This window comes from Haliotis asinina, chromosome 9 (assembly GCF_037392515.1).
Source record: "Haliotis asinina isolate JCU_RB_2024 chromosome 9, JCU_Hal_asi_v2, whole genome shotgun sequence".
In the NCBI taxonomy this organism is placed as follows: Eukaryota; Metazoa; Mollusca; class Gastropoda; order Lepetellida; family Haliotidae; genus Haliotis; species Haliotis asinina.
The window spans coordinates 46,615,661-46,759,839 of NC_090288.1; the positions used below are offsets into that span (position 1 = coordinate 46,615,661).

The 144,179-nt window shown below is 37.9% G+C and overlaps 2 protein-coding genes across 5 annotated transcripts; both read right to left on the reverse strand.

Annotated features, from left to right (window-relative positions):
- Nucleotides 1-5,367: 5,367 nt before the first annotated feature.
- LOC137296864 (calcium-activated chloride channel regulator 1-like) lies at nt 5,368-38,808 on the reverse strand. The gene is made up of 13 exons (XM_067828742.1): nt 38,350-38,808; nt 25,629-25,920; nt 23,368-23,482; nt 20,717-20,879; nt 13,609-13,747; nt 12,635-12,741; nt 11,862-12,086; nt 10,985-11,272; nt 10,326-10,541; nt 9,709-9,982; nt 8,646-8,819; nt 7,962-8,183; nt 5,368-7,005 (listed from the first exon to the last, which is right to left on the reverse strand). Exons 1-13 carry the CDS (start codon nt 38,500-38,502, stop codon nt 6,464-6,466), a joined length of 2,910 nt encoding a protein of 969 aa, XP_067684843.1. The 5' UTR covers nt 38,503-38,808; the 3' UTR covers nt 5,368-6,463.
- A 5,672-nt stretch (nt 38,809-44,480) lies between these two features.
- Nucleotides 44,481-119,000, reverse strand: LOC137296861 (voltage-dependent calcium channel subunit alpha-2/delta-2-like). Of its 4 annotated transcripts, XM_067828736.1 has the most exons (41): nt 118,714-118,812; nt 118,462-118,609; nt 116,842-116,923; nt 110,903-111,040; nt 109,233-109,292; nt 107,583-107,712; nt 96,311-96,442; nt 94,342-94,399; nt 93,810-93,860; nt 93,064-93,163; nt 91,819-91,896; nt 89,013-89,102; nt 88,207-88,344; nt 87,524-87,602; nt 85,929-85,978; nt 84,900-85,001; nt 79,336-79,419; nt 75,219-75,275; nt 73,620-73,697; nt 73,421-73,495; nt 72,594-72,662; nt 72,292-72,363; nt 70,415-70,476; nt 69,876-69,943; nt 68,822-68,870; nt 68,046-68,131; nt 67,250-67,340; nt 65,103-65,126; nt 61,677-61,745; nt 60,735-60,841; nt 59,142-59,243; nt 58,069-58,232; nt 56,766-56,836; nt 55,898-55,982; nt 55,548-55,609; nt 55,171-55,197; nt 54,759-54,787; nt 54,434-54,548; nt 53,644-53,771; nt 53,080-53,162; nt 44,481-52,002 (listed from the first exon to the last, which is right to left on the reverse strand). In XM_067828736.1, exons 2-41 carry the CDS (start codon nt 118,563-118,565, stop codon nt 51,886-51,888), a joined length of 3,366 nt encoding a protein of 1,121 aa, XP_067684837.1. In that variant the 5' UTR covers nt 118,566-118,609; nt 118,714-118,812; the 3' UTR covers nt 44,481-51,885. The 4 variants fall into 4 exon arrangements, with proteins under 4 accessions (XP_067684837.1, XP_067684840.1, XP_067684838.1 ...); XM_067828739.1 differs by lacking the exon at nt 79,336-79,419 and having other exon boundaries at nt 118,714-119,000; XM_067828737.1 differs by lacking the exon at nt 84,900-85,001.
- Between the last annotated feature and the right edge of the window lie 25,179 nt (nt 119,001-144,179).

Here is a 144,179-nt window from a genome sequence, read left to right on the forward strand (position 1 = left end):
GGGAGACTAAGTTGCATTAGATGGCTTCTGAACGTGTGACATTTTGGTGTAGATATTTTCAAGGTGTTTTCCTCAAATTCAAAACTTAGACATGACACTGGCGTAGTCATGTGCTCTCTGTTGCAGCTGGCACATTTCGTCATTCATTCATTCGAAGCTGTAATAAGCTCCCCTGCAACGCCCAAAACACAACACTGGCCCATGACTGAACGTTTGACATTTGAAGATTCGATGTTGATGTGGTACATGGATATCCACGCGAAAACTGAAGTATTTTGATTCGGGTACTCTTGGTACCGAAAGGGTAAATAGGCACGTTTGGGTGTTAACACTTGCCACCTTGAGTTTTCCTTCTAAAACATCCATCATTCGTTACTCCTTGATTTTCAGTTCTGCGTCAATTTCATCCTCGCTTATGGCAAAAAGGCAACGAGGTAGATGTCTTGCGATGCCTCTGTTCCACTTCAGTGTCATGTGCACTTGGACAACAACCTGGGCATTAACGAACTGCTGTAAACCCAGCAGATTGACAGATTCCTGCCTTCATGCACTTTCCACTAGTAAGGTACCATTAACGAAGACTCGTTACATGTTTCTATTCTCAGCAGGCATTTGAATGCATTTTGAGACAGCAAATGGATAAAATATGAGTGCAAGAAGAAGACGACGTCATTATGAAGCATTCGCAGCTTTAGACGTAACAATCTCATCCGATGAATTCCATTCGATTGAAATTATTTGTAGTGCAACAAACCAGACGAATCTGGCACATATTGTGGTAATATGATTCAACATCCCTTCTCCTGCTTACCCGTCAACAAGTGGAAGTCAATAAGAGTCAGGATGGCTCATAACGCAGTTCCAAAGAAATCCAGAATTCAAACGTCTTTGTAGCCAGATTGGCGTTCATCAATCCATGAGCCTCCACCTTCTGGCATAAAACTGTTGGCAATATATACACATAGCGTTGATGACATCCTATCAGCAAACCTTTTATCGCTCTCCGTTTCTTGGGATTGTGTATGGTTTTACGACGGTGGGCATACTTTTAACTCTGCACTACAAGGGAGTGTGACTTTACATTTTTATACATTGCTTCTGACAAGCACACGACTGAACTTACTGAATTTTCGCTTGCTATGTTTTCAAACACTGATTTTGCATCTGAAATGGTATTAGCGATCTCCGGTTAGTGTTGATGCATTTTTACATAACATATCTTCCGGATTTTGATTGTGAATAATTTGGCACCACGGCTGGGCATCCGCTCTACCGATGAAACTCCGCGTTCACTCCGATCGCGCCCATACGTAGCTGGAATATTCCTGAGTGCGCCGTAAAACTAACTCACTCACTCCTACCTGACGTAATGCTAGAATTGTATAAGTTGAATGAAGCACTAATAAAATATAAAGAAATGTGACTGAATTGTTCAGCTGCCATGTTGACAAAGCGAGTTTGCGACACTTCGTGACCGAAAATGAGGGAGAAGCATGGCGTTTATCGGGCACACCAGTAAAAATGTTTGATTTTACTAACAATCCACAGGGTGAATGTGCGATTCAAATGGCGCACCTTTAACCCCTGGCTCAAGGAAGCGGCGTTCGGCTGAACAGTGACGTAAGGTTCCTGAGTGCAAGGAATGGTATACTGCCATTACAGACAGACACCCTGGCTCAGCTTGGACATGTTTCAAGCCAAACTTGTACCGGGTACATACTGGACATCGAACACTTGATGGCGAACGTTTGGCAGATTAAGTCAGTGAATATGGTTTTAGACTGTTCTTGGCAATATCACGGCGAGGGACAACTGAAATAGGATTCACACATTATACCCATACAGGGAATTAAACCCAGGTCTTCGGCGTGACGGACGAACGCTTTAACCACTTGGCTAGCCCACCGTCCCTCCGGGCAGCGGTTGTTTCACAAGACGGGTTAGATTTGGGCATGACGCGGCGGAGGATCAAACACACCTGCGAGGGACCAGGTGGACGCTCTATCCACTTCCCCATAAGGTCGAGATGACGAAAACTGGCATCTGGGTTTGCGTTAAATTACCAATTATGCCACATGATTCTGTTCCATGATAGTTACATTTGAATGACCTGAGCCCACTTGCAGAAAGCGATCTTAATCATATGGTGAAGAATGGTAGTTCCAATCATTGTAGCGCTAAGATCGCTTTGTGCAAGTATCATTGTATCATGAATGAATGATTGTATCGGTTTAGTTGAAACAAAGTGTAACTATGAGGACGTCACGACGCCCTTCCAGCACCACAGAGTACTTTTAACAGAAATTTCGAATAATTTATAATGCATTTGAATTTGAAATGTCATTTACGCAGAGGTAAGTTGTCCAACCGGAAGTTGGTAGTCACCAAATACCACTTCCTAGACAGGCAGTCGATCTCGGTAGAGAGTAAGTCCCAAATTTACATTTCCGGGCTTTTCTTATTCACGCTGACGACGTCCCGAGAAATGCTTCAAATGTAAACAAAATATGATGTGTCACGACCAAATGATATACGGAGTTATGACCAATGGGCATTCAGCTTACTTATAACACACGTCAATTTCATAAACATTTACTTCTTAGCAAAATCTTAGGATGTTTGGGACTTACTGTCTACCAGGATCGACTGTTTTTCGGGGAAATAGTAGTTGATGATGAGCAACTTCCGGTTGAGCAGCACTAGGAATCAGTGAGACACCCATCGAAGCAGAGAAGAAATAACTTTTCTGGGTTGTTTAAAATCAAACTGGAGTAACGTCAAAACATTTTAAGTTGCGAGAAAATTATAAATGTAGGAAGACGGAAATGGAAAGTAAAAAATATGTGTACACATACTAGATATAAAGAAAAATGTGGCTGAAAAAATAGTTACACTGACTCATTAGGCTAGAATACTCTCGGATTATTGAATATTAGCGCCTAGATCTAGTGTTGACAATCACAAGCTCACAAACATTATGACTTTTTTTTCTTATATCTGACAGCGAATCCTGGAGTAACGAAGGGCCGTGATTCATCACAACGGGTTTGCAGCCATTTATGTCATTGGAGACCACGACCCGTTTCAGAATTCACAATGGTGTTTTCGGTAGAAACAAGCCGAACTATGAGGATCATTTTGTGTTGAGAAACATATCTTGAACGGCAAAATAAATCTGTGAATAAATAAGTCAGTATTAACAACACCAGGTGACATGCTTGATGTAACGGGGTACCCAGTACAACACACGTTTGAACACTATTAATCTATCTTCGTTGTCATGTTGAAGTTTTGTAAGATAGATGGTGATCGCGAAAACTGTTTTATGACCACGTTCACGTTCTGGAAAACACCCTGGTGGGCAACTGCCACCTGATGCGAAGTGTCAATGTGGGCGTTACGGCATATTCATCTTGACATGTTCGTGGCTTTCTGCCAAATCCCTGGAGACCACATTGTCAGACACATTGGGTTTGTCTGACTGCTTGTTCAGAATTCGTGTATTGTTGAAACGGGGTGCAAAAAGCCTCATTTTTTCTATGTATTGTATAAATGCCTGTGTCTTAATTAGAGTCAGTGAGTGCTGTTTTACGTCGCTTTTAGCTTTATTCCAGCAATATCATGGCAGGGAAGACCAGAAATGGGCCTCACACACTGTATCCGTGTAGGTAATCGGACCTGGGTCTTCCTCAAGGCTACCTCACCGCCCTAGTGTAGTTTGAGCTGACAATACCCAACTATTGTGTTCTGAAGAGCGCATGGTCCGTAGTCTGGTGATCTGCCTTCTGTTGTTGGCGATCCTTAGCTTGTTTTTATACTGCGCTGCCTACGTAGTGATATTAATTTTAACTTTCCACGCTCGCTTTAATTCTAATTGTGATATTCGAGCTGTTTTACTGTCCTTCGTCGACAGGTTTTTATAATATATATTCCATTTCAGTGTTAAATAGTCTCGTCATCACGATATGGCCGATATTTATTCATTCACTCACTCACTCACCCGCTCACTCACCCGCTCACTCACTCAGAACAACGTATGGAGATGTGTACATAGCATAATACATGGGCTTGCGTACACTGGTTCCGAGTGAGTGAGTATGATGTTTAGCCGCCTTGAAATGGGTTTCACACATTGAACCCATGTGGGGACTCGAACCTGGGTTTCCGGCGTGACGCTTTAACCACTAGGCCTGATCTGATTGTTCTGATGTGCATATTGCAACATGTGACGGATCTTTTTATTGATTCTTGGTTACAAAAGACAACATCAACTCGATCGTGCATATATTCATATGGCCTTGTCCATAGGTACTCCATGTACATAAACAACGCCATTGTCAGGTTTGTTGTTGGTGCACATGGGCACCTAACCCTATCCTAGCATTCCTTGTTATCGGTATCTTCTGACTGAATCAGACTGAATCAGACAACGTCTTATATAAAAACGATTAGGTCATGCGTGTACCAGCAGAACAGTAGTACGTAATGTGTCGTAATGTCGCGTTCGAATTCAAGATCAATGGAGTTTACCAACACACACACGCGTAATTATGGGTGTGTGTTTCTGCGAGCGTTTACGGTCGTGAGTCCATGAGGGCGCACGAGTGTCAGTGCTTCAGCTAGTCCGGACAAATGCATTTTATCACGCGTTTTTATCATGTGTTTTAGCATGTGCTTATATCATGCGAGACACCACATCGCAGTGTGGCCCGAGTATTCCTGCGGTATCAAACACCGACCGTCTATCATGCTGTGCAATATTGCAACAGTCGACGACATTTGTTCGGTAGCAAACGTACCTACGTTTTTAAATTTTATCCGCCACACAAACTGCAAGGTTAGACATTATGTTTCACGGCAATAGGATGTACTGTTTCATACCGACATTGTGTTACGTTTCATAGCTGTTAGATATGGAATAGAGACCTTGGGAACCCGGGCTAGAACTGGTCTCCTGCTCGCCATGCAAATGATTAATTGTTATGGACATCGCACTATATCCTAGTCTGCAGGATGAACTCCAACATTCAATACCAGGAAACAGGTTATGGTAACATGGCGAAAAACATAAGGTATTCCGTTTCCATTAACAGCAAGTAAACCCGTTTTGAATAACATAATAAAGCGCAACAAAACAACCCCTAGCTATAACGCTGACAAATATTTCAAAGCTCATGGTCATTAAACTGTCCAGTAGCGTATGAGGAGGATAATGGAATCGGGTGGTCAGTCCTGCTGACGTGGCTCACATAGGTCATCGTGTCCTAATAGCGTTCTGACACTGTTTCCCCTATGTCCTCATTTTTAGTGTAATTATCTTTGACACAAATTAGTATCATTGAATAATCATAGTCTTGAACAAACATGTTAATCGAGCAATACATTTATTATATATTAGACATAATAATATATCAAAATATATCTACATATGTGAGAATGTGGCGGACATTCACCCTGCGTTATCTATATACACCAAGTATGTTATCTACAGAAAGGCATGATTCTTACTCTTTGACTCAATGTATAACTTGTTTTCGTTCGTAACATTAGTAAATGAGGCTATAGTCGGTTATGGCACATTTCCACTACGAGTTACCACGAATGGACTTAACTCGTTTTGGCCACATGGAAAATCAACATATGACTTCTACAGCAAGAACTCTAACAGAAAGGGTACCCCACCGCCCAAGTCATGTTGCTGTCTGCGTACCTCATCTTGCTCAGATACACAGCCTGTCAGTCTCCTTCAGAAGGAAAGCACAAGATGGCATTGACTTTTGTGAAACTCACGAACATGGGTCTGAGTTCCTTGTCCAGTGGATCCTTCGACTGTGAAGGGGCCAGTGTCTGCACGGCAACGTTGCTTACTTTATATAAATCACCCAACCTTGCCCTTCTAAACGAGTGCGGGTTTAGTGCTGGCAAATGAACGTTCATAAGCAGGGACCAATCTCTAGGAGGGGACAATTCCAGGTTCTAGCTTCCAACGTCGTCATGTGCCTAGCTTGTGTAAAATTCCTTGGGACCTTGAAGTTCAGCCTTTGATTCAATTCTTTTTCCTGCGGAACTTCATCTCTCTCGAACTTCGGAAATCTGTCTTGGGACAACTTAACTCGAAACACACATATACCTGTTCCGGTTTCTTTCGATAGGAAACTTTTTTCACTCCAATATATTATGCAATGACACCAATAAATAATTTCAGTATCATCCTTATATTCACAGTATGTCTATCATTTGTCACATCTGACATCACATCGCAATATCTCGAAACCACCGGTTTGTATTTTCGCTGAAACAGAACAACAGCCCATTGTCCAATGACCAGCTTACCCTCGTGAGACCTGATTATATTATATGAGCATAATACTAATAGGATGGCATAGGTGTTACACCTTTCTCTCAGTAAATGCACAACTATATATGGAGTCTTTGGCATACGTGATAATGACGGTAAATGACTTCACGGCATTGTCCATGAGCTGGGTTCCTCTTTCCATCGCTTAACATACTCGCCATCGACTCGGTAGTTCATATGAGGAAACTCCGATGTCACTGACTTCAACGACGAAGAACTGTCCGTTCGAAACATCTTCCTCCGACTGTGCTCCTTCTGTCTATTGCTGGACCACACCAAACACACAATCGTCAAGAGCACAAGAAACAAAAGGAATCCAACCATTGGCGCAATGATGACGGCAAGAAACGACGTCATGGGAACGTCAATACGCTCACGTGGTACAGCAACTTCATCGACGTACGAGACGGAGACGATGTTGGAAACCTCACCGTAGTTGCTGGCTTCGTCGTATGCACGAAGAGCCAGGAAAATCGTGTCGTTTTTGTGAAGCTGCTTTATCCGGAGTTCGACTTGTTCCAGAAGACCCACTTCCTTTGGTTCTTGTAAAGTTCTGTTGCGTGCCAAGCTGCTGATATCTTCTGAGGTATCGATGTTGTGTAGCAGTTCTCCTATATCCCTGGACATGTGGATCTTGTATCCAGTCGCTGCGGGAAAATATATTACAGTCAGAAATGCAGAAAGTACAGATTGCTTATGAGACGTAACTAAAGCATACTTTGCTAAGGAATGGGTAAATGATTCTGGATGGTTTTACGCCGGACAATTTCACAACGGATGACACCAGAAATTGGCTCCATGTATTGCAGCAATGAAGCGAATGAGACAGGGTCATCGGCGTAGCGATTCTATTTCTATTTGTATTCTACCTTAACCAAGTGCGCTACTAATATCTAGCTATTCTAAATTTAATATGTATGCACGTCTTTGGAAGGGATTATTAATGTTAAATTTAATAATTAACAGTAAATTAGATTTTTTTCGAAGGAAATCTGTACAGTTGATATACCACTGGATGAAATCAGGATTCGTTCATCCTTGGTTGTTAAGAGTAATACCAAACTAACAAATACTATTTCACGTTGCCACAAAGTTGTGCTTTCGGAGTTACAAAGTTACTCTGTGGACTCCCATTTACGTTGTCTTAACGGTCTGTTTAACGCAGTGATCTGTATATAAGAAACAAGGATATTTGCATGCTGGTCGATTTCTGAAGCTATAGTTGAATAGTGGAGCAAGAATCCCAAAGTGAAAAGATTGACGGAAAACACGTTATAAGAAACGTTATAATATCGTTGTCGTGACCTCAACGCACAACGTTTCCGCAATGTAAATGTGCAACGTCGTTATTGTGTTGTGACGTAACGATATAAAATGACGTAATACTAACGCTGTGTACCAATCTAAAGTCATCCAGCAACTCTGCGCAAACGTTGTGTGCTGGCTGGGGCACTGTCTGTCCCAGTTGAAAAGGCAAGCTCGTTGTAGCTGGAGATTTATAAAAAAAATTCCGGTATTGTCAATGTTGGATAATGATGCTAGCTGCCCGTTCCTTGCTTATATTATCGTTAGTATCATATCCATTACAATACTGGCGTATTACCTCTTCCACGACCCATGTCATCACCAACAGCTGTCCACTCCAGCGCGACAACACCAACATCTTGATCAAACGAAGTCACGGTAAAGTCCCCAACTTTTGCAGGTGGTATGACGTCTCGAATGTCGGGTTCAATTGACGGGTACCCCTGTACACGAAACTCCCCCGCTGTTGTCACTCTTTGGAAGTCACCTAGACTTTCTGTCTCCTTTCCGGACTTCAGGACTGAAACGAATATGTGAGTGTTAGTGAAAAACGTTGTCATTAATTACACAATCTGATGCATCTTATACTTTGGCAGTTTACTGAAACCTATTGGTGTGGTTTTCCACCTTTGAAGGCATGATTGGAACTGGTCTTCAGTATCCCATGCTTGTCAATGGCAGCTCGTCAATGCACCGGTAACTATAGCATATTGTGTAATAAGATCATACATGCATCGACAAAATGTGGTGTGTTTTTTCCAATGTGGTGTCCAACATATTTCGTGTGACTTGTCAACGCTTAGCCCACTGGGCTATCCAACCGCTCCTGACATGTGAGGAAGTCTGTTTCACAGCCTATGCAATACAACTTTCTTTGCTCGAACTTCATTACGCGCTTCTCTTGTCAGGAAGCACAGATACCGCTATGTAACAGGGGTTACAAAAGTTGACAGAGTTTTCATTTCGTGTTGGTGATATTTACCATTCCCTGAACTTCCTGTTTCTAGAGCACCTGTCTGTTGACCTTTCGTAATGACCTTGGTTGACACGTTTTCTCCAATAACCTTCACCTTCATGTTATACCTTCCATTCCCTTTGAGATCACGAGGAAGAATGTACGATGAATATATTCCATCGTCCTTGATTAGATCGGAACCTGAAACAAGAGGTACAGGCAGACTGGCACAATGTATGTCACTGAGATTGAGAAATATATATAGGGAGGCAGGCAGACAGACAGATATACAAATAGACACTGACAGACACACGGCTGGTAGACATGTATATACAGACATAAGAAGAAGAGAAGAAGTAATGACATACACATAAACATATAGACACGCAGATGGACCGGAACCATAATGAGCATTCTTGATCGTTTAAATATTAAAGGTAATTTTCCTGCAGGTAGCAAAGGTACTGTAAGTCCTCATGGTCCCTAGTATGATGATCTACCTTCAGTTGTTGGCGATCTATAGCCCGTGTTTTATATTGAATTGTCTGCTTTAATTACTAGAATGTTTTACTTTTCCATGCTAGTTTTATACCCATATTTGTGATGCCCTAGTATTTTTGCTGTCCATCGTGACAGGTTTCATTCTTCAAAACGTGTTCATTTTACTCATATAAATTGTTTTCGTCACGCCATGGCTGAAATATTGCCGATGTGACGTTAAATTTTAAATCACTCACTAACTGTCATAACATATAATCAAAGCTGTTGTTTTAACAGGTAAGTTACTTTAGTTTTACGCCCAACTCAGCGGTATTCCAGCTACGTAGCATTTGTAAGTAATCGAGGTATCAACAGAACGGACATCAGTCAACGCAGTTGAGATACGATGACATGTTTTAACCAAGTCAGCAAGGCTGACCACCCGATCCCTTTAGCCGCCTTCTACGACAAGCAAATTGAATGTTTACAGACGATCAGCTCTGACCTGGATCTGCACGGGTTGTTTAAACATCGAACAGTTTGTCAATGGTATTGGCGTGGAACAGTGTCATGTCATAGCACTCGAAAGAAAGTCACTTCATGTACCTACCAACGCCATCGTCGAGCAACTCAACCTCGGAGGTACCTGCTCCTGGTCTTTCCATTGTGGCCTTGGCCTTTGCTCCCAAAACAGGGGCAGTACCTCGCGTCACGTCAGCAAAAATAGTGAACCTGGCTTTGGTTTCAAATGTTAATAGTTCTGTGGAAACCCAAGATCGTGCTTGAATGACGTCGTGACCTCTTGACCTTGCTTTGGACTGTACGTGCACGAGGGCGTTAGCGTAGGGTCCTAAGGACGTCACTGTGTATTTCCATACTCCTGTCTGAAATACAGACCTATTATGTTACATTTATTTGGAAACATAGCGATGAATTTTGCTTGCGATATCTATCAACTGAAGAAAAAACACATTAAGCACTGTCTTGATTTCAATACTGATAATAGTTTATTATGTTTTGTAGATATCACCATGAAGACCCTGATTTGATTCCCCCCTGGGTAAGATGTGTGAAGCCCATTCCTGGTGTCCTTCGCCGAGATATTGTTGGAAAATTGCTGGAATATTGCTGAAACTAAACTCACTCACCTATATATATTCTAATCTCTGCAGACAGAGACGCGTGCTCTATGAACTGTACTCCTAGAAAGACCAATGACATTCTTACCATTGCAAGACCTGGTATGCCCGCCGTCACGATACCATTGGTGATGTTTTTGAAGACGTCTGTTTTCGTCGTGGCATGCGTCGGATCATGTAAGACGACATCGACTGGTTTGTCTGAGGTGATTGTCACCGTTGTCTCGCGGCCGATGGTCTTGTCGATGATGAAGCTGCCGACGTGAGGAATCTTACGGAGTACCTTTACAGCTTCAGAACTCACCTGTATCAGGTATCAGAGAAAGCAAAGGACTTTTCTTATTTGTCAACCTAGAGCCCACCATGAATCTATATCTAATGCAGAGTATTTATATCTCAGATAACACAGAAAAACTGGCTTCCTTTAGATATATTTTGCAAAACTATTTAACCGCAAATGTCAAAGCCATGAGATGATCGGCAACTTCTACAGTCAATGAGTAAAGATGGCGGAATTAATTCCTGTCAGCAACTTTAAGGCGATATTTGCAGACAATACGGATAGGAATTGATTTCCGGCAACACATGCTCACAGAAACTCAACGGCTTCGGGTGTCAGGTTTGCTGGTTCTTTTGATGTATCTAAGTGTGCACAACTGTGTAGATCAACGCCAGTCACTGCCGTTACGGTGTTAGCAATATACTTTCAGTACTAGGAAATCAAGAAAAGGAAGAACAACGTCTTACAGAGACAGCAAAATTGTCAAAGCTCTGGGCACCAACAGTCGCTGCTAGTCCGTCAATCAATGAAGTCGAGTTGTTTTCGCCAGTAAAGAAAAATGTCCGCCCTTCCGTCTCCCCTGCGAGCTGTGCAATGCTTGCTTCCGCTTGTTGAGTATAGGCGATGGCGTGAATCATCACCTTGCTCTTGAACAGCCTCGGTTTCATATCCTTTATCCACGGTGATTTGTTCTCCTTGCCGTCGGTAATCAATATCAGAGTTCCACCTGAACCCGTCTTCGAACTCTCTAGGGCCTGTTAATATTGATATAAACAAGAATGATGTCTCATTTTGCTTTGACTGAGCGAGTGAGGAAATATTTAACTTTAAATATTTTGCAGTACCGTTTTGTTTAATATCAAACATAGGGTCTATAAGAAGATCAGTTATCTGTTTGCAATAAACACAAATAACTTAAGCAAGAATAATGTGCATGATAATCTTATTATCGCCGAGTTTCTTATTATTTACTTTCCAATTAATCAGGTTCTAATTCACATTTTCTTGCATCCTTTAATTTCTATCGCCAACGCCTGAAGGGATGATATAAATCCAGCTTTGGTCCATGTAGGTAGCATGGTCCGTGGTATGGTGATACATACCTTTAGCTGTTAGCGATCTATAGCTAGCGTTTAATACTGTATTGTCTTCTTTAATTAAACTGTTTAGTTTTTCATGCTAGTTTTATATTCATATCTGTGATACTCTAGTATATTTACCTTCCATCTTCACAGTGGTTTCATCTTTATTATATAAATTGTTTTCGTCAAGATGTTGCCGAGATATTGCCTATGTGACGCTTAATATTAACTCCTTCACATCCTGATCAGAAGATTCACCCACCGTCAGAGCCTTTCCGAGACCCGCCCCAATACTGGTCTTGCCCTCGGCGTATGTAGGCAAGCGGTTGGTAAGAAGTTCTCTGTCTGCCTGGGACGTTATGTGGACCATCTCAGACAGGGTTGTTGCATCTGTGTTGAACTGTACAATGCCAAGCCAGCTGCCACTCTCAACGCTGGTCATTATGTAATTACTGGCCGCCTGGCGCAATATGGCCATTGATGACCCCTGTTGTGAAAGAGAGAGTGTCGGGTAATTTGTTTGCATTAACTGTCACATTTTACGAGTTCTGTACCCATATTACAAGTGAGGTTATAAGTTTAGTTTTACGCTGCACTCAGCAATATCCCAGCTGTATGACGGCGATCAGCAAATATTCGAGTCTTGATCAGACAGTCCAGTGATCAACAGCATAAGCATCGATCTGCGCAATGGGGAACCGATGACATGTGTCAATTAAGTCAGTGAGCCTATATTGATCCCATCAGTCGCCTCTTACGACAAGCTTGGATCAGTGAATGCCAATATCTAACCCTGACCTTCACGGGTACCATATTAAAAAGAACACACCGAACGTTTCAGAGAAATAACGGTCTGACCAGTGGGGCTACCATACCCTGGTATGAAGAATATTTGTCGAGTGAGTGAGTGTGTGAGTTGTGTACTGGTGTCCCAAATCGTCGAGATGAACTTGTAAAGTAAGAACCATACTTTTAAAAAGTGAACGACAAGAACACATTTTGGGAACAAAATGCTAAGCCCGGTTGAGAGTGTACCGTCATACTCCCAGAGGCGTCTAGGACGAGAACTCTCCTCGTTGGTTTCACCTGCACGAAGTGAAACCGGGGCGTGGTATCAGTGAATGCAGGGAGGGGCGCCCCGACTGAAAAATAAAAAAAATAAGATGAGATAAGCGTTATATGGCAAAGGTCAACTACATTACACAACTTCACAGTGGGCGCAGGAAATAAGAGGGTGAGTGAGTGAGGTTTAACGCTGAAAGCACCGAAGTATGATCGTATTATCACGTCGAGTGCCACAAGAGGTAGTCAGAGGAGGAGGGTAAAGGGGGCGGGAGGGAGGGGAGATAGTGTTCGGCTTGGCCGGAGAGTTTATATATTGTAGGTTTCATAGCGCCTTCTTCTTTGTAAAGTGAGTTTAGTTTCACGCCGCACTCAGCAATATTCCAGCTATATGGCGGCGGTCTGTAAATAATCGAGTCTGGACCAGACAGTCTAGGAATCCACAGCTTGGGCATCGATATGCGCACTTGGGAACCGATGACATGGATCAACCAAATCAGCGAGCCCAACCACCCGATCCCGTCATTCGCCAGTCACGGTAAACATAGTCGCCCTTTGTGGCAAGTAGCCCCCAAAACATTCGACCGTGAAGGTCCTGGGGTAGAATAGGCCTTCAGCAACCCATGCTTGCCGTAAAAGGCGACTATGCTACTCGTAAGAGGCGACTAACGGGATCGGTTGGTCAGGCTCGCTAACTTCGTTGACACATGTCATCGGTTCCCAATTGCACAGATCGATGCTCATGCTGTTGGTCAATGGATTGTCAAGCCCAGGTACGATTATTTACAGACCGCCGCCATATAGCTGGAATATTGTTGAGTGCGGCGTAAAACTAAACTCACTCACTCACCCACTGACTCATAAAACCCTCAACCACCTCCCGAGTACTACATGTTCTAGTACGCCCAGTGGTCTAGTATGTACCCGATGATGAAGCTATGGCTTACTCTTTCTGAAATCTTCATGTTTCCTCATCACTTCCCACGCACTGCGGTAGTTACAGAGCCTGTTCTGTCTGTTAGGAGCGTAGACATTGTGGCGGTACTCCCCCGGGGCGCTGTAGGGGTCGTCGCAGAAATCCGTTATCTGGAAGTAAAAACGTCAAGAACTCACTATTTTAGCTTTATCAACGCGTCAGTTCTGGGCTACAGAAAGTAAGGCAGTAACTCAGCAATATGTCATCTATACAACGGCTGTCTGTAAATATCTGACTCTGGACTACACAATCCAGTGATCAATATCATGAGCAGCGATCTACACATTTGGAATGCGATGACGTGTCAACCAAGTCAGCGAGCCTGATCCGATGCCGTTAGTCGCCTGTTACGACAAGCATGCGTTACTGAAGATCAGTTCTAACCCGCGTCTCCACGTGTTTACCAGACGAAGAAAATCTATCATCCAAAGCTGTGTTCCACAGGAGATATAGCTTGTATGAGATCAGACGATATCTCCGGGGCAGTAGATTTTGCACAATCATGAACGTAATGAACTTGATGACATCACAGTGTTATGACATCGTTGCACCGCAAGTCTACAACTAGTGCTGTGTTCAGAGAAGTACATTTTTGATTGAAAACTAATGAAGAATGATTTGGGATGATAAATAGAATCTCACCCTCGTGTCTAGTTATATCAATTATATCAACACTCGTTGACAAAAGTGAAAATTTGTTACTTTATCATCTCGTGTTGATATATTTGATATCAGTAGACACTTGGGTGAGATTCTCTATATGTTTCCGGGACGAATCTTGGTTTCAGAGATTTGATTTAAGGGAGGCAACTGTGCAGAGCATGGATTTTCCAATTCAGGGGAGAGCTCCCAAATAGTCTCGCAATGAATATGTTGTGATGTGCATCGCTTTTTCCCAGCGGTATCAACTGAAAAAAAACATTACCTTATATTTTTTTGCAAACATCAAAAATGTTTTCATGAATACGGCACGCGACATCTGCGTCAAACAACATAAACACGTTCAGAGTCATTGCCCTTGCATTACAATTAGAATACTGATACTGTAATGTAGTGTAAATACTGTAATGACATCATTCTATTGAATCTGGCATGCAGTTTGGCATTCAACAATGTATGTATAAAACAATATTATCGAGGTACAAACTGGCCCATTCCGTAAACATCTGACACCAATTATAAACAAATATTTTAACGTTGCTGAAATTCATGTTTAACGCGGCACTCAGCATTATTTCAGATATATGACGGTTGTCTGTGTATAACCAAGTCAAGACAAGAAAAATGCGTTTCACACATCCATCCAGGACAGCCCATGCTGCTAAAATCATCGGTCGCCACGCCGAGATCCATGCTCGATTCATCAAACGGGTGCAATGCACCCATTTCTCCTGTCCCTCCCAGTGTTATTGCTGAAATGTTGCTAAAACGGCGTGAAACTAGACCCACTCACTGGTCGTGACGAGCGAGCACGACAAAGCTACACCACCCCTCCCCCACCTATCCACCCTCAGGGTAAGAGGACGAGCCTGCATGCGGGAGTATGTACTGTCAGAGTACGGACATGCCAGCGACCTAATTAACTGAAGTCCGCTGACAGTTGAGCTGACACATGAGTCACGTGACACGTGTATAAACTGCGGTGGTGGCATGTGCCATGGGAATGAAGTCAGTCATGCAGAAATCGAAAAGTTCCTGTTTAAACTACAAAACACAAGCGCTCTTTAACTAAAGGATGCGCCGACGGCAACACAGCCACCTACACCTAACATCAGTCACACATTTTCGACAATACTTTTTCCTGTTATATGCATTGGAGTTTATGCACGCCCTTAACGTTCCTACTGATGCAATGAAAATATTTATTATCCATTAGAATTGTCTGAATTCGGTAGTTAAAACTTTGAGGCAACCGGCGAACATTTGCCATAGTATGGAATGTGCACAATTGCTCCGTACATCTAAAACTGTCGCACGCGGTGCTGTCGGTGTATTCCGAGCTGTATCCAATCAGAAGTTGTGCGTAGGATATTCGTAACGAGCGCTCCAAGGTGGACACAACTCTATTGGGTTCTCTTGAAATAATATTCGGCACACAGTCTATTTACTGCAACGTTGCATTCGAACATTTCATATTGTATTGTAAATGCGTTATTGTTTTCTTTTCTTTTCATTGATTTTTGAGGTAGTTTCCCTGAGGCTGATTGTTAGTATAAATATTTTTTTAAAGAAGTGTGGTGTGACATTGTGCCTTTAAACAAAATTAACCAAGCGCATCATGCGACAAGGTGACATTTTTTACCATTTGTCCCACTGTCGTGAAGTAGCGTCATAGTGAGTTATGATACTTTTGACTTGTGTAAACACGGCAATTACTCTTCAGAGATTTCTTCATAATAGATTCATCCCACCTTACGCTGGCAGGCTTTGGGAGGCTTTAAACCCTCGGTTAACTGACTTACTCATATTTACAAACTGGTTGTAGTGACCCTGAAGATCTGGTCAAGGTGAACGCGTGTTTTGATGTACAACGCGTCCTTGTGCTAGCCCGTTATCTACACACAATCCACCTTCGTTGTGCGCCATCTTTTTCTGACTTAATTATATTACTTAAAACAAGCATATCTGGTTATAGTGACCCTGTAGGTCAGGTCAAGGTCAACGCTTTGTGTAACGTAACGTCCTTTTGAAAGTCCGTTTTCTAAACGCAACCAACCTTCCGTGTGAGTCATTTTCCTCTGGTTAAATTGTATTACTTTAAACAAGCACTAGGTCATCCCTCGCTACGACATCCTCACTGGACGTGCCATCGGGTTTAGGATGTCAACATGCCTGGTGTATGGGACGACGGTACTATAACTTAAGTACGGTACTCCAACTTAAAATACCCGTTCCCTAATATTTACATACGTACATTTTTAAGTGTATACATCTTTTAAAACAACAGACACAAGAGATAGGAAAAAGAAAAAGAGAAAGGAACGCAATTTATGTAATCACACGAAACATTTTGATTGTTGAATTTAAGTTTGCACACATTTAAAAACGTATTCCTTCTGTTCAGTGGTCATATCAGGACTTCCATATAACATCAATGACAGTTTGACTGGAGAGTCTTGTTTTGCAATACTTTTTAGATTTAACATTAATATCTCTCTTTGAATGTTGTACAATTTACACTCCAATAGGAAGTGATGAACATTTTCACAAGCTTTGCCACAGTAACAAGAGGCAGAATCTTTCATTTTGAAACGATACAGATCATAACTTAGCTGACTAGACATATATCTCAACTTTGTGTGTATAATATTAAGTTTTCTAATTCCACACGAGTAATATGACGGAGCTACAGGTTGTTCCCACTTCAAGTACGACTTGAAACTTTGCAATGAAGGTTGATTTCTTTCGGTTTCAGGAATATTATTCCACATTCTTACAGTTGATGGAAAAAAGAATCATACGAAAGTCTTAATCGTGCAGAAGGGACGATAATATTATTGGCATCCCTAAGGTTATGATTAGATCTTGATCCCACACTATCGGGAGTAATATCTTTTAAGTATACAGGAGCCAACTTATTTTGAATTCTATAGAATAGACAAAGTTTTCTTCTTTTTCTTCGTTCATCCAGCCTTTCCCATCCTGTCTCATAATACAGAACTTGCCGTGAGGTATATCTAGGTAGACCCGTTACTATTCTGGCAGCTTCTAACTGAATTTTCTCTAAGTTTTCTTTCTGTTGTACAGTACAACCATCCCACAATTCACAGGCATATTCAAAGTGTGGTCTGATAAATATCTTAGAGATAGTGTCGATTGATTTCTGTTTAGTAAGTATTTCAGTGTCCGCATTGATCTTGGAGTAACATTTGAGGCAAACGGCAATTGGTTTTGTCACACTTACCAAATTGTCAGGTCGTGCTCCAAAATGATATTTTGGTAATGATATTTTGGAGCACGACTTGATAATTTGGTAAGTGTGACAAGACCATTTGCCGTTTGCCTCAAATGTTACTCCGAGATGTTTACGATTGTTTACAAAATTGAGTTGCTTCCCGTCAAAAAAATATAATCAATTGTTCAGTTTCATCAATCGTGGAAAACAACACTGCTTTGGATTTTTCAGGATAGTGTGAGACCAGTCAGTTTTTGCTCTAGCTATATAATATGATTAAATTAGCATTCAGAGAAGTTTCAATTTCTTTGAAACTTTACGATGATTTTCCAAGCGAGGTGTCGTCAGCAAAATGTCTTGTTACACAATCTAATTTATCAGCAATATCATTAAAACAGACCATGAATAAGAGGGGTCCCAATACTGATCCCTGTGGGACGCCAGCTGTTAAATACCTGGGCTTGTATATAGCTCCGTTTACGAAGACGTGTTGATTGCGATCACTTATATTACTCGATATCTATTGTAAAAGCTGGCCTCTAGTACCATACATCTCTAATTTACGAATGAGTCCCTTGTGCCACACACGATCAAAAGCTCTGAATATATCGCAAAGTACCACACAATATTTTCTTTGCTGTTGTAGGATGTACAAATATGATAGTAAAGTTCAATTAATTGATGGACAGTTGAGTGACCTGCTTGAAAGCCTGATTGATACTTATACAAAAGTTTGTTAACAAGAAAATAGTTATACAAGTGTTTATATAGCACTCTTTCGAACAGTTTTCCTATACAACTTATAAGTGACATAGGTCTATAATTGGAAAAAATAGAGTGATCACCTTTCTTATACAGCGGCATGACATATGCACGTTTCCCTTTGTTTGGATACACACTATATTGCAATGATAGGTTAAACAGTAACCACGGGAGTTTAGATAGGGAATCAACGGTGTTCTTTAATAATTTATGACTTATTCTAACAGGCCCTGAGGCTTTACTTAGGTGTAAACTCTTTATAACATCATATATTTGTTCTCAGAAATTACTATTTTATCTAACTGCATATTGGTCCTTGATGGAAAATGTGGTAGTGGTACATCTTTATCATCCAAACGACATATTGATTCGAAACATGGAAAAAAGATCAGAAACTATTGAACTATTTAAAACTCACACCTTCAGTGAAACATATGCATGGCTCCACGGACTTTAGTGGGGTGTTATTCTGTTGCTCAGTCTTGCAAAGAAAACGTAAAAAGTTGTTTGCGGTAAATCAATGGTATGCTTGAAAAAATGAATATCTACTTTCAAACAACTTTGACAGCACCTACTTTCATCTTTCCATGATACGGCCCATATTACAACGAAGGTTTATTCACAACCTTGTTTAGTTTCTGCATTCAAACTTCGGGCTAGTGAATTATTTTGTGGGCTAGTTCAGGCATAGCTAGCCACACTGGCTACCAAAATCAGGAAACGCTGCAGTCATTAGATTATCTGGCCTGTTACAAACCCTCGCTGACATTGTCCAAAACCAGGAGAGTTTGCCAAGTGGATGAATAAAGGTCATGAAGTTCCGAGCTATATTCATTATTGCACATACAATTTTACTAGCCAGTACGTGATTTTACAGAGTAAAGTATAGACTTCCCTCGATACTAGGTGGGGTAAAAGCAAATACCATCACAGCACGACCGGAGATAAATCTTCACACCTATTCTCTTGGCAATTCGGGAGGTGTACTAGCGCCAACACGCTCCTCGTCATGCTCAAGACCGCGTTCGATTTCCCACATGGGTACAAAGAGTGAAGTCCATTTCTGGTGATACTGCTGGAATATTGCTAAAAGCAGAGAAAATTCTTACACACCAACTCCATAGAATCAGCCACAGATATCCAAACATGCATATGCACATGCAGCAGGCCGTCGTGTAAGTAAGTCAATGCGACTTTTAACCGTGACAACGTATGGTATGGATTTACAACTTCTTCAATATTTACACGGCGTACATCATTAAATATTAAAGAGGTTGTAAATACACAATGTAAGTTGTAATGTTACCTTCCAATTTCTCAGTACCTGACGTAAAACCACCTTCTGTTCCCCACCTTACATGACATATCATTCAAATAATATAAATGCTGAAAAGAAATGTCACTGATAGCGATTTCCTGAAGCACGCACTTTAATTCACTCTCAGTAACAATCAAGCAGGAGATTTGACTTCAAACTTGACAATCATGGTTGACACATTTTCAGGAATCACATTTAGAGTTCACACAAACAAAATCACCAGAAATGGTATCATTAGGATACCCTAAAGCCGGTACTGTGTGTGGTCTCCATGTAAGCCCTGCATCATCTGTACATGAAATGAATTAGCCAGGTGAAGAAGGATATGGCTCTTGGGTCCATACTTGTGCCTGAAGTGCCTGATGGAGTCCAGTCACAATTGTCGTGCTTGGTAGGAGGTCATCCGGTCTTCTCTGAACCTCGTCCCAAATGTGTTCTATTGGACTTAAATGGCCAAACTGACTGTATGCTATCGTTGGGTTTGGGTGCCATGTTGTGTTTGGAAATCAAATGTTGCTCTGGCAATGTGGGCACGAGGTTTGTTTTGCTGGAAGATGTGATTTCTGTAACGTCGTTTTGTGACGTTTCTCTTGCGGTTCAGTATATATCATCATCTTAGTGTTAACAGGTCCCACGAAGAATGCACGTAAATCCCATTTCATTCACATTATATTGCATTGTCCGTCATTTTAATCTTATTATATATGTCCTTTTAACGAATGTCTACATTGTACCCAAAATGATTTACATGTTAACCCAACTAGAGTCCATGCAGTTAGCAACGGTACTGTAAGTTCTCAAGGTCCCGAGTATGGTGATCTACCTTCAGGTATTGGTAACCTATAGCCTTGCAGTTATATTGTATTGTACTGTATTGTAATAAATGTTTTAATGCTTACATGCTACTTTTAATTTTCTTTCTGAGATAACCTACTTATTTCACTGTCCTTTGTTGATGTTGATGTTGATGTTGATGTTACGAAATAGCTTTATTTATCATTAAGCATATATTGTTAGTCATGATGTCAGTGCAGTATTGCTGATGTGACCCTAAATTTTAACTCACTCGCTTATTTTTGCTATAGGATATATGGTTATACTCACACTGTCTAGATACTGCATAAACATTATTGAAGACACTCCATGGTTGTTCTTCATTCTAGGGTAGAACTTGCATCCCTCTCCTGGATGACCGGTATACATGTCAAATGGACAGTCGCCTTTAGTGCGCTCGCTTCGCAAAACCCCTTGCACATCCGTGGAGCATCTGTTAATGTAACATTGATATATGTACCCACAGTAAGTGCTGGTAAAGTAATATGATCACAAACTAATTTAACTGTGAAACCATCGACTTTGATGCCCTCCACAAACTCACATAACTTTGATGCCTTTGATGAATTAATAAACGTTTGATGTCGTGAACTATCAAATTATACTTTGGTGCCATCGACATAGTAATATACCTTTGATTCCAGCGACAAACTAATAGAGTTAACATCATCGACAAAGTAATGAAACTGTGATGACATCGACATGTTCGTTTTTGTGCTATGTGGTTTCCAGCGAAGATACGAAATCCAGAATCGAACTAATTATCGAGCTGAATAAGTGCAGTCTGCTGTCAGCGTATTCTACATTGACCATTTCGGTCCGTCTGTCATATGCTTTGAAGAAAACTGGTCTTCATATTAACATACAATGTCAGATATATAAATAATCGACATATAAGTTGTTTTAAATAATTATACACTGTTTCCCTAAGTTTTTGAATATTCTATATTTATGTGCATAATGCATTTTGGGGGACATGTGTATTATTTTATTTATACAGTATTAGTATTTATATAGTATTCAGTATTTATGTCAAATGTATATACTATTCAGTCACTTAGTCTCCACATATATATATACCTAATGTACTTACCGAGGACTTTTTAAAAAGTACTTAGACAAATATTTTACACCCTATATGTACACAATGGGGAAAGATAAAGATCACAAAATAATCGGGCTCCCTCTTCACGATATTTAGAGTGGTGAAGTCCAGCGAACAAACTCATCCACACCAAGACATGTCAGCCCACCTCAAGTGAACTCGAACCATTCCTAAATATCACAAAGAATGGCTAATTAATGGTGTCTTGTGTCGACCATGAGTGGCACCTAATGGCATGATCCGTCATCTGAACACAAAGTTTATGTCTCTTGTCCATCATCATCCTGTCCAGAACCTTGACCAAGTAACCTTAATTAAGGTGTGTCCCTTATGGGATATATTTTTCCCATGATTCACGTCCAGTTGTGTCTGCCGGACATATACAACCAGGAAGCTTAACATTTTATGCGTTTTCTAGACAGGAGAAAAGTCGGGTTCAAATTCGGCACAGTCATAGGATATGATGCTATGTAATATGCTAATAAGATTCTTACACACGGCGTCTATATTGCTTCCCTCCTCACCAATATACATAACGACTAGCTATGGAACAAGGGGTACATTTGTGCCAAATAATTCTATTATTGCAACCCAAAGTATGATTAATTTGTTGGATAGAACAAATATGAAGGTTACTAAATCTGTTGCAGTATATATAAAAATGTATTTAATCCAAATTCCTTGAATAAAGAGGAGGAAAAATAAAACACATCTAAAATTACAGGAACGGCAAAGATCTTCTTCTAACCTCGAAAAAATACGAATTAACATTTCAAATATTACTTAAATAAGAAAGTCTACAGTATTTAATTTTAGAGGAGAACCATTTTGAATTATGAGTATATTAAGTTGGTGGTAGAAACAATATATTTCCACTTGAAGAACTCCATCAGTCTTGTTAAACGTGACGATAGACGTGTTGCAGTTTGTCCCCTCTGCCACAAGAGGTGTGCGTTGTTTATCTCCTCCTCGTTACATGAGACACACCTCACATTAATGTCATAAGCTATGTTGAAAGTGTTTTGTATGTATATCATTTTTCTATATTCTTCCTTGAAATAAGGGGCATTAAAGTGTAAAAATAGACATAAATCGTTAATTTTATGAAGAAAAGATCCCCGCCTACATAAAACTGACAGGGATATGTCACCTACGCATAACTGTGATTGAGTACTTAAAATATTAGGTTCAGATTTGATTTTGTTTTTAAATTCGTTTCCTGCATAAGGCATATTTTGATATAAATATCACAGTGTTTCCCGTGTTTCTGAAACATGGTTATAATCGACCCTCCTTAGTGTAGACTATATGGATCGGGTGGTCAGGCCTTGTCTTTGTATCCCCATTAAGTAAATCGTTGTTCACGACATAAGTCACTTTGATGCTTTCAATAATATAATCATACAATGATGCCATCGGCAAACTAATAAAATCTTGATGCCATCGACAAACAATAATAACTTAGACATCGACATTGACAAACTATCATAACGTTGATGCCAGTGACAAACTAATAAAAGTAAAAATACCCAAAGACCCAGGTTCAAATCCCAGACGTAGCATAGGATACTGTGTCCTAATAAGAGTTTTTAGCTAGTATAGTTTTACTACTACTAGTTTTTACGCCGCACTCAGCAATATTCCAGCTATATGGCGGTCATGATAAGATTCTGAAAAGGAACGCCTTTTACATTTCAGTCCTCACCATTAAGTAAATCGATGTTCATGGTATCTTTCAGTCAACTGTCTCGACTAGATATGGCCATCATTCTCTGCACCACTGGAGCTTAACAACATACGCTAAAACAAGTCTCACCTGACAGGCTCCCACTTGCCAGCGTGTCGGTAGAAAGGAGTGTCTTGAGGGTCAATAGGATACTCGTCAAACAATCCCCACCGTAGATGTGCCCATTCATGGACCAAAGTCTTCTCTGAAAACGGAGTGATTGAGTTTAGTATTAGGCCGCACACAGTAATATTCCAGTTATATGGCAGCGGTCTGTACATAATCGAGTCTGGACCAGACAATCCAGTGATCAACAGCAGGAGCAATGCTTTAGGCATATGGGATACGATGAATTGTGTCAAGCAGGTTAGCAAGCCTGAACACCCAATCCCGTTAGTCGCCTCTTACGACAAGCATAGGTTACTGAAGACCAATTCTAACCCATATCTCCACGGGACCACTGAAAATAGCATCATATGGCATGTGGTTGTATACTCGCAATATTGTCAGAGGTGCAGAAAGTGTATTTATTGAATGCGCTCATGAAATGTAGGTTGATATACTTGATATAAGTTAGACCACTTTGTTCGAACCATATAATCGTTGAAACAATTCGTAAGGTGAACCTGATCTCGACACAAAGTGCCTGAAAAGGCAGGTGCGATTTTACATTTTAACGGGCTCACTCACTCTAAACTAGGTGCAAGGCAAGTTTCAAGCTACAAATTAATTATTTTGCCCTGGGAGCAAAATTGTCATTGATGTAAAAATAAAAGTCACATATAAGATGATTATGTCAATTGTTGTCCGATGTTGTCATGAACTGTTTTCACGTGAGGTCCATGTGTCACATATTGTTTGCTTTACGACTTACTAGATGCCAATACCGTTGTAAAACCTGAAAACGTAATCCAGTTAATCCACGCCTACAGACGTCTGTGATGCTATTGGCTGTTTTTGTCAGGTGTAATTGAGAAACTACCGACACATTTGACATTTAGTGATGTTTATTCGTAAACGAATAATGCAGTGAGGCGAAATAGACTTTACGGTCGTTTTAAAGATTGCTGATCTTGCATGCAGGTGTGCTTAAGCGTGTGAGTGCGTCTGTGTGTGCGCATGTGTGCGTTTGGGAGAGGGAAAGAGCGAAAGCAATAGAGAGGGAGAAAGAGAGAGCAGCACCTTGCTGCAGTTTGATATGGTGCCTTACTCGGACACTATTCTGCATACAGACAAGGCAGTGCTAACATAACAGTGTCACAGACATTCGTGCAAAGCATCAAAAGCGAAACACCATGAATCAGTTACTATAACAGTTGATTTTGGTGTCGACTGGGATCGACACAGTGACTTTACGCTCTCCGGGAGACGTCCCTCCTACGATACCACAGAGACGGCATGTTTAATTGAAATAACATTGGATGGTGGACGATTTTGGTTATTGGGGCAATCGATGGATTCTTTGTGCATATGTCTTCAACTGCTGATCAGCTACTTTCATGTTCAGTCACGACATGATAGAGGAGAGCCAACCGGTTAAAAGATAAATTTGCTGAACTTTATTGTACCGTTATAAATAGTTATTAAATATATAAACCGGTCGTTGCACTTGCGTCGTAAGACTTATAACCTCGGGCTTAAGACATTTGTACGGAAAAACAACATGGACGGCAATTAATGTAAAACACAAAAATGCCACGTTTCAAACGTGTCGTCACAAGACACCGTAAGGTCTGCTTTAGAACAGTCGTTAGAGAATTCACACGTCAATCCCAAATTCCCTTTGCTCACAACAGATTCGTTTGGAAAATCTGTGTCTCACTGGAGCGACAAGACATATTTGTTCCAAGAAGTATTTGAAATCTTACAACCAATTCACAGGGTGGCATAACATACGTAAATAGGAACTGAATTTAATTAGAAAACGATCTCCCCAAAATTTGACAATGTAGCTCTATAAAAGCATTTGATTTATGAACTTAATGTGATGCATTGTATCATTCTTCTAACTATTATGAAAAAATATCAACAATAAAATAATAATAATAATAAAATTTATAATACACGCCTCAGAAAACGGGATGGACAAAATCCCCGTAAACATCAGTCATTTCAGGAGCGTGTTGTTCAGGACCAGAGCGCAGTCAATTAGCTGGGTCAATAACCTTTTTAGTATACACTCAAAAACCGTCGTGTCGAAGTAGAAGAGATCAGTGTAAGTGCTTCGAGGTATCCGAAGTCCAACAAAATGATGATTAATAAGGTACACACAGGAACAAAGTTTATTATGTCGAGACAATAAAAATTCGACACAAACATATTTGACTGCATACAACTCGCATACTCTTTACCTGGTAGTCCCCATTTGAATGTCACTTCGTCATCCAGGAGGTAGGATGGGGTCAGATGTATGTACAATCCCTCCTCTCCACAAGTAGCATACTGTTTGACGTACGGCGCTTCTCCGTAGGCAGGGTTGGCCTTGTCGATTATGATCTGTGCATGGTTAACGTCGGCGTCGGTGGCGCTGTCGTAGTGAGGTAATGATGTCCAGTTCTGGGGAATCACTACCACAAAGTCACGAAAGTATATTTGGTTCTTTGTTGCCCGAAACAATGATTGTGATGTCATTGTTAGATATTGCTGAAAGAAAATGAGATTTCATAGTTAGTGATTGAGTGAGGTTAGTTTTACGTCGCCTTTAGCAATATTCCTGCAATATCACGGCGGGGAACATCAGAAATGGGTTTTTCTCATTGTACCCAAGTTGGGAGTTGAACCCGGGCTACTCTATTGCCCTATTTCATATCAAAGATTTCATTACAGAAAATGCATACACATATTTATCACCGCGGGTTATCTGGATGGGAGTGAGTCAGTGAAAATAGTTTTATACCGGTTATAATAACTGTCCTTCAGTATCACGGAAGGGAACAACAGAAGATGGTCTTCACATTCTACCCATGAATAGAGTCGAACCCGGGCCTTCAGCGAGGTGTACGAACGTTTCAACCACTTGGGTATCCTATTTAACTTCGAAAAACTTTATTGTCATTGGTCAAGTGGTCTAATTAGGTGGTTTGTTTGACCGTGTGTCATCATTTTGGCAATATCGGATTGTGTGTACAAGGCTGTTTAATTGCTGGCTGTTGCTGAAGAAGGCATAAATATAACAGAGTGACTCAGCAGTATTCTATCTATATATGGTGGCGGTCTGTAAATAACCGAGTCTGTGCTAGGCAGTCCAGCGATCAACATTATGATCATCGATCTGCGCAACTGGGAACCGATGAGATGTGTTGTACATTGAGACTACCTCTGTGGCTTCATGTGATATAAGACATTATGTCTATTTTCATGTCTGACATACAGACCTCTGGCACATGACATATTGTTAGTTTATACTGTTTATCAAATACTGACAGTAGATGTGAGTAATATGTGTCTATTGTTGATACTAAGTAGATCATCATAGTGACAGGGTTTGACAAATCATAATTGTCATGAGTCTGTGTCCTGGAGGGCAGGTGAAGGTAAATCAGTCCATCACAGACACGAAGGAATCTTTCTGGAAGACGATCGCGCGTCCAGTATTAATGTGTCTGTATTCTGGAGGGCAGGTAAAGGTAAATCAGTCCATCACAGGCACGAAGGAAACTTTCTGGAAGACGATCGCGCGTCCAACCCAAAACATTTCCAAAAGCGTTTGGTAACAATAAGGACATTCTACTGTCTTGATACGTCGGGTTTAGGCTGGGGACTCTTGAAGGTAAACCTTGGAAATTTTACCCATTGCATCTATATGGTATGCCCTGGTGATGTACGAGGTTTCTTAGTTGCAAATCTACTAATGATCTGCGAATTGGTCTTCAGCAACTCATGCATCTTGTGAGAAGTGCAACGGGAGCACCTGATTTGGTTGACACATGTCAGTGTATCCCAATTACGTAGATCGATGCTCGTCAATCACTTTATTGCCTGGTCCAGACTTGTTTATGTACAGACCGCCGCCATATAGCTGAACTGTTGCTGAATGCGACGTAAAACTAGACTCCCTCACTCAGTCTTACCAAGAAGAAACGGTCAACTCAAGTCTAAACACTGAAAACCAGGATTCGATTGTCCACGTGGGTAAAGTGTGTGAAGCTCATTTCTGTTGTCCCCCGTAGGTATTTTGCTAGCATATCGCTTAAAGCGGCATATTTAACCTAAACTCTGTCATTCATTACAGATGTGGTCAGACAGGTCAAAACCATGAATCCATTCTTGAGGCACAAAGTTATATGTCTATTTATGGCGGACCCAGTACGAACGGCTGGTGTGTTTTGGAGCCTTCCAAAACAATTTCTGTACAAGAAGTTGATCCTTGCATCCCACAAAACCCTTCTGCCCCCTATAATTTTTGAACGACGATATGAGGCTTCCAATAGAGAGCGTGGAGACTCTATTTTGTGTATTTAAGCATGATTGGGGGGAATATATTTTAGGATTAAGGAAGTGTCTCGAGATTGAGTTTCTGCAATCTTTGCCGAAACAGGGGGGAACGTCGGCATCATCACACTGAAATTAGTTAATAGATGAGACTGCACCCGGGGAAACAGTTTCCAATAAAGACTTAGAGGGCTGTACTGAATAGGACATTCTAACAACTCTTTTGCTATATTACAAAACCACGGTTGTGTTCTCATGCAGTGAATGACGTTTATCACGGATTTATGGTACTTCAACGTTACAGACATCGGGTACAGACCAAAACTGTTTCCAGAACCATTCATTAGAATAGTTTGTCGTGACAACCATTGTCCTTTGACTCGAGTTACTTGCTTTTAATAATTTGCGAATTAATTAACGTCATTACTGAAATTCATTTCATAACGTTTGAAAACAAGTGAATGTCAAGGTCGAATAGAGGGAGGACGTACGAGATATGACGGTGATGGATCTAACATCAAACACGTGCTTAAACTTCAATGCCACGGATATGAACATGACATGACTGTCAATCAGTTGTACATGACTGACAAGGAGGGGTGTAGCAAATAGCTGAAATTGTTTCTTATACCAACAAGAGCATTCTTATCCTCAACGCTCACGTGTTGACGTAATCACGACTAAGTACCCCTGTCACGTTTTTTATGACAAACACATGTCATCAATCATGTTACACTATACCTTTGAAATATTTGATTATTCTCCCCATGAAACAAAGGTGAATGCATTTTAACGATTTGTTATGGGGGATGTTACACTAGATTTGAGCACATAAAAATGTAATGATGAAGTTCTATTTTATTTTTTTTTTTTAAAAAAAAAAAAATTTTGTTGTCAAATTTTAGCGAAATTTGTGGACGTGTGTCATACATGATATCATAATATGGGAATTTGGAAAAAATGTTACGTAACTGAGGACAGTGCAGGCAGAACAAGATGCAGTCTTAGAGGCACACTACGATCGTATCACACCACACTTTCCTAAAAATCAGTATTGCATTGTTTTCTCATACATATTAACCATAATCTGTTTGCGGTAAAACGTACCGATGAATTTCACTTTAAACAATGATTTGAATCAAATGACGTGAAATTAAGATTGTGAATCCTCATAATTGTACCTTGTCAGCTGAAACTTTAAATCTTAGAATTTTTATTTAACTTTGGAAACAGGCTGTTTAACAAACGATCCTAGTTTCAAATCGCTTATATTGACTTGTATTACACGGGTGTAAGCGCAGTAGTTGGAAGAATGAAACACGTGCGATACGTGATGAGCGTTACCTTAGACAAAACCCTCTGTGTTCTCGGTGTTTCATTTAATGTGCATACCCCCTTGTAATACCAACCAATATAATACCGACTTAAAACACTGATCTTTTGTTAAAACAACTTTTATCCTAAGCTGAATAAAATTCTGAGATTTAGAGCTTCAAATGGTAAGGCAAGCTTATGTGGATATCATATAATATATTCCAAGGTCAAACTATGAAATTAAAAAGTTCGAAAGATTTCATGCAACGTTGCATTAATCGATCGTCGCGCCTTCTACCAACCGAGCTTCATTTCACACGAGCCATGTGGACGCTCGTTACGAATATCCTATAACTCTAGCCAGTTCGGCAACGACCATTAGCACATAGTGCCACAATTTTCGATCTGCTGAGCGATAGTTTACATTCCGTGTGGCAAGAGTTATGTTTGGAAGCTGTTCACCTCGAAGTTTCAATTATCGATTTCGTAAGGGATAATTAGTCTTTTACTGCATCAGTAGGAAGCTAAAATGAGTGTATAAACCCCCATATATATTATAGACTACAACTGTGTGAAAAAGTGTGACATTGTGCCTTCAAGGACAATCCAACCTCAGACATGTCATCAGTTAGATTACACCATTCTATGACTGATAATCACAGACATTTATTTTGTTTTGTTGGTTGTGCTCACACTAACTCAATCTACTTCTAAGCTGACATTAAATGAAAGTACAATTAAAAGATTGGCTCCTGATGTGATGTCATTTAAACAGAATAATTATATGTAACATCAAATTTCTATTCATGCTACTGAAACACATTATAAGTGACACAGGGAAACAAATTTCAGCGCCTTGAGCAAGCACTAGTTGCATGGATATGTGCGCTATGAAAATATCCAATATTAAAAAACAATAAATAATGTCAATGTGATTTTGGCCGTGGTCTCTAAATGCAGGTGCTTTAGAAGTTATTTTTTTGTCGCGTTATAAGAAGAGGAAAATGCAAATTGAAATGTGTTTTAATGTACACAGTATGCGTGTTCTTCTTTCAGAGAATCCCGTGGGGGTCCGGTTTGGAACTGATCTTCAGTAACCCATGCTTATCTTTAGAGGGACTAACGGGATCGGGTGGTCAGGCTCGCTGACTTGGTTGACACATGTCATCGTATCCCAAGATCGATGCTCATGCTGTTGGATTGTCTAGTCCAGACTCGATCATTTACAGACCGCCACCATACAGCTGGAATAATGTACGGCGTGAAACAATTAACTAGCCTTCCAGAGACAACCATGCAACGGACGAACGACGGACAAAGTCATCACCTTTTTTCTAAATATTCTTCTAACATAATCCAACCCGACAAACAACGCTCTCAACACATGTGTCACGATCCTGTGTTTAAATCGGGTGTTTGTAATGCTCTACAACAGTTATTACACTCTTCCGAGAGAGGATATTTTATGACATCAGGTTTGTTCGCACGTTATTCTAAAGTGAAAAATAACGCTTTCTTGCGTTGTTCATATCACACATAAATACGCATATGGAGTAATACAGACACACCGACGTTCATAAAACATTAGTGGTACAATGACCTCGGGACGACGTGGAGAAGACGGGTCATTAAGAGACATGTAAGTATGATCTACTGCGGAATATTGAATATGAAAACACCTTGTCATAATAAGACCAATCATAAGTATGATAGATCTGCGAATGGCTGGGGGTTAGATGATACGTCACCAATCAGCAAAAAATGTTACTTTGTGTGTGAGTGGATTTAGTTTTAAGCTGCTTTTAACAGGCTCGAAGACTGATTTGGCACATGGTATCTCAAATGCGCAGATCGACGCTCAGGATGTCAGTAAGGCTCGATTATTTACAAACAACCGTAACAGAACTGGAATTGGTGACCTCGACAATAAACATCAAACACAAAACTCTGAAAGCTCAAAAATATATACAAGTGAAGCGAAGAGACAGAGTACGTTTGAGATTGACATTTTATGTGACTGTTGGGTTTTGAACAAATTTGCAAAGATTCATGAATTAATAGAATGAACATCAACTGCAACGTAAACGTGTTGCCATGGACAATATTATCCCCGGTATGACAATATCCTTGGCAACGTGGCTTAAGGTTGACATTTAATTTTAAAAACAAAATAATGACACTATCAAACTTCAAAGACATATAGTTCGAGGCAGCCGACTGTCTGAGAAAGAGTAATTGAGGTAAATAACGCTATCATTCCTGAGTTATAGCCAATATATAGTTGTATCACTCTATGCTTTGACTTAATAAAGTAGCATTACCTGTTGACCCTCTCCTCCTTTTTAAATAACAACTGGTACAAAAGAGACGTGTTACAAAATGAAAGTGACATCCATAAATTCATCGGGAATTTATGGATGTCAGCTTCATTTTGTAAGGAACAAGACGCTTCAGAGTATCTTTTAAAATTCCTTTATCAGGTGACTACAAGAATTTATGGATGCCAACTTCTTTATTTTGAGTGACACGAAGCTTTGCAAGTTACGTGTAATGACGATTTCTCGCTAGTGCAATTCAGGTCGAAAATCATTCCGTCCAAAATCACCTTACTAGAATGCTTTCGGAGTTGTAGTTGGTTTTCTAAGTATTACCTAAAAAGTATCAAATAATCATTTCTGAGATATTAAAAAATTGTATTTTCGTATTTGCAAATTCCAACACCGTTTGAAAAGATAAAAGAGAATTGAAGCAAGGGCTAGGTTTTGCAGGAGTCTTGAAGGTCAATGAACAAAGCTTTAGTTCCAACTCCTTGCAGTTTATAATACGTGCTAATATACAAATACTACACGAAACCAATCGTAAAATATAATTTCGAGTTTCTTCGTAAGTACAACGCCAAGCATCACGTTATATGTCTGATTAGTCAGAGATGTACACAAGGATAAATGTCACAGGGACATAACCTCAGGACTAAAATAACCCTTGTGTTAAAATCCAGACCACATATCACGCTAAGGTCCCTCCAAATATATTAAGCAGTGGAAGTGAGACGTTCTTTAATGCCACATTTGCTGATGAAATATAATGTCACGAGAAGTTCAGATTTATTTATGATGGATAATCCATTGCAATACTGCTTGTTTTAATACATATTCACAATCTAAACTATGTCAGAGCGTTGTTTCCATTAAAAGTATATATTATTAAACTTTGTATGAAATACTAGTGTCAAAATGTTTCAAATTCCTTATAAGAAGAAAACGGAGTTGAAGTTTTATACTCTAAAACGGTTTTTAAACGAACCATTAAAACGACAAAGCGAGGGGAACATAAACCATCAACTCTTCAAGAAATATGTTCTGAATATGAAAATTAAAGGAAAATATGACGTTCCGTAGATATGATATGCGTGCATTTGACACCGTCCAGGAGTTCCAAACAATGAGTTGAATTTCATATTTATAATTCACATAAGTCAGCTTGTTTTTAATAACAATTCAATCGTAACCAGGTATTTGCTGACCGGTCGTTAGAGTCAGAGATTATCTTACACGTCACTGGGAAAGTATGTTACACAATGCAGTCACGTGACGTAATGCGTCAGTTACATGACACACGTGACGGAGTGGATGTCATTCGATTTATTCTGAACAGCTTTTTTCGTGCCGTGTGACATTATCTTCGAGGCAGTGGTATTTTCAAAAATACTGACACAACCAGGGAGCAAATTTTATCAACCAAGTAACTGTTAGAAGATACGTTTGCCTTCTTAGATTACCCCCCCCCCCCCCCCTCTTTCGACGTAATATAAGAGGTGTGAATGTATATATGTATTGTAAAATGTGTGAAGATGGTACGAATGAAAATGGTATGCATGTTTGACTTAATGTAATGCTTACTATGTAATCAGAAATGTATTAACTGATACGTATAATGTATCCCTGTACATGTTCAGCGATGTGTATTCGCTAATTATCATAATATATTGAGCAGTAACTGTAGATAAACACCTACACATTGTTCTAATCACTTTAAAGAGTCAGAACAGAAAAAATAAAAATATTACACAATTAGCAATTTAATTATATTCCTTTTCCACAAAACTGTACTATTTTATATGTGTTGTACCTAGGACGACGTACAAACCGAACAAAATATTGAATTGAACTGAAAAGGAGTAATTATCAGGGAAACAGATTATTAATTAACGTTTGACGCTAGTCAATAAGCGAAAAGACTTTACAAGAAATTGTGTCTCTTCGTCCTATATAATAATATGATACGAATAAAGTGAAGACTTCATATATATAAATTAAAACCAGGAATGTACGCTTTAACCTGTACATTTCTGCTCGATAGTATTTGTGTAACAATATGCCAAGGGTGCCATGAGGAATGCATCGCACAAACACTATGTCAGCCCATTAGCAAGCAATAAAGGACCTCAAAACTAGGTGCATCTTTTTCAAAGTTCACTTCGATAAATTCCCACCAAACAGGAATGAAACTAAAATTCCCAAGAAATCCTTTTTCTTCAAACTGAATTCATCTGATAAAATGCATCATAAAGCTAAGAAAAAAATATGTCACTGAAAGCTTGTGTACATCTTTGAATAGGTGAATATGTACAAGACTATTCGATTTCTTTATGTACATGCGTGTGTGTTTTTAGTTTGTATTGTTTCTACCAAGCACAAGGTCTTAGTTATATTACGATATACTGCTACTAATCTCGTCATAAAACCAGGAGACAGTACATCACTGGTTTACTGTCCAGTGTGATCCGTGCTGGGATCGCATATCCTCTCTGTGTTGACGAGTTCATGTATCTGTGTATGTCGACGGCATTACGTTTGTGTGTGTGCGTTTGCGTTTGTGTTTGTGTGCGTTTGTGTTTGTGTGTGTGTGTGTGTGGTTATGTGCACGTGTGTGTGTTTGTGTGTGTTGAAAGCCTTAGGTTTGCATATGTTGAAGGTCTCATGTTTGTGTGGTTGGCCTTATGTTTGTGTGTGTGGTTGACCTTATATTTCTGTCTGGTTAGCCTTGTGTTAGTGTGTATTGAAGGCCTTATTGTTGTGTATGTTGATGGCCTTACATTTGTAAAAGTGGACGGTCTTATGTTTGTGTGGTTGGCCTTATGTTCGCATGTGTTGATGGCCTCGTGATTGCTAATGCTGAAGATCGTGCGTCTGTATATTTCGAGAGGCTGATGTTTGTGTATGCGATTGACCTTAAGCTTGTGTGTGTGGTTGATTTTGTTTCTGTGTGTATAACTGTATGGCTGGCCTTATGTTTGTGTGTGTCGATAGCCTTCTGTTTGTGTTTGTGGTTGGCCCTATATTTGTAAGCGCTGACGGTATTTATGGCGTGTTATGACTGTGTGTTCAGTTGGTTTTCGGCCCGGGTTACAATTGCGCTTCGGCAACCCAGTCTTCTCGTAAGAGGCACCTGACAGGATCGGGTGACCAGAGCTGACACATGTCATGGTATACCGACTGCATGGAACGATGCACATTATGTTGATCACTGGATTGTCTGGTTCAGGCTCAATTATTTACAGACCACCTTTTGAGTATTGTTGAGTGTGGCGTTAAAGAACGATCCAGTCGCGTGCCTGTGTGTGCTTGAAGTATCATCTTTATGTCTTTTCCCCGACCATGGAGGATGAATGACTATTTTAACTGAAATGCTCACTGCATGCAAAATGACTGATCACAGCTTCTATCGATGTGTGAAGATGCCAAACCCGATTTTATCAGCTTCTGGTATACTAGTAGGTATTATCCTGTAAGAAGATTATGTTGTTATAGTTTTGTGTGTACATGTATATGTTACAGTCAGATTGTGAAATCAGCCATTTCGCGTCATTTTGTGTAACAGTAATCAATATACTTCAGTCATTTCATGAAATTTCACTTAATAATTTAATCTACAAAAGTGGATCACAGTTACAGCATCACTTATTGTCACTAACAGTTAGGACTATTGTGACATTGACTTGACGTGTTGAAAGAAGGATGGAGTTGAGTGTGCTAGGTATCTACATATGTGAGCGTTTTTCGAGTTTTTTAAAGGTGCATGATGTGTGAGTCAGTGCATGTGAATATTTTCAATGACAACTGAGAAGTCTTTGCATGAGCAGGCGTATGCAAATAAAATGTGCTCAAACCAGGACATGCATGTTATTTTGAGGCCGTCGTAAGCCACTTGACAGGTCAGCAACCTTCACTGAGGTCCACGGGAACATTCACTATGCTTGACGTGTTGGTCAACCGTTAAGTGAAGGTGACGGGTGACATCTGTTTTGTTGTCATTGACATATGAGGGTGAACGTCAACATCAACGTGCTAGGTGATTGCATGAAATGGCTTTGCAAGCCAGGATAAACGAATTATTTTATCGGCCTGCTATAAGTTGGTGACTAAGAAATGAAACACACAACTTTATGGATGGCAATATCTTATTTCGATGTAGGGTCTTACATCGTTATCACTTTTAGTTTAAAAACGATTACGAACCTCTCGAAACGTCGCTTTATGCAACAAATAAGAAGCTGTCATCTATAAAGTTGTATGTTTCATTTCCGTCTAAACAACAACCACTGTTAACTATTTTTTAGACATATTTACATGATGATAATTCATTAATAAGGACTTGGTAAAGAAATGGCGTGATTGGGAAATCGGGATGTTAGTGAGATACGGATAATATTAATGAATGTGTCTCATGATATCTACAGCCCGACTGATTGAGACCGATGAAAATTTAATAACTGCAACAAAATCAAATTGTGCACAGTCATATGGAGTTGAGAAACCAGCTCTAATGAAGTGTCTAATAAATATGTACACCAGAATTAAAAAGTGGTTTAACAAACTATCCCTATGTTTTTTATCATAATTTTATTATATGTTTTGTCAGTCTTTGCTTTTTATACGAGGGTTGCCCTACCAGTAAGTGGTACCCCCACCCCAGACCCCCCTCCCCCCCCCCCCCCTTAATAAATAGTGAGGTCATTGATTTGTATGTATGTGTATACATACTTTTATCAGGTGAGCGAGTGAATGGTCGTTACATTTGTGAATGTCGGGCGGCTACTTGTGGTGAAATATACATTCACGTTTTCGCGAACACCTGCCATCATCACTATTTGTTTTATTCATAAACATGCGTTCATGACATGTATAGAAAGGATTTCTTAGGTATGTGAAAGAATTTTGTCACTTTTATATACATGTCCCTGCTGACGTCTAGGAGTGTTCTTGATGTCATGTGTCCATCAGAAACGAGACACGGAACCATCAACAAATCAAGGCAAATCCCAAACCGAGAAAATGTACATTATAAAGGAATGCGTGCAACTGTTCAGATTTTAATGGTGATATATTTAGTCGGCCATTCTATATATCACTAGTATACATTCAGCAATCTCACCTTTGTAGATTACGCTTTGAACATGAAGACTGTGTAATCAAACGGACCTAAAGTTGTAGAATGATATACATATGCGTCCAGTTCAGATTTAATTATGATCAACCATTCCACACACTGCTGGTATACACTCCAGCAGAACTTTGAAGGAAATACTTTGGACATGACAGTATCGGGGACATAACTACAGGTGTAGACGTTATTGAAACGTTACTAGGCTATATATGTCCAAAACATAACAATGAGCATAAGCATGTACGAAACGCATGACCATCGAATAACCGTTACTGTCTGTTTTAGGTTCATTTACTAAGAAACACGGTAATATACTCTCATTTGCAGGCTGATTGTTATGACGGGGTAGTGATTTGTGCGACAGTGAAAACAGATACGTGATGTTGAAATTGACCCTGTTCAGATGTTCATTTGAGAGGTTCCTCCAATAAGATTTAGCATTTACAGAAGCCTGTATGTTTAACCATATCACTAAGAAAGTGTGTATGTATGTGATATATTGGTACTTGAATGGTAGCCATACGTAGCCACGTGCTGGTGCAAGAATCGCTCAAGGGTTACGAATGTTGACGTAAAACGACTGGGTGGATCAACTCGTATGGCATTCCGTTCGAAATATTCGTCATCGCCCTTGTCATTGACGATATAGTCCAGAGTCAACTTTACGAGAGAGTCGTTGCTTGTATTTATTGTTTTTCACCTCAGTCAGCAAAACTCCAGCTTTATTACCGTGGAAGGTTACTTATGGAGTATGCACAAAGCAAGGTTCCAGAGGACCTAGTGCCTAACAGAAATGTTAGCAATATTCCAGTTACAGTGCAGATCAAAGGTATGATGTGATCTTGAGGAACCTGACGAAAAGTTATAACAATATGATTCTTGTATACTATCTAACTGTACACACAATCCGGTGATTGACATATTGAGGATCGGCCTGTGTAATACGATATGATGTCAATATAGGTCAGTGACCATCATACCGATAAGTGCCTTCTACAACAATGATGCCCGTCTGAAAACTAATGCCGACGATTGCGGAATTTGATATGTAACTGAAATAACATAACTGTATGTCATCGTATGGTTTATATCTTTACATATACTGACAACAAAAGAAACGCAAGTCTGGTTTTTGTCATTTATTTTAAATAGAAGACAAACACGAACGCTTAATTTTAATAATAGATTTAATAAATTTGCGTTTCGTTTCCTGTTCAGTATCTATGCAATGGTTGTATATATTGGTGTCATTTCAAATTAAATATGGACCGAAAGACTATTACAATGTTAATTTACATTTATTCTAAATTCTATGTGTTGTGACATATATGTAACTGCCCCACATTCTCACATTCCTGTTTTCAGAAATAGCCTGAATATGCCACTGTCCCTGTTGAGTGTTTGTGTATGCGGTCGCACAAAACATGGCGAGTTGTCTCATGGCGGATGAATAATATATCACCGAAAAGCAAGGTGACCTTTGTTCAGCATCCAAAAGGACGCCCGGACTCTAACCTTTAAAATATTATTTAAATTAAATTGTGTAAAATACTATACTGAAAGAATATAATACAACGAAACCCAATTAATAGGGACTGGCTCTATGACGAGTGAAATGGTTTCAGCGGACATATGTAGGGATTGTTGATAGATGAATCAGTACTTTGGGATATGGAACATATTTCCTTTCAGTGTCCGGAATAATGGATTTCCGAATTAACCAGGCTGCAATCTATTTTCTAAAATTAATATTAGGTTTCAAAAGGTCAATATTCGTGCATATAATTATCACGCAGAATCATTGTATCCGTCTGGCGTGTATCCGTGAACACACTGAAACAGCAAGACAGTTACAGCACATGAAGAAATAAATCGTATTACCTGTAAGCGCTTTATCAACAAAGGATCCTCTCTCACGTTATTGCCGATCGATATAATAACTCTTTCATATCCGTGATTGTTCAGCCTCATTCGGCTCACAACGGCTTTCAAACACAGGCACAGACAAACTACACTTAAGTTCTGTATATTCATGTTTCACATTTCACAATTACACACTAACGAAAGTGGACGAGCTGATGTGTTCGGCTCTTGCGCCCTAAGTGTTAAAACTGTCTGAGGCAACGGTCTCCTAAGCAAGTCCTTCGTCTCCAGTCACGATGTTTCATGAAGGTGTTATCCATGTTGTCTTGCAGCGAGCAAGGAATGATTTAGGAACATCGCTCTATGAAGCCCGCGGCGACAAGGACAATATCTACGACCCCCTCTTTTTGTCTTCGTCATCTGCTTGTCATTTAATGTTGCTTGTGTTTCTGTCTATCTGCATTAGTAGGCCAATCTAGACCTGGACATCAAACGACGTGGCTTTTGATGGATGTCATACTGGCGTCCCTGAGAATGAGGTGACATTTTTTTCAATTAATTGTGGGCGTGTTCATTTTTTGGAAAGGTTTAATTTTTTGGTCGATAGAATGTACTGGTTTGTGAAATGCTTGCGGGCATTATTCCTGGTTTTGAAGTGTGACAAATGTATTTCATGAAAAAAGGAGCTGTGACAATTTACACGTGAGCATCATAAACCACCAAGTGGAAAACAACAGAGATGACGTATTTTTGCGCATATCTTTTATCATTTTATATCACGTTCATATACAAACATATTATATACCCTTAAATTGAAACATATTAAACCTTTCAGCTGATTGTACCATACATCATGTCAAGATAAAAATGTGACTTTTCTGCATTGTCCCTCTGTGCTAAAACATGGGTGGACAATCGACAAGCAGTCAGCGAGCATTTTACAAAATCAACATCCGTGTTCCGAAAATGTGCACGTGGTTACCACCACAAGCTGGTGCATTTGCACACAAACGTATTCTAGTGCTAAGGCAAATATTTCAGAACTGTCTTAAATTTTACAAAAAAAATCACCCAAGTTCTTTTCAGTTTCTGAGTATAAGCTTCATTGTGTTTTCTAGGGTTTCTACTAATATTCCAGCAATATCACGGACAAGGACATATCACGGGCACAATTGTACCCATGTGGGGAATAGAACCCGGGATTTGGCTGTAACGAGAGAACGCTTTTAACTACTAGGCTACCCCACCGCTCCTGTGTTTTCTTATCACAAAGATCTTGATGCTGTATCGTTTGCTTTACTGCGATTAACAATAATACTTGCTTTCTGTATATACCCAGGACAGGGTTTCGGAAAGCCACAGTGAGCCATCAATATATTCCATGAAACTCTTTGTGTCAAAGTATCCACCGTCACTCTTCATTAGCCCATTTGATTTCTTGTGTAACTATGTCTAACAGAATGGGAGATTCAAAACAGATTCTTGTCTTTTGAAATTAGGGATGACTTTTGTTCCTCGGCAATACGAGTTACCTCCCTTACATTTTCACTTCTCAAGACATTTGATTGGTGGCTATACTGTTACTGAATTTACATCGTAAAGACGAAGAGAGTAGGTCAGTTGAGTGGGTTACTTGATACAGTCTATTATCTAATAGTGAGTTCAGTACAATATTCCAGACAGAATGATTGTCAGGGATGCAGTCTGATATATTTTTCTTACTCCATCGACCAGGTTGTCATTGCAAATTAGTGAAGGCATTTGTTGTAACAACATCAGAGTTCTGTTGGGTATCGCATTTTCAACACAAGGGGCAATACTAGTACTCGAATGGTACATGTATAAACCTTCGACCGAGCCAACATGAATAACACACAGGGTTGGATAAACATACATATGATTATTGAATGGTGGTAGGTCCTGAAAATGTCATGTACCCCCACTTTAGTGTAACGGTGATTGGTGATTGCTGGCAAGGTTCTTCAACCTCCTGTGCCAGCATTGAAACATAAATATAATTATTGAATGGTGAAGGCCCTGAAACTTCAAATGTGCCTCCAAATGTTTTCCGCACAACTTGTACATCAAACCTATACCCCGTATGGTCAATACAGAAATAAAGGCAAACGCATAAATACTTTTAGTTATTGTCCTGTTCAATGCCAAGATTGAATATATCCTATAATGCCACCGTACCTTCATGGAATTATGTTATGCAAAATATGCATATATATGTGCAAAATATGCATATATGGGAGCTCTGTATGCATATATAGGTACAAAATAGACAGCGGGCTTTGCATGATTTAATGTACACGTATATATAACTACAAACGTCGTGTGCGAGTGTAATGTTATTAATGGCGAAACCTTTAAGTTCTTGAGGTTACACCCACAACATAAATTGCTCCCCAACTCTGTGGTGTCTGTGATCATGAACCAGGCACTCCTGGGACGTCACAGAACTGCACTAACGACCATTAAAACATTAGCAAGACTTCAAAACGGCGACAGGGAGGGTGTCTGAACACAGAGATATTTTAATGTGAAGTCGCCTTGGGTATCTAGGTACACGTGTAGAATACTTTAGGACACAAAGAGAAATGAACTCACTTAGACATCACACCAAGACTGTTCTTGACACTTCCCCCTAAAACATTATTTCTTAAAGATATATCGGTCTGTGTCTGTGTCTTTGTCTGAGTCTATAATTGCCAAGATTAAGGGGAAGACTGTTTTAAATTCTGAATTTCGGTGCAAATACATACAAATATAACTCAGGATTATACATAGACAATACATTCTTTTGGTGCATGTAGGATAGGAAACAACATCTGGCCATCACTTTCTTATAATCACCATCACATACTCATTTCTTATTTGTTTGAAGGTAGCTATTATGACACATGGATGTATGTGTCGTTTGAAAAGTAATTCAGAACACAAAATATCATTTCGTTTCAAGTTGGTAACTGCTAACGACCAAAGTTCAAAGGAACAAACACAGTATGCATAAATTTGTGTCATGGCAATATTATGCGTAGTAAAATGATGATGTTATTGCATCCCTGGATGGTTTTTCAGATTAAGTAAGGTATAGGATAAAACCTTGTCATCTCACATTACGTTAAGATCAGTGGTTGTGTGAAGTTCATTACTTTCACCCTTGACATCCAGCAAAGACATGTTTTTAAACACTTGGCCAATGTTGCTTGGTGAATATCATTATCAATGACCTAGAAGTTTCATGCAACTGGTATCTCTTAAATAGTAAGTGGACTTGTTCTGTGACTGTGTTGCTCATTACAATTCATTGGCAGCAATTTGCATTGAATTGTGAACCTTGTTCATTCATAAATACAACTTTTAATTGAATTCGATTTATTTATTTGGTTGGTTTTCAATTTGCAGTTCAGGTCAACAGGTTACATTAAAAGGCTGTGCTACTGACTGTGGTTCGTATTAGACATTTTGTGAGAGATAAGAAGAAAGTGTGGTCTAGTTTCAGTTCCCATAACCTCCCAACCTTCAGGTCCGATGTGTCACTAACCCCGACAATGGAGATGAATGGTCGTATTTCGGCTTACAGGATGTCTGTGTTCTGTGGGCGAATCGATCGATCACCGTGGTAAACTAACAGACCATCATGGATACAGGGATGAGGCAAGGATGTTCATATATCTACTTCTTTTTCATCTACTATGTTGTTAACGTTAATAGATGCATGACTTCACTTTGGACAGCATGTGCAGGATACTCAGCAGTTGTGTAATTATTCTCTTTTTTCTTGCTTTTATATATATATACATATATACATATATATATATATATATATATATATATATATATATATATATATATATATATATATATATATATATATATATATATATATATATTACTGTTATTTAATTTTCTTCATAAACAGTGCATCTTACTTATAATGCCACCCTGGATAAAATGATATATTTTCTCCTGGACGAACTTATAGGGATGGCGGGAGGGTATCATTTTGAAATGTTTTAACTCAAATTAGATTTTATAAAACACTAACCAAGAAGAAACATGGGTTGTTTAAGGATCAATACGGTGAATGTTTATTGTACAACATAGGGTGCTGAAGACCAATTATAACCCGGATCAGTGTCCTCCACTCCACTCATATAGCCATGATGTGTCGCTAAGAGACTTAGCGACGGGTCCGACGACCTTTGCTCTCTTATGAACCTACATTTACCGACTCATTTTCATTCAAGGATTAACGCAACACAAGTTTTATACTCGCATAACATCACTTTGTCTCAGTCAATATGTCTCATCGTACAAGACAAGCTCACAAAGACCAAACCGACAAAACATTTTCTTTAATCAAACCCAGGGCGTGCAGTTTAAGACATGTAAAAATTATCCAGTGTAGTGGGAACATTAAATATCGCCTTCGTGTCCAGAAAAACTGCAACAACCTTCGTTTTCAGCCACGTGGATAATATATTTGATCAGATCTGAATCGTTAATTATTACTACTTAGCCTGCTGGCTTGCAATTGATTGTATCGAAACCACCCTCGCCCAACAATAAAACATCAAGATGATAAAATCTAACAGGGCATTATATTGGAAAATATAATTTCATTATTTACTTTGAGCGATAATCTGTCGTAGTAGGTTCACCTTCCGTATAGGCATTTTAAAAAAATGTCAAATTTTCAAGTCAAAATACAGAATATCTGTCGTTACAGCACAGGTACTACAAGAAAGTCAAATGACAAAACATCTGTCTTCAGCTGATACAGTCGTGTACGCGTTGAGCTTATAGGGATTTTATGATCGTATTTTAGACGAAATTGCAGGATGCGTCTTTATGAATAATTTACTGGCTAACCAGGATACATTGTGTTTTGGGCCGGCGCAGAGAACGCGTTTAAGAGAAGTTGGCGGTGCGCGGCAAAGAACAAACACATCTGGTTTGTGAAAGTTAGAGCAGATGTTGGCCAGTGCACGTGCAATACATGAAATTGAATCGGCGCGAAGGAGTTTGCTGAGACAGGCCATGCGCTTCAGCCATCACACAACACTTGATCACGGACAACCTGGGGCCCATTCCTTCTCAATGGCAAAGGCAAGTGGGCAACAAGTCAGGTCGGCACCCAACGTATCCTTGTTTGCCAGAATGATTTGTCTACATGGAAGATATTCGATAAATAAACTAAGAGTGATAAGTACAATCATGCGCCATACATTAACAAACAAACACATTATCGGTATATCATTCTATTTTTCTTTAAAAATGTGCTGGCCAAGAGGGAACATCGGTTCTTACGATTGCCAGATAGCCATGCATATTCATTGTGTATTTACTGAACCTTGAAAAGATACATTGAAACTGAAATGCAACAATTTTTCGGGGTTGCTTCACCTCGCATTCAATCATAGTCCCGCTAAATGGAGGTCGTCTGTAAACAACTGAGTCTGGAACAGATAATCCAGTGAACAGCATCATGAGGATCGGTCTACACAGTTGAGATACGGTGACGTGTCAACAAAAGGAATTATATGCCATGGAATATTGTTTTGTTGTTTTTTGGGGGGTTTTTCATGTTTAGTAATGCGATGTCAAGGGCTTGATTATTAGGTCATCCGAGCTATTTTAGGCCGTAAAGAACATAAGCCTGCATATAACACTTACCATCATTTGGTCACGTCAAACCATGGGTACAGTGTGCGAAGCCAATTTCTGGTATCGCCCGTCATTGGTATTCCAGACATACTGTTAAGGCGTAAAACTGTACCCACTTACATTAATTTCTCTGAACTCAAATGGGGAGCTCTGCCGTGTGAAACAACAGAATAAGTAATCAATATGTCTCTGTTCACCCAAGGAGAAAATTATGTTGTGTGGCATACAAACGACCAATTCTCGTCAAGTTGGATTGTGCATTGAGTGTGATGGTTGTATTCCAGGAGTATGGCATCTGTCCAGTCACTGTGAACGGACACGTGAATTGGTCTTGTCGTTTCCACACCAGTTTCCACAATAAGGATGTACAATGACACACAATCAGGTAAGACACGGACGTTGGTCATCCCATTCCCATTTCGTTCTAGCACAAGATTATCAAAATACTCTTAATGATCACAACAAAACATCCCTAAAGAGGTATAAAATAATTTTATTGTGAGCAGCATAACACAGATATAAACATGATGTATGAATTATGTCCCTTTAAGCCACCTCTCTTCGGCCTTCTGTCATCTGTGAGGAACAACTCATAATCACTGGAAACCTTTACACATAGACTGGTTCATAAACCACAACAGATTGCCAACACATGGCCATAAAATTAAGGACAAATTATGACACTCGTGAAAAAGCATTAGCCTCATGTTTATTATTAAAATACTGATGGACAGTGTGTAATACATATTTCTTGGTAAAAACTTTCCTCATCACCACAAAGCTTTTAAAAATGATGATTCCATATTATTTTGTACATTACATAAAAAGTGGAGTGATGACATAAAAAGAAAAGGTAGATGACAATCTCCTTGCAGTATGGCTACATGTATACACATGTGTCTTTTTCAAAAAGTTAGTTTTTAACGGTTTCCAATTCTGTAATTAATAATAAATATATCAGGGCAAACGTCATATCATCTGTTTACAAAATGGGGTTACAATCATGTACATGAACCAGTGTATGTGTGAACAACAAAACCCCACTCCAAGAAAGTGTTGGTGAGTAGTGTTGGTGCACGGGTAACAAACAGGACTACCACCAACTGGTTAAGGGCAAAAAAAACTGACCCGACCCAAGTCAGGTCCAACACATCAAGAAAAGGCTTCTGGTATCAACAACCCTATCAAAAAATCAATCACAGTATGTAAGAAATAAATTACTATTGGGATCTAAATTAATTACATTGAGCAAAATGAAAGAAAACCCAATGAAACTAGAAAACAATGCCTCCTTCTGTATTACAGACTTCTTGAGGACTCACAATAAATATCACACATACATTGTAATTATGGGAAGAAAATATATTTGCTCCAAAAACAATTATTCAGTTAAACTTCCATGAAGAACACAATACTCAACATACAGCCTTTCACAGCCTAGTGGTCAAGGAATAACAGGATATAACAGTCAATATATGTTTTCAAGTTTAGTCTCTGAAGCCTCTGTATTTTACAAATACCCTTGCAAAAACGTCAGACTAAATACATAAATTCCAGAAATGTATTTGTCCTTTATGGACCTTATCATGTCATGTCCAGTTTGAGTTAAAACTGACTAGGGACAACACAGAAAAGTGTCCTCTGTCAATACTTCATAACAGAAATAACATAATAAATTATATTTTAACAACTTCCCAATAATTCTTTAATGTTCTGAACAAGAGTACCAAGGAATTTAGTACTAATACACCTACAAATTCATGCATTTTCAGCAATTTGTTTGCAAAGAAGGGTTGGAATTCCACAATTATTTCCAGATTATCAGAATCCTTCAGAGACTGAACAATGAACTCCAGATTCAGGATCCCTTTCTTCTGCTTCAAATATCTCACAACATGGTTTTATCACAAAGAGGTTCTGCTAAATAAAAGACATGTCTCAGACCACCAAATCACAATAAATAACATTTCCCCCACTTTTATTGCACTTTCCTAAGATTATGATCACAGTTGATCTATCCACGATTGTACTAAGCACAAGGTTATATTCTGGACAACAATGAGGTTCTTTAATGCCTTTCACTTTTATGCAAGACAAAACCTTCTATAGACACACTGTGATTTGTTTGCACATATAGTTTACATATACAACAGGACATGAAAACTTGCTGCATTCCCTTACAGAGCTGTAGTACAGACTAAGAACAGAGGGGAAAAATGATGACTTGTCAGTAATAATGTATGCATATTATCATGAATGTTATCATCAGTGTCATCAGCCAATTACTATATTTCAAGTAATCCTGAAATTACAACTTACAAATCTAAATTACAACTATAATCTTCAGAATGGACAGATTAAAATTTCTATAATATTATTTCTTGAATGACATGCTTATATGAACAAACACATATTACCACAATGATTGCATATTTTACCTTCTGAATATATCTGTGTCTGGTTAGTTTACCTTTGTTCTAAGTGAAACAATATTAACTTGATTTCGGATGTAAACAGAGAAATAATGTTATGTAAAACCAACTTCTGGCAAGGAAATGGCTTTAACAAACTAAAACAAGAAAATCTGTTTTGCATATATAATACGAGTCCTAGGTTTTTGTCTCCGGTACATCTTTTCTCCCTGTTTGCAAACAATCACAGTTTAAGAGGTGCGTATAAGATGTTTCAGTTATTTCGCTTGTGGACACTGACTCAAATGTTCTTACCATTATAACAGCCAGCATTTTTCCAAAGCAAATTCTCATTTGGAGATTCAGTTTCAAAGTACACAATTGATATTTAAAAATTGTTACGATCAAAGATACAAGTTACAGTCCCATAAATAAGACTTCAGGAATACAGTATTTATTGTCATATACAGCGTTACTAGATGTTTCAGAGAGGAAACGTTGCGTGGAATTATTGTCTCTCCATTTGACTGTAGTCAATAAAATTTGAACCAAATTTTGAAATTGTCCTGATCTACCATAAGACACAGATATTCACTCATACCAACCATGACACTACAACTCGTACAGATCACATGTAGCTAGCGGTAAGATTGATGGTTGTGTCTTGAAGTTCAACACTTCATCTATACATACAGGAAGTACAAACACCACAGTCACCTAGGTCTAACTAGAACATAGCAGGATATTTGTGATCCACAGAAAGTTGACACACTGATTACACACAGTATGAAGTTTGTGGTTACTTGTTACAGCAAATGTGATGGGTCATCTGCCTTTGAGCATTCTTCAACATACTGATCCAAACATATAAATCTGGAAGGTGGCTGTTTCTATGGCATCCAAACACTATCATTGATATTAATAATATCAAAAATACAAGAGACCACAAATGCATTTCGACTCCAATTTTATGAGACTCCTGATGAGGATAAATAATGGACACCAGTATAAATTCTGTATGGATTTGAAGCATTTTAGAGCATTACAATGTGTATGATGCTCAGCCTTTCCACCTGAAACCTGAATATTGTCTGGGTCCTTCTTCTGTAACAAGTCTCACATTAAGTTCTCATTACCATTACATGTACTGTATCATTTCAGCATCTTTACCCTGTTAACAGGCTTTTTATGCTATAACCAATACTGAAACAGGACCTTTACACTGTACCAAGTATCATAACAAGATCCTTACACTGTACCAAGTATCATGACAGGATCCTTACATCACAACATGTATCATATCAAGATCCTTACCCTGTAACAAGTATCGTAACAGGATCCTTACACTGTACCAAATCTCATAACAGGCTCCTTATACTGTATCAAGTATCATAACAAGCTCTTTATACACGTATCATATCAGGATCAGTACCCTGTACCAAGTATCATAACAAGCTCCTTCTACTGTACCAAGTATCATAACAAGCTCCTTATACTGTACCAAGTATCATAACAAGCTCCTTATACTGTACCAAGTATCATAACAAGCTCCTTATACTGTACCAAGTATTGTAACAAGCTCCTTATACTGTACCAATTATCATGACAAGCTCCTTATACAGTACCAAGTATCATAACAGGATTCTTATACACGTCATATCAGGATCATTACCCTCCAACACATATCATATCATGATCCTTATAGTAGGACAAGTGTCATATCATGATCTTTCACCATAGCAAGCATTGTAAAATGATCCAGTTATCATAAGAAGTATCATGTTAGGATTTTTCACTGTAACAAGTTTGACCTTTCCCCACCATATATATCAAAACCTTCAACTGTAAAATTTATCATTTCCCGTTATTTCACAAAACTCATACACAATTAGGCCAAGCCTTCATAAAATTTCATGTCTATTTCAACCTACATGATATTGTCAGGAAATGAACTTAAAAATTATCATAAAGTGAATTTTCACTTTTTCAATCCAGGTGTTTGGACCAAAACTTCGTAAACAAAAAAGGAAAAAGGGCTGACCTTACCTAATCCTAGCCAGCAATACACTATGATGCTTTCCATGCTTTGTTTCAGTGGTAAGACAGACAACAATGGCTACTGGAGGCAATTACTATATTCAACTTGGTCATGAGATTACAGACGTCATCAAACACTTATTTCACATGGTCTTGATTGGTGAAAAACAATATTTAACAAACAACAAAATGGACCTATTACATACCCATTACACTGCACACTGAGATACAGAAAACACAGACGTTCCACGATGGATATCTACCTACCCAACTGGATGATCAAACAAATACACACCCTGTAATGATCAAACAGGATCACAACACCTGGATGTGCTGTTCAATTCTAAGCAACCATCTTTCCCATGATCTCATTTTTGTCACATTGTGAAATTTAATTGTTTTTAAGATTAAAGGAAAAAGTGCTTATTGTAGTGAACAATGTAAACACAGACCACCAACCATTACCATATTACACTATTTATGATTAATGTATATGTCTGACAATATATGAAATCACAATCTTTCCAAAATTCAAAACTAAACTAATAGAGGTGCTCGAGCACACACTATAAACAGGAAAATATAATAATCTTAAAAAATCTAACCCAAGCATTTTTTTCAATGTCTCAACTAAAGAGAAGAGGTATCTGTCTCCACTACCTTTTGTAAACATCACTGCATGATGACAGCCCTATGATATATTCTGATTTGATAAAAAATATTACTTGTTCTTAAAATAATACTGGAAAAAACACAGTTAGTTCTCAGGTTGTAGATTAAGCATACACTGTTACTCCAGAGTGTACGTCCTAAACCAAATTAACTCCTTGAAAGAGAAACAAGTGAATGTTTAGAAAAGGTAGCCAAAAAATTTGCCTGTGTGTGAAAAGAATTCCCAGTCTGCCTTCGGGCCATTACGTTCATGAAATGGTTGGTTGCCAAGTCAGTGCTGGAGCTATTTTAGATGTTGTCCTAAAATATATGTGAGATCATGGGCAATAACAAACCATCAACAACCATGCATAAATGACCTATAAAACTGTAAAATTCCGGTGGAAGCAAACTCACTCACTCACTCACTCAAGTTGTACTTGTACACTTGCTCAAAACATTTCAATCACAAACATGCAGTTATTTACAAACAAATCATGGAAATACATCTCACATTGTATCAGGTACAAAACTTCTAAAATTAAGTGGTGATAAAAATCAGTATTAAAATCACAAATGCCATGACGATTCGGTGGTAGATGACAAATGAGATGAAACCAACACTCATTAAAAAAAGCAAAGCTGATGCATTTACAGTTTTATTGCTCATCACCCCTTTAATTAAAGTAACAATATTTCAAAATATTTCCATTCTCCCAAACATTAGGGTTCAACATTCAATCAATGATCTATTCAGCTCTGAAGTTAAGGACAATCTGGTGCCTATTTTAGCTAAGGTCTGTCTACAATCAGTTCCATTGATTCCTTAATGCAGGTGAAAAATTGTCTTACTTTTGGTATATGCTAACCACTACATAAATAAACATAGGCCTTCACCTGATAGAACTAGTACACAAAGCCTATATTTTCGCATGACATTTGATCCAGTATTTAACAATATTCAGTTTCTGTCAAATCCATTTCAAATAAAGAAATCAGTTAGCTGTAACATGGTGTTTATTATTTAATGAGCCATATATTTGTTTTTGAATCTTCTCAGCATCATCAAGCGGGTTAAGCTGGATGTGTTCTCTCACCATCTTTAAAAGGCAGTATTGGAGATATGTTTATCATCAATCGAGATGAGGTCAACATATATGTCAATGTTTTTCAAAATGGCCTAAGTCTGAGATAATGAAAATGGTGTTTATCGATGGAAATTTCAGACATGCTTTTCTTTCTTCAAATTTATGACTCATAAGAACTGCCAGTTTGTCCTATCTCCCTCAAAAACTCTGAGGAGCACTGACTTTTATGTCATTATATCTCATAAAACTATTATTATAGAACTAGTCTCATACAGAACTACAACCTAACCTAAGAGCAATATTTGCTTTCACTTTCTCAGTCCATGCCCTAATTCATGTTATGCTGATAGTAAAATCACCGGCACTAACCAAACTATGTGATGAAGCATTATTGTGTAGCTTTGGATTATTTTATTTTTAGGTATAATTTGTATGTGTGTTCTTTTAAAAAATGTCTTTTAATCTACTAGCCATTTCACATAAAAGCATTTTTCGAAAAAAGCACGATTAAACGTATCTTCAGCTACAAGAACTTCATTTTTTATGTTAAATATTATCATTTCAAAGGATCAAAAAAAAAGTTTAATTTGTCTTAATGGTTTATGTTGATGTACAATCAAACCAGTGACAGATATTATGAAGGAAGAGTAAATCAACTAATCTTCACTTTAATGTTCCATATTATTTTAACATAACCATTTTAGCTCTTATAACACTTTTTTATGCTTAATTAAGATTAATGAATATTTAAAACGTATCTCATAATGAAGTCAGGACCATTAATGACAATGCTTTCCTAAATGTTCACCATAAAATTCAGGAACAAACTTCCATGAAATGACGGACTTTGGCAAAATGGTTGATCTCTACACTCTTAGCTTGTATTTAGCACCAATGCAAGAGCCAACTGGAAGAAAAACTAACTGGAAATAATAGAGCACGTCTAAGCACGTGCTGCCAGTATTAAGACAAATATGCAAAAGTTAACATAAAGCATGCCATGAGAAGTGAAGGGTCGAGATGAAAAACAACAACCAAGGACATTAAGACTACATGTATGTTGGAATGAATACTCACACTGTACAAGTAGTTGATACGTATCACAAGCTCAATCCCTGTCATAGATATCACCACCATGGTAACCCGAGTTAACAAAAATCCTAAAATTGTTCATAATCCTTTATCCACCTAGCTTCATAGTTGACTCTGATATACGGATACTCTATATCGTAATAATTTATTTTTACATATATACAAATATTACAAATTTACAATGTAACTCACCAATAACATATTTGATGGAATTTCTTACAACAATACCTATTTGGAAAAAAAAAACATCCCATAGCACATTTTTGTTAATATCCAATTGCACGTTATTTCTAAATTTAAAGACAATATAAAACTCATAAGAAAATATTGATAGTGTCACACATTGCCATGTTCAGTGTGATTTAAATTTGTGCAGTACAAAATGTTTTCGAAGACATTCTGTAAAATATCAAGGTTGAAATCATGTACATGAGCACTATTAACATATGTCCATAGACTTTTATTTACAAGTGCAACTCTCACAGTCCATTCATGGTGCAAGGAAAATAGTTTTGTATAAAAAGTGTTTTCGTCAGGGCATTTGGTATCAAGATTATTCAAGTATGGAGAATGTGCTGGTCCTATTGAGGACCTGCTGGTCAGCTGTGGGGCTGAGTTAGGTACGGAACACTGCACAAGATGGCCACTATAGACAGCAGAATGGTGGACATTGACGCTGTTGTGCTGGACATGCAGCCACACTTGGATGCATCCTCCTGAAATAAAGTAGATGTTATGTCATTGGAAAATTAATAATATAAGGTTGAAACAATAGTACATGTATTTGTAGAACCGATGTATTTTGCCTTCAGTTCAGTGTACAGTAATGCAGTCCAAGAATAAGGTATTTTTGGATTTTGTACCATAATTTTATTGACCTTTTAAACCTTTTCTAAATGTCAAAAAATCAAATTCTTTCTCATGTATCAAACCAAAATGGACAGAACTAAAGGCAATGTACTGCAATACATAACTTACTGTGGTACGGATGTGCCATTTCATTCGTGTTTAATAACACAAAGTAAACTTCTTTCCATAATCAAGGAATCAGACACAAATATAAGTGGGTTTACATTTCAGGCTATGCTGTGAACAGTGTTTATGAAAACAAATTTCTCATAATTGCGCTCTGTACCTGTGGGAAGTTTTTCATTGAAAGTGGTAAATACTGACCACACAATCACGACAGTACCATGCGTATGAATTCAGCATTAATATTATTAAATGATATGATACATGATTTTTTATTCTTTAATCCTGCACCCACCATTAAGCCAGCTAGGTAATGGTTGTCTGTATATACTAGAGCTGAGACATGACAATCCAGTGATCGACATCATGAGTATCACTCTACACAGTTAGGATACACCTGACCACTCTATTTGTTAGTTGTCTCTTAGGACAGGCATGGTAATTTCTACACCAGATCTTTACCGGGGTGGGTGGGTGTGAATGATGCTGATAATACTATTGTAAGCTTAATATTTCCATGACTTTTAACTTATACACATTCAGTGAAATCACATATTCTGAACTCTGTTCTTTCATTAAGCTAAAGCCTATACTGAGCATGACATGCAGGGAACATCTGAAAATAATACTACAGGCAGTATCTGGGGTCAGTGTCACAGAGTTAGTTCAATCATAAATCCTTCCTAGCTAGAATGATATTCTGGGAATGTCTGTGAATGATGCCAAACAACTGGTCAAATTAGTGATCCTGACCCACAGAACCTTGACTGAGTCTCTCAAGCAGGTGATTAGTATTTAACATAATAGGTAATAAGACTTACCCTTGGGTCCTTGCTATAGCATCCCTGTACAGGCTTCCTGTACCGTGGGGTCCTGGCCATGTCACAGATTACTTCTTTTTCCTCTGCAAGATGACAAGACGTATTCGTATCAAAAATGTATCATGGTCACAGATACTGCCGATTGAATCAACCAAACTGGCAGCCTGGTCACCTGCTCACTATTTACAAGAGGCATGCAATATTTTCACAATTCAACAATATTGGCCAACAACATATGGACAAATTACATGAAGGACATGTTGAAAGGACAAGACTTCATCCTTGATTCATGGTAACACAGACTGACAACAAATACTTCATCCAAACAACAGGATGATAAGAATAAAGTTTCTAGAGAGATTTGATATTCGACATACTCTTTTCCCCAATATGTTTCTGTAATTTCCTTTGAAAAATAGTGGAAAATTTGGTCTTAGTTAAGCAAGTACATCACAAGGTTCAAGACTTGCAGCTCTCTTTCAATCTTTGGAGATCATTAATAACTCCCCATGTTGTGTTGGATAAAAAGCTGTTTTGACTAAAAATGCAAAAATATTGATTCACCTTCTTCACTGACTTTGACAGGTGCCTGAGGCAATTCATTAAAGAAAGAGTCACACTCTGAGCAGATGGGGTCGGCCACTACCAGCAGTAGGTTTGTGTGTAGATCCATCCGGACAGCTTGGATTGTCCTGGAGATAAAACAGATAGTGCACACATCTTGTATAGTAATATGATTATCCTATGGATCAATATTAGTATCAATACCAATGTCTAGGATGTTAAGAGCCTCAGGGGCCTACAGAAAGACGCTAAAGGTATCATAGCCTGTCAGACCCTTAAAGCAATATACCACGAAAGCTCATGCACGTTTAGACCAAGTGGCAAGATTTCCACAGTTTCAGAAAATGAAGAAAGTCTCAGGGCTCGTTTTCAGTATATTTTATATTATTTGTTGTTGTGAAGTGTTTTTTCTGTAGCATTTGTTCTTTTCAGAGACTGGTTGTTAGTCTTAGTCTGCCTCACAGACCCCGAACCACATTGTTCTCGGTACAGCCTTGCCCTGCCTGCTATGGTAAAGCCTTAAATGAAGCAAATCTTGGCCTCCTCAGGTTCAGGATCTCCCAACTCAAATAGGCTGCTTTTCAATTGAAGTGGGATTATTTGTTACTATAAAATGTATGTATATTCAGAGGCTATGATTCAGTCTGGAGGTATCACAATTACGTTAGTACAGTTTTGATATCAGTACATACAGGCACATGAACTCAATACTGTCCTGGTAAAGTTGTCATTTCCAGATCTTCACTAATTGTCATGCCAACTGTTGTGACACAATATGACCAAAACTCACCTGGTACAGTTGTCACACTCCGCAGTGTCAGTCATTGTCCTGTTGCCACCATAGTAGTACTGATACATGACCTCAACACAAGTCTCAGCACTTCCTGTCCAACTCTCATCATTTGCTGCAAGAAAAAGTCATATCTTGAAAATTCTACATCAGCAATACAGGAACTCACTTGTTATCGACTAAATCATAAAGCTATAGCATAAAGTATGAACGAACTCATTTATATGACAAAAATACTTTATAATATTTGTTATCAATGTTACTATATTTTGACAAATGTAAAGCGTCTAATTTTGGCGTCCATGTCACCATCACCAACACTCACCATATGTCTCTTGAGGTGAGAACCATGAGCTAAACACAAAGAAAAGGGATTCAGTATTGACATTTTGCAAAACCAAATAGGCAATGTGAACAACTATTACACAATGACACATCAGCCAAGCATATTAACACAAAAGACCTAGACAATCCAGTGATCAACACCATCAGCAACATTCTATGCATTTGGGATACACTGATGTGTTAACCAAGACAGAGAGCCTGACCACTAAATCTTGTTAGTCACCCTTCAAAGCAAGCATGGGTTCCTGAAGATCGGTTTTAACCCAGGTCTTGACAACACTATTCAGAAGAAAACTTCAGTCAACTTCATGCTTACATTTCAGACTTGTTTATGTAACTGATACTTGAATAAACACAAGAAATCCAAATGAATTTACTGCAAGAATACTTACTTCCAGAAGTTGAAATTCATATATGCCCTGCAAGATGAACAAATACTGATGAGATCCTGATGCACATATTTGTCAATAACACAAGAAACATACTGTCAGATTAATACAGTATTACAACTAAAAACCGATAGACTGTTGGGTTTGTTTCTTTGCAGTTTGTTTCAATGATTGTGTCTGAACCAGACGATGCAGTGATTGACACAATGTACTCTTTGCGAGAATCACATCCAACAGCCATTTCAAAGAAAAACCTCACAATTCACAGTTTACAAAATACATCCCACCACCCACATATCAAGCTTGATGTTGGTTGGAAATTACATACATTAATAGGCATGTACATACATTACTCAAGGGACAGTCTCTTCTGTACTAACCAGAAAAATTTACTTGTCCACCAGTTCAATGTGAGAGCATCATACAACAGGTTGATGGATGGCTGAAACGAAATGTCAAGAAATAAGTTACATGAGTAAGTCTGTTTAGTGGGCACTCGGCAATATTCAAGCTCTATGGCAGTATTCTGTAAATAATCAAGTCATCAATATCATGAACACTGATCTAAGCAATTGGGATGCAACATGTGTGAAACAGGTCAGCAAGTCTGACCGTAGGATCCAATCAGTCACCTCTTATGACAAGCATGGGTTACTGATCAAGTCTAACATGGATCTTCTCAGGTCAGTAAAGATTATACTGACAAGTCATGATAACACAATGTACTCACAATTCTGAAAGAAGAGAAACCAGCACTTGTCTCTTTCTCCTCTGATGAGCAGTCATGAGTCACTTGATAGTCATAGTGCTTATTCCTGAAACATAATGTGATGAATTATCCTGCAGCTATTAGTAACATTTCTTTTTTTTCATATTTCTAAGAAATCCATCATGAGGCTTTCCATATAGAAATAGAAGTGGCAAAACACTTTCTAAATTCATAATAATCCCCTGCAAAAAAACGAGTTGACTGAAACAGTTTTGAATATATTGTGAGTATACATGTGTTTCAGCAATGTTACAGCTGTAAGATGTTGTGTGTATACAAATCGAGTCTGGACCAGACAATACAGTGAATAACATCATACATAATATTACACATAATATACCACATTTGTCAACCTAGCTTTAACTCAAATGCAGACTATTTTTTCCCCTACCAGTATCATCCTCGATATCTCCAGGGTACACGTTCCGATAAGTCTCCACTTATATAAATTTATTAACTCCCATGGCTGACTTTTTATTTAATCAGGTGGCTATGCTGGGAAGTTGAGTGAACCAATCACAACTCACATTCCCTTTTTATATTATCTAACCAATTAAACTTGGCAACACAAATCATGCAGGTGTTTTCTGAAAGAGGTAGAAGGAGTTCTTGCACACATTTTTTTTTAACGAATAAAACTATTGGGCCGACCTGTAGATGCATAGTGGAGACTCAGAACATACACACTGGAGATATCGAGGATGCACCAATATGTACGTCTGTTACTATTCTCAACTCCCTTGGAATCATGCCGTCCAAGGTGACTATGGGTGATATTTCTGTTTTTAGAACAAATGATACTTGCTTGTAACAAGTTTGTTTTCCTTACCGTTCATAAACTGAGGCATTGAAAAGCTTGGTCATCACAGGAGGATCTACTTTACCCAGAAACTGACCAATCTGGAGAAAAAAATGCATGCATCAATCCTAAAAATTATCTCCATGCACTCCAACAAAAGGATTCTGATACAAATACAGTGGAAGCTGAAAAAACAGCAGCTTTCCAATTCAGCAAGTTGTCAACACCAGCATAAAATCATTTCCGTCCGTGGCTGGAACATTTATCATCATTTTAAAGCTCTGCAATCCAGCAGCTGTCAATTCTGGATCCCTGCATGAAATGAGAGTCCTGAATGTGTGTTCATACAGTAATCAGCGCTGTCTAATCTGGCCCTTGGTGTGGAGTCAGATGGATGCGTATTGTCACCAATTAATCCTGAGTTGACACTACATGGCTGCCTACAAAGACAATACTTATGTAACTTAAGTACTCATATATGTAACTAGTGAGTTGACACATTTATTCTGATTCAACAATGCATACAAAAGTGACAAAACTGGAAACCAGCAGCTCTACAATCCAGCAGTCCAAACATTGCTACTTTAGACAGCTTCCACTGTAGAGTACACTATTTCTAGCATTACAGATAAAAATAACATCAGTCCTTGGGAAAAAGATGTCTCTGATCTGGTACCTCTGTCACAGGCTGTCAAGATTAAATCTAACACCATTCAGACAAAAAATTACATAAAACTTTTCATTTACGATATCTCTGAAATATTTATACATCAAGATAAGCATATGCTAACAAATCCTGAACATTCATTAAGAAAAACTTAAGAAACCTATTTCCATCTTGCATAAAAAGGTTGCAGGGTCCACATGCCGGCATCAACAAAATATGAGTGAGTGTGTTGTTTTAAGCACTATTCAAGCCAAATCACCACACGGACACATGAAATAGGCTTCACATATTCACATATATAAGCTGTAGTTGCAAATCTTTCAACTTTCATTACACTGAAATGTGAAAATCTGTAAATGTAAAATGTCCATCAAAATGTATTATACAAAAGAGTCCAAAACCAGTAAGAGTGAGTGAGTGAGGGAGGGAGGGAGGGAGGGAGGTAGATGTCATGCTGCTTTTAGCAATATTCCAGCAATATTCCAGCAACATTATGGCTGTGAACACCAGAAACAGGCTGCGCAATGTTGTAGCAAGGTGGGGAATCGAACCCAGGTCTTCAGCATGACAAGTAGGTGCTTTAACCACTAGGCTACCTTGTACGCAGTAAAATGTCTGTACACATGATACACAAATACGAAGGTCACTTCATGGGAGAGGTTCTACCTGCATGTTGTGATCCTCTTGATTAGAAGCTATAAGAAATCCCCCCTCATCCACCAGGTAACAATTCAAGAAGTCTACATCAGAACAGTCGTAATAGATTTCCTCTTCTGTTTTTTCATAAAGACTGGAAATCACCCGGCTGTATGCAAACTGTGCCCCCATCACTGAAACAAACAATATACAATATAAGACAAGTGCAGGTAAACCCTGAGTTTATCTGACAGTCAACATACATTATAACAGAATATTCACATATACTATTATCTGAAACCCTATAAGCAGGTCCATTTGCATGCAAGAAAGTTTGAAAAAATTAATCTCTTGAAGTTGAAAGATTACCAATTCATTTTGTAATATGTTATTTTGGAATTACAAAAATAAAATATTTTAAAGTTAACAGGTATATATTTTGAGTTGCTATCCGTGCAATATCAGTGTTTGGCAACTCATAATGTTCATTATCTATAGAAATAGAACAGAAACAAATTGTGGTGTTTCAGTAACTTTAACTCCCTCACAGAAAAGCAATAAACGCAGAAAAAGTGCAAGGGTGTCGGAAGTAATCAGCATGATATGATTATCTCGCTGGAACATGGACAGAAAAAAAAATACAAATTTAAAAACAATAGATTTAAAAACAAATAATGTCTCAATATTCAAAGACTTTTCATATCCATTCAAGTGCAGTGTTTGATCCCTTTTCAGATAAAAATGGACAGTGTGATTCATATACTTATCATAGGATTGCTTTGGTTTGTTGTTTAATGCTGCACTCAGCAATATTCCAGCTAATAGGTGGCAGTCTATATATAATTAAGTCTGGGCCAGACAATCCACTGATCAACAGCATGAGTACTGATCTAGGAAACTGCGATACAAAGACATGCATCAGCAAGTCATCGAGTCTGACCACTCGATCCAGTTCGTGGCCTTTCAAAACAAGCATGTGTTGCTGAAGACCTTCTGTAACCTGGATCTTCACAGATGACTTATCTGTGAGACTTCCTCAAGCTTTCAAACCAAACTGATTCCAGTGTAAAACTTCAGTTTCACAATGCAGGGTCATGACTTACTTCCTGGCTTGTAAGCTGTCTGTCCACTTTGATCATTTTTAATAGTAAAAGCTTTTCCAATCGTCACGTCAGGGGGAATGGTATCATTGCCATCCTGCACCGCTGTACAAGAAAAACAAAGTAAAAACGTCAGCATGAACCAGATATTAACATTTTAACACGTTGACTGTCACCACCAGTATGCTCATATCAATTCTGGTCAAATTTGCCAATACGAGTTATCTTGTAGGTAGATCAGTGGTATTTCAAAACAAGTTCCATATGTTGGCAAAACATATCAAGAAGCTGTTGGCTCTTGGCAATAACAAAGAACACCAGATGTTTGTTTCCTGTGCTTACTTTGCCAACATGTGATACATGCTTTACCATTGATTATCACTGATCTACCTACGAGATAACCCATAGTGGCCAATTAGACCAGAAGTGATACTGTCAGTATGCTCCTGTCAGGCAGTCCCTTGTTAAAGGCACAACATCACACATTTTCAGCAATATTTTGGCATATTTCATGCATACTGGGACATATGTACCCACTTCCTATTGATGAAATAACAATAAAAGACTAACTATCGACTTCTGACTTGCCTGAAATCAATAACTGAATCTTTGGGGTGAACAGTTCCAAACAGAGAACATTTGCCATATCATGGAATGTAAACAATTGTTCCGTACATCGAAGACAGTCACATGCAGTGTTGTGGGGGTTTGCCAAACTGATCCCAGTAAGAAGTTCTGCACAGGATATTCCTAAAGAACTCTCCAAGGAACGTAACTCCATGGGGTTTGCTTGAAATAATGTACATGTGTTTGAGGACGTGAAAGTTGATATAATGCAACATAGCATTACATCTTTCAGATTTAAGATTGTAAGTTAAACACATTTTGGGGGGAATAAATTATATGGTTGCTTCGATGAGAAACATTTGGTGTGATATAATGCCTTTAAGCAATGTTAATATGATTGCAACAAATGAAGGAAGCTTGTATTCATGCCAATGTTCAATTTCACAAAAATATCTATGCTCAGTAAGGTTTATGATTATTATTCAATTGTGAACTGTCTTTACTGTACAATGTTTCAGAAACTAGATTTTAGTCTATCTTGAGCTTCACAGCATAATTTTAAAAATGGCAAAAAAAACCCCCCAAATCTTAACAAAATGCTTGAAACAAAATTTCTTAAATAAGGCCAGACCAATTCTATTTCTTGTTTTACTGATCTGCCTGCTATATTTTTTCAAGATAAAAAAAAATAAATAAATGTGAATTTTCCCCACTCAAAAAATAATAATCCAATTGTTTTTTGGGGGCCAAAAATGCAAACTGAAAAGAAACTCTTATTTTATATTGTTTTTTGACCCATATACACTTAATAAATTGCCAAAAGTAAAACACTTCGAGTACTTAAGTGGAACATTACTTTGGTGCTTTTATTTTTATTTTTTTTCCCCTCCTCCCTTTGGGTTTACTGAGCACGAAAATCCATAGAAAAAGAAATAAAATTGGTCTGGCCTAACCAAATCAAAATTCTGGAATGTCTATATGGCAAAGATGAGGACTCATAAAAAAATACAAATCTTTCATGGAACTTACGTTTTGAGAAGGGTTCAATGAAGAAGACATTTTTATCTGATGACAGAACTCGTTTGTAGAAGTGTGAAGTCTTTGGGTCCCGATTGTTCATGAAGGAAGTATTTGCACTGGGAAGAAAAGAAAAATTCATGATACACATTGTAACGTAAGCTGACGTTTCTTTGTTTGCCAGTTGTTTAATGTTGCATTCAGCAATTTCCAAGCCATAAAAGAGTGGTTTGGAAATAATCTTGACCAGACAATCCAGTGACTGATGCATCAATCAATCTACTGATACAGTGACATGTCAACCAAATCAAGCAGTCTGTCCACCAAATCCATTAGTCATCTCTCTCAACAAGCATGGGTGGCTGAAGATCAATTCTAACCCAGATGTTCTTGGGTGATAAGCTGATATGATTTAACTGAGTGAACAAAAGACTAACAGATACAATGTCATACTTAAACACAAGGTTGATTAAGACACAGAAAAAATGCATGTCCTGTTAATACACATATACAATTTTCTAACCATTTCAATTCTTCCATTCAGCAGTAAAACGTTGACAACATCTTCTAAAGAGTATTTCAGTTCCGTGTCAAATAACAGGAAAAAAACTGAGACCTAAACCCATGTACACTGGAATGACCTAAAAAGTCTGGGAACTGGGCACATCTGGGAACTAAACCCATGTTCAGTGGGTTATGGACAGCTTAGAACAGCTACCCTCTCACTGAAGTGCTCTGCCTCAAATCATTAACATATGTGCCCCTTAAACTCAACCACAAAAAAACCTTCAAGGCAACCAGTATTTGACAGTCAGACACAGGCATCCTCCTGTTGACTGGCCAGCCAGATAGGGTGTCAAGGTGTTTTGGGATGTCATTATAAATTAACAGTGGATGTTACTCATGACTTCAGTCACTTTTTGGTAGGAGGACAGTAGTTATCAAGATACTTACCTCTTGGGGAAGACTCTTGTTAATCCTCCATTTGTACTCAGGAATGTGAAGATGTGGCCCTTGGTGTCACTGCAAAAGATGCCAGTAGTTACAATCTGCTATAGTTAGTGATATCAAGCTGTAGGTACTGCAGCTCACCTCGCTTCAAAGACTAATTTGATACCTCTTAGATGACCTCCAGAATATGCTGAATTGAAACTGAATGTTTATGAATGTGGTGAACTGGAACTTACAGACTGCCATTCAAATATATTTGAAAGAAAAATAAAGTTACACAAAATATTATGAGGATGATTTTCAGAAATCAACAAAAAGAATATTTAAAATGACAGTTTTTCAATATGCAAATGGATTTATTTCATGATTGCAACATGTTTTCTAAATGTAAGAAATTCTTTTCTTTGAAAAACATTAAGACATCAATGTCTGCAGAAATGTCACAACTGACCTATCAAAACATATACTTGAGGAAAATGTTCCTGTGCATCAATGACTGTCATGGTAATGGATTTAAAACTGATTTGTCCTCTGTGAACATCAGTCTGAAAGGAGAGTAGGGTTGGTTGGTTCGTTGGTTGCTTACCCCAGCACTTAGCAATACTCCAGCTAAACGGCAGTGGTTTGTGAAAAAACAAATCTGGACCAGGTAATCCAGTGATCAACTGCCTCACTATTAATCTATGCAGTTGGGATGGCATGTGTCAATTAAATCAGTGAGCTTGACCACCCGATCCAGTTAGTCACCTCTTAAAACAAGCATGGGTTGGTGAAGACCAATTCTAACCCTGATCTTCACGGGTCACATGAGGGCATCGTAACAGTCATGATAGTGACGACATATGTACTCTGTGGATATGATTTCTCACAGAAAGGTGAACAGGGTGTATAGTCAGTACCCGTATAAGTGTATCAGGTATGATGGCCAGTTCACAATCATGACTGTGGCATCTCATTGATGACACAATATGGTTGATGAAGTCTTGCTGATGCTGCACTGACAATGTCAGACCTGCAGATGGATGGGGTCATATGTTAGGCTATCCTAATGAATTCCCTGTAGTTCTTGTCCTTATCACACGGCGGCCAGGAATCGGGCTGCCACACAAAAGTCCACTTGAGCACCTGATAAAGCTGATACTCTTGTTAATGGAGTAGGGTGTGAAATCATGCTATCATTGACATCTCTAGCAAGGCACCTCTTTGGTCATGTCGACAAGGCATCCAACTTTAGATCAGAGGGGAGGTGGGGGTAACCAAGTAGTTCACTCATCATACAGAAAACCCAGGTTGAATTCCTTACATGGGTACAATGTGTGAAGGTCATTCCTTGTGTCCCCCGTCATGATACTGCTGAAGTACTGGTAAAGTGGTGTTAAACTCACTCACTCATATCAGAAGGTCCATGGTTCGAATTCCAGCACTGTACTCTGCAGTTTAATGGGCTCTGTGCTAACATGACGGTACAGATGGCTGTCAAGAATGTGGTTGGTCTTTGATGTTAGTCTGACAGTCCTCAGTTGTTTCATAATGAACACCAAACCAACAACCCACAACTGCATTTTGCAAGTCCAGTTTCAGGCATTCCAACTGCACATACTCATTTTCACAGTTGTGGACAATGTTGCAAGAAATTATTAAGACGCATGTAGATCATCACCAGCGACAACAAAGAATTCGTTTGTGTGATTATAATCTATGCTGCTTAAAATGCAATGCATATTTTTAATGCAACAGTGATTTTCTTATGATGCACAAGAGTTGTTTTCCACTAGTATACATCCTCAGTCCAAACAGTAACAAACTAGAATTAGTTTTCAGGGAAACATGAGGGAAATCAACACTATACAACTCGGCCATTCTCTTGACAATACCCAATTAAAAAACCAACATGAAATATGACAAAGGTCAAGAGACAGTTTAGTCAGGTCAGAGGTTAGAGGGTCAAGGCCAGACATGTGAAAGGAGAATACAGAGGTCATCCAAAGCATGAGTTATGAAGCCAATGCCAAGGTCAAGCCAATACCACTCAATACCCCAATATACATTTCTGTACACACAAACATAACCTAGTCTGGCAATATGCATGACAATACATTTTCTAAAAAGTGTCTGCTAAATGTTCATCCCATAAGAATAGAAAAAAAATCAGAAGATTATTCTCATATCTGATCACTGATTTGATAAAGTACAAAATTTATCGTCACATTCAAACATAAATCTTCAGGGACTTTGGAAGATGTGGAAAATGAACCTGTTTGGTAATTTTTGATGAATTAGTATTGTTAACATTGCCACAGTAGGTTACCTGTACATTTCCATGCTCTGATGTTGGTTAGGGGAAATTTGTGTAAACAGAAAGGTAATATGGGTCCATTTGTGTATACTGGAAGGTACTTTGTCCTTGTTTCACAAACAATCTGAGAGGTAAGTTGTTAGCAACTTCTATATTTTAACATATACTGAACATCAAAAGAAAAACAAGTTCCAAAAAAATGATACTTAAAAAAAATAAGCATTCATGTTCATGTGTTCTATTTAAAAATTTGACAAAAAAACCAAACAAACCCACAGCTGTGGGTTTTTCTGCTGTTCAGTACAGATGTCCTACACTCACAGCTATATGACCACTTTGTGGAACGAGGTCAAAAGTACATTTGTATACCGGTATACGAAAAATACATGGGGCACGTTTCTGTAGTGTCTGTGCCAACAATGACCCCACCAATGGATGCTGATGTAATCGTGTCACTCTCTTAAAAACAAGAGTTAGTCGTACTTCAACTGTGCTAAGACTGAAGAGGAAAACAAGACAAGATGCTGTTCATCACATACTGTAAATCACGAAATTTTTGTGTCATGATATTTTTTCTACTTGCCTAATTCTCAAAACATTATTAGTTTATTTTGACAGTTTCAAAGCTTACTTGCATCTGAAATTTCTAACTGAGTAAATCCAATCACAAATTAAAGTTTGTCACTGATTTTGAACTCATTTGAGTAGAGTTCTTCCGCATGTATGCAATCAGTGATGTTTTCCTAAAAACAACACGCACTGCATAAGCCAGAAAACCTTAACACAGTTCAAAGGGATTAAGTTTAATGGATGACACTATTAAATTGGTGGACTCAAAAGCTTAATTGCAAATTGCTTAATATATGGATAGTCTACATCTGTTATTAATTATATGAACAGGTGAATAATAAAGCAATGATAGGGCACATTGTTTGTTGATTATTTATTGCATTCTACCAGCAAATTGCGTCATGATATTTTTGCGAGCTCAAGTCATTCGCAATTTTCGCAAAAATATCATGCTCGCAAAAATTTCATGATTTACAGTAACCATCACCACCATCACCACCATCACCAACGACTCAAGCCAGCAGCAACCAGATGCAAGAAGAAAACATATCAGTAATATAAACCTGAAGAGTCCATTTGTCGTGTTACTGAAAACATCACAACAACACAACACTGTCAACTATCCTTGAATGTCACACAAGTAAATATATCATACAGTCCATTTGCCTCAAAAGCAAACTGATGAATTGTAACCTTACTTGAAAACTAAAACACATAAAAGACTCAATGAAAAAGTGATCATAATCAAAACTTTTTTGCTACGAGGGAGGAGTGCAAAGAAAGGTACAGTGAGTGAGCGAGTCAACATTTATCACCACATCGGCAATATTGCCATATCGTGACTAGAACAAGTAATAATTACACTGTACAGCAAGAAAATAATGTTAATGCCTGTTGACGAACAACAGAAAAACCATTAGTATATCACAGATACTCATTAAAAACTAGAAATTGAATCTAAAACAATCTAAAGAATGGGCCAAAAATTGCCAACAACTGAAGGTAGATCACCATTCTAGGGATGCGAAAGAAGGTACAGCCAGGTGTGCGAGAAAGAATGGGGACAGCACTGCACAGGTTAATAAATAAATAACTTTGTAAGCACTTGTGCATGTCCTTCTCAAAAACCTGGCTGTCCCTTTCTCTGCACTCCTCCCTCGTAACAAACAATAATCTGTGTTGATATTTAAACAATAGTTTGTTAAACAACTTTTTTTCTTTTTAGGACATAAATTCTGCAAAACAACACAGAGTTTTAATTATATTCAGCATTTCATTGAGCATTTCTTGTTTATTAGTTGTTGAGTTTGACGTGCAATTCATTGGTCCGCTTTGGAGCCAAAACTGTATTCATAAAAGCTTGATCAAATCCAGTTGTACTGCAGGGCTACCCTATCCTTCCAGGTACCTGCTTTCAAGCTGGGTAAAGACAGAGGTGTAGCATAATGGTGAAAACATTTACTCGCCATGCCAAAGACTTGGGTTCGATTCCCCACATGAGCACATTGTCTGAAGCCACTTCTGGCACTCCTTGCAGTGATATTGCCAGAATGTTGCTAAAAACAAGTTAATACTAAACTCACTCACTCACTCGAGCTGGGTACAAAATGTCCCACTCAGAACTGTTTTCCTACAGCAGTGTCAATAAACTTTGAGATACATGTACGTGTTAAACAATTCGGTTACATAAACATAGAAGAGAACCGATCACTATTCATATGTATCAAAATAAGAACGACAGCATGATAGATATGCGAGTCTTCTCCAAACAGAAGAATTGTTTCAAGTAAGCAGAAAAAGTATGAGTCTAGAACAGGAATAACATGGCAACACAGATTCATGATCATTCTGTGTCATGTTTGCAACAAATATGGTGTAAGTTTCAAGAAACATTTTTCACTGTGTTTCTGTGAGCAGACAGACAGTTGTGCAGTGTCTGTTCCTGAATCACTTGACACTTGGAGCTGGAGAGAGTTCCACACATTAGGTAACATCTTAGAAATATTTCTAAAGAACTGTGTGGAACTGATCTGACTATGATCACGCAAAGTCATTTAGAAAGTGGTCAGTTAATCATGTCATATTTAGGAAAGCCATGCCATTTTACACTTATCTGAGGGGTACACAAAGTAACATAGATCATTACTATTGTTGACAATTCACCTACATTTACACATAAGGTTTTTCTTACACTTATCTATACCCAACATAAGATCATTACTATTGTTGACAATTCACCTGTACTTACACACAAGTCTTGTTTAACTTCATCAATACTGGGGCTCAGTATCGCCAAATTTTTGTATTGCGAAATATTGTGATATGTGGTGGCATATTGCAATATGTATTGCTAATGTGTAGTGTCTGCCATTTTACTTTGTTTATCTCTACAACAAGTCTATTTTTTCTATTTATTTGGTTTCAATATCATGCAAACGCATTTATATGACCAATAAACATTCTCAAAACAATTAATGTATAACAATACAAAGGAAATACAAATGCTATTAAGTATTTTTGACTACATCACAAGAAGTACTGATCATGGTCAAAGAAACTGCCAATCGTATCGGATAAACCAGTTCGCGAAAAGTGTACTGCAATATATTGCATTGTAGATTTTGAATTGCAATAAAGTGGTACTATAGTCCACCTCTCATCTATACAGGACACAGATCATTACTGTTGTTGACAATTCATCAATACTCACACAATAGCTTCTTTCACAATGACGAAGAATTCTTCCACATTCTTAGCCATCACTGCATCCCAGTACAAGTGATTCAGCAGTTTCTCATCCCCTGGGGAAAGTAAATTAGAATCCAGCATTTTGTTTAATTCTTTGCTTGCTGTTTGTTTGACTCAGTAATGTTCCAGCTTTATGACAGTGGTTATGACAGTGGTCTGTAAATTAGTTTTGCGCTATACAACGGATGTTTTGTTAAACTGTGTCATTCGAACTGACAGTTAAACAGCACGAAGATCACACTAAAGACTGCGTTTGATTTGTCTTGGTTTGTTTGTTGAACATTGCTCTCAGTAATGATCTAGCTATGTGATGCAGCCAGTAAAATCGAAAAAGACAACCCCGTGGTCAACAGCATGAGCATCAATCTATGCAAGTTGGTTACCATGACATGTGTCAATCAAGCCAGCGAGCCTGACCAACTGATCCCTTAAGTCGCCTCTTATGACAAGCATGGGTTACTGAAGATCAATTCTAACCCAGATTTTCATAGGTATACAAGTGCTAAAAGCAGATGTTTCATGTTGTTTCCCTCTCTTCAAACATTACAGACTGAATTCAACCCTCCCAATGCCATTCCTAAAATAGAGAATTAAGAACTAGAATGTGCATACATAATTATTCTTCCATCCAAACACGCACTGAAATAAAATTTGAAGTCAATCAATCTCAAGATGAATTCTGCATATAACTGATTGTCTCATTATACAGCTCTGTATCACATCAAACTGGTTTAATCAATTTAAAACAAGTTACTCACACATTACTCCAGAATTTTTCAGCATATCAATGATGTCTTCAGTGGTCCCTGAACGATTGCTTTTGCTCATATCAGCATAGTAATCCCTGAAAAACAAATATCAAACAAAGCTGTCAGATCATACCTGAAAATGTAGTCAAATTTTGCTAATTCTTCCAAAAAAGCAAAAATCATATGCTAATCCTCTTACAGTGAGTGAGTGAGTGAGTGAGTGAGTGTTGTAAATAACACTCAGCAATATTCACACTATATGGTGGTGATCTGTAAAAAAAAATATCTTAAAAATCGATTTTAACCCAGATCTTCACGGGTTAATCAACTTGTAACAATATATTCCATACATGTATCCTCCTGTAGACCAAAATGGTTGTCTGTTTGTTTGTGTCATGCAAAACATATTTCAGCTTTCTGCATTGTGGCTGAGTAGCCGCACTGTTGCTGATAATGCTGATGCTTCCTGTCACTGTTCGCCATTCTTAGACAAGGCTCCACGACTTCTACAAACATTTGTCATTGCTTAATGCAGCACACAGCAAAATTATTGCTATATAGCAATTTATAATAATCAAGTCTGGACCAAAAAATCCAGTGGTTAACTGTAAGGACACTGATCTATGCAAATGGCATACAATGACATGTGTCTACCAAGTCAGAGAGCCTCAACACCCTATCCTGTTAGTCTCCTCTTATGACAAGCATGGGTTGTAGAACTTCAATTCTAACCCAGATCTTCACACGCTGCTTCCATTAAGACCAAAAGTTACTTATTTTCTTACCATGGAGCAATAAGCATGGCCCAGTTTTCAGATTGCAACATGGATTTATCTGAAAATATGAAATGAAACGCTGAATATGACTGTTGTCAATAACTCGTATGACTGCAACAATTCAACCAAACCTCAATATGATTCAGCTTGATGCTTCATACTGGAATTTCTATTTGATCATTTTCGATTCAATTGTTTATCAGATTTCTTTTAACTCACAGAGTCAGTTTTTTTTTAGCGTGAAAAAAAATACATCTCAGACAATTTGTGTGGCATCAAACAATAACATTTTGTCTTATTTCAGTGCTTGATACTGCTCAAGATGGAGTCAAAATTGTGTTCTGGCTGTGTGGAAACAATTTCAATTGGTATTAGGATATCAAATTGAAATAGTGATAATGGTTATCGAAAGTCAAAATAAAGGTCTCAGATTTGATTTTCAATGAAACAAACAGAATTGTTACAGCCCAATAAATAAGCAGAAAGTACACTGAAAAAACAAATAAGTATGAAAACAATTACACAAAAGAGAATATTACAAAGCTATAAGTGCAATCATGTTCATGTCAGTAGGTTCATTCATTGTGCCATAATTTACAAACACTCAAATAAATACTTTTTTCATCACATCTTATTAACAGTTATTACACAAAACTTATCTTTGTTAATTCTGAAAACACTCCCTCTAAAATGAAAATTTCAGATTTTCAACTGATGTTCTTTTCACTGTCACCTTTATATAATCAGTTTTACGGGCAATGGTACCCTCAGACTAGACCTAATTAAATGTGCAAACGTAGAGAAAACCAATAATCAACAATGGCAGATAGTTTGTCATCCCATCAATGAACAACACTACATATCCACCACAGAGTGAGTTTTCGTCTTTTGTCACTTTTAGTAATACTCAGCTAGATCATGACTGGGAACATCAGAAATGGACTTCACACACTGAAGGCATTGGGGAATCGAACCCAGCCCTTCACCATGATGAACAAACACTTTCACTACTATGCTAACCCATCACGTGTTTTCAAGGAAGAAAAAATTGTTGCCCACTCACCAAATTGTTGTATGTTTGCATTGAATTCCGGGTAATAAATTTGGTAAGATGGCAAACTCACACCAAGACTGAAACAGACCACGCTTTGTAAGAAATATGCAAAATCATGCAGCATTTTTCTTTTTTAGACAGTAAATTCAAATGTCTTAATCTGACAGGACAAACTAATCTAATTTTGCATTCTAACATTTTCTATTGCTTATTCTTTGTATTCAAGATTTTCATAAAAAGGAGCAAATGTAAATATCATAACAATTTACAATAGTTTCTGTGAAACAGTATGAACAAATTTGTTTTATATCAGTATGAACAAATTTGTTTTATATCAGTATGAACAAATTTGTTTTATATCAGTATGAACAAATTTGTTTTATATCAGTATGAACAAATTTGTTTTATAACAGTATGAACAAATTTGTTTTATATCAGTATGAACAAATTTGTTTTATATCAGTAAAAATACAATCTACAGCCATCTGGCACAGGTATAAAGTATTTCTGAAAAAGAAATAGTTATTCAAGATATTTTGACTACATACCTGAATGATGTGCCGTTAATTGGTGTGTAAGAATATCGCACTTTATCTGAATGTACATATTTCTGAAAACAGTATATTACAGTATGATAACATACATATAATTCAAAGATGCTTCAGTGATAGATCAAAGGTGCCAACAGTACTTTATCAGATGATAATATACTTATTTTGCATTGCATTATCACAATGCCTTGACTTATGTGCGCCATCCTAGTGTGTACCTTCGTAACCGAACACTTTTGCATGTCAAAATGAAACAGATTTTACGGTGCATGTCGGTTGTCATCGCCTCGGACACCCTGCTACAGATTACTACTCCACTGCATCCCATTTCTTGGTTTGGATTTGCGTCACTCACCTACCATCACCAGTGGAAACATCATGTTTATGCTTTTCGATGGAAAAAACGTCTCATAGTTTGATTCACAATTTTCCACAAACGGTAACATTTGCAATGTTTACATTCCTACAATGCAATCGTGGAATGTCGCTTGACTAGTCAGCTTCATCTGTATGTACCAATTAAACTTACATTGGTAACAGAAATGTGACATTCATATTGCCCCATATGGTTTTTACATTAATCACAGATGTAATTAAAGTAATTTCAAGAGATATTTAACCCGAACGTAAAGCGTCATCAAAGTGTTTATAATCTGCTTTGTCTGGTAACATTCGTCTTACCATAGGGCGGCAAACACATGAAAGGAACAGCATGTCAGCTAGCCCCGTCATTCTCTTCCCACAGAGGTTACTTGTCATATCTTCCTACGAACCTCTGCGCTAATACGGCCATATTTTGCGGTTCTCGTAAAATCCCCTAGCAGCAAAAAATGGCTGCAGATTTATCTCCCTTTTTCTGTCCAATCAGAACACGTGTTACGTCGACCTAGATTCAACTTGACAAATGCAAGCAATGTGGAGAAACAAACATGATATGACAGAGTTCTGTCAAAAGAAACATTTGAGTATCGCGCTCGGGAAGAGGTTCTAGTTTTCACGATGCATCCGGAAAATACCGAGATCTTGCAAACAATCACTTTTGAAACAAGGTCGCTGAGTGCACTACTAAATCTGATTGCCTCCAATCCAATGAAAGGGTCATATCAGAACAGAGGTTACGTAGGAAGATATGACAAGTAACCTCTGTGGGAAGAGAATGCTAGCCCCGTGTGAGGATTCTAAATTTAGGTCACGACACCATCATTTGTTTTCAGCCTTAGATTAATCACAATTACCAATAGAGAGTATTATATTTGGCACCTTAGAAAAGAAATGCAGTTCACGTTACAACAATGTGTTTTGTAATAAATAATACTGTCCCTGTGTTTTAATTATAATAGTTCAGGACAAAACCATACTTCATTAAAAAAAAACACTGGGGTAAATCGAACTGTATTTCCTAAATAAGTTGCCAAATTGCTAGTTTATGGGATAATTATGAACATGGTCGGTTGGTTGTTTAATGCAATGCAAGTTGTGAGCACCTGGCCCCAATTTCTCGAATCAAACTTGAGTCTCAGTTTTGACTTAAGTTTGAATTATTACTCAAATTTGAGTAAACACAGGAAAATTCATTCCCCAGAATGAACTGAAATCAATATTAAATCCAAACACTGTGGACAATTTGAGTTTGGTGGATAGATTAATTAAGCATGTATGGAGTTTTTTTATTGTAAAATACTATTGAGTTAAAATTCAGCTCTTTCATTTTGTCAAACTCAGTTTGAAATTTGAGTAAAAATATAAGTTTGTTTCAAGAAATCGGGGCCAGATCTGTAAGTCGCCTCTTACAACATGCATGTGTTGATGATGACCAATTCAAACCCGTATCTCTACAAGTTGGTATCCTGGTAAAACACTTCGATCATACTAACCATATCTGATGACAACACTAACGTTTCGATTTCCATGCTTGCATTCTGTCCTTTAATCATATTGGTTCGAAGCTGAAACAGTAATCACATAAATAATAATGTGTAACTGCCTCATTAACAACATGCAGTCATTGTGTTATGTTTGTTATAGAAGCTGAAAATAATTCCCATGCAGTATGTCAAATCAGTCTGCAATCTGACATCTCAAACAAAAAAAATACTTTCAAGGAATTATTCAATTTTTTTGCCTGTACTTTTATTTAAGAAGTATACTTGTAGTACAGAACACAATAATGACTTACCTCATTTTTCTTTTCATTTTCTATTTCAATCTCTAAAAGATCAACATTTGGAGGGTCCCGCATGTACTTCTGCATATAAACAGACAAATATATGTCAACAGCCAAATTTAAAAAAAACAAATCAACTCTGAAATATATCCTTGTTTGCATATGTTATGGGCATCTATGTCTCTGATGAGAAAAATCAGCCTATAAAAATTATACCCTACCCCTTAACTGACATATTATCTGGTAGTGTTCACCTTCATTACATGCAACTATTACTGTTACACACATACATGCTTGCAGTATTGTCACTGTGGGTTATGTAGAAATGTGTACACTCGCTATTAAATCCCATCCCACTAGTCACACTTTTTTAGTCTTGATATCTAAACTATAAGAATCATAAATCACTTTTTGCTGACTAATCAGAATCTAAAATCATATCCACTTGTCCTTCAGAATTTAAAATAATGTCCGCTTCCACATCAGAATCTAAAACCATCCACTTGCCAATCAGAATCTAAAATCATTTCCGCATGTCCATCAGAATCTAAAGTCATGTCCACTTGCCCATCAGAATCTACAATCATTTTTTCTTGACATATCAGAATCCATTTAATCATTGCACTACTTATCAGAATCATTTATACTGGCCTTTCAGAATCTAACATCATTTCATCTGGCCCATCAGATTCTGAAATCATTTCCACTTTTTTTCCAATTTTTTGGCGGAAATATATGAGCAGAATCTTTAGACATGTAAGAACTATCTAATAAACAATTCCTTTAAAAATGCCAGTCTGTCTTATTTTACATTGTACTTAATTATTGAAGCCACTTACTGTTGGTTTCAGAAGGGGGTGAAAGATGATATAACCATTTGGGTTGATTGCAAAGGAGTAGCCAGTATGTCCGAGCTGAAATACAAAGGTACAGATCAATTCAAAAGGTTGCATCATATGCAGATTTGGATAAACAACAAAAGCAAATTAATTTGTAGTTTGAAGTTCAGTGAAATACTGACATCAACCATATTCCTACCTTTTCTGTGGGACTTTTCTTCACCATATCTGCCGTTGTGACGTCAATACCCATGACTCCAAGGATTGTCTGGTTGGACTAAAACAGTCAAATGATCAAACTACAGCACTATGTCAGCACTTGAACCCATAATGCGATGGGTGTTCTTTATCAAAAATACATTCAGTTTCCAATAATGAAAGCTACACATAAGTGGTGTTCCAGAGATCCAAAGCAATTGAAAATCGATTGAAATGAGGATTAAAAATGATGATAAACTAAACATTAAATTTGATGACTATTCATGAACAGACAATTGCACTCAGCAGCATAAAGGTATGAGCATTGTAAGACTTTAACCAATTCTTTTACTACAATTCCTGTATCTTTCTTGTATCTCACTGCAAGACAGTATTACAACATTTTCCATGAGAAAACAAACTGAGGAAAACCCCTTAAAATTGGTGATAACATTAAAAATATATACAATTCAACAATAATTGATAACCATTCACCACAAGTCCTCCCATAATCGATAGTGCTCTTTGCATTAATAAGGTTACATGAAAATGTGGAAAATGAGTTGTGACCATTGTACCCTATTGATTTCAAAGAATACAGGACAGATTATGTATCTCTGTTGCCTTATGCCTGTTGTACACAAATTTGTGAGCCAATGGCCTTGACTACAATAAACAGAGCTGACCTGATGCAACAATAATAATCATAACTTATAAGCCTGAATATATTGCCAGAAGACTTTGCTGTACTCATGTACCTATCCACAGGTTATTCTGTTACAGTTTTCATTGTCATTATAATTTTTCATTGTGATTTTCATTCTGAGATACCCGTATCAGTTTGCTGTGAAAACTGCACCACAGTAAAGTTTTTATCATATCCTATATCAACAAAATGTATCTGGAAATATATACTGAACAGCAAAAGAAACACAAATTGCGTAAAAATGAAATCTCATAAAAGTATGTGTGTATGTTTATGTCTTTTATTTTCAAACTTGAAAAAAGGTCAGAGCTGTGTTTTCTTTAGCTGTTCAGTATATTTTCACCATGTTGGGTAGAAACTGTCACAAGAAATCTTGCTGAGCATTTACCTCCCTCAGAGATGTAGCAGTTATTTCCTTGTCATGTGTCATTCTTCAGTATTATATTATTCAAATTTGGATGATTGAAATAATATTGACAAACTTCGTGAAGATCTTTTATTTGCTTGACACAGATGGTTGCCACCAGTACAAGATCTGTATCAAACTGATTCAAAGGATAAATGGGAATCCATAAAGTTAGCAATATTTACTTTCAACTTTGCTACTCAAAGAAGAGATTGAAAATGAAAGCCTGAAGAGATATATAATAATTCCCTTGAAAATTACAGTATTACAAAAATAAATACTGCATTATTACACTAATGAGGAATAATGAGCAATGATCTTTTAAATTTCAGTGTAATCATTTCATCTTTATTGATTCAAGACCAAAAATCTAATGTAAAACATAAGTGTTAGCTTTAGATCTGCTTGATATGATTGCTTGTGATATTTAAATGGCTAAAGAATGATAGGTGTTGAAAGGTGATTAAATTGTGACCACCCCCACTCACAGATCCAGCTGTTCTGTTGTACACTGGCAGTGTAACTGTTGTCATCATTCCAAGACCCTGAAATCATCATCATCATCATCATCATCATCATCATCATCATCATCATCATCATCATCATCATCATCATCATCCAGTCCTCAAAAACATATATACTGCATATTTAACAATATCAGTATGGACAGAAAAATAGACTTCAAATAGTACATCAAAATAGTACAGAAAAGCTAGACTTTGAATGGTATTACATGATAAAACATGCAGCTGCTTTGTAGGGGAACTCTCTCCCATTTAACTTTAAGAGTGAACCTATATGTATGTGTTTAAATCTAGACTAATAACATACCTCTTCAGATGCTACCACTAACTCTCCTAACTGTTATCTGTCTTCAGTATATATGCTACAATGTGCTTTGTGCACAACTCTCAGTGATGCAGAACTAGCACCATAAAAAAATCTTTTTATTATTATCAATAAATATGCTTCCATTGAGAATTAGCTTTAACTGGCTTATATAAAACACACCTGTGAAAAAGAATAATTTTAAATATGTGCCAACAATTTCATGCATAATGAAAATAACAGAACATGCACAGATGAGCTAGAAATGTTGAATGCAGGTCATGCAAAACTTAAGAAGCAAACAATTAATCACAGAGTAAAACCTTCACCATTGTGTTATGTATTAATGAACTGCCTTTATGAATCAACATACAAATTTTTTTGTGCTGCCAATGCAGTACGTATTAGGCTGAGGACACTCAAGGCTATTGTTAGGGATTATCTGAAGAGACCAATCATATATTCACCACACACTCTATTCATGAGTGCTCAAAATTAGTACAATTTTTCTGAACATAAACATACATTACAACGTTCAGAATTGTCATTTTCTTTTAACTTTCAATGCTTTAGTTAAATCTGAAAGTATTTATATTACCCTATCGATGACTAAATATGTGCTATCAAACCAAGCAACTTGTGCCAAATGACAGCCATAACGATTTCATATTTTAAGTGACCAGTCTTGTGATAACCCTCTGATAATCAAACTGTACCATATCTCATACTTCAAATAATTCAGCCATTACTGATCATATCAACTTTCTTTATCTAATATTTCACACATCATCCAGATTTTTTAAAAATTATCATGGCTGAGCAATAGCTATACTGAGCAGATGTCATTCAATCTGGCTACTTCTTGATATGATAGATCTTCACATATCATTTCTTAGGCCAAAACCTAAGCCAATCACAATACACTTTCCTAGTGTTGATATTAAGCAAATATTTTTGATAAAACACCTATTCAAGTATATCATGATGACAAGATGTATGCCTTTGTCATGCGAACATATCTGACCTGAATCACACCTACACTGCAACAAGAGGCAGGACTACATGATCTCAAGATGACAACACAAACCCTTGTTGATTATTACAAAATGACATTGTATTAGGGAAAGCTTCAAGAACATGGTATGCACTTAAGTAAACATACAAGCATCTAGGTATGCAAAAAAGCATTGTTTAACAGTGTCTGAAGCTCACTGGTTGTTCTTCCTGAAACAATACTCATGGAAAATGAAAATTTAAACATTTGAAACAGCAAATAACAAGTTAGTTCCATGTGTATAGTTTCAGAAAAGACATACAGAATAGCATGATTAAACATATACTTTAGGGACAGCTATGCAGAAGTAACTCATATACACTTAACATGGATGAGAATTGGTTCTTAAACACAAAAACAGATCTCTGTTATTGATAAAACAAACTCTTGAATTGAATTAAAATGAATTTCCATACAACCATGAGAAAATAAATATCTATACTTCAAAATTTAGTGTCTGAGAACCAATATTGGTGCTTCATAGGGATGTCCCTGGAAGCAGTTCTACAGATACACAATGACACCCTCATTCATATCAGATCTTCAGAAGAACTGACAAACCATCAGTACGATCAATGTGATGAATTTCTATTCAGCACCATTCTATTCAATCACCTTCAAAACTTCTAAATCTGTACTCCATTTGCACAAAGTATTCAAAGAAGCTCATCTGCACTTTTACAGTGAGGTTAAACAACCAGTTCCAAATATAAACAATAAAAAGTCAGATATATTATCTACAGTATTGACTGTTCTTTTAGTATCTAAAGTCAAAGATGAGTACATGTACTTTCATAGAATGTCAGTCATTTCAAGTGGTTTCTTTTTCTGAAGTGATAACTTTATCACTCACTTATTCTAAACATTACTTTGAATGGGAGTCTTCTTTGAGTAGAAATAGAGAAAGTACAATAGAGACAACCCTTTTATTTCAGGAAGTGCGACATTTCAATACAGATGCTTGTGCAATTGCTTGATGTTAGAGATTCTTGTCAAATTGTCAAGCATCTGTTCAAGCTACTATGTCAAAACATCCCAATCGCAAAGGTTGCCATCACTACAGTTTGTCAATATTAAATGGAAACGTTGTCAGATCTTCATGCTGTGAGGTATTTCATCAGAGCTGAAGATCCAATTTCAATGAGACTACACAGAAACACCAGCTGGTTGCAGTTCCACAAAGACTCATCAGACTAGATAAGGACAAGGACTTGGTATCACATAGAGTGAAGAAGTTTCTTGCTGAACACAATCTAAATTTAATATGATTACAATCAAAATGCACTTTTGAAAAAAGAACCTCAACATTTATCTTTCTTTTCACATTTATGACAAAAATCAATAAGAAAATAACTCAGTATTCAGGAGATGAAGGTGGACAGTTCAGGACACAGGTGATCCAGTGTTCAACAAAACATCTACACATCTACATTTCTTGTACTACTACAATACAAAAGTAGATGAAGCGTCTACTATAACAATCTACACACAGAGCTAGTAATCTATTCAGACTTCACAAATGCTGGGTTAATATGAACATTTAAGCCACACTTTTTTCCCCATTTGCTTTATGGATCTATTGACAACATATTTTGTTGAAATGAAAATAATCTGCATTTGCCCCTTATATACAGCCAATAGTGATAATTTGCAACAAACAAAGCGAACCTCCGAAAAGAAGCACCCTCTATCAACAAAAGTACATCAATGTTTTAAAAGAAACAAATACTATGAGTTTGTTGGGATTTTCCTAGTTGCAATCCTATATGGACATTACTGAGAATTTCTACTATGGCAGAAACTTCTCAGATGATGCACTATTGCATTATCTACTGACAAAAGGGAGGTTACTCTAGTTCCTTTTCCATATCAACATGGTTTCCATTTGACTGACAGATAGTTTCCATAAAGCAAACAAACAAGTGTGACCCAAATAAGAAAAGAAAACTTCATTTGTTTAGCCTTTTCTCACATCTTTTTTGGATCATTATCGCCGCTGAACATGTTCCAAGAATACCACACTAAATCTTTATATGGAAACATACAAGAAACATTTGATCCCATTCATAATATCCCACTGATCTCCTAGTACATAGTAGCCAATATAGTGGAGATGAAATACATTATGTTTGATTTAACCAACAGAGTAAGAAAATGGAGGCACAGTTTTATGCATCTCCAATAACTGAAACACCTTGTTTAAAAAACCCGAGCTCATATATGACACTTTTCTAACGTGCCTATTTCCTCATGAACTCGAAACCTTATTAATTTGAAGATTACTTTCAAACATAATATATCCATCAATCACAGAAGCAAGGGCATATGTGTGTTCCTAATATTCTACAACGATTTACCATGACAAGTTAACTACAGCCTAAGAACTGACAGTGACTTCTACACTTAATCACACCATAGCCTTGTTTGTAACAGTAAATTCTACAATTATAAATTTAAATTCTAATCTACAAATTCAAATTTAAAAATTTAAATCTAAAATAGTAATTCAAACATGAAAATTTAATTTCAAATCTAAACTTTAAAACTTAAAATTTTTATTTTGATTTTGATCTGTTTATATAATTCAATTTGGGGTATTCAGAGCATTTTTATCTCTGGTACCGCAACAATTGTTTACTGTTGCACCAATGTTCCCTCGGCTGTGGTGTGTCACACACAAAGACTAAACAACACTGATAATTAGAGGCAATGATGATCAGTACCAGATAATCGTAGTAAATGCTACCCCACACAAAGCGTTTGACGTTCTGCAGCACCTGTGGTCGACTCAGAACAGGTATGTATTCCTTCAAGGAAGCAAATGCACCAGTCAGCATCAAGCAAAGAAACCAGGCACACATGTGAAACATTGTGCAATACAACTTTTGTGATCAGTAGTTTCAGCAACTGATCCAAAATCAGAATCTTGTAAAATTTCCTCCTGTTAAACTGTATCAACTTCAGAGGGATCTAACATTGAGGCTAAAATCAAGTAAAATTGTGCCAAAATAATGTTCAGGACAGAGTAAGTGAGTATTTTCTTGCTTTGAGCAATATTCCACAGCGAAGAACGACAGAAATGGGCTTCACATATCGCATCCACGTGGGAAAAATACCCAGGTCTTCAACGTTTGGATCAGAGGACTCAAAAGTTAGTTGATTAGTTGTTTAAAACCACACTCAGCAATATTCCAGCTATATGGCAGCAGTCTGTAAATAATGAAGTTTGAACCAGATAATCCAGTGATCAACAGCAACTGGTCCCGTTCATCGCCTCTTATGACAAGTATGTGTTGGTAAAGACCAATTCTTCACAGGTGAAGCTTCAAAAGTATTTGGCATAAACTGCATTGTGATCACAATCAATATCTAAAATCCCTTCAGGTCAAGGGCCCATCCGAAAATCATAGATTCCTTTCATAGCTCTAGAGCTACAAGTTGAAAATTTCAGAGGTTCCAAGATTCAGATACCATACTATGAAGCTAAGCTCACATAATTACCATCACTGAACTTCTTTTGAAATCATTTCTAAAGAGTCTGGTTTCCATAAATTGTTATTAAAAACACTTATTGACAATATTTTAAACAGCAATATTTCAACTCAAAACAACAAGGTACTTGAATTTATGTTCAGAATTTTTCTTTTACCAAAATCAATGTATGGTTAAGCTTTAAAGTAATAGATAAAAAAGGACAATTTTTCAAAATTATTACTGCATTGCACTATGTTTCACCAATCACCACTAATCTAGTCAAACAAACATGTAATATCCATTATCATAAAAGACCATGAACAAGAAAAATATAGATTACATTCAAACAGAATCAATCAGAGTGCTTCTGTAACGATGCTTATTACCTGATCGGCTGAAACAAAATTTGGAAAATTCCTGGAATCATGAAACATCCATGATTACATCATTGAATGTTTTTCGACAATGAAGGCAGTTTTCAAATCATTTGATGATTCAGAACAGGAAAAATAAAAATAAATACCCACTGTGATTTAAGACTTTAAACTTTAAACTAATGTGAATTTTCAAATCTTTACAGATATTTCTCTCTTCCAGCTAATCAGATGAAGTAATGTCATATTACAGAAGCATCTGGATTCAGTTCAACATGATGTTTAGTCAATCACACGCATTTAACAAGGCAGAGTCACCCATTTTATCAGTTTACATCAATGTAAAACACAGGAATCTTGCACAGTCTCATGCCAAACATCTCATGGAACAAACTTTCAATTCACTAATGATTTAATAATGCTGATTATGATTTTGAATTCTCTGACATTTAGGACTTGACATTGTTGCCAATGTGAACATTTATTTTCAACACAGAGTTGAGATCATTCTTCCGAATCAAAGAATTACAGGACCACAATTCAGCTCACTTCTTGGTATAGTTAACAGTAACTGAAAGCCATGGAACTATTTCATTTTGTTTCTTATAAGATTAGAAACCAAAAATGTATGTCTATGATGAAAAAAGAAATTCAACTAAATTCAATTTAGTTAATTCTATTTGTCATTAGAATTTTTAATCAAATATGGTGGCTTTCATGTCTATTATGCCATGAAGTCTCTTATCACAATGCACCATTCATATAAGGATATTTTCGGCACCAATTCTCTCAGCATGGTCAATGTGCTATTCCAAGGTTGAAAACAAAAGACAAGACATAAAAATGCAATCGTATCAATGCTCTGTATTTTCACACTGTGGTTGTCAAACACCTCAAAAAATGCATCTGAAAAGTGTAATGGTTAGAAATTAGAGGGTTAGGGTTTCAATCATGTTACCATGGTAACCAACAATTCCATGCTATGCTGGAGACACCAACAAACCATGACAAGAGTGGAATCACACTTTCTTCACCCAAACAGTACTAATATTTTGGAGACATCCACCACAAGTGCGAACATGGCAACATTTCATCAAGTCTGACATAAGCTTGAGTTCATATAAATATTATATTATTTAAAGATCTTGTTCGGAACAAACTTCATGCTTACATGGCTGTGGAAATTTAAGCATAAAAAAGTCCCCAAAATATACATAAATTTCATTTTCACAATTTTTCATGCTAAATCTTTTTTTCCCCCAAAACATATTTTCAAGTTAAGATTACTGTAACTCAAATTAGACCAATTTTAAATCGGAAGTTAATAATCTACCAGCGTTCAAAATACCTGCCTGCCCGGCCATCCATGGTGGGCTAGTATCAACATGAACTGCCAGGTTCTCAAATTCACTAGCCTGACAGCCGGGTTAAAATTTAGACATGTATATAACAATGTTTTGTAGACAGCTAAGTTTTAGCAGGGCTGGCAAGTTTTACATCTAACCAGTCCTGTGGTCTGGCTGAAATTTGTCTGAGTTTCATACTCAGAATCTACATAAATGAGGTGAGTTATTTTAGGGGTGAGAGTACTCCTCCATCCTTGTCAATGTACAGGCATCATCCATGTTACCCATACATGAGGGTCCTGGGTGACCTCCCAGCTGAAGTTCTGACTGCGAACATACTCCTTGGGTCCTACTAAGGCTCTAGTGTAGTTCTGAAGGAGACCACATAGCTATATCACTGGAGGGGCTAGGGCAGGCGATTGTAGGATCTATGGGTTCACTGTTCAGAAGACTGTTTCACAAAGTGATCACAGCACTATGACAGTCATAAATCTATGTTAAAGAATGGTGTTACGATCACCTTAGTGCTGCAATCACTTTGTGAAAAAGGGTACAGGTGTAGTGATGCAGTTTGACCAAAAGGCTTATGGAGTAATGTGTTGGGGAAAGCTATGTGGAAGGATGGTGTGTAAATGTGAGAGATGGATTTGGCTGGGGTTGAGACAGTATGGGAGTAATAGATGGCAAATTTGTGTGGAGTATGGAGAGGTATGTCGGAAGGACTTTGACAGGGTCATGAGATGTCGAGAGCAGGTTTACATAGGTGGGGAGATGTAGAGGGCAGGAGTAACTTGTTTGGTGGGAGATATACACAACATGTTTGATGGGGTTGTGGAGAAATAGTGTTGTTTGAGTGGGGTGGGAAGAATTAGTGTTGTTTGGGTAGGGTGGGAATAATTAGTGCTTGTTTGGTTCAGGTGGGGAGAATTACTGTTGTGTGGGTTGGATACGGAGATTTAGTGCTTCTTGGGATGGTGGAGAGAATTAGAGCTTGTTTGCTTAAGGTGAGGAGAACTGGTGCTTATTTGGGTCAGGTGGGGAGATTTAGTGCTTGTATAGATCGGGTGGGGATTTAGGCCTGGTTTTGAGGGGAAAGGAGATCATAGGATGGTTTGGGTCTGTTGAGAAGATTTAGGGATGTTTTGGAAGGGCAGGGGATTATGGCTTGTTTTTGTGGGGTGTCAATTGGATCTTTAGGGCAGTTTAAGATGTGGCTGTCAGATATATGGCACTGGTTTGGATGAGGATGGAGATGTTTTAAGGCAGATTTGGATGGTTTGGGGAGATACAAAAGGCAGATATGGGTAGGGGGACAACTGGCTTCAATGTGGAGAGGAGATAAAGATCTGACTTGGTTCAGATGTATGATACACAAGTTCTGAAAAAAAACATGTTTCAAATCTCACCATCAAATTCCACTACCACAGTACAACAAACCAGTTAAATCATGATGAATTTGTCTGTTGTCAGACAGGACCATGTTGTCCAAGGCTGGTAAGGAAAGTCTTCAAATATGACAAATTTTATACTTCATAGTAAAGGAAATAAAAGGAACTTCAATACAACATAAGTTATTGAGTAGACACCACAGAGAGTATGTGTGGGCAGATCACTCATGCACAAACGCTGTGATGAAAAAAAGTCATTGTGAACTGAAAACCTAAACATACATGAAATGCTGAAATGCTGAAATAAATATCTTTGGGTAATTACAAAATGTTTATATGAAAATAGACAATAAGTAAACCATACATAATAATATGTTGTAAGAGGGAGCCAAAAGCATTCAATGGGATTTGAACACATAAGGCCATAATATATAAATTATTACATTTTCATCCAGGTGTCACCACATTTGACATAATTTTGTTCCTAAGTAGAGAGTGAGTACCTGACTGAATATGGTTTTTATGCTTTTAGAAATTTTCCAGCAATATCACAGCAAGGGATTCCAGAAATGGGCTTCACATATTGTACCCATGTGATAAATCGAACCTTGGTCTTAGTCAGTACTAGTCAGCACCTTAACCACTTGGCTACCCCACCACCCTATCCCTTGGTAGCTATACGATAATATATTCCCGACACACAGTCACATCATATATTGATGCTTCGTGTGAGTGAGTATGCATTTACACCACTTTCAGCAGTATCCTAGCATATCGTGGCAAGCTACAATGAAAAGAGTCATTACCCTGTGTAAGTGAGTGATCGAGTTTGGTTTCATTCTACAGTATTCCAGCGTCATGGCGGCGGTCACCAAGTTTGGACCAGACAATGCAGTGATCAAATGCATGAACATCGAATGCGCCAATTGGGATATGACAATGTGTCAAAAACGTCAACAAGTCTGACAACCTGGTCGCATCTTATGACATGCATGGGTAACAGATGATCAATTCTAACATGGATCTTCACAAGTACACACTTTGTATCCATGAGGGGATTTGAAGGTGGTTGTGAAGAGTGAACAACTGTACCACTGGGCTACCCCATCACACCTGATATACCTTTGGAAGTCTGTCAACATTTTATTCTTCAATCACAAAGACAACTTGAACTATCGGCTTTAAAAAATTAATGACTTCATGGCTTTTCCTTCTAAAAATAGGATGAAAATCTAATAACAGTTCATTGTGGCCTGATGAATCCAACTGTTTAAAAATCAAAATTAATTCCTAAGATGTCTCACAAAATCCTCTATCTGAAGATGAAAAGGTTAAAATATTTTTTTTGTATTTTCATCAATTTGTATGTTTTCAGAGAGCAGAGTCTACGTGCACTCCAACAAGACACATTGTATCACACAGACAATGTAAATACTCCAGTGATGACTCATGTTCAAGATACAGGTTTTTTTTACAATGTAATGACTTGCTTGAAAGTCAATTTCAAGGAAATAACAAATATCTCAAAAACAAAAGATACAAATAATATTGGCTGGTACACAGTTTTTGACTTTACTTTGAAGATGACATTCCACAACCATGAATAACCCCCAAAGACCAACAAAGGAATTGGAATCGCTCTCAACCAAAGCCCTGTACCAGAAGCAGTATTGAAGCAGTGCAGATGGGTGATTGTATACACTACCGCATTGCTGGCGTTGAAGAATGGGTTTGTGTGGGTACTACTCCACTGGATGTGTTCGACATAACTGAGAGCAAGAGGCCGAGCCAGAACTTCAATATATTCCTGAAATAATGTCTTCACTTGTTACATACATGCTTAGGTTGAAGTATGGTTTGAGATGTGCGTTGTTCATACTTTACATTCCTTAGATAAGCTAGGCCTAATAAAAGAGACACTCAAAAGAATGAATTGTGAAGTGAATCAACTCTTATGGTGAGTGAGTGAGTTGTGTTCTATGCCGCTTTTAGCAATATTACAGCAATATCACGGCAGGGGACACTAGAAATGGGCACCACACATTGTACCCATGTGGGGAATCGAACCTGGGCTTTCTGCATGACAAACAAATGCTTCAACCACCAGGCTACCCCACCGCCCCCAACTCTCATAGAGAGAATGCTGAATTTATTGCTGTCTTGAACAGTATTTCAGTGAGTGAGTGAGTGAGTGAGCATTGTTTTATGCCCCTTTAGGAATGTTCTAGCAATATCACAGCAGGGAACACCAAAAATGGACTTCACACATTGTGCCCATGTGATAAATCAAACCAGGGCATTCAGCATGACAACTGGAACCTAGTATTTCAGTTTTTTCAAGGCATGTCAGCTAAATGTGACAGGAGAACCAGATGTGGTTCAGATCTCAGATATTTGCCATTCTGAATACAAACGAGCATTGTTACGATGTAGACAAAACTACACACAAGTGGACAAGCTTGGATTTGAATCCATGACATGTCCACTTTGCATATCAAAATCAAGAACACACAAAATACTGAATCAGATTCACTTGAAAAAGAGATTCAGCCTGACAATCCCATATCAGAATATTTTCAACCATCAAAACCAGCATTGCAGTTCCTGAAAGTAAGTTTGTTTGTTAATTATCAGAAAGATTCCTGGACATTGATTAATTAATGATGTTCATGATCAACATAATTCACAAAGAAACAGTTAAATACTATCACACTAATGATGTAAACAGACATACCTGCACTCTGGTTCTAATGGCGCCCATGGCAGGAATCTGGGAGAAATAGCCTGAAACCAGTAACACAGACAAATAGTTCTATGCAGGGGGTCAAAAATCCCATCGCCCAACGCCCGGGACAAGTCAGTTTTCATTTCAGGCAATCAAATACTGGTATCTTACTTGTCCATGGACTACTAGATAATTTCCACTTATGGTTTGAAACTGCAAACAATCTTGGATTTAATTTCATATCTGCACCAAGTGGAAAATTAGTCAAGACAAGTTACTTTCTTGAAGTCACTGTGGCAAGTGGCTTTTCAACAGATTTTTTAACTCCTCCTATGTACATAAAGAACCATCAGACACATGTCATTGAAACTCAGCTCTGTCAACTCTAAACTTTTTGCTGAGAGTCTTAGTTTCTTGTAATGAAAATCACATTCTTTACTAAATCTTACATTTATTCATAAAAGTTCTTTCTAAATATCACTATGTGGTGTTTTCACCTTAAATAGTGACCACACTACAGTGAAACCTGTCTAAACCGACACCCATGCGACCAAAATAAAATGCTGGTTTAGACTGGCTGATGAACTAGACAGTGATTATCATTTTCCAACATGGTTGCCATATAACGTGCCCGCAACTGGTCATCATGACACACAAAGTGACTGATGAGTCAATAAAATCAGTGCCTATTTATTTACTCTCTGATACATGACGGTCACTTGAAAACAGTGAACACAAACATCCAGTGTTTATGAAGCATAACTGTGGTAATACTACAGACGGTTGATTTGCCACACAATTGCTACTTCCTGATCATCTTGTGTGACAAGAGGATTAATTAGTGGTTTGGATTATGGGTCTTATCCATGCAGGTTTAAACAGTTTCAATTATAATCATAATTCCTTGTTGGATGGCATTCACGTGAATCACAATGCTGTGCAATGTCTAACATATGGCATTCAAATGAATCACAATGCTGTGCAATGTCTAACATATGGCATTCAAATGAATCACACCGCTGTGCAATGTCTAACATATGGCATTCAAGTGAATCACAACGCTGTGCAATGTCTAACATATGGCATTCAAGTGAATCACAACGCTGTGCAATGTCTAACATATGGCATTCAAATGAATCACAACGCTGTGCAATGTCTAACATATGGCATTCATTTGAATCACAATCCTGTGTACATATATGACACCTTTGCTCTTCTCTACAAATGCTTCTCAGCAACACTGTGCAATGTCTTACATATGGTGTTCAAAAGAATCAATCCAGTGTACATATACATGCACATGTATGAATTGTTTTCACATTGATGGAATTGTAACCAAATAGTGAAAACTGCACCTTGGGACTGAAGGCTCTTGCCGGAATACAGAACAGACAGGTGCGGGATCAGACAATGTTAAATTGATGTTAATAATGTCATTGTAAAATGAGGGGACCATAATTTTATACCGGTTTTGACAGTTTGTTGGATTAGACAGGTGCTGGTGCTTGCAGGTTTCACTCTACAGTGAAAAATACGCACACAAAATAGATATCATTTATTAATAGACATTGATTATCATTATAAAATCAGACTGTTCTCCTTACCTCTGTTAGCACATGCCATCCATCTTATGGCATTGGTCGGGTTGGCTGTGGGACCCACAGCATATGTGAAAACCCTAACCTGCAAACAAAGAACAACATGCTTAGTCTGTGGAACACATATGTGGGGAGAGAACTCTCTTAGAAAATGTATGATATAATTTGCAATGGAACACCCTTCAGATGACAAAACAGAAACCCAAAACAGCATGACAGTGCCTAGATAATATTTTGGTGGCAGATAACACTTATTATAAATGGTTGGCATGACCCTACAGCTAGGGAACATATTTACACAGGAGACAACTCTTATTTCAAATGGTTGCCATTACACTAAACCCAACCTATGCCAGATCTTGTTTTTGCTGTCAGAACTAAAATTGAAAACTTTTCTGAGTATATACTGACAACACACCAACACAAAATTCTATAGATTTCAATGAATTTAGTTTTAAATTGGCATCCGATGATATGATGTAGCCAGGGCATTGAATCAAAACAATACAACGTTAAGGGAGGATGTCCTTTCAACATCACCACAAATGTGCTTTAAAATATAAGGGGTGACATGAACGTAAGTATGACAGATAAAGCCAAATGGTAAATTAATTTTCCTTTGAAAGTTGTCCAAATAACAGACAAACTACACAGACGCAACCACTGATGGTAGAAAAGGTGGTACTCACAGTCTTGTTAGGCCAGTTGTATTGCTTGAAAACTTCCTCTGCATTGTCTGTACCTCCGTCCGTCAACAACATGATCACTTTGTTACAGGAAGCTCCATTTTGTTGGTCAGAGTCTGAGCTTGTCTCATTCCGCTCAAACTGTTGAAAAACAGATTCAGAGTTCCAGATCATAAACATATATGACCCCTTTCAAGATAGTTGATGCTGTAACAACAGTAGAATCTGCAACACACTGGGAACCACTGAAAGTCTATCATGTTCAACTCATAACTGAAGCTTCGAAATGAAAACTTGATTGTTGGGGAGCTTTGTCCCTTAAGTGCTGCACAAAGTATTGTGTGATCAAGTTTGGGATAAGGTTCTTGCCTTAATTGTGTCGCACCTCCAGGTACATTTTCTTCTGCTTCAGTAGTAAACATAGGTGGATCCAGTAATTTTCGAGGGGTGTTTGGACACCCTGGACACCAACCTTCTCCTCCTCCTCTCTCTCCCTTCTCACCTCCCCCCACCCAAGCCTTCACTGCAAAACGTTCAACTTGTATTGAACCCGCCAATGGTAGATATTGCACCAGGAAATACACTGACGTGAGTGAGTGAGTATGTTTTCATGCCACTGTTTGCAAAATATCACTGTGGGTTACATCAGAAATGGCTTTCACCCAAAGTAACCATGTAGTGAATAGAATCCTCGACTTCAGTGTAACGAACATACACCTTAACTACTAGGCTGCAACACCACCCCAATAGTTCATACTATAACAATATATACAATTGAGGACAATCAGGTGATTACATGTCCGACTTACAATCTCAAACTGTTCAAAAGCAAACTTTAGTCCCACTTCGAAGTTAGCCATTCCATTGGCAGACAGGTTATTGACATCATTTGACAATTTCTGAAACAAAGGAAGAGAATTAGTATCCTGACATCAAATACTGCAGCTAGAAGCATTTACATTACCCCAAAAATTCTTTTGAGTAGATGCAGTTTGAGATAACAATCCTTCTATTGGTCTGTTTTACCATTTTTGTGTGTCACTGAAACATATATGGAGCTAACCCTTGATAATTTGTAAACAAAGAATAGTTGTGATTGATTTGAACGTATTTCCACAACAGTGTTCGTATATTTATATAATGAACACACTATAGCAGCCAAAAGTGTGAGCATCAATATCTGTCATCAAGCAACAGTCACGCTCTGACACAGTGCTGACTTTGCAATACCCACTGCTAAAAACTTGACTGTGTGTTTGTGTTTATGTGAATGTCTGTGTGTCTGTGTGCATGTTTGTTTCAGCATTTGACTGTCTGTGTGTTTGTATATACGTGTGTTTGTCTATCTGTGCATTCATTTGAGTGTTTGCGAGTTGGAGTGTTTGTCTATTTGCTTGGTGTCTGTGTTTGTACTTAAGAGTTTTTCAGTGTGTTTCTTTGAGTTTTTGTCTGTGTGTCTGTTTCAGAATTTGTTTGTATTTTTGTCTAAATGTGTTTCTCTGTGTGTTTGGTTGTTTGTGTGTTTATTTGAGTTCCTGAGTGTTTATATGCAAGCATCACTGAGATGAGAAATATTCCGGAAATTTGAATGAAACCTATGAATAAGTGAATTTGATACTATGAGCAACAATTCTCTCTGGCAGCAGGGATACTCTACAACAGGGATAGGTCACTCGCTTTCTTTACCATTTGTACTAATTAATGTGTGCCTCGTCATGCTCAAACGCACACAGTGACTTGGCTCGTTCCTAGTGCAACTTCAGTTGTGTTTAACAGAACTTCAGCCAGTTTACTGCATAAGTCAGATTTTTACAATGAATGAATGAATTATAGTAAGAATTAAGACCAAGAATTATGTGAATAAATGAAAGAAATAAACATATGTGAATGAATGAATGAAAGAATAAATGATACACCGCAGCCCTCCATCCAAAAACAGTAAACAACGCAAAAGTATATCGAGAACACATGTTAACATCAGCTGTCCTTTTAAAAAATCTAATTTGAGACATTTTTGTTTTCATTAATAATTAATCCAGATATCTTATTGCATGCCGTGAATGGAATGGACATTAACAAAATGGTAACTGACAGTGTCACACTGCCCTAAAAAACAAAGTGTTCTAAAACACCTTTCCAGTTTTGTCAAATAATAAGATCAACAAGAAAGAAAGAACTTATGGAACTATAACCCTCAAGCATCAATGGCCAATCAGATCAGATCGGCGATATGTCATGTTTTTCACACACCTCAAATACACCCCAACATTTTGTTTTTGATTATTAACAAACAGCAGTGTGTAGTATTTCAATGGCGGATCAGAGCAGATTGGCGATATGTCACATTTTTCACACACCTCAAATACACCGTAACATTCCTTTCTAGATTATGGAACTATCACTCTTACTTGCAAACACATTTCACCCGATGGTATTTTCCCCTCATGTGAATTAAAGGTGTATGTGAAAGACGTTTTTGAGGAAGTAACTAGAAATACTCAAACATTGGCGTATAGCATTTTAATGGCGGATCAGAACAGATCAGCGAAATGTCATATTTTTCACAAACCTCAATTACACCCTAACAACTTTTTAAGTCATAAAACTGTCACTATCACTTGCAAATACCTTTCAACTAAAGGTATGTTTTCCTTCTAAAAATTAAACGAATGTGTAAAAGAAGTTTTTAGCAGCACAATTTAGTCTATCTTCGCGGTGAATCGAGAATAGAAGACAGTGAGCTATAACTTACCGACCTGAAACTTTACTACAAATCTACTGTCCTAATACAGACACTAATACCAATTATTTGACTTGAACTGAAGTGACAAAATAGTTAACCTATCTCCTACATGTAGGATTTCAGTTGTTACAACACTCAGCAAACTTAATCAGCTGTTGAAAATAAACCGGGCTCACTACGCTGCCACCATATTGGCTACACGGGTTACGTAATGACCCGAGACATACGTTCAGCAGCTTTTCGAGGAGTTTCTTCTCCCCCTCTATATAGGCTCTCTGCTGGTGGGAATCCTGACACACAATTTTACTAGGTCACTGGGAGTTTGATGCATTTTCTGGCAACCCACTCGAATTGAGAAGAAACTGTCCCCAACCAAAAAATACTAATGTTTCCATGAATAATACACTACTTTTACATATGCAAGGCAGAATCAACACTGATTTTTTTTTCAAACAAAAACCAAACAAACAAAAGTAATATTTATAGCCCACCAAAATCTGACATACACAAACTTATCAAAATATCAATTTTGACTCAAACAAACTATTCAGTAAAATAAATTCTGTAAACAATGAAGCAAAAATGGTGAGTGAGCGAGTTTATAGACCACCAACATACAGCTGTAATGAGTGAGTGTGTATGGTTTTATACCATTGTTACTGTTATTTGCATTGATATCATGGTGGGAGACACCAGAAATGGGCTTGACACACTGTATGCAAACGGGAATCAAACTTGAGTCCTCACCACTACATGCAAACACTTTTACCAAGATGCTAACCCACTGGCACTGAATCCAGAATGGGCAACCGATCATAGAATATCAATCTTCTGCAGTACCCCGAGAACACTTGCAGGTAACACCGACCTACCTGTTTATTGCGGTAGGTGGCTTGTACAAATGGCGTATGGTTGAAGCATCGACTGACGAATTGTGCATCTGAGGAAAACTGCAAGGGAAAAAATACTGATACGATACCACATCAATTATTTACACAACACATCTAACATCTCTAAAGGGCACATTCTTTCCTCTACAAACATCTATAAAACAGGGAAATGACACCACATAAATCAATAAAACCAACTAGCAGAATATGTCATCTCTCTAATATTATAATAATAAGAAATATGCATGCTTTTATCAGTTTCACATAAACATGACTTCCCTATGTAGTTCACACAATGATCCAAACAACATGATCAACACAGTTCCACATATAAACAATTTGTGCGTATTAGAGAAGAGGATAAAAATTGTACTTTTTCTTATCATGCACAGAGTGAGGGAGTCAGTTTAGTTTTATGTTGTACTTTTCAATATTCCAGCTATATGGCAGCAGCCTGTAAATAATCGAGTCTGGACCAGACAATTCAATGATCAATAACATGAGCATCCATCTGTGCAAATGGGAACCGATGAAATGTGTCACGTAAGTCAGCCAGCCCTACCACCAGATCCCGTTAGTGGACTCTCAGTATTAATACAACACGCATGGGTTACTGAAGATCATCTATATTATACATTATGGTAGGGAGGAGCATCAATAAATCGGATTATGATAAAAAATCCTAATGAAGCGAATAAGGAATGAGAAATCATCCATGTAATTGACTTTAGTATGAATAATTATCTACATAGGTGATCACTGTATGAATAATTATCTACCTACATGACCATGGCATAAAATATTATCAATATAAGTGATCATGGCATCACCAATTATTGATGAACCATGGTATGAATAATTATCCATGTAAGTGGCCATGGTATGAATAATTGTCCGTAAATGGCCTTGGTATGAAATGATCATTAACATAAGTGACCATGGCTTCAATATTCATCATTGAACCATGGTATGAATAACTATCTATGTAAGTGACCATGGCTTCAATATTCATCAATGAACCATGGTATGAATAACTATCTATGTAAGTGACCATGTTACAAATAATTACCACTGTGAAACACCATGGCATGAATAATAACATATGAAAAAGATCATGACATGGAAGAAAACAAACGCAAGATGCCATTTCACAAAGAAGCATCTCTATACATGGTCATGACATAAATCTTAGAAAAATTAGGTAGTGTTTATGTCAGAAAGACTCACTGCAGCAATGTTGACAAAGTCATTTTCTCCCAGTGTGTCAAGAATGGACTTGACAGCCACCTTCATCAGTTGTAATGCCTGGCCGTGAGTACTTCCACTCCTGCAAGAACACGAGGTTCCTCTCAACAGCAAATCAATATATAAAGTTTCAGTACCTCCCCTATCAAACAAAATCTGGACATTGGTTTTACACCACTTTCAGCAACATTCTAAACATATAGTGGCAGGCAACAATGAAAACAGTCATCACATTTAGTAAGTGAGTGAGTTTAGTTTCATGCCTCACTCAGCAATGTTCCAGCTATATGTCAGCGGCCAGTATGGATCAGACAATCCAATGATCAACAGCACAAACATCAACCTATGCACATGGTATATGATGGCATATATCAACCAAGTCACTCAGTCCTGTTAGTTGCCTCTTATGGCAAACATGGGTTGATGACAACCAATTCAAACCTGGATCTTCACAGGTCCCAGTTTACAAACATCCCTATTATTATCAGTAAATGTACCATACATCATTAATTAACATCAAGAATAAATGCATGAATGTTGCTTTACATTCATTTTCTTCACATATCGTGACCCCTATGGCATTAAGTTGAATATTTTTAGTTATGTCCTGAAGTGTCAGACTTAAAGGGAAAAGGATTAAGTGAGGTCCTAGATGTTTAGCATCTTGGTGAAACCTCTGTAACTTTGGTGATCTGCATGATCCAATATGATCATGTTTCCATACTCACTTGTCAATGAGAATCATCATGTCCTTGGGTGAACTGGATCCTTGTGTGTACCTGAAAACGAAGGGAAATGAAGCACTCATTGAGGACGAAAATAATGAGTTCTCCTTTCTCTACTACAATCATAACGTCCTTGACTGGTGTTTTAGAATCGAATACATCATCAAACAAATTTTGTGGATAACTTCTTTAAGTTCATGAGCGCTTCACAACATTACAACAATCTATCATGATATACCCATAAAGTTTGTTCAACATTATTATCATAATTGTTCTCAGCATCTTCTGCTCAAATGCTCAGGTTTTTTTTGTTAGGATGTATTTATGATTCTAAATAACTGCAGTGCAGTGCTTGAAATGTTTGCAAGGTTCAAATTTTTGTTAAGATATAATGTGTTCTGACATTTCAATGAATGTAATGCCAAAACCTCAAGTCATTAATCACACAACTTCAAACATTTGTAAATACAATGTAATACATTGTATTAACATACCCTTTGTTGCGCAAAAAAGAATAGATATTTCATTTCCTTACCATGACTGTCTTCTGACATCGTAGAGGTCAACCTCCCCACGCTCCTTCCATGCACTCCCTGGAAAATATTTTGATTTATGGCTAACTTCAACTTCAAATGCCATTGTCCGAAGTAGTGGTTGATTGAGTGAACATCAAGCTACTGGTTATTGTTGAAACATTTTTGTTACACATACAACAAGACTGACAGCTGACTTGTCATGCTGTTCAATACACTATTTGTTGTGTTGCACGTTCATTTTTTGCATGAAAACATCTTTCTCTCTTGCTCTGAATCAAAGTCAAATTTCTGAAAACTGTGAAATGTCAGTCTTAAGTTCCATGTGATAAATGTTCATGGTGACATACCTATTTAATGACAGGAATCAAATAAGAGGATTTTTCAGCGCTGCCGATTCAAAATTTCAAAATATGTGAAGATCAATACTCATGACGTCAATCACTTGATTATCTGGTCCAGGTTCAATTATTTACAGACCACATTCATGCAGAGTGAGTATGGATTTATACTGATCTAGAAATATTCCAGCAATACCACAGAGGGGGACACCAGAAATGGGCTTCACATATTGTAATCATGTGGGGAATATCAAACCCAGATGTTCAGCAAGTTGAGTAGATGATTTAACCATTAGGTTATCCCACTGTTCCCATACAGATGTAATATTGCTGTGCGTGGTGTTACACAAAAACACAAATATCTTGCATGACATAATCATAACCCAATGAACCTTTTTCAGAAAGTCACCGTAGCTATGATAATTGCAACTCCAAAACTTATCACTGGTTTATGACACTGGGGGGACAGTCCCACACTAATGATCCCAATGTAAAGCTGTGATTGAATACCGTCCCACCCACAGGTAGTTGGACTGGGTATTGTCCTGGGGAGGTATTCATAACGATTCTAAGAATTTTCTTAACACTAAAGATAAATAGCATGATATAAAGATTTAAAGTAGGATCTTCAGTTGATGTTTAGCAAACATAATGATAAAGGTACCACTTTAGCTTAAAATCTTATCATCCTCGACATCTCCAGGGTGTATGGATCTCCACTATACCCAGGATGCATGGCTTGCTATTCATCCAACCAGGTGCCTATGCTGGGAAGTCAGCAAACCAATCACAACCCGTATTCACTTTTTAAATTATCTAACTCATGAAATTGGCAATAGAAACCATGCAGTCATTCTCTGGCAGAGGTAAAAGAAGTCCTTGTATATAATTTTTTTTAAAGTTTCGGATTTATCAATCTGTCTGTCTGTCACAATGACAGCCAATATCTTTGTCAACACTGGTAAATTTGTTTGTAACAATGACTTAGCTGATTGGCTACTGTGGGAATGTACAACCAGCAAAGGGAGGTGATAAAATTATTGGGCCAGCACATAGATGCATCCAGGGTATACAAGTGGAAACGTATCCAAACGTATACACTTGAGATATCGTGGATGAAAATCTCACGTGACCTCCAACAAATAAGATACTTGACTACAATGTCATTGTACAGTCCTACAAAATTTGTAACACTTAGGTCTTCATGATAAACTGATAACATTTGTCAAATTATGCAACAAATGAAAATAACAACATCATGTGAACTGTCAAAATTTAATGGTCACTCACAGCGTCAACAGATAAGTCCACATACAAAAGTGATTCATTTGACGTCTATTAATTCCTCCAAAATAGACATTCAAACCCACAAAATATTAAGCACTGGGTAGAATATTTAGCATGTTCAAATAATTCACAATGCAGGATAAGATGCAAACCTGGAGTACTTCACAAAGACATGTGCCAATCAGTTCAACAAGTCTGACCACCCAATCCTGTCAGTCACATCTTACAACAACTGCTGAAGATCAATTCTAATCCTGTCTCCACAGGTTCCAGCTATTTACATTTCAAACGTAAGTCTTGGGTACAGAAATCTGAAAACAAAACATTAAATTCTTATCCTCACCTGGATATGTTCTCATGAAGCCAGCTTGACTGCCAAAATACTGCCACAAGATCTCTGGGTCCTTTCTGTAGTTCTCCTCGAACACCTTGTCCAGCTGAGCGGTCCAGTTGAGTCCATTGAGAATCTCCAGATCTGAAATACACCAATACACATCATCAGTTCAAGGGCTCAACTCCTAATATGTTTCAGCAATAATTCATGTTGCAATGTTGTCATTACTAATATACTCATATTTCTGTCAGATCAATCCTGTCACATTGTCTACACGAGCCGGAATTACTTTTGGTAAATGCATAACAATAATTTTTTAACCTTTGATTTCTGTATGCACATTTTACACATGCTTTGTGTGTTCTTATTTTTTTTCAACAGTTTTGATAAATGGACATTTTGTTTACTTTCATCTTGTCTTTAGGCCAGATCGATTTTATGTCTTGTGTTTCAGATTTTTGTCCTCAAAAAACCTAAGGAAAACAACTAAATAAAAAAATCACCAGGGCAAGTAATATTCCGTTAAACACTAAAACCATGCTTTTACTTTCCCCAATTTATGAAATATATATGGGACATAATTCAACCAAAAATTTACTCATAACTTTACACTTTCATCCAACAAAACTACTTGATTATATTTTTTGAACGGGGAAAATTCATTTAAATTATTTTTGTTTTTCTTGTAAAAATACAACCGGCAGATCTATAAAACAAGAAATAAAATTGATGTGGCCTTAGTCACTTGTTAAACCAAATCTGTCAAGATGTAAAAATCAAGAAACAAAACTGATCTGTCTTCAGTCACATCAAACACATTCTCATTTACAAAACAGGATTGATTATTACAAACAAAATAATGAATATTACTGTCATGCAAAGCAAAATACAGCCAACAATCATAACCAATCATAACCAATCGTAAACACATTGCTTTCCAAAGTAACTCTATTGAATGATAGATCAATATTGACAAATGGACAAAGTGATGGATTATTGTGTGAACAAACGTGAAGACTTCACAAAAAACATTATTTTATTTTCGATTTAGGATCCCATTTTTGGAGATAATTTTACCACACAGATTTCATGTTCCGTGATGCGACTCTTTAAATTCGTCATTTACGTCATTTCACTCAAAAACAACTCCATTATATTTCATCAGTTCTTCTAGAAATCAACATCACTCAATTTCATGACATAAACTTCAGTAACACAGATCACGCCTACAACATGAAATCAGCTCTCCCAAAAACGGCAAAGAATGGGAAAGACAAGCCCTATAATGATGCACTGCACCTTGGAGACATCATGTTTTATTCATGACCAGCATTACAAACAACGCAATCAAGTCCTTATCATGTCAATTTCAAATTCGTTAAAAAGCAGCACACTGCTCGTCAATTTCACATTTTCAGAAATGTGTAGGTATCACCAGCTGATCACTGCTGTACGCAGCCAAGCAGATCAAGCATGATCTATCATTGATGAGCTTGGATGGAACATGATTAAGAAATCAATATCGCTTGTATATATTATCATGAACACTCATGCTATTGCGGTTTGATATGTGAGACTAGCTAGGAACTGTCTATGCTAATCATGCTAGGCTCAAACAGGACTAATACTAAGAGGTGGGAATTGAAATGGTGTTGACACACAACAGGGAGTTCACCTTGTAACCTTTGAAATGCTTTAGGCTAGGAGGATTTAATTCAGTAGCTGCCAAAAATCAATATAGTTTGACTGGAATTGTTTTCAGGCAATGAGAGAGGCTTAGGCAGAAGAAAGATGTAATGCATGTTGTTTTTTTTCATGTTTTGTTGTTTTTCTCTAAAAAACTTTGAAAGAGTTGAAATCTTGTTGCTACTTTCACATTCATTACATGTGCGATTCTGTGCTGGCTATTTGGCTTTAACAACCTGCATGACGAAATAGATCTAGCTCTTGCATAGAGTTTATAGTTCACCTCACTTTGTGAAAGATTTCCAAGATAACAGACCTAATTGTATACAGACCAACTGGCATACTGTTCAGACATTTGGTGCAGAGGAAGAAGAACAAATAGATAGGTAGAGTCAGAGGCACAGAGTGAATTAATAAAGTTTTGCGCTGCACACAGCAATATTCCAGCTACATGGCGACTGTCTGTAAATAACTGAGTGTGGATGAGACAATCCAGAGATCAACAGTTGAGCACAGATCTATGCAATTGGGATATGATAATATGCACCCATGACCACCTGATCCTGTTAGTCGCCCCTCATGGCAAGCATGGGGTGCTGATGATCAATTTTAACTCTGATCTTCACAGGGTGAGAGACACAGAGAGAGAGAGTGAGCAGGAAGACAGGGAGAGAAGGAGTTTGAGGCAAAGAGAGACAGAGAGAAAGGGTGATACAGAATCACATGTGTCAACCATTATCATCTCTTACAACAAGCATTGGTTGCTGAAGACCAGTTCTAACCCAGTGCTTCATGGGTCTGGTGTTATATGACCAAGGAGGGACATCGACTTTCACAATTCAATCTATTCCAAAGTTAACTCAAACTGAGCTTCAGATAACCTCAGGGTATCAATTAACGATAGATTCCACAGTATCCTCAGCTAAACACTTCGAGTACACGAAAATGCCATGATCTCTCAAGTACACAACTGAATGAGTGAGTGGGCTCTACACCATCCTCAGCAATATTCCAGCAATATCATGTTTGGCGATACGAGATATAGGCTTCATACACTGTACCTATGTGTTGAATCAAATCCAGGTTTTCACAATTAATCACCAGGCTCCCCACTTGTAGAACATTGTCTTGGTATTCTTCAGTCGACTCCCAGTTATCTTACTGATGTTATCTGCTCTCACTTTGTATGTTTGTATGCTTAGGGTGGAACATTTTACTTTATCATCCAAAACTGTGTTCCACAGGTGCTATTGCTTGTGTGAGATCTGGTGATATCTCCTGGGAGATAGTTTTGACAGTGGATTTTCTACAATGCCTTGACAATGCTATGACGTCATGAAGTTGATGACATCACAATGCTATGATATCACTGCACTGCAAATCTAATAGCAGTACTGTGTTCAGAGGTGTACATTTCTCAGTGAAGAATGATTTTTTATGATAAAAACAAGTTCCGATACTACCGATACTAATTATATCAACACTCATTGATAAAGGTAAAAATATTCTCGGCAAACCTTGGCTACCTGTTACTTTATCAACTTGTGTTGATAGATTTGATAGCAATAGACACTTGAGTGAGATTCTCTATTTCATTAACACGATCAACACTATCTTTAAGACATCTAAATTCCATGTGACTGTGTGTGATCCGCCACCTCCTCTAAACTTTTGCTGATAAAGAACTCTAATTTCATTGACGTAAATTGTGACACAATACGTCTAATTCATATGTACAGCTTCTGGATCGATTAATCAATGATTGTCAAACAATCCCCACGCAAATTTTTACAACCCCAAGCTAAATGGTATAAATTTCACAGGTATAAATTTCAACACAGTATGTACAACTCATATGTAAAGCTTACAGATCACATGAAGAATGATTGACGAACAATTCCCACCCAAATAAATTTCAACACAATGTGCATGACTCAGATGTAAGCTTCCGGACTAACGGATCAGCCAAATACTCCAAAACTACCCACCTAAACTTTTACTGACCCCAAAGTCAATCTTTCCTGACATTATAAGTTGAAACACAACACGTTTCATCGATACACTGCAATACTGTCATGCTGCTTTCAGTCATGACAATGACATGACCTACTTATGTATTGAATGTGTGACCCGCCTACTGTGTGTGCTGTGTCATAGTCACAGGTGCTGCCACAACAAACGGGGAATGACGTCAGGGACGTGATGGTGGCACTGTCAATACTAGTCTGAACCACATCATAAATACATAAGAAACATATTTTATGTGACATGGCGCATGAAATGTTTAGATTATTACTAACTGAGGTGAAGGGGCTTTGATGGTACCTACAAGATGCTGTATCAGTGTGTGTGTGTCTGTCTGAGTCAGTATCTGTCTGTCTGTCTGTCTGTCTGTCTGTCTGTCTGTGTCAGTGCATCTCTACGTAATTGTTTGTTGTTTAATGCTATATTCAACAATATTCTAGCTATTTGGCAGCAATCTGTAAATATTTGAGTCTGGTCCAGACAATCCAGTCGTCAACATCACCAAAGTTGACCTACGCAATTGGGTTGTTTGGTTGTTCACCTCAACACTCGCCACTACTCCAGCTATATGGCAGCAGTCTGTAAATGATCAAGTCTGAACCAGACAATCCTGTTTTCAGTATAACGGACATCAATCTATACGATTGAGATACAATGATATGTGTCAAAACAAGTTTGTAAGCCCGACCAGAAGCTCACGTCAGTCGCCTCTTACAACAAAAAAGAAGACCAATTCTAACCTGGATCTTCACAGGTTGTATGTGTCTATGTGTCTGTGTTTGTGTGTGCCTATGTGTCTGTCAGTCTGTCATGCAGAGTCAGTGTCAATTTCTGCAAGGTGACTGCACTAAATTGAGTTTTCTTTTCATAGCCTACAATTAACAAATGCTAAAGACACAATGTCATGCTTTTCAGACAATATTTTGGACTTATGTAATGATACATATATTTGGGCTTAGCTTCCCTTTTATACAATAAATGACATATTATCCCATACAACTTGACTGAAATCAATAACTGAACTTCACGGTGAGCAGCTTCCAAACAGGTGACACTTGCCATATACAGAACGTAAATGATTGCTCTGTAGATTGAAAACAGTCGTAGGCTGTGTTGTCGGTGTTTGTCGAACTGGTCTCGATTACAGGGTGTTCATAAGGAGCATTCCAGTGGACATAGCTCCATGAGGTTCACTTGAAATGAAGTTCAGTAGGAAGAGGACGCAAGAGTCAATTTAACGCAATATTGATTACTTAATCAAACATTTAATTTCACATTGTAATCTGAACCCATATTTTTTTCAGAATACATTATATCATATCTTTGATGGGGGCTGATAGTGTTAATGAGAGAAATGCAATATTGATTTTTTGAGAACAGTGGTTGTGACAGTGTGCCTTTAAGCGACTCGAGATCAGGTGGTATGAAAATATTTGAACACCTGTGGCAAAGACCTCTCCTGAGACAAAATCTTGTAAAATCAAAGGTCATCAATCATATGAACACCTTGACCACTGACCTAACCTGTATTTGCACTGGATTTGCAACCACCTGACCGTTTCCTGGTCCAAGGAAATTCAAAACGTTCATGGACATTAACTTGATAACCATTTCTCCACTGTTAAATAACAGCAAAGAGATTCTCAGTGAGTTCTATCTCTCAGTGAACTGTCACATGACAAGAGGTCAGATTTATTTGAGGAAAGGTTTGCAAGGCAGGAAGAAACTGATCACATGCAACTTCAGGCCTATCAAATAAAGCTTTCCCTCTGCGCAAAACATCGCAGAAAAATCGAAACGAATTGTGGAAACACAAACATATTACAGTAAAAATAGCAACAAATGACTATGAAACAGCAACAATTTTTGTATCAGTGAACTTTCACCTCAACTGTGCATGCGCATTACTATACACACTTCTTTCAAATTTCCATGCAACCATGAATCATCTTGCATAGAAAAAATATTCACTATGTTGAAATACTGCTGTCAATCATTTCATACAAATAGGAAGTTAACTAAACAAGTGTGCATACATGTATCATGATGACAAATGACAAATAACACAGTAGAAATACTTTGAAATGGAATGTAGCTTTCGGTCAAGCTGGAAATTGTCAAAAAAGTGGTCAAGACCTCCTCTCCAATGTACACATGTGCAAAATCGAAGTTGCAGGCTATATTTTTTAAATCCTGTTTTAGCGATATAAAATTAACAGTATTACTGTTTCTGTATCGAGGTATTGTGATGCTGTTTCCACGATCAGTGTGGACTATGCATCATTTTTCAGCCCAGTGGGAAGGTTTTCTTTGGTAGGCCTGAACTTAAATCAGAAATATAGTGATAGAGATGAGAGGACAGCAGCCTTAACAGTAGCATCATCTACCATACTAGCACTCATCCAGGCTATCCCCATATACATTGTAGACTAAATACAGTCAGGAGACACACATCCAATGCTTCTAATGTTATGTAAGTGCAAGAAAACCATTTTGTGACTTTTTATTTATATGTAATTATTTTTTTCGACTTGAATCAGTTTGGTTTAATGCTTTTTGCATTATCACTGTGGGGAACACCAAAAGTGGGCTTCACACATTGTACCAATGTAGAGAACTGAACCCTGTCTTTACAGGGGTTCAAAATATGTGTAAAGCTACTTGCCACACGGCAAGTGACTTCAAGAAAGTTACTTGCCCTGACCAATTTTACATTTGCCCTGATTTTATTATATAATCATGATGATTAATAATGAAAGAATAACTCAACATGGTATTTGATGTTAATGTCTACTGGACTATTTATCGAAAATTGATAAATAGGAAAGAAAGAAATTCTACTTTATCATCATTGCAAAATTTAATGGCTACATTTCGAGCAGATATTGAATGAAATACAAGTTTATTTGCAATTTGAAACCATAAGTAGCAATTATCTTGTAGCCCATGGACAAGTAAGGTACCACTGTTTGATCGCCCAAAATGAAAACAGACTTGTCCCAGGCATCAGGGAATGGATTGTTTAACCCTTGCTTCGACATGTCGACCAACTGATATTAAATCACTAGGCTCGCTACATCCCCATTTCGATATAATTATGACAACACTGGAATGAGCCAGCTGGGTTCTAGCATCACTGTTATTATTGTTACCGTTATACCAGGCATCACCTCATGCTGGGATGAAGGGAGGCTGTGAGGATGATGGTTTTAGGATCATTGTGGCAATCCTTGTACACTTACATATCTACACCAAAATCAGCAGATCCTGCACAGCTAAGGGGTACAAACATGAACAATTTGGGATTGATATTCATTCATGTTTGTTTATCCACTCGTCACTCCCAAAACACAGGTTTTGATTCCTGACATGTGTGCAATGTGTGAAGCCCATTTCTGATGCCCCCCGTGGTGATATTCATGGAATACTGCTAAATGTGGCGTACAACTAAACACACTCACTCACTCTGTTTCCACGACACCTAAGGAAACAAATTCTGCACAGTGACACGACTGAGCCACTATCCCATTTAGTCTGATATCCCAGCTAGGGCAACTGTGCAATGAGAATGCTGCTCTTCTCAGTCATTAATATGTAACACACCAAAAAAATCCCACTAACACTAATTACTATGAAACTTCATAATCAAAATGAGTTTTGCAGCATTTACATGGCATACACATTGAAACGTGCCAGCTGATGGACAGGTCCCATGACTGTACATTCACTGACAAATCGACACAGACAGTTTAAAAATACATATAGCACTCACAAATCTGCAAGAATGTAACAGTAAAGCATCAAGTTACCATGGCACCACAACGACGCCATGACCCATATGAATGAAACCTAACCATGCACAATGGAAATGTTGAAATGAAACCCTCTAGCGGTATCAATTTGTGGTGTTGCTGATATCATGCTTGTCAGTCAAAAACAAGGCAGATGCTTTACTGTACTTGGTACAACAACGAACTAAACATAAAGTGACAGTGTTCGAAATACAAGTCTTGTATGATGTGCTGGTTTTCTAATTCTAAGTGCCTGTTATAGGGGACAATATAAGCACATAACACCATCTCATGAAATAATATGAATATTCATATCTACATTCTGAATTGATGATTGTAATTATTTATATAAATTTATATTATAAATAATTCAACATTCCAAATTCAAAACAATTTTACGATCCAAATTTTACAATAACCACTGAAACATGATCACCCAGCAACAATGTCCCTTTTAAACCTTTCTGTGCCGAATATTTTCTTCATATTGATACTGTATAATCATTATGAGTAGTTCAGCATGTTTAGTACATTTACATTAAATATCATATTATTTTTATAGGAATATGATGACCCATATTTTAAGAGATTATAAACAAAGATTATACACTTTTCGAACACTGCTCTTGTCTACCAGACAGAAGCGAAATGTCAAGTACCTCTTGCAGTTTTGTGAATCAACATCGTGCAACAAACGACTGCAAAATAGGAATAAAAGTATCAATGAAAATCCTGTCAAAACCTGGATTATCAACATCCACACAAAAAGGCACAACACACTGAATAAGCCCCTACTGGCTTGAAATGAGTCATTAAACAGTAAAGGGAGTTTGGACAATAACTCAAGTAAAAGAACAGGGTAAAGATTCTGCATGACACATTGCTTCCACTTCACAATTAGATTGTGATAAGGAAACACACCACAAAATTAGCATTTTGCATCCTTGTTGCATCAAAGAATTCTCTAAAGCAGCCTTCACACTACAAACTACAGTTTGACAACACATGTTGTCAAGTTCATGTTGTCAAACTTGAGTTTGAGACTGTGAACATTCCAACTACTTGCCACCAACAGCATTTTCAGAGTTGTCAAACTGTTGTTGAAAATAGGATCAGTCTCCATCCTCAACAACTTTTCTATCAAACTTTTGAAGTGCTTTGACATGTGACGTGTTGTCTTCAGAAATGACCAATCGCAGTCAATGATTGGTCACACTACAGCACCAATAGAGAGACATGGCACTCAAATGACACAATAGTTTGACAACATGTGTTTGACATGTGAAAGCACGATTTTGATAAGTTTTAAAATTTCAACAACATGTGTTGTGAAACATTAGTTTGCTGTGTGAAGGCCGTTAAAAATGAATACTACAAATTGTCATTTTGTTTTGTCAAAATGTTTGCTGTTTACAATTGGTCTATCTATCTGAAGATAATCATGCCTGTGCCAGATAATCCATTGACAGACATCACGTGCATCATTCTTTGCAATTTGGATGCATGGCCCATGTCAGCCATGCTGACCTCCCAATCCTGTCAGTCGTCTCTTATGACAAGCTGAAGACCAGCTCTAGCCTGGTTGCTGAAGACCAGTTCTAGCCTGGATCTTCTTGGATTGGAATTATATCAAGAAGTGAAGCCTTGGTAGTTTCTGGTTCAACACTTCCTACCAACAGACTGGGCATAAAAAATGTTCACATTTTCTTCCTGCGAACTGATGTGTTTTACACGGAGAGACATTTTCACAATTTAGTTATCTATAAAAAAAATCAAAGGCAACTGATAACAAAGGTAGAATCACACTTAGGACAAGGAAGGTGCATAATTCATAGTAACCTAAAGTGGGTCTACAGTCTGCTGGCAAACCTTCAGTTCAAAAACTTAAGCCATGTCCTCCCAGGATGGAAATGTATCGAGAGACTTATATTTAGTTGTTTCCCAGACATTATCATAATTATCTGATTCACTTATTCATTGATTTAAACACCTCTCTGATAGAAGATCTGAAGCATCCTACATAGATATGGAACGTCCAGTTTCAATAAAGAATGTGTTCGATAGGCAGTTCAATGTCCACTTTTGAAAAGGCAATTTTGCTTGATTTTGGTACTGCTTACGTGAAATGGTTTGTTTAAATAAAACCCTAACGTCCATAGGAATTAGTGTCATTGGAATGTCATAGAGCTTGGCATAAGAGTTGAGTATGGTTTTAGGCCACTTTTCGCAATCTTCCAGAAATATCAAGGCACTGATACAAAAAATGGACTTTACAAATTGTACCCATGTGGGGTATCGAAAATGAGTCTTCAGCATGACAAGCGAATGCTTTAGAAACAAGGCTACCCCATTACCCTTGCTTGGGCTAAACAAGTATCAACGACATACTGAAGCAGCCTTGATTATTCACATTCAGAACTGGTAATGCAGATCTTGCTTTGAGATTCAGACAAAATGCTTTGCTCACTTGTACCAAGAATTTAGAATCCTTGACACTAGTAACAGTAACTGCCTGATCAGAGTACAAGAGTGAGTTTACTTTTACACAATATTTCAGCAACATCACGGCAGGGAATAAAACCATGAGTAATCACACTGTGGGGAATCGAACTCGGGTGTTCTGCGTGATAAACAAACGCTTCAATCACTGCGCACGTGATCAGAAGGTTCACCCAACACAACCTGCTACTGAGGGTCTTCAGTGCTTCATGCAGAGAGGTATTCTATCACAGCACAAGTGATCAGATATCACACAAAGACCAGACCAGTCATATTTATCTATTTTCCAGCCAAGATCCTGGACATCTAAAGAGACCACTCCAATTACAAATCAACAATTACATTACGACAAGCGAAAGTTCAAAAGAATACATAACAAAAGTATGTCTGCCAAAAATATTCCGGTATCATTACTGGAGGCATGTTTCCTCCCACTTTTGCAAAGAAAATTAGATTCAGACAAGATATGACAAAACTGGTCTGTACTGAACATGATTTGATTAGTTTTGTTTCACTGCAGAACTGAAGATATCAAAATCTAATCAAACATACACAGTGAACACACAATATGTACCAAAACATGATACCAAAAATGAAACATAAAATTTCAATAACTGATTTTAAACTTGATACAAAGTGAAAATAACAAACATTTTAATCAAGATTCGAATGCACTAATAATCTAATTGATTTGAACTATCATGATAATCAAATCTATTGTCAAACCAATCATCATGATAATCATGATAATCAAATTGATTTCTGAACTAATAATCACATATCTTTTACACTAATCACAATAATCAATCAATCATATTTCAAATAATAAAGCAATATATGAGAAATCATAGATACGGACATAACATAACAGTAAATTTTACAAAAGTATAAAGAGAGGACATATATTATACTTAGAATTATACCTTCTTGGCAAGTACAGATTCTAGTAACATTTGTTGGGTTTAGTCCCATGCAAGATTCAAACCCACACCAACAGAGTCAGACACCAAATCGCCAGGACAAACAAAGGCAGATCCCCAACCCACTCAGTTATAACATCTGTTTTTGTGCAGGTGATTAAGTGCCTGACTCTGAGGATTCGAATCCCAGATGGGACTCGGCCCAACAAATGTACTGGGAATCTGTACTTACTAAGGAAATGTAATCCCAAACATAACCTTTTACATTTGACCTCTTTCTAAATGGCATTGTCAATTCATACAGAGAGAAGGCTGACGACAGTCTACAAAGGGATGATTAGAGAACATGAAAGTGCCTACCTCCATCGTATATTTCCACAGGAATGTGCACGCTTGAAAAAGAGAAATTGACCTTCTGTTCGAACCTCTCAGTGTATGCTAAAGGTTCGTTCATCATATCCTTTGCATTTTTATATTTGACCTCCTCTTTCTGAAACAAAAAAAAAGATGAGTCAATCACCAGAATTCGACTGAAGGTTATCATTAAAACTTGAGCGTCTTAACAAAACTCCAAACCAAATCTGTCTGTAGTCCTTGCAGGGTTAATGGTGATACACTGTTTAAAAAAAGTTGGGAACCTGATCTTGTAATTTTAATAGGAAGTATAAGTGTTTGAAAACGTTTCAAAGACAGACATCTTGTGATCACACAACCATTTCTCTTTATCACCCCTAAACACAATGCATGGGATGCACATGCATAACCTACTAGCCTCATATACATGCATGGTGTGTCTTTCTTGATTTTGACTGTCTTCAAGAATGTCAATAAATCACTGTAGACCATTAATTTTGATGATCATTTTGCATTGGACACTTGCTAGTGTTTAATTCTATCCACCTATTGTTTGAAAACAAAAATTGTGCACATGCAAATTTCATGTCATACACTGATCATTTTTCAAGATTGATTATTGTATAAACAACTATATGGTCATAAGGAAGTGCAGGTGCATATGCAAATTTCATGTCATACACTGATACCTTTTCAAGAGTGATTATTGTGCAAACAGCCATAAGGACGTGCAGATGGTGATACATTTTCAAAAGATTCATCGTCCCTCTTGGATTCCACGGCAAATTTTTAAGATTTCAGTGGCAAATTTAAGGAAACTCTGCACCCTATTTTTCAATATTCTGCAAAACAGAATACATCAGTTTTAGCAATATTCCAGTAATATCATAGTGGGGACCCCAGAAATGGGCTTCACACATTGTACCCATGTAGGGAATTGAACCCTGGCCTTCAGTTTGACAAGTGAACACCTTAACCACAAGACTACAATGTCACCCTACAGAAAAATAGCTACACTGCCACAGATTTATCACTGTGCTCAGACTAGACACAAGGTGAGGCTGGTTTGTTGGCTTGTTGCTTAATGCAACATTCAGCAATATTCCAGCAGTAAGGCGATAGTCTGTAAATTATCTGTCTTGACCAGAAAATCCACTCAACAGCATGAGCATCAATCTATGCAAATGGAATATGACGATTTACTGAAGATACTAAACGACCTTCCGTGTAATACACAAGTTTAATAAAAATATGGATATATCATGGAAGCGAGTTTAGTATTCTGTTTATTACTCGCCAACATAAATTGACAGAAACTGAGACAAAATTCACTACAGTGTAATCACTCTCAGCTTTCTTCGAGTCAAACAAGGGCTAGTAAAATTGCAACATCTGCATTAGCATTGTGACGTCACAACTTTGAACCATTTTAACGTCATACGTCAAGCGGTATTACACTAGTGCAATATTGCTGTAAAAATATTACACTGCAGTATCTTCAACGGGTGAGTAATAAATGGGGATATGTCACTTCGTGCAGCAAGCATGGATAACTGAAAACCAACTCCAACCTGGATCTTAACAGGTTAGCAATAGCAAGGGAAGGACTAGTTGATGTAAGTACTGTACTTTGAGCCAATCTGTTTGGATACTTACATTAAGTGAGGAGTCCCAGATATGGCCAGCTGCTGCTTCTTCCGCCTTTTCCACAGAGTTCTATAACAAACAAACAAACATAATCAGAAAATCTTTTCAGTGTCTAGATTTGATGGACAGTGTCAAAAGTCACAATCAGTAAATACAAGAAAGCGTTATCTTTAACATCACTTTTACCAACATCATCATACTGCAACAATATTCAGTTCTCTCAATCAGTATGGACAGTGATGCTTTAATCCAATCTGATGTTACATGATGCAGATAAGTCCTCAATCAGCACATTTTTTGTTTGTTTTTTAATAATAAGAATCATAAAAGTGACAAAACCCATTCCAAATTCCATGTCTGCAAGAAGTCACTACTAACAGAATGGTCAGTTGTACAACTCTCATTATATGATGAGTGTTTAAGTTTTTGTTTGTTTTATAGTTTGATTGTCTAACACCACAATCAACAATATAAACATCTGTATGATGGTGGTATGTAAATAATCGAGTTTGGAACAGACATCCCTGTGATTGGCATCATGTGATATTTCAAATAATGATAATAACAAGAGTTTGCCGAGTGGTTGCCCTTTAACAGTCACATAAGCATTTCCTACCAGGTACCTATTCAAAGACTGATGAAGACAGGTATATTCCTGTGACATGTGATTTGATGTGGGTCAGGGATCAATTCAACAAACAGTCCACAGAACTATGACAGTTGCAAATCTATGTTGAAATACAATTACACTGGCACTACAATCACTTTATAGAACCATTCCAAGCAGCAAAACTTGAAACTTTGATCAAACAGGAACCTGTGTACCAACTCTCCTGACCCAACACTGCATAACTTTGTCTGACTTGTGATCAGCAGAGATGGCTTACAATTTCTTGTCATCCTTACAAGTGACTACTGAGTGTCACTCATCGGTGTGACTGCTTAATCTACTATGACCTTGTTTGTTTACTGTTTAACGCTGCACTCAAACAGCTGCAGGGCTGGAGTCTAAATAACCAAGTCGGAACCAGACATTCCAGTCATCAGCAGCACTAGCATTATCTATGCAAATGAGATATGATGACATGTGTCGAACAAGACAGCAAGCCAGACCACCCAATCCTGTTATTCACCTCTTACCACAAGCAAGGGATGTTGAAGACAAAATCTTACCAAGACTTTCATGGGTGTGTTGTCAATGAAAATTATGAAACTACTGATGAGTGTGTTAATGTTCATGTATTGACCGGAGTGGGTTAAAATCTCATAATTGATGACTGGTTCATTACAACTGATCAGTCATCGAAAATAGCTGGTTAGCTTCATTTATCAGATTTTCCAGGTTATGTCTGCTAGTGCTCAAAAGAAAACAAAAACCAAATCTAATGCAGTTAAATTTTACATCTTTAAAGGAAGACTAGTATCTTAGGAACATAAATTTCCTGGAGTATATTCAATTCTGACTTGGAACGAGCTGGTAGTAACTTATCAACTGTGACAGACAAAACCAACATTGCAAAACATTTGGTTACAGCAAATAAATGTTCTAAAATAGTTTGTGTTCGATTATGAGAAAATATCATTGATTGCTTGGTCATTGATTCATTACAACCAATCTTTGATTATTTCAACTAATCAGACCACCACTATGTAAAGGTACAAATGATTTCATGACAAACCTGCAGTGCTACCATCTTTTTGTCCAACATGGCTTTCAGTTTCTGGGACATATCCCTCACCAGTTCTGCTGGATCCACCTTCACAAAGCTTGCTTGAATATCAACCATGTTTCCTGTAGTTCGAGGAAATTCAAAGTTCTGTGAAAGAAAACAATTTATTGATATCAATCATATCACCAACACTTTGATGCAGATGAATCATCAGTTTGTGACTTCAAGAAACACTATTATTAATAGTATTAACAGAACAGATACTGTCAGAATGGCAGAATCAAATTGTGTATATCAATGTCCATGCTGTTGATCACTGGATTGTCTGGTCCAGACTCGATTATTTACAGACCGCCACCATATAGCTGGAATATTGCTGAGTGCCCCGTAAAACTAAACTCACTCACTCACTTTAAGGATGGCACAGGGCCCAGTCGATTTTGGTGATCTTCCTAAAATTTTCAAGGTCATGGTGACACTTTGAAGATATCAGCGTGTAAAGCTGCATGTTAAGCTTGTCTGTGAGATATCTCAATAACCATTCACGGGATTGTCTTCTGATTCAACACCAAGCTTTATCTAGGGGATATCTTGATTTGGTGACCTTCACATATTTTACAAGGTCATGGTGACACGTTGAAGACTTCAGCATATTAAACTGCATGTTAAGACTGTCAGCAAGATAGCTCAAGAATGGTTCACTGGATTTTCTTCATGGACTTTCAAGACTTCCCTTCAATGTTTTTCAATGAGCAATTTCTTTATTACTACATTTGCATATTTCATACACACAGACATTCATGTCAAGGTCAAAGTGTGTGTTGATAATCATGACAATTGTGAGTTTGGACTACAACAGACCAAGATATCAAGAAAAGTTGACTGGTCATGTTTTTGTTGACATTTAAACTTTATCTTAACTTACGATCTTCACTTTCATTACTTTCATAATCTGACTCGATAATTTGTGACATGGGACTATGTCACCTTAGTAACAGTGCTTGTGACATAACTGTTTTTAGAATATACATTTACACTAAAATATACAGTTAGTGGATTAGAAAAAAAATCAGTAGGCTATTTCCATCTGTTCATCATAAGAATATGTTAGAAAAAGATCATACTCTATACACAGGACAAAAAAGAAATTTTAGGGTTGTATTTCAGTGATATCATGATTCTCCTTACTTGATCTGGTGTATCGTGAAACATGTGATATCATACCATAATATTTATCGTATTACAAGATATGACACTTTGACAGTACTCAAATTCAATACTCACAGAAACTGAAGTCCTGGGATTGAAAAGAAATTTTCACTTCCCTAAATTCAGAGGCATTTTCACACTGCAAGAATATGAAACTAATCTCTTATTTCACTGCCTCTTCATCTTTATCAGAACATACAAAATAATTCCAAGACACAAATAGCAGATTGGAATCTATTCCACACATTTCTGGCAATCTTGAAACCAATTACCCAATTAACTATGAGTTTCTTGCATACTGTACCTAGGTACCCAATCTGTATTTTCCTTTTGAATGCCTATTCATTTTTCAGGTCTATATTTGCCAATGAAATGCAGCATTACATCTATATGAATTTTGATGGAAGGGATAATGCACAAAAAGTCGCCTCAGTATATCATTTGTAGCTAAAACATTTTAAAAAATTGGTAAGATTTGGCTAATAAATACTAAACTGACACGAATTAAGGGAGTAAACGTATCTAACGTTACAAACAAAAAAATAAACACCCCATATAAATCATACTGTGAGCAAATATGCAGTGACACAGAAAATTGATCTGGATATCTGGAAGCGTGTTTATTCTTTTGTCTGAACTTATTTTATTCCGAGTGAAAAAGATTGGGACAAGTTATTCAATGTGATGATATCAGCAGCCTGAAAATTTACAAGACAGTCAGGTCAGTCACTGAGATTTACTGGCCCATCTGGATTTTTATCAGCCATGAGCTATTGGGCCAGCGGCTATTTCACACACTGGTGGTGTGGTGAAACAATAATCCATCAAAATTCAATTACAACAAACTTTTTAAGTCTGTATTTGCGTTCTTCCTTTGTTACAGCCTTAACATTGGTGAAACTGAAAGAAAACATTCTTTATAACTTGTTTAATGTTGAATAACCTTTCAAAATTAATTTTGTCCTCTGTTTCAGTGCAACTCTCAGCTGACTAGGCTTTGTATTGGCAACATATCGCAATTCAGGCATCCGTTTTGCCATATATTGGGAACTGAAGTGTTTGACAGTAAGTACCACTAAGCATACATGTTGATCCTATTTTCTACATTAGTCCCTAGACATATATCTTATGGTTCTGATGACAGCAATCTCAAAATTATGTTGCATAGTCAGGGAATCTATTGTTTATTTTTATACAATTCACAGTATTACAGTATGCCTTTTTGTGATTGAATAATAAAGGAAAAAATTGTTGTGAATGAAATTTTTATCAAAAGATAATCACAAAAAAAAACTTTATATTTCTTTCCCCACATTCCCAGTTCTCAGAAATAATATTACAATACACATCGTTTGAAAAGCGTATTGCAGTATACCAGTATACTGGTAATACTATGCAGCTCTACAGCTGACTACTGGAAGATAAACTATGAAACACTGTCTAAAACACAAACCTTGGGATTATGCAAATGTCTGCGGACTGGGATATCCCGTAAATGATGCATGACATCCATATAAGCCATTACTGTGATTTATCTACACATTTTTATAAGCCAATATTCTGCACCAGGCCTGCATTAAAAAAAGAAACAGTTCCCAAATAAATGACGTTAACTTTACCTTTTCTTTCAACAGTAAATAAGTCAAATTATGAAAAATGTGCCATGCCTTGTTTTACCAGATGTGCCTGCCAAAGGAACTTGCTTCAGAATCCTAGATATATTCCTACACGTCAATATTAAACGCACTGAACTGAAAAATAGTTTATATTTTATTGCATTAACACGATCTATTACAGAGTTTTTCAAAGGTTAATTATCCTCACAAATGGTTTAGAAATGTACAATGACTATGTCTGGGTCACCAACAACTGTTAGATTACAATTACCATGGTTACAAGATTACTTCTTGCACCAATTTGTTATTCCAATTGGCTGGTTCATTGGTTTTTGATTTTTCAATTACACAGGGTCTTGTAAATGAAAAAACATGACATTCAGATGCTCTCTTCTCCATTGGGCATCAGCAAAATATGAGTGGAATGTTGTATGCTTTAACATAGTCACACACGACATAGAATAACAGGTTTTTTAAGTATGAATGGTGGTTGTGCAAACAATTTACTATCATTCCATAATTTGTGTCTAATTTCAGGCCATATATTAAGTATATTAAGTATTAAGTCTTTATTTAATGGATGATACATTCAAAACTAACGGTGTAAATCCAGAAGTGCTGGCAAAACTCACAAGCATCAATCTTAACAAAGTCAAATGGCAAGCTATATTAACAAGTTTGTGTTGTGTTTTGTATTGAACAACTTTCCTTAGCTTAATAAACCATGTTTCAGTAGCTTTCAAGAAAAATAACAGAGGTGAGGTGAGGGGAAACGTGGTACTAAAGAACATTTCACTCATTTGGTGATACGCATGCCTGTGTATGTGTGGTTGCTTGTACCAGTCCAGACTTCAGGTGGTCTTATAGTGACAGCCAACTGAAATCACATACAACAGTTAAGCATGAGTACCCCACTCGGACACCAGTCCTTGTTGTACTCATTAACTAAAGACAGGCACGGACCAATAAGTACCATATTTTAAGATCTTTTGATATGAAATGTCCAGGTATCAAACCTGCAGCCTTACGCTCTCCAAGCGGACACTCTTACCACTACAACACGGAGGCAGCCTTACGCTCTCCGAGCGGACACTCTTACCACTACAACACGGAGGCAGCCTTACGTTCTCCGAGCTGACACTCTTACCACTACAACACGGAGGCAGCCTTACGCTCTCCGAGCGGACACTCTTACCACTATAACACGGAGGCAGCCTTAAAATGACACAGGAGTGATGGAGTAGCCAATGGCTAAAGTGTTTGCTGATCTCACTGTAAACCCAGGATAGATTCTCCACATGGATACAATTTGTGGAGCCCATTTGTGGCATCCCACCGCCATGATATTGCTGGAATATTGCTAAAGGTGGCAGAAGGCCATACTCACTCACTTCCTATATTCCTTCAGCTACTAGTAATTAGAACCTAAGTGTAAAAATGTCAATATGTGTTAGCGATACATTTTAACCAGCACATACAATTTCTGCATCCCCAGAACAAGGATCAACCATAGGGTTAATACGCAAATACTGAAAAATACAAGGCACCAAATCCATCATGTCTTCGTATTATGGCGTCCAAAGCAGAAAGAGATCTAAACCAAAATCTAGCATCAAGGTAGACATTATAACAGCCATCCTTTTTGACAGCACTAAGACCCTGGTAGTGACTATATACCCCTTGATGTCAGCTTCCTGCTCTACAAGCCCCTGTGTTTACTAACAAATAAGACACCACCAAAGGATTACTTGTTTTCAGTGTGGTTTTCTTTTGTAAACAACAGTCATCAGAAGATGACATATTCCCCCGGCCCCCACATATTTCAAAGGACAAATCATCTGACAGTTAGAGAATGTCTTTTTAGATTAAGTTTGTATTGTTTCCATGGAATCATGCAAAATATAAATGCTGTATATCTGTAAACCGCAAAAGGCACCACTTCAAGATCTGTCTCATATATTTGCCAAGATCTGCTGAAAGATATGAAATGGTTTTCTAGTTGTGCTCCAGAGAGGAAGCCCACCTGTCCATTTTGAGACTAAGTCAGAATTGTTTCATGGAAACCAAGAAAAATAAAAATGCCGAAACTTTATAAACAGCAAAAGGAATGACTTTGTAATCTGCCTCAAATATCTATCAAGTTTTGCAGAAAAATACTGAAAAGTTTTTGAGTCCTGCTCCGAAAACAAAGCCCATCCCTCCATTTTGAGACTAAGTCCGAAATGTTTCCATGGAAACCAAGTAAATAATACGTCACAAGTACCTGTAAGTACCAAAATGCACCACTTTAGGTTCTGACTGATGTATGTAACAAGTTTTGCAGAAAAATATTGAACAGTTTTTGAGTTCTGCTCCGGAAACAAAGCCCATCCCTCCATTTTGAAACTAAGTCCGAAACATTTCCATGGAAACCAAGAAATTAATAAATTACAAACACCTGTAAATAGCAAAAAGCACCACTTTGGAGTGTGCAACACATATCTACCAAGTTTTGCAGAAAAATATTGAACGGTTTTTGAGTTCTGCTCTGGAAACGAAGCCGACCCCACCATTAGTCTAACACCAAAATGTTCCATGGAAAAACAAAAAAAAAAAATAAAATTGCCCAAACTCTGTAAATAGCAAATGGAACAACTATAGGTTGAGATTATCATATTTATCAAGTTTGGTCTAAAAATACTGAATGGTTTCTGAGTTATGCTCCAGAAACAAAATGATGACGAACAGATGGATGAGGCGTCGACTATACCCCCCCGCATTACATGCCAGGAGGATGAAAAAGAGAGTCTAAATTGAAAGCTTGGATTGGTCTGTCATACAGGCCCTGAAACAAATATATTGAAGAAAGCCCATTCAAGTCTAGAATATGTGGCAAGTCTAGATATCTGAAAAGGAGAAAAAGTCTCTAGGCTGATTTCCATTATATTTCATGATTATTTTCAAGGACAGTTTCTTCCCATAAAATGTTTTCATCTGATTGGTTCAAGAATCCATAGATACTTAAATTTGATTGGGTGGTCAAAGTTCAGGCAGGGTTCATGACATAACTGATAAACCTTCAATGAGCTTCATACTGCAAGGTATTGTAATCAGAAGTGGTGTGATCTTCCCTTTGCGACTTACCCGTTCGACTGTGTCTATTCCGGTGAGTGTGGAAACATGGGTATTCCAAAAGACACTGAGGTTTTCTGACCACCTTTTCACCCTGAAAAATAAACGATTTCCTTCATAAAAGTTATAAGAGACACAAAATATCAGAATAACAAACCAACAAAGCCAGGGGCCATGAGTGTAGAGAGGAGCCATAATGAGCCAGGATAGAATTGGTCTTAAGCAACCCATGCAAGAAGCAAATAACAAGATCTGGTCGACAGGTTAGCCAACTTGGTTGACACATGCCATCATATCCCAGTTGAGATGAACGATGCTGATGATGTTGATCATTAGATTGTCTTATGACAGCATAAGTGTGCCATGACACTTTTCCAGGTTTCTTCAGAGGCTATGCAATACACAGCATGACGAGAAACCATAGAAAAACATGAAAGAATACTTGGGGGGTAAATGTGATACCTTATTTGTTTCCTTCAGTATATATCTGAGCTTTAGAGCTGGTTTACTATTATCACTATAGTACAGCAATAAACCAGCTGTGTATTTTTGCAGTAGTATGCTGATTGGGTAATACGATCCTACTTATTCAAATATCCCTTACGTCAACGTTAACACATATTGCACTGTGTTAAAATGTCTGATGCTACAGGTTCTTAAACAACATGTTGTCAATTATCTTCTCGATTACTTTCTTAATAAATTTCTTTTAAATTTTGACAAACAATTTCATTTGCTTTGTTTTTATGTTAGTGTAAAGTCAACAGGTGGTATCTTTGAACATATTCTCAAAATATATTAATTATCATCCCCGTCTTAACAAAACTCCTAAGAATTCATTTTAGTGAATATTTGGACATAAATATAGTCTTTCATCCAGTCCCAAAACTAAAATTATCCCCCAAAAAGCATCCCAGCAACCTCCTTCAATATTTAGCCAAGTCTTAACTTCTTGTTTTACTTTTAGGCTGACAAATAAGAAACTCTGATGCTGCTTCATACTGAAAGACCTTCTCACAAATAAAATACCAAAACTATTTTCATTACTGAGAATAAATGTTAGTCTGATCAATATCATGAAAATATCGTGCATTACCAACAACGTGAGAATAATGCTGTATTAACATGGCGTTTGCCGTCAACCGTTTTATACATACTTGCATCACATATAATATTCGCCCCACTCGAAAGAGACAATATTTTCGCTGACTGACACCTGATGGCAAATGTATCAATACCAGGTAACAAAATACACGGTCTCCAGACTATTATGGAATCTGCAAATTACTCCTGCTATAAATAGACCATTCCTTCTTCATATCGACCGACTGCGGTTGACACGACGTAACGGGACTGATATACGTTAAATGGAGATGTAATTACATTACAAACACTTCTAACACAAATATTTAATCAAAATAAACCAAATATGCCCAATTCACGCACATGAAACACAGAATGGGCATAGCAGAGAGATTCTACCGAAGTATACCTCGATGCCTTATACACACTGGGCGATTCCTTATATTCAACAGTCGGAGAACGGAGTATTCGCCGACGATCATTAAACTATGAATTAATTCCCACCCTTTTGACACATTTTGAAATAAACGTCAATCACACTTAACCTACCTTTCTAATGGTGGCTTTTCCATTGTAACGCATCGTATAAATCGGCTGGCAATTATTGAAAATAACACATAAACGAGAAGCCAGCCTCTCAGTGGTGTCGCCATTTTGGTTCTCTCTCTTCAGCCTCGCTCTGAGTCAGGCCCAGAATCTGTACCAAAAGAGAAAGACGCCGTAATTGCTAGTAATGGCACCTGCAGAGAAAGCTTCTGTTGGATTACACACAGAACTGCGTGTACGTAACAAGCTATTTACATAGGCATGTCGCTCACAACTCTGCTAGTGGTTCACTAAACTATCCAGAGACGAGGCTCTTAACGATTTTCCCAGCTTCACCGAACCATCACGCTGACTGAGTGCATTTCATCTGTCCGTGGACCATTTATCGATCTCGCCTTCTATATTATAATCCCTACGTGTGATTCTGATAGGGCAGTCATTCCTTTCATTACATTTAAGGATGAAGAAGACATATGGGACTTTCAGTTTGCGGGGGATACATCCAAACATGCCAATGACATTGAGTGAAATTGATAGCGTTCGTGGCGAACGGGAATCATGCGCTTTGCGTGCACGGGTCAACGTGTTGACGGTTTGCCCCACCTGTTTGATATGAACATCTGGCGCCACGTGCCTCACATGCCCGGCAGTTAAACAGCAATGAAATCAGCTGGTAATAAACACATCACAACCAGCTAACATCAATTAGGTCAAACGTCATCTTTCATCCTGTTTCGATGTCATATGCACACATCTATAAACCAAACGTTTAATCAGTTTATTAAGATCTCGTCGAATTTCTCTCTCATATTATGATCACCAAGCAATGGTCTAATTTAATTCATACAAACGTTCACAAACATCTGTGTATATTTGATCAAGGTATCGATTTATGTACCTTCTGGTTAAATTAATATCAACGTCGCTGGTATTTTATTATGAATACGGAAAAGATATTCGTGAACAGTCGCCAATACACTACCGAGCAAAAGAAATATGCACTTCAGATGCTTGATTTGCATTGGGAAATTGGAAGGTAACATAAAAACGTATAGTATGGATTTACAACTTAAATATTCACAACACGACGTTTCTGAGCTACTTCCTGCCCCTTCATATGGTGAATGATACATACACTTGAAAATTTGATGTGACAGAATCATTACACACGACTACAAATCCAAGTTGAAAACACAAACCGGCGAATGCCTCTATTTAAGCGTTATCGGTGCACTCGGCCAAGAAACTATAAGATCTCCTCTACACCTCCTTTTCAAAGCCGACGAGCTACCAACGCATCACCCGTATCAAAAAACATGTTTCCGTTACTGTCAGTAAATAGTATAGGGTCGCATGTATACGAATTAAAGGCTGTTTTAGGCCACGCCTTGTAACAATTCACCCATCTGCCAGAGAGACCCTTTCCAAAATAGATATGTTCAATACACCCATTTAAGTAAAATATGTGTGTCAAGTGTAGATCTCTTCAGTTTCAGTCTCAAAATTAAAAAAGTCTCCGGGACGCTATTTAATATTTTATTCAATAAATTTTATAACTTTGTCTCTGTAAAATATGTTCTTTTCATAGACTAGGTGTTAGTCTACAATTCCTGTGTATCATATGCATCATTCAGTAAAAGATAACTATTTCTTTGTTGTTTTATTATAGTGACCATCAAACGTAAGTGGTTACAAGAGAATATTCCCAGGGAGTTCAGACTGATAATACGACTTGCCGTTTGAGTTTGACATCCAGTGACCGAGGTAAAATCAAAGCGAATTTGAGCCCCTAAGATAGATATTGACGCTATACAAATGTTTGTATGGAAACAATAAGTGTAATTTGTTTGGGCCTATAAAATAAAATCTTTAATTCCTATTTGATTACATAATGGTTGTTGATGGTACATATACTGTATATATCTATATACAGAATTCAGAATTAGAAACCCACCAACTACCAACTACAAGCAGTACAACTTACATAATACAGCATTCGATTTCTAACTGCAGGCAAGCGCACCACCTGGCTCTATAGGAACAACGTGGTCGTGTTTCCAGCATTTTAAAAACAGCTCTGGCACGAAGATGGCTTAGTGAACATGGATCCGTACCCCGAAATAGTCAGTAGTTCGAAAAAGTACCAAGTCAAAGATTAACAGCGCAAGCAAATATTAAACAGATCTTGATTAAGCTTACCGATCCGGTGCGGGGCAAGGGCTGGTTGTAAATGTGCGCCCGAGACTACGGGCGGTTATAGATTCAGCTCCGCGGGCGGCGATAGTACATATGGATTTATTTACAATGGTAGTGAATGACAGTTATATTTAGTATTGAAACATGGCTATGTAACTCCGAGGCAGACATCCATCACTCCTCCCAACACCCCCCCCCCCCCCCTTACCCCCAACCCCGTTTCACATCGCGTGTCATCATCATTGCATTTAATCGCTTTTTGATATGTAGCAAATGTTCCACATCTGTTTGTATTTAACTAATTTAGTTAAACACTGTTAATCACACAACACTAATTACAGCGGAATATTTGTAAATGAATGACTTTGAACATTCTTCTAACTAACATACATCGTTTCATGGGTTCAAAGCACTTGGTTATATTTATGCCCGAGTTTTCTTTAGCAAAAAAATAAAAATATTTCAGCTCTTGTCACATTGAAATATCAGTCTGTAAAAGGTATCCAACTGATTTAATTAACATACCTTTCACAAACCGTTCGCAATGACACTATATACATGTTTCAAATGTCAAAATGTCGAAGTGCATAGATATATATAGATTTATGGAATTTAAGTTACAAACCAGTTGTATTAAATATTAAATATTCGACAAAAGATGCGGAGATATGGAAGAACGCCAATTTTAACCAAAAAAGTATGTTTTTGCAGCCTAAATGTGTGATTTTCATTAGAAACATGATTCGATAACACCACTGCTAATTGGTGGGATGTCCATATGCATGAAAACCTCCCATGGGAAACATCTCTTTTGATTTTCAAAACTTAAGAAAACCCATGGGAAAAGAGACGCGAAATCAAGTGCATTGTCAAGCATTGTTTTTTTCCTAATATCTAATCAATGACGCTGAATGAATAAATCTCGAACAAGTGGAAACCGCCTTAATCATATCTCACGCTAACAAAAAGTGGCACTAGTTCCCTACGAATCTAATTTGTGGAGAGAAATGAGATTGTGAAAGTCCCACCGGCCTACGTCACGTCCTGTGGAGGCAATCCTGTGCGTAGTTGAAAGGCAAAGACACCAAAGAGAGAAAAGAGATTATACCATTCGATGAGAATACAATGGAAGAATTCTTATGATTTAAATCACATTTGGAGAAAACTTATGCATCGACCGGATCCTCTGCACTAAGCGTGACATCACTCATGATATCGTATGATGTTGTGCGGCACATAACCTGTAATTATGTACGTGGCGGGCCATCTTTAAGCCCAATGGTGACATTTCTCGGAAAAAATCGTCCTGTTTAAGACATGACCGGTGGTGGTGGGGGGGTGTGCGAGAAATTGGCTTCACACAATGAAGCGAAATCGAACGTTGGTCTTCGGCATGACGAGCGTCCGCTTTAACCACTTGGCTACCTCATCGACTTCTGGCATTTGGGAGGGATTAAATTTGCGGTCGGGAATTCGATTTCAAATATCGATGCAGTTATGAACCCTGTTACAGATATACTTCGAATATTGTTGGAATATGGCGTATCACTGACACCTCTTGTACTTTTGCAAAATAATTAGATCTTCCATATTACCAGCTGGGTTCCGAAGTCGTCGACTATACCAATATATATTGAAATTTATTGGGAAAGTTATTGCGCGTTTTTTCATTGCTACTGGTTTTGATATATATTGATAGTCTTGAAACATTTGGTATCGACTAAAATGTCGAAGAGGAAAATGTTTAAACTGCACTGGGATATTGGAAAACAAAAGCAGTTACAGATTTTTTACAATGTCTAATTCAATTACAAGTTTCTATTCCCCAAACCAGTGAAGACGGACGTTTTCTATTTCCATCTCACCAGAGAGGATGAGGCATAGAACTGGGTTTCAGCAAACAGTTTTTGAGGTGACTAACGTGTTCGTTTGTTCTAGCTCGCTGGCTTCCGTTTTTCATCCATCGATGCTTATACATCCGTATTGCATCCATTGACGCTTGTCATTTTCTCCTACCAGACTGAATCTCACAGGCCCCTAAATTGCACGTTTATGTATCTATTTCAGCCAACCAACATTTATCAACACTTTCCAAAACCCACCCAAAGACTTATTCGAATGGAGGACGAATCTAACAATGTCTCACTACGTCTATCAACGGATATGGAAAATCGATGTATACCCTCAAGCTGAAACACACAATTTACAACCAGTGAAGATCTGTGTTAGAATTGATCTTCAATAACCCATACTTGCCCTAAGAAGCAACTAACAGGTTTGGGTGGTCAGACCCATTGACTTGACTCACACATTCCCTCGTATCCCAAATGCGCAGATCGATGTTCATGCTGTTGATCAATAGATTGTCTGGTTCAGGCTCGATTATTTACACACCGGCGTCATATATAACGGTAATAATGCTGAGTGCGGAGTAAAACTAAAGTCACTCATTCTATCGTAGAAGCATTGAAAAATTCCGTGCAATCATTTTCCCACTACATTTCAATATAAAGTTTGGCGGTGTAAAACTAAATTTAATCAATAAAAGAACTTTATGTACACAACTATAGTGCACAGAGGCGCCACAATGTATGCAGTATGATTTACACGTTTTCCTTGTAATGCGAACTGATGACGTCATTGTGTGCTTTGTGAGACTTTGAAAAGAAATGCTGCTACATCGGTCTCGGTGCAACAGGAACCCGTATGGCTTGAACGGTACATGGACTCATATTTAGCGTTCAACCCGACTTTCGCATTGTGTTGTGTTTGTCTTTAACCACATATTCTTTGACAAAGGTGGATATTTTAATACACCTCTATTTTGAGGATTATTTTCTAAAAATAAATACAAGTAGAACTGATTTACACCGTAACAACGTTCATATTAATCAATATTTACATTATATTAGATAAGTCGGATTAATAGTGGTTTTGTGCAACCAAAGATATCGAGAGACGACTTGCTAAGAAAATCATCCAGTCAATTATGTCCGCACTATGTGTTTGGAGAATAGTGAGTTAGTATGTTTTATTGCTTTTTGCAATATTCCAGCAACATCACGATGGGGAACACCAGAAATGGGCGTCATGTATTGAACCCATGAAGGGAATCGAACCTGGGTCTTCGGCCTGACGAGCGAACGCTTTAACCACTAGGCTACCCTACTGTCCATTGGAGAATCGTGGTGTCTGGTATCAGTGATCAGAATGTCGTGCAGAAGACATAGATGTGAACGGTTATATTTGAGAATGAATGCCTACAACGTTGTCTATAAACCTTACAAAACTAAACTGGGACAATGTATATAACGTGATATAACACAATGCGTAGTGTTGGTAGCAATGGTATCTTTCTGTTTACAAAGCAGACCCTTGAAGATTAGCAACCCATGCTTGAAAGGAGTCTTTAACGAGATCGGGTAGTCAGGCTCGCTGACATGGTTGACACTTGTCACGTTAACCCAGTTGCGCAAATTGATGGTCATGCTGTTGATCCTTGGATTGTCTGGTCTAAATTGGATTATTTACAGACTGCCGCCATGTAACTGGAATATTGCTCAGTGCGGCATTAAATAAACAAACAAAACAAAACAAAACCAAGTCAGCAGTGGAACGCAGAATCCCTTTCAACTTAACAAGAGTTAAAACAACAACTTCTTTAAGAACTGCATGTAACATATTTACGCACAGTAGCTTATCTAATTTGTGCTTTAGAGTAAACTTGCCACAGGTGATGTTTACAGTGGAGAAGTCGATCACACAAAGTGTGGCAGGTTTTCAATCGTCTTCCCTTCCCTCAACCCGGAGCAACAACATCGACGTCCATCCTCTTTTATTAAGATGCAAAGTGTAGGCAAATAGCACACGCAGCTGAGTCAAGTCGGACAGCTCTGTAATTACATCCCTGATGTATTGTAGTTCGAAGCAATGAATGTAGCGAGAACGAAAAAGGACGAGCCACTGAAAGCTCCAGTGATACGTCAATATGATACGTCAATGAGATACGTCAATATGATACAACTCCGTGGAACAGTGATACATATCGCCAATAACCAGGACTCGTCTCCAAGATAACCTTGCTTGCCAGGACTGCACAATACAGTTCTTCTACCTCGAAAAGAGCTACAGGAATGTTACAACGTTATTGACCCACAGTCGTCTCATTATGGTCGTACTGTGAGGCTAGAAAACGAATCGATAACTTTGTGGACAAAATGAGAATTGTTTTCTTGAAGATTCCGCCAGAAGGAGGTCACGTGGAAGTCACGGTATTACCAGGGAAGGCGAATGACGCTGATATTAATTATGTAAGTGGAATGATCCGTGTTTCAGTAGTAGTTGGTGGCGGATATTAAGCAAAATGTTTCAAGATATGTTATATTGGGCACTATTTCTATAAATGCATTGGAACAATACTTGATCAGACTAACTGGATCGGGTGATCAGGCTCGCTCACTTATAGCGTGGATTGATGCTCATATCTGTCACTGGATTGTTTGGCCCACACTCGGTTACACAGTCCGCTGTCATATAGATGGACTAGTGCCGAGGGCGTCGTTAAAAACTATCAAATATTGAAAAACATAGTTGATGAAGTGTATCATTTGAAGAATAGATGTCGACGATGGTGTGTATGCAGCAACGAGACCTTTATGGCAGTTGTGGAAATACAGGGGCGTTTTTTTCTCTAGGTTTTAGCGCTACACATAGCATTATTTGTTGGTATATGGCGATGATCTGTAAATAATCTGGGACCAGACAATACAGTAAGTAACACCATTAGCACCGATCCCATTAGCCGCCTCTTACAAGCATGGGCTACTGAAGACCAGTTCGAACCAGGAACCCGTTAATCTTCTCTCACGACAAACATGGGCTGCTGAAGACCAATTCTAGCCAGGATACCGTTAATCTTCTCTTTCGAAAACATGTATTACTGAAGGCCAATTCTAGCCAGGAACCCGTTAATCTTCTCTTTCGACAAACATGTATTACTGAAAGCCAGTTCTTACCAGGATTCCGTTGATCTTCTCTTTCGACAAACATGGGTTACTGAAGGCCAGTTTTAAACCGGATCTTCACGTTTCAGTGCCACTTGTAGTTAAAGTGGAACAAAATGTTTTAGATGAGAAAATGGGGCGGTCCGATATGCTGATTTCAGCTGCGTTATCGGTGGCAATAATGTGGTAATAATGTTATTCTCTGCATTATTTACAGATCACCATTATAAGGCAGCAATAATATTAAGTGCAGCACTAAAAGATATGAAAACACCCCAGTACTTCCACAACTGAGGTAATGAGCCGTGAAGATCCGGCTAAGAGGTGACTATTGGGATCCTGGCTAGTTAATTGGCCTTCAGTAACCCATTTTTTTCGAAAGAGAAGATTAACTAGTCCTGGCTAGAACTGGTCTTCAGTAACCCATGTTTGGCGACATAAGAGGCGACTAACGGGATTGGGTGGTCACACTCGCTAGCTTGGTACACACATGTCTTCCTATCCTTATTGTACAAGTCGATGGTCATGCTGTTGACCACGGGATTGTCTGGTCCTGACTCGATTATTTACAGACCGCCTCCATATATGTCGAATATTGCATGAAACAACCAACAAACCAATCCTCCACTTACGCCATCCTTTTGGTTTTGTTGATACAGCCATGTTTGTTCGTTTCAGGTCTGTGTTACGGGTTCGATTCCCGATATGGGTACAACATTGTATGTGTCAAGTCCTTTGCTTTTGTGCAATTGTGTGGATGCGATACTGCCCAGAGGGCACAAAACCATACTCACGCATTCACATTTGAGTCAATACCACGTTCTCAATCAACATGTATATTTACACGACAAATTGCAGTCAATCTTGTAACATGTATTATAATTGTTTTCCTTGTCTTTTTGGGTTTATTTTCTTTTTAAATAATTGATTATATGAAAGAAAATAATCAGACAGGAGACTAGTTACAACAAATGAATAAAAATATTGTTTGTAAACGATCATCCAAATGAAACGATTTGGATTCGATTATTAATTTTTAAATAATCATTCAAAAGTGATACTTGAAAACACTGATTTAGACCCTAAAAGCCAAAATACACCTTTGTGTTGTAACAAATAGACAACCAGATTCTGATTTAACACCTTCCCGACAGTCGATAACAGGCATCCAACAATCAGTTTCTAACTTCACACCCACTAATTGTTATGTTACACTAGCAAAGACGAATCACCTACCGTACCAGTCTGTATGTAGAAGTGAGTATTTTACCGGCCAGGGCAAGACCAGTAATCAGGAACTAGACTAGAGGACAATGGTACACTTAAGTCTGATAGATCTATTCAGCTCCAGTGCATTCGTTAAGCAACTCTCATTAGACATTAACACCGATTGTTTAGAATGCTGTTAGACCGCCTTGCGTTCATTACTCTACAAAGCTAATCAATTTGGTTTATACATTTATTTGAGATGGACGGTTGACGAACATTACTCAGAGGTACATGGCGAACATAGGATGTCAAACCCACATGAGAACGTTTACCAAGTTGATGATGATGATGATAATGATGATGATGATGATGCTGTTGATGATGCAAAGTAATGAATATGACGATGATTACTGTTGATTATTATGCCTGCTCAACACGCAACACCAGAATCATCCCAGTCAATGGATCAAAGTATTTATCAACTCCATTGGGAGTATACGAAGCAAGTTGCTATTAAGGCGCAACAAGGTTAACGCCAACTGAATTAACGGTCAATAGTAGGGACTGTAATTTAGGTTGCAAGACTCTTACGAGTGTTACACGGCGTGAATTAAGAACAGCGGGTAATGAGTTATTTAAGCCTTTTCTGTCTCCGTGCTAAGTGTGTCGAATCCCTAGCTTCCCCTTAGGTACGGAATGATGTACGGGTCATCTGAAGCCTGGAATACAGACTATAATTTAACACGTGGGAAATAAGCCAAAGTGGAAACGAGAACATATCTCATACAACGATGGCTTGTTCAGAAACAATGGGCAGCCCCTGACAATTGCAATACTCTTTACTGGCGACAGAAAAGAATTAATTTGTCCATGTACATGTACACAGTATCCTTAATGGCTGACCCCAGTGAGTCTGCGAGGTAGAATTATCTAAAGTATCCAAAAATTATCATAAGCTACTGTTGGATTAGCTGGGCAGGTAAGGTGACTTTGTTTTATAGCAAGGGCGGTGCTCATAATATTAACCACTGGTTTGCCTGGTCCATATTCGATTTCTTGTTGGCCGCTGTGATATTGCTGGTCGTTGGTTAATTAGTCACCTCACTCATTATTTAATAAAGTATTGGATGGAAAAACAATGCTATTACTTCATCGTTCCAATACCTGTCACATCCTCCAGTAGGCTTTGTGTGGATACTATTTTGCCTGTTTAATAAACACAGCAATCAGTATTGTTTCAACTACAGTGGAAACCTGATAAGTAAACTTTCAAGGGACTCATCAAAATTGTTTACTTATCCAAACTTATCAATATCTGCAAATGACAGAGTAACGGACAAGATTTGTAAGTAATATAACATGTTTTATGGCAGCGGTCTACTCACTGATACTCCCAAACTACATATAACAATGAACAACTCATCAGGGCTGGCCTCCAGTTGTCAGTGTATTGTAAACTGCTTACGCCAGAGCAAGTTGTAAGTGGGGTGTTTATTTACCTGGTGACTGACACATGTCCTTCATGTCGGATTATGCGGCGATCGCTAATTTAGTTACCAGGTCTCGTTTGGTCAGTAATTTTCTTCCAGGGACAATGTAAAAACGTTTATTTAAGCGGTATTGTTTAGTTACCCATTTTTAGTTATCAGGACTCAAATAGTGATGATTAATGAAGAAGTTTGCCGGGACCAAAGAATATATGTATAATACGGCAACCTGGACATAATGGAGTCTGGGTAAGATAATCTGGTGATTTAGCTTCATGAACGTCGTCAAACGCAAACTCGGTCCTATGACATGTCACATTCAAGTCATGGAGCCTGACCACCTGATCCCGTAAGTCGTCTCTTACAACAAACATAGTTCGCTGAAGATAAATTCTAACTCGGATCTTCACGGGCAGGTATTTTGTAAATATTGTTCCATTCTTCTGTGTTCTTCTTGAGTGAATTGGATTGTACGCTTTTAGCAATATTCCAGCAATATTACTACAGGGTACACCAGAAATAGGCTTTACACAATGTACCCATGTAGGGAATCGAACCTAGGACTTCAGTCTGACGAGTCCATATTCTTCATTTTAGGAATAACTTTAGAGTATTAATGGCTGTCTATTCTGAATGTGTCAGATCCAACAAGCAAATGATCGTATATTCTGTTGTGTTTCAACCTTGGTTCGTGAACACCATTTCAGCCAAACAGGGTAGCTTGACTTATGTCACGTCAATCAAATAGATTCTGCCCGGATTCTCTAGATGATGCTTCAACTGACATAGAATATATCGTGGACATACTTTCACATATCATGTATACTAAATGATTGTATCTCGTTTTACAACAACTGTTCTTCACGTATGGATGGATTGAGCATGGGCATGTCATCAAACATTTACTCATGTTTCTCCAAAGTACTTGCACGGCTCAAACTTTCTCTGGTCATTCAAACAATGTTAGCCTGATTTATGATCAAGCCTAGTCTAAACATAATTTGTTACCCAAAGTAGAGAGTGAAAGGCTATCAGTGTGGAAGACGGTATAAATGACAGTCTAGACATAGATTATAGGAACCTTGTGGTTCTTAGTAACCAGGCATCATTCTGAGTAGAAAGTATGAGATTTTGTCTCCAATGTTATGACTACCGCATCGAAAGTCTGATGTATACAGTACATTGATTTCTTGATTTCTATCTAAAATGGGGTAAATGATTTTCTCAGTGCACCTGGATATGAGTTCGAATGTGAGTTTTTCCGCTGAATACATTAACCACACCTCATTTCGTGGATTTCGTGACAGATGTTCTCGACTTGTTTACATCTAGATTGAGGCGGTTGGGTAGCCTAGTGGTTAAAGCGTTCGCTAGTCTCGCCGAATGCCTGGGTGCGATTCAATGTGTGAAACTCATTCATGGTGTCGGTCGCCGTGATATTGCTGGAACATCACTGAAAGCAGTGTAAAACTATACTCACTTCTGCCTTACACCATATCGTCAACTGACACACCGAAACTCACATAATAAGGTTATAATCTCGCACACTCACTCACTCCATCGTGGAACGTCGAGTATCACATTAGTGTTGCAGTCAGCCCTCTTTTCGTAATGACTCTGATGTCAAATTTTGTCTGAATGAAAGATAAAATGAAGTGAATGAACACAGGGGAACAGAAAGGTGAACAAGATGTTAAAATGAAAAATTTGATGAACGACAATGTTACGCAAATGAACGAAGGAAAACAACACGATGAACGAAGAGATGGACCCAAGAAGCCCACATGAGAGGCCCAAAAGAGCCCAAGAGGAGCCCAGAGACGGACCCAAGAGGCCCAAAAGAACCCACAAGGAACCCAGGGAGAGGCCTAAAAGCCCAAGAGGAACCCTGAAACGAATCCAAGAAGCCCCAAAAGACCCGAGAGTAACCAACCCAAAGATGGACCCAAGGAGCCCAAAAGGACCCGAGAGGAACCAAATCAGAGATGGACCCAAATAGCCCAAAAGGACCCGAGAGGAACCAGCCCAGAGATGGACCCAAGGAGCCCAAAAGGACCCGAGAGGAACCAACCGAGAGATATACCCGAGGAGCCCCAAATAAAGATAAACTCAAGAAGACCCTGAAGAAGTCCAGAGGGATCCAAGAAATGCCCAGTACAGGAAGAACCCAATAAGATCTGAAGACGAACACCACAAACACTGACCGCAAGATGCACCGCAATGCTTGCACATATTTCACAATAACACAGCATGATTTACATCAGGGGCTCACTTTGCATCAACAAACCCCGAAGTCTTAATACTTAATATGACTTAATATTTTATTGGTACTGGCTTCTTAAGCTGTATGCCTGGAAACAATACTGCCATGATCATGTAGAGGTCTCTGAAGCTGATTAGTGCCTCAGATGCATAGTGACAAAGCGTCTCTGATGTGTTTCCTTTAGAAGATTGATTTTTAGCTCTGCAACTTTTTTCTGTTGTAGTCGTATGTTCTGTATGATGTTTGAGTTGGCGCAAGTTGCTATTTTGCTGGCGGAATGAAAATATGGTTATATCGTATACCTCTTCAATGTATACTGAACAGACAAAGAAACGGAACTCTATTTTTGTCAAATTTTTAAACAGAAGACATAAATATGAACGCTTACTTTTATTCTTCATCGAAATTTTCGTTTCTTTTGGCAATTCAGTATATATTTATACAGGTCAAGTTGGCAGATTTGGAGACAGATGTGGGTATTGTCGGGCTTTGAAACGATTCGTTCAGATTCAGTGAGGGAGGGAGAACAAAATGGAAAGGTCGAAAGAGGTCATGACATAAGAATTGTAAAGTAGGGTTGGAAGGAGAAATGGTTGAAGAAGAAGAAAGTAACATTAAACGGCATCTCATATACTGAAACATTAACACGTAACCAGTGAAGATTCGTCACATTGCAGCCTCATCATTATGCAGTAATTGATAGACAGGTGTGAATAAAATATAGAGTTTAATGTTTACACTTCACAGGACAGTGTCATTAAGCCTGTATGGTAATGCATCTTTGAAACCCGCATAGCAGACATCTGTACACAAGTTGTGAACCTCACAAATAACCTTACTTATTTACGAGAATAATGGTAGGAGTAACCAGCGGGATGGAATAATTGATATCAAAAGGAGATGGAGGCAATTCCTTGTTTGTGTAAACTGATTAAATATAACATACTTATGCCACATTTGCACAATTAGCATCAATAAATCATGCAGTTTAGCCATCTTGAAGGGCCTTCTCTTTGGCAAGTTTGCAGTACTTGCTAGCTGTGTCCAGACGACCACAAACAACGGTATATGTGATGTATTGTGGTCTAAGTCTGCATTGCGGATGTACGTCCTAGGGATCTGGCTTGCTTCAAAGACATCACCATTTGAGACGGCACACATAGATGTCGTGCAAATATATACATCAAATATTATCACTGCAACCTTTCCACGAAATGGCAACGTATATCACTCAGGAACTACATTCTCAGTTGTGTCCCATAAACGTGACGGATCCGCTGGTCACTTATTATCTCACTCTTGTTCATATTATGATTCTTGGTTTTACAACAGTGATTTCAGCAAAATGGTTTACATGTAAAACCTGAATCACTGCCAAATTGCGATGAACGAATTTCCACAAGGATACCAAGCCCATAAAAAGGTGAATATGATGAGGAACACGACATTTCGGAATGTATTCTTACTTCTTTATTTTAGTGAATAAAAAAAACTGTGATTACAAAATAAAAATAATTTAAAAGGAAGATTCCTGAAAATGAAACGTACTCATTTAATGAACAGCAAAAGAACGCAGGTTTCGAAAAGGTTAAATCCCATAAATGTATGCGTTCATATTTATGTCTTCTTTTTAGAAAATGACAGAGATTGGTTTCTTTTGTTGTTCTTTTGACGGTTCCCTTAAAGGTTTAGAATCAGCGTCATGGTCGCGAATGATCTGTTACGGATGTATGCTTCGATCATTTGTGAGTTGCGTTTCTACTGTGTGTTAGTATGAACTGAGATTTATGCCTATTATATCATGAGAATCAAATTCACATTATGTGTGGCAGCACGGCACAGTTTGTGGAATCATCTAAACTAAAACATCAAACACGTTAATATACTTCTTGTATTGCCACAACACTCATTTACAGTGTAACTAATGTAGTTTAATGTCGAACTGTGCCAAGAACCTGCTTACATCAACTTTTGCATGGGTTCATTGAAATGTAAAACGTCACTGAGAAAGACTCAAGTCGTAATAAAGTCGTTTCGCGTCATTTCTTCTTTGAAACTCTGTCTGTAGTGATTGATGTCTCTAAGCATATTGGAAAGACGCGATATCGGGGCTCACACTAGCATGTCGTTATGTTACTGACGAAACCTCTTCAGAAGCCTAGTGCGTTTATACGGAGTCCACATACTGCATAGAGTCCACAAAGCGAAGTCAGTTGTAAATTCGGCGAATTCAGTTTCTTCTACGGAACATGATGGTCAATGGAAGGGCAAGACTTATAAATGGAATTTCGGCAGCGGAGACTTAATGTGAGAACGGTCATTGGAATGACTTTTTAGGAACATCATTTGGTTGTTTTAGGCGTTTGTATTTACGATACAATTTCAGCACTGGCGACTCAATGTGCGAATGGTCATTGGATTGAAGTTTACGATCATTATATGGTTGTTTTATGGCGCTTGTATGTACATTACAATTTTCAGCACTAAAGTGAGAATGGTCGTTGGATTGATGTAGAGGTACATCATATAGTTGCATTAGACGCATGTTTTCACAACACAGTTTCATTGCGATGGTTTTAAGTAATTGGAACTGTGATTTGCAGTAACGTTTTCGCACTTCATCTTAACTGTGTTCAGTTTCTTGTGTTGCGTTGTGTTCATCTTACCAATGTACGACTCGTGTTCATCTTACGACTGATCGACTGTAGCTTAGTTCATCTTGCCAATGCATGTATTACAACTGATAGATTGTATAGTTTGCTTGCAGTGAATACGTACCGATGACTTAATTTTGAAAAATAATGAGGATTCGCACTCTAAATTTCATTTCATTTGTTTTACGTTTTGTTGAAAGTGAAATTCATCGGTACGTGTGCTTACAGTGAATACGTACCGATGAATTTCACTTTCAACGGTTGATCATAACCGTCAAATCTAGTTCTGTTCCAACCACTTAGGTATCGATACTGTTGGGGTGATGTGGTAGCCTAGTGGTTAAGGCGTTCGTCACTCCGAAGACCTGGGTTCGATTCCCCACATGGACACACTGTATGAAGCCCATTTTTTGTGTCCCAGTGATATTGCTGAGATATTGCTGTAAGCGGGCAAAAACACTAAGCCCAGAATAGCTACTGTTCCAAACAGTTAACTCCATTTGAAAAATGGAGACGGTTTATTCTGTCTCCGAATCCAAACGCTTAATTCGAGTAACAGATCCAAACGCACAACCCAGGTTTTGCTCCAAAACTGTCCACGTTAGTAAAAGATCGAAACGGTTATCTTCAGGCATCTTCAGTCCCGAAGAAGACCTCAGATAGGCAAGCCGAACCATTTCCTATCCCTACACTTCATCAAAAGGTCGCCTACCGTGCAGTAATGTGATACCACAAGACGTAGCATCAGATCATGCATTTTTCAACTGACCTTATCATTATCTGATAATATCTATTAGATTAAAGTTCTCCATGAAATTGCGTTAGGTTTCTCCGATGAAGACATGATAGCGGAAAGGAATCGGTTTTGTAGCAATGCTTCATTAATTATTGTGAAATCCAAGGGTCTCAATCCTTTTAACGTTTCTAGTCACCTTCGGGAGGTGACTTTGCCACATGCGACATGACATTCAGGACACATTCTACTGCTCTAGATAATACATTACTTCTCAGTACTGTTGGAGAGTCTGACAAAGATCTACAAGTCACTATACTGAGTTGCGTCCCTTAGTTGTTCCAGAATCCAGAATCACTGATGGTCTTCTAAGACCCCAAAAGCAGATAAGCACACATATCACTAACTCATTCATGTTTACTGGGAATAGAGTTGTGTTTACATGTAAAACGACAATCAGATCATATATCACTAACTCTATCGCTAATGATTATCAAGAATCAATTCTATGACATAATTCTATTGACCCAACATGACATAGTTTTTTTCCGTATAAATATTTATGGCATTTATATAACTCTATATTACGATTAAGATATCAATACCAATAGACAGATATCAATTCAACGATTAGATTTAACATAGAATTCGAATGTTGAAAAAATGATGTTGCATAGCAACATTTATTAGAATAATCGTCCCTTTCAAAAGTCCATGTTCGCGAACCTTGAATAATGTTTTAGGACAAACTCCGGCCAATACATTAAACCACGTACATGAACTTCAGATAAAATATGTGTGTGTCTGGAAAGTATTCACTTATCAGTAAAATTGGAAATTAAACGTGAAAACGGCACAAGTCTGAAAGATGAGAATGTTGGAGAGACATCGACCATTGCAGTTGGAGGAACATTGCTCAGAATTTCCGAGACTTCTATCACCCTGGATTTCTTTCAATTCCTTATTTTAGTGGTATACGTGGTCATTCTGAAATGATCACTTTGTAAATCATATTCCTTCTAATCACATGATGGTAAGCTGAAGACCAGCGCCATTTCTATATGAGATTTTGACCATTGCTTCAATGACCACGTCATTAAATGCGGCTATTTAAGGAAGCAATATGTTATTGATGAGGCTGGCACTAGGGGTGATGGAATCAATGGAATAGAAAAAGATGGAAGCTCCTCAGAGGACTGAGGAATAAAACACTAATAAGTCACGTAAGTGGATCACCCGAATAATTTACCGTAAAACGCATAAAATGAAAGAAAGGGAGGTAACTGTTGTATGCTGCGTTAAAGGTGATGAAGTAATCATTACTGAAGCATACCAAAACGGAGAAGTTAAACACTTGCGTGATAATTCTTGGTCTCATGTAAAGCTAATATGTAACGATGGACATATGCAAGGAGGGAAAGCTAATTCTTATGTATATTCAAAGAAATATATTTATGCACAAACTGGTCGCAATGTAAGAACTAGTGAACATCCTTTTACTAGATATCAACACAATTTTTAAAAAAAATTTATTTGTCAGTGGACTGTATTATATATTTAAGATATGTATTCTGTAAAATGCAGCAGTATTCAACACAATCGCCTCTCGATCGCAAAGTAGCCACGAGATGATAGCGTCGTGGTCGATGACGTTGGGTCATGTAGTTGTACGTTTCGAGTCAACACTGGCATCCACGATTGCTTCCGCTCCTCGAATTTCACGCCCCGGCAAATATTTGTTTACAAGCAATGTAAATTCATATCGGGAGATTCTAGTACTAACTACACACCACAACCTAACGCCAGAAACTAACCAGTCTCATCTATCCTCTTAAACAGGTTCCTTTGTGCCAAGATTAAACACATGCCATCCAAATGATATGACTGGGTGAGGGATTTTTGTTTCAAGCTGTATTAGCAATATTCCGGCAATGTCAAGGCGGGAAAACGTCATCCATGGTCTTCACACACTGCAATTATGTAGGGAATCGAACTCGTGTCTCTGGCTGGACGAGCGGACGCTTTAACCACTACTCCATCGAACATAAAGAAACATCAAAAGTATAGAATTAGTCTAGCACCATCAAGAGCAACCCCATTTCTGAATTACAGCATCCGAGATAAACAGTTATTTCCGAAATAACTATTGTAAATGCTTATCCCTTTTCTCGTATAGAAGAGATGGGTCGACGTGACATTGTCCTACATCACATTTATTCTCTAATATTTTTTATCGATCAATGGACAGTTTAGCGCGTTGCATATTGAAAACTATAATAAACGATAGATTTACGTTGTGTAACATATTCGTTATAGGGATCTTATTTGATTAACATTTTGCACACACAATAATCACATCTATACGGCAAAATATTAATACATGTATGGACTGCATGCATGGATACGAAGATATTTTGTTTGCTATCGATTTCTGACAGATATAATCTTCTTTCAATTTACACGGCAAATGCCATTTCACTCACTTCGTAAATAATTTACCTTAAATTTTAATGTCATTTCCATTGGTTCATCAGATAAACCGTGAATACGGTGAATACCGTATCGTCTCATGTTTCTCAAACACAAAATGGTTATTCTATGGCGATGTAATAGATACGGGTATTAATGCTTTAGGAAATTACTTTTGCATCGTTTATGTCATTGTTGTCAGCCAAAATGAGGTTTGAAAATGTTTCTGATCATAAAGTAGTATTCAATTTGCAAGTGTATACTTCCTTTTGTCGCAGTTTAAGACGCAGACATATGATGTAATATACAGTTGAATGGTCCCTGAGATTCAGAGTACGATACGCCGTTTGAGACTGACATCCAGTGATCGAGAAAAGAACAAACCACCTTTGAGCAGCTAAGCTGGATATTGGCACGCTACATAGATGATGATGATGATGGTGATAATGATGAATTTGTTGATACGTGGAAGAGAAAAATATTTCACAAACCTATAATTTACAAAACCAACGTGGAAAAAACATGAAAATCGAATCAGTTTGTAAGTTTATACGTTCATGATATTTCAAAGAGCAAACAATTCGGATCGTGCTAGACGTTGTGTATAGTTTCTCAGTTACTGGTGAAATCAAACGGTAATGCCTCCCGCTACGAGTGATGAAGATGAATTGTTCCAGCGTCATTCAGACAATTTCCTTCTACTCCCTACCAGACAGAGGCAACGCTTGTCGACAAACAACATCCAGTAACATATTGTAATGCTAGTCACTATCACCCTGACCTTCTACCGCCTGTTTAATTCCAAGGAAATGTTCCGTCTTGATCTAATTCTCATGATCGTGCCGTCAGCTTCTGTGCATTAGGAAACTGTGGCAAGAACTGGAGATGCATCATCTGAGATGCTGAGGTCTAAAATGGCCTGCGGAATGATTCATCACTTCCATCATACAGTATGACTACTATTGGGCAAGAAAACAAGGTTACACTGATGTCTAACACCTGCTGGTGTGAGTGAGTGAGTGAGTGAGTAAAGTCACCACGGTAATATTTCAGCCATACAGTGACGGGAAAGGTTGTGCATACGCAATAAATACAAGTTGTTAAATAGCCAGTCCTTGAAGGACTCTAAACGAACTAGTATCGACATATATTGATATGTTATAAGTGAGTTAGTTTGTTTTTCCGCCTCTTTTAACCATGTTCCAGCAATTTCACGGCGGGGGACACCAGAAATGGGCTTCACACATAGTACCTATGTGAGGATCGAGCCCAGGTCTTCGCCGTGATGAGCGAACATCTTAAACACAAGGCTGCCCGCAAGTTGTCATTTAAAGAACGAATAGTCAAAATCGAAATTTCTACGTGAAATCGGACCTTCTTAGCATCTAGACTTTTTGGGTCCACCCAATCATGGGTCCACCATCGTCATGGAAACAATGCATATTTACAAATACAAATGTATATATTAATCTGTGATATTGCATGACCAGGACACGCATTTTATATGTGTTTATGGAGTACAGAATATATATCACGATGCTCCTCACAAGGGACATACACAGCCGGAAGGATGGGAAGCGTGACTGTATACCAAGTGATCTTATAAATATTTCGAATGTAATCATAATGCGTTCCTTGCAAGTCTGATGAGCTTGTAGGTGTGCCATATAGGAATGCTCCTGCAAGAAAGAGGAGCACCTGAAATTGGCTCCCTGATAATAGTACTCATGCGTACCTCTATCACGAGCCATAAACAAAGGTAACTTTCTGAGAAAAAACATCCAGGTTTAAACAGACCTGATACAGATGTAACAATCGACAAATCCAGATGTAAATGAACAGGCACAATGACGTTTGATTGTTGGACAAACTGGCAATGTAAACGAACAGTAACGAACAAACGATTTTGTAAACATAGCTTTATGCCGAATTCTACACATACAACCGGACAGAAGACACCCATGGACATCCTAGGATAAGCGTTATCCATATGGCTGTATCCCCGATCAACAAAACCAAAATAAACGGTGTTGACTGAGGTGCAAATAAGTGTTACTCTTTTCAGGAACACTTTCTGTCATCACACGTTTTAGCAGTTATTTTCCCTTTGCACTTAGTGGACTTAATCCGTTTGGATGACAGTAAAAACTGGATATTCTTTTGCATAGCTGTATATTTCATATGGCCCGTGAAGATCCGGGATAGAATTATTCTTCAGTAACCAATGCTTGTCGAACAAGGCGAGTAACAGGATCGGGTGGTCAGGCTGGCTAACTTGTTTGACACATCGTGTCCCAGTTGCTAAGATCGATGCTCATGGCGTTGATCACTAGATTGTCTGGCCCAGATTAGATTATCTACATACCGCTGCTCTATAGTCGGCATACTGCTGAACGCGATATACCACAAACCAACCAACTAACCTTTCATCTTCTTTAAGTGGCATTTTAGAAGGTGGTAAGATGAGGGTGAAAACTTTTATGGATATACACCTCATCCACTGCAACAACACGTTGTTTATCCATAAAGGTTTTCATCCCCAACAAACCGTTCAAAAGAAAGTTTATATGTAAAACTGAACATGGGAAATATATGTCGCTGAAACACTACAAACTTAAGATTCAAAATTAAACTAGGATACGTGTATCGAACGCATCAATATACAATTTCTCCATACTTGATTTATTACCAAAAGAATATCCATGCATTTTATCTTTTAACCTTTTGCTAAGATGCAAAAGTAATTTTTTGTGACAAACATCTGCGTCGAGAGTAAGCATGTTAAAGCGAACACATAAAACAACTGATATACATTACTTTTAACGTCCTTTGGAGCAGTAAACAAAATGAGTTTCTAATTGTTTAAACAAACCACAAAACAATACATGAGCGTACACGTCAGTTCACATAGTTGAGCCACTCAGATCCCAGGTGGCACTTTATAGGCAAGGGTGTCCTATACCCAAACACCTGGACCAAACGGATAAGCTCTTATCGCAGACCGACTTGGGGGAGAGGGGAGAGGGAAAGGGGGTGGGGTTGGCTTGAGGGTGGAGGGTGGATGGGAGGAGGTGATCTCGTATTACTAGAGCTAATAACCAGTTCCAAAATAAACGCGACAAATAATTTAATGCTTGGATGCTTCAGCTTAGAAATATGATGTATACATATTTGAAGGAATGATGGAAGTCGGCCTACATGAGACTGATGTAGGCAAGCGCTATCGATCTGGCCTAGGATGCAGATGGTTAATTGCCTCGATGGTTAATCTACAAGCAGGAAACCCCTGGTTAGTTGAGAAGGTCTGATTAGTCTTTGTTAGGCCCAAATGGAGTAATCATGTGTGAGGCATCGTAGTGTGTTGTCCTTAGATAATACCAGCGATGCATACTTACAGACAAGCCAGACATTTAGTGATTAATGTCTTCTTCAACCCAATTCAGCATGTTCGTTGCGATGACGACCAGTGAGGATGTATACGTGTTACACAATAATTGCATGATGCCATGGAGTTATATATTTATGTTGAATGGAGAAAAGATCTTTGAAGATTTTGATATATTGCGTTTATATTTCCGTAATGTAGTTGTCAGGAACGATCCATTTGTAATGTATGATGGCACTCAACCTGACAAACACAAACTGACCACCAGATCCTTTAGGGTAAAGGGTTTTTTGACTTGTAAAATACAACAGCAGTTGGTTGATGAGCTGTTTACTCTTTTACAGCCACATCTCAGCTACATGGCGACGGTATGTAAATAATCGAGTCTGGACCAGACAATCCAGTGACCAGCTGCATGATCTTCGATCTTCGCAATTGGAATACGATGACAAATGTCAACCAAGTAAACGGACGGAACCACCTGGTCACCATCGCATCCCATGTGAGTAGATGCTCATGATGGTGATCACCCGGATGTATGGTCTGGACTCGATAATCTGCACACAGCCACAATATAGCTGGTATTAAAGTCGACGTTAAACAACAACAAAAGGAAAAAAATCCCGTCAACACGGGAGCTGACCCTATTAAGCTTTTAACTTGTGTGAAGAAAGGGAAAAAATCAAAGCTGATGTGTAAAGTACAAAAATGAAAATAAATCTTTTGAAAGCCTATGGGGTCCATCTTCAGCCTAATTAAATAGCAGTTCAGTTCTCCTCTACAAAGAATGAGTTTTACGCAATGTGCTTCTAAAATATCATCGTAAGATAAATAAGAGCATGATCACAGTTATGTCGTTGTTTAGAATTAATCAATAATGGCACCTTCCTTGTACGAAACTTGTGTACAGTAACGGTTGTCTGTAAACTTCAAAGAAAGAGGATTTTTTCCGATCAAACGAACGTTCCTTGACACTGAACACGAACTTGACATCAGTGAAATGCACGGTCCACATCACGTCCAGTTAGATGACCCTCGTCCTCATCAACCCCATCCCACCTTACATCTGAGGCTGTTACACTTTTGATATGTCTGGATTATATGCTTGTTCCTTTCATCCGATCCCCATCCGACTCTTAATGTCTCGGCAATTAGATGTTGAACAATGGATGTACCGTGCACCTCTTTCTGCGATTGATGTCCTCTGATGTTTGAGGTTATATGAGCGATAATAGTCTTCTTTGAGCAGATGCATGAAAGACTAAGAGATGGTAAATGGGTTCTGTTATTAAAGACCCTGGTGCAGTTGTGTGCTTTTGTGGACATATATGTAACAGGTTTATGACAGGGTCTCTTACACAAAATGTTGGAGTATTTATCTTGGCAGAAATGACCACGATATGAGTTCATTATATGACAGCTGTATGGGCGATAATAGACCAGTTATTCTTTTGTGTTCTTTGTCGACTTCTCGATGGTAGTATTATATGCATATGTGTCTTTACAGCGAATGAGTGTCGTGGCATTATACGCTTGGTTCCTCAGTAGCTTCACTTGTGATTAACCACCTTACTTGTGAAGTAACCATCTTTGTCACATAAGGACATTTCAGTCACCGTTTGGATGTCAGCATTCTTCAAATTCGTTTTTCAAGCATCATACGACATTATACGTATGGGGGACCCGTGAAAGTCCGGGGTAGAATAGGCCTTCAGCAACTCATGCTTGCCATAAAAGGCGACTATATGTGTCGTGAGAGGCGACTAAAGGGATCGGTTGCTCAGGCTTGCTGACTTGGTTGACACATGTCATCGGTTCCCATTTGCGCATATCGATGTTCATGCTGTTGATCACGGGATTGTCTGGTCCACACTCGATTATATACAGACCACCGCCACATAGCCGGAATTTTGCTGGGTGTAAAACTAAACTCACTCACTCACTTAACATATGGTATGAATGCTATTGCCATATATAATGTAAGTCAGGTTTAAATCAGTAATGTGTTCGTTACTTCTTTGGATATTTTCAGTAGATATGTTTCTTGCTTCTGTTTTCATTAAGATTTCATTGAGTAACTGGGTGAGAATGATTTCACATCACTATTAGCAATATTGGAGCAACGTCACAATGAGACACCAGAAAATGACTTCGCATACTGCAGCCATGCAGGAAATCGAACCAGGTTCTTTGGTGTTAGGAGCGTATATTGGATCTATTAAGCTATCCCAAGAAAAAAATCGTGATGACGATGAATGATCCATGTCACAGTTACATGTGTGATAATTCATATTCAGTCTTTCCTTTCAGTAAACTGCACATTTAAGCCTGACCAAAGGATTCCAAACCAAATTAATCCTTTAGTAATGCACCGTTTTCGATACGGAGTCGGTGAACGTTGAACAAAGTCAAGCATTCTTTTTGAGCTTAACAAACGGTTTACACGCGAAAACGTACGGAAGATCTAACCAAGGTCCTATCTCATCCACCCAGACAAAGCGGAGGTGCCGAATAAATTACTTCATCCCCACTGTATGAAATTTTCTGCATTTGTGTAAAGCAATATAAACTAATTTCAAATCACCTCTAGACGACATGACAAGTATTTTCTCAAAGTAAATATGTTAATATTATAGTTCCGTTTAGCTAAAGGAATATGTGAGGACTGTTCAATGACCATTGATATTTGCATGCCAAACATTTTACTCGGCCTTCTTTTGTGAACATTTTTCATTTCGAGAGTGTGTTAGGAGTCTCACAAGTCCTACATTAAGCTGAAATTTGCCAAGTGCATGTTACTCTCTGTGATGCGTGGTCTAGTAGGCAGGTCATTTGGTGTGGTAATAACGAATTTGTAAGCAACACATATCTTCTGGCTCCCAACCTCAAAAGTCGACGGCAAGGGGTTTTATTCTCTAAAAGACGAGATGGATTCAGAGTGCAAATTACACGAATGAATATCAATTAATTCTCAGAGGAACTCCTGTAGGAGTTCGACTGCAGCTAGTTTTACAGCATCAACCATTGTCAGGATGCAAGAGATGCCATGTTTCATCCATCTTGGAAGAGAGAAATATCCCCTTTGTGCAATGTGCTGCAACACCAACGGAAATATTAACAGGTTTAATGTTTTCATGGCAGAGTTGGTATTTCTTTATGATATTCACAATGTGCACAGAATTCAATACAACGTTTGTCTTAATTTGGCGATTTGGTAGCTTCAGGTTCAAGTTGTTTGTTCAGGTTTATTGTTAGTTTGAGGCTGGAGTTGTCCTAATAAAAAAACAGACTGTAAATATGAAGCTTATTTCTTCTGTTACCCGCCCTGATGTTACTTGAATATTGTAAAAACTGCAATGAAATTTAATCTTCTATATTATAAAGGCACATTTTCCCAGTGAACGGTATCAGATAATTTCCATAACTGTCAGACATCTTTTCTAAATGATTATGATTCTGAATATGCAATGATAATCAAATATACATCAGAGCAGGTGTTGCCCATTTTCTGGGACAATGTGTTTTGTGTGGGTAAGTAGAAGTATAGTCCCTATAATCAAGGTTAAGTGGGCTGGTGTCTTGGTCAGATTGGATTCATTGTGTTGAATTCAAGATCTTCGACCAATACGGTGTTTCCTGGATGTAGTGAAATGCTTAGCACTCCAACTGTGTTGTACTGGCATCGATTCATCCAATACTAGGGCCTAATGCACTAAGCGGTCTCAGCGATACGAGGATGCCTGCTTTAACACATACTATCAATAGTCGATGCGCAATCGTTCTCTGCAAGTGGGACCAAAGTCGTCCTGGGTCTTTCCTGCTAAAAGCATGCATTGAATTCTTATGGTTAATGTTCAAACAAAAGTTTCCGTATCAAATGCATCAGCACCGAATTAAACAGAATTTTACTTCCGTTTTGGCTTCCAGCTACTGGGGGTATATATTTCAAGCAGCTTAAAATTATGATGAAGTGAAAACCGGTGTAACGATGCATACAGTGACCTTGAGACGTATGTTTTTCGCAGACGGAAATGGCCGATGCGTTCCAATTGCTTGCAGTAAGGAACCGAAGTTTTCTGATTGCATTGGTAGGGCTGCTGAAGAGAATCAATACACTGCAGTATAAATACACGATAAGGAAAAGCCGAAGACACGTAACTAGTTTATGTGATGTTTTAATTGCAACTTCCTGGCCTTTTAAAATATAGGTTGAGATGAACCCTTCCATGGCGTTTACAGAGGAGAACGTGTCGGTAACAGAATATACAACCATCACGAAAACAGTAAATTTACGCTGTGAGACAAAAATACACGACGAGGGT

Coding starts and splice junctions, on each gene's coding strand:
- LOC137296864 (XM_067828742.1), bottom strand. CDS start 38,502: ATGAATATACAGAACTTAAGTGTAGTTTGTCTGTGCCTGTGTTTGAAA. Junction 20,880..23,367: donor GGCAAGTGGGAGCCTGTCAG/GTGAGACTTGTT, acceptor TTACATTAACAG/ATGCTCCACGGATGTGCAAG. Junction 8,820..9,708: donor GTTGCTCGACGATGGCGTTG/GTAGGTACATGA, acceptor CTCTTGTTTCAG/GTTCCGATCTAATCAAGGAC.
- LOC137296861 (XM_067828736.1), bottom strand. CDS start 118,565: ATGGCGACACCACTGAGAGGCTGGCTTCTCGTTTATGTGTTATTTTCA. Junction 107,713..109,232: donor TCTGGGACTCCTCACTTAAT/GTAAGTATCCAA, acceptor TTTTTGTTTCAG/AAAGAGGAGGTCAAATATAA. Junction 52,003..53,079: donor GCTATAGCAAGGACCCAAGG/GTAAGTCTTATT, acceptor ACTTTATTTCAG/GAGGATGCATCCAAGTGTGG.